Source organism: Macaca fascicularis, chromosome 2 (genome assembly GCF_037993035.2).
Source record: "Macaca fascicularis isolate 582-1 chromosome 2, T2T-MFA8v1.1".
Classification (NCBI taxonomy): domain Eukaryota; kingdom Metazoa; phylum Chordata; class Mammalia; order Primates; family Cercopithecidae; genus Macaca; species Macaca fascicularis.
Window position 1 is genome coordinate 27285577 of NC_088376.1, and position 144179 is coordinate 27429755.

Sequence of the window (144179 nt, forward strand, 5' to 3'; positions counted from 1 at the left end):
TTAAGGTCCATCTAGGGATGGCTCACACAAATGAAATTGTAATCATCAATTTTTGATGATGAATTCTTGTTGCCAATTAGTGATAAGACCTGATAAATTTAGAATGAACTGAAGAAATGGAGCAAAACATAGGTCACTTTAGAATGTTATAGATTTCCCTGAATATTACTGGAGTAAAATAAACATACAGAAAATGTGCAGCCTGATGGATTTTCATACACTGAGCACCCTCGAATAACCAACACAAAGGCCAGACAACAAACACTGCAAGAACCCCAGAAGTCCCCATTCATTTCCTTCCAGCCACTACTCCCCACCCCACCCCAAGAACAAGCACTATCCAGGATTCTAATGGCAGAGATTAGTTTTGAGAATAAGTTCCATGAAAAAATTTTTCAGTTTTCTAGTCATTTAAGACCTTTAGTTAACAAATATTTATTTGGTCACTTCTAATGTTCCAGGAATGATACTGGATATACTCTAGTGAATAAGATAACATAGTCTCTTCCCTCATGGAACGTATGATCCAGTAAGTTATAAAATGGTGAAGTAAAACAAAATAAAGAAAGAAAGCAATTCTCACCCAATAATATGCCTTTATGGAGTCAAAAATCTCAGTTTATTTAGATAGCTAGAAATTGATTTATTGATACCTATAAATTACGAGTGATTTGGAATTCTCCAGATCAGCAGTCAATCATCTTTTTCACAACAGACTTAACCCTAAGGCATTATCTCTATAAATTCTACTTAGAATCCACAGTAAACTTAAAAGCTTTTATGAGCAAACAAGCAGGTATTTTAGTAAAATTATAAACTTATTAAGAAAAAGCAGGGAAATGTGGGACTATGATATTTTCTCTAGCTCATCATATTCAGTTATGTTCTATGGAGTACAAGCTGCATCATAAGTTGATAATGTTCTTCAATAAATATTTGAAAGCCACATAAGTCTAGAATATGGTGAATTATACAAAGATAAACAGATTTTAAGTAAATTATAGAATTTTACATAGCTTTTAATGTTAATATTATTTCTGATTATCCAAGGGTGAAGGGATTATATGTATAATTTTCCAAGCATATTATATCACAGAAAACATTTCTTCATGAGCCATCTTCTTAAAACAAAATTCTAGGAGAAAGATAATGTAGCATAATGGTTGTAGGGGCAGAACGATATGATACCTTTCCTCACTCATCACAAATGTCACGGCCAATACTCATATAACAAAAGACAGCTTAACAAGAGAAAACAGCAACATATTTATTTAATCAAAGTTTTATGTGCCATAGGAGTCTTCAGAAAGGCCGTTTAGATTCTTCTTGGCCTCTCTGTGTAGCTTTCCTTTCCTCTGGGTATGGGGTAGAACGCTTGTCACGTGAAAGTCTTCAGGGAAGAAGGAAGAATTTTAGAGAGTGACCATTTTAGGTTTTATGGCTTTCATTGGGAAGAAGAGTTCCAGTTTCTGTGAACCTCGGGCAAGAGGAATTTTGTCTTCTGTAACTTGTTTTGGGAGGAAAAAAAAAGGCTGAGACACCTTGCTTCTGAGACTCTAGTATCCAGTTCAAAGCACTCAGCATACCAAAGTACTATACTTGGGAGTATTGTGTTCCAAGCCATGACAAAGTTAAGAAAGTGTTTTGGTGCATAACATCTCTGTATTTAAGTATCTCCCGTAAAACAAAGTCTGGACATTTCTGAGCTATAATTCTATCATCTATAAAATAGAATTAATTTTATAAAGCACATAGAATGGTCATCAAAATCAAATGAGATACCATAAATAACCTGTTTTTGTATATTCCTTGTTGCAGAGGAGACACATGTATGTGTGGGTATGTGCATATATCTGTGTATGTGTGTCACAATAAACAGATTAAACAGATAGATAATAACAGATATTTAAGAAGATGGAATCCACATTACATGCAAAATAACTTGTTTTAACCCAGGAATTAGCATATCTGTTTGAGTGGTATAATATTGAGACTTAAAGGATCAAATTGTAGATGTAGAAATGTTGTCTTAGGCTTTCCTCCCCTATTTCCCACGTTCTTATTTTATGCTAAATGACAGGGTATCCTTAAATAGGCTCAAATTATACCACTGTTGTTCTGAATTTTAAATTACAGGACATGATAGAATACAATGTATATATAGTTCCAAGTGTTTGGTTTTCTTTTCTTTTTTTCTACTTTAATATACCTCTTTTATGATTAAATGACATCAGATATTAAAATGTTACTTACTGGAAAATGGCAAATAATCACAAGGAAATCTATGGGAGTTGGCAACATTCCTGAATATGAATAACAATGTTTGCTACTTATAAGGCACCTGTCTTCTCAAAAATTCAATTGCCTTAATGGTGTTCTACCATATCTCTTTGTAGTAAATAGGGGGCAATATTACCTATTTATTGAATTAGACATTAGAAAAGGGGACCATTTCAGTGGCCTGAAATTTCAGAATGAATGACACAAATAATATTAAAATTCAGGTATTTAAACTGACCCTCACTCTTTTGCTAGGTTGAATAGACCTTACTTCATTCATTAACAGTTAAACTTGAATTCCTTATTACTGCCATCTAAAAAGGGCATGTTAACCCAACAGAGTATTATTATTTCAATGTCAAACATAATATTGTGATAGCAGAACACACTTTCATTTTCCAATGTATTCTTTTTCTCTTGAGACTTCAGATAATCGAAAGACAATAAAATACTTATATAAAAATACCATATATTTATTTTTGGAAAAACAAATATAAAAGATAAAGGGAAGATAAAAATAAATCAAAGGCAATCACTATTTCAGAGAAAGCCTCATGGAATCATTCTGGCGAAGTGGAATCTCGGTAAGTTTAGAAATGGAAGAATATTCAGAGGTTTTTATGCTAAATTGTGACATATTGAGTGCAGATGTTATTACTGGGGTCCTGGTACATGTTTAACAACAGGCTCTCAGGGACATAAAAAGTAATGGTTTACAACATTTCTCAATTTTTGTGTTGCAAATATTCCTATCTTGGACAATTTCAAACTGCCAAATTGGAGTTACTGAACAAGGAATTGGAAAAGGATATACAAACTGGTATGCGCTGACACCAGCATACCATTGGATGTTGCATTTGGGTAAACCCAAAATAAGATATATCACCAAAATCAAGGGAGTTATATATGAAATAGCTTTATTTATAGAAAGATTCATAAATTGCAATTCTATTGGAGTCAGGAAAAAAAGTAAATGGAAGAATCTAGCCAGGTGTAAGAAACAGAGAGAGATGGAGATATGGTAAACAGAAGAAAGCGATAGCTCCTCATCCTCTGTCCATAGTTTTATGCAGAAATGTGCACCTAGAAACCAGATCTTCTGATTTTTACAGAGAAGCAATATATAAAGATAATATAAATGGGCAAAGTTGTAAGATTCTAAAAAGCCCTGTGTACAACATAAATACATCTATTTCCTGCATACAGAAATGGACCTTGAGTTTGTGATCAGTGATTAGAGATTCTGGACAAGGCTCCTAAGTGCATTTAACATGTGCAAATGCAAGAATAGATATCACTCCTTTGATGCTATTCACTTTCCACAATGACTTCTTGATCTTCCCCTATTCTGCCTTTTTATACTTGCGACCGAATTCCAGGGCTTATGGCCTATAAAATGCAGTAAGAAAATAAGTGAGTCTACATGGCATCAAGTGCCTTGCATGGTCTATTTATGTGAAGGAATCAAAAGACAAAAGAGTTTTATTCTTCTATCTCAGTCATAAAGCCTCTGATGCTTCAAGAAAAGAGACAAGTGGAGAGAAGTCTTGTTCCTAAATAAAATGTTGCTAAGATAAAAAGGACCCCCTGAAGACCAAACTTTTTATGATAACTTGAAACACATGAAACTTTCTCTTGCTTTCAAATTGTATTGGTTGTATCTGTTTTTCCTCTCACTTTAAAAAAGTGGTTCCCTTGCTATTGGTAAATTATATCCTGCTGTTTTCACTTCAAATCTTTGATGCTACAAAGTTTTCTCTTCATCTTTCCTGCATCCAGTATTCCCTTGTCATTCTTTTATTAAACCCTGTGCATGCTTGAAAGTGCTCACCTCTGTGAATTCTTCCTTTCCTGAGGATCTCAGCAGAGTTAGGAGTGCCAAATGTCCAAAAATACTTGCAAAAATCTCTTTGATAATGCTTATATTATATAATAATTATTTGCTTCACTTTCTATCCCTCTACACAGGAATCCTGTTGAGGACTGGGCTATATACTTTTAAGTTTTAAAGTCTAGCATAGAGGCTGCCATACAGTAAGTGACTAATGCATATTTCTTAAGTGAGTAAAAGTTCCTGTCTTAACCTCCATTTCTTCTTCAGATTTCCATCTTCTCCATTTTCTTTCACTCTCATGCCAGCAAAGCTGATGATGAAAGAAAGAAAATAGGTATCACAAGGCCTACTCCACTGTACCCCATGGATACTGACATCTTCCTCTCTCCACTTTCTTTTTGATAGCCTGAATGGAAATATAAGGGGAAGAAATATGGGGAGCAAAAAGGACATAGATGATGGAGTCATTGATAAAGGCCATGTTGACAATTTTGAGAAATTTATATTCACTTATTCTTGGAATAGCAGAGTTATTCTCAACACTGTACCTTATTTTAGCCTTGCAAATATCCTTAGAGATAATAAGAGAAAACATTACGATCCCTGTTTGAAGATGAGAATGCTGAGGAGTAAGTGCATGGCCCAATATGTCCTCCTCATCCTTTTCTACTCATATAATGCCAGTATTGATTTCTTCCAATTTAAAGGCCAGGGGATCTTCTTTCCCACGCTTAAGTCTCCTCTGACTGACAGCCTCCATGTCACCTTTTTGTTTCTTTGCCTCTTTTCCTTTGCCGTTGTCTCTATTAGCCAGCTGCACTGCAAATCAAACCCAGTGACAACTTGGTAAGAATAAGTGACTAACCTGCTAAGAAATGTCACATGGCTTCTTTTATAAAAAGAATTCTACGCTGTCTTGACATTCATCTATCAAGACTGGTTAGAGCTAATAAAGTCAGGCCTCCCACCGTACAGGTGGATGGGCTGGCTGACCCTGTATCTCAAATGACTCATGGTAATTTATAGTTCCTTGTGATAATTAGAAGTCCTACAAGAGGAAAAAGCTAAAAGCTTTCTCCAAATGATGGATGCTGTCAGGAAACAGCCCTATGTGCCTTTATTTCTTTGTGCCTCTCTAATTAAGTATCTGGAGTAGCTCGTTATAAAAGACAATGTGTGGTTTCAAAACGGCAAAGTGGGTCAGAGAGAGGGAGGCTAGCAAGAAACTAGGGATGCCTTGAGTTCCACAACAGTCCTCCACTCTGCTTGTGAGAGCATCCACAGGTGTCCACAAGCAGAGCTTAGGGCAAAACATACAACCTTTAAAGTATTCTGCTCTCCTTGCAGGATGGAGAAGAATAACAGAATCAGTAGAGAAAATCCTTTGCTTCTGGGAAGACCGAGTAGACATACTTTTCCCTATTCTTTCTACTGAGTATAACTAAAAATCCTAGATATTATATATAGGTCAAACTTAAGAACACTCTGAAAGACAAAGAGAAGAAAGTAGACTGGCTGTAGATCTTGAGACTCAAAGCTATCTACATCACTACTCTTAGTGTTGGAAATTCTAGCCAGTGCAATAAGACAGAAAAGGAAAATGAAAGGCACACAGTTTAGAAAGAAAGAAATAAAACTGCCCCTATTTGAAGATGACATGATGGTCTATGTAGAATATAATGGAGAATATACAAAAAAAGTTCCTAGAACCAATAAGTGAATTCAACAAGGCCACAGAATATAAGATAAGCTTCTGATGTATGAGAAATCAACTGTTTTTCCATATACTAGCAATAAACACACGAATGCAAAATTTAAAAAAATGCTATTTACAATCATTCAAAATAAAATGAAATAGGTGTAAATCTAACAAAATAAGGATGCTGAAATGACAATGCTGATGTGAGAAATTTTAAGGTATTTTGATAAATAAAGAAGCATACTGTTCTCATGAATTGGAAAGCACCACATAATAAGAATGTTAATTTCTGCAAATTGTTACACAAATTTACAGAAATTCCTACAAAAATTCCAGCAAGAGTTTTGATAAATATGGATAAACTCATTCTAAAATGTGTATGAGCAGGTCACGTAGCTAGAATAACTAAAACAAATTTAAAAGAAAAATGAAATGGGAGATACTAGTTTTTATTATTTCAAGATTTATTGTATAGTTGATTGCAAAATTTACTGTATGGCAAGACTGCATGGAACAGAATAGAGTGCATAAAAATAGACATACAAATATGTTCCACTGATTTCTGACAATGTTACAAAAGAAATGCAATAAATGAAAATCCACAGGTTAAAAAAATATTTTTGTGGATTTGGAAATTAGTGTTTGGACAATTTAGAATTGTCTTCTGGATTCTTCATAACAATCAATACTTGAACCTATAGGGGTGGACTCTGCCCATACACAGAAACTGAGAGTGAACAGTATTTTAAAAATTATCTTTCAAAAATGACAGTGACCAGTAAATTGAAAATAGAAAAAAATGTCATTTTTCTAAGTTGAAATAGGACTCTTTGGTTAAAACTAAGTGCTTATATGGATGCATTATTCCTGAAGTACAGCTATTTGGTTCATCATTATTAGGGATTGTCTACATTAAAAAGGGAGTAAGAGAGCTATATCCTCAAAACTACATCAAGGATTTTTCCATTGCATTCTAATCACTTTTCCTTATGAGAAACAGGGTCTTTGTCCTCTCCTTAAAGTCATGCAAACTTTTAAAAAATGGAACATAGAAAAGAGAGACTATTTGAAATCTTATTATTCTTGTTTTATACCTTAGTGGTGTCCCATAGAAATACAATGGACCACAAATGTGAGCTTGTCATAATGTGTTTTGTGTTGCTGTAACAGAATACATGAGACTGGGTAGTGTATAAGGGACATAAATTTATTTCTTACAGTTCAGGAGGTTGAGAAGTCCAAGATCAAAGAGCTGCTATCATGTGAAGCCTTTTTACTGTGTCATCCTACGATAAAGGCAAAAAGGGAACAAAGAGTGAGAGAATAAGAGGGGCCCCAACTGACTTTTATAACAAAGTCTCTCTCAATAATGAACCGACTCCCGAGATAATGGCATTAATCCATTCATGGGAACAGAGTCCTCATGACCTATACTTTTTAAAGTCCCACCTCTCAACATGATTGCACTGGGGATTAAGTTTCCAACATGAAATTTGAGAAACACATTCAAACGATGGCAAAGCCACATGTGTAATTTTAAATTTTCTAGTAGCTATCTTAAAACATTTTAAAAAGTTTAACTTATGTATATGGTATAAAGAGGGGGTCCAGTTTCAGTTTTCTGCATATGGCTAGCCAATTTTCCCAACACCATTTATTAAATGGTGAATCCTTTCCTCATTGCTTGTTTTTGTCAGGTTTGTCAAAGATCAGATGGCTGTAGATGTGTGGCGTTATTTCTGAGACTTTTGTTCTGACCCATTGGTCTATATATCTGTTTTGATACCAGTACCATGCTGTTTTGGTTACTGTAGCCTTGTAGTATAGTTTGAAGTCAGGTGGCGTGATGCCTCCAGCTTTGTTCTTTTTGCTTAGGATTGTCTTGGCTGTATGGGCGGTTTTTTGGTTTCATATGAAATTAAAAGTAGTTTTTTCTAATTATGTGAAGAAAGTCAATGGTACCTTGATGGGGATAGCATTGAATCTATCAATTACTTTGGGCGGTATGGCTGTTTTCACGAGATTGATTCTTCCTATCTATGAGCATGGAATGTTTTTCCCTTTGTTTGTGTCCTCTCTGATTTCCTTGAGCACTGGTTTGTAGTTCTCCTTGAAGAGGTCCTTCATATCCCTTGTAAGTTGTATTCCTAAGTATTTTATTCTCTTTATAGCAATTGTGAATGGGAGTTCACTCATGATTTGGCTCTCTGTCTATTATTGGTATATAGAAATGCTTGTGATTTTTGCACATTGATTTTGTATCCTGAGACTTTGCTGAAGTTGCTATCAGCTTAAGGAGATTTTGGGCTGAGACAGTGGGGTTTTCTAAATATACAATCATGTCATCCGCAAACAGAGACAATTTGATTCGCTCTCTTCCTATTTGAATACCCTTTATTTCTTTCTCTTACCTGATTGCCCTGGCCAGAACTTCCAACAGCATGTTGAATAAGAGTGGTGAGAGAGGGCATCCTTGTCTTGTGCCAGTTTTCAAAGGGAATGCTTCCAGCTTCGGCCCATTCAGTATGATATTGGCTGTGGGTTTGTCATAAATAGCTCTTATTATTTTGAGATATGTTCCATCAATACCTAGTTTATTGAGAGTTTTTACCATGAAGGGTGTTGAATTTTATCGAAGGCCTTTTCTGCATCTATTGAGATAATCATGTGGTTTTTATCATTCATTCTGTTCATGTGATGAATTATGTTTATTGTTTATTGATTTGCAACCAGCCTTGCATCCCAGGGATGAAGCTGACTTGATCATGGTGGATAAGCTTTTTGATGTGCTGCCGGATTCTGTTTGCCAGTATTTTATTGAGGATTTTCGCATTGATGTTCATCAGGGATATTGGCCTGAAATTTTCCTTTTTTTGTTGTGTCTCTGCCAGGTTTTGGTATCAGGACGATTCTGGTCTCCATGAAATGAGTTAGGGAGGAGTCCCCCTTTTTCTATTTTTTGGAATACTTTCAGAAGGAATGGTACCAGCTCCTCTTTGTACCTCTGATAAATTCATCTGTGAGTCCTTCTGGTCCTGGGCCTTTTTGGTTGGTAGACTATTAATTACTGCCTCAATTTTAGAACTTGTTATTTGTCAGTTCAGGGATTCTACTTCTTCCTGGTTTAGTCTTGGGAGGGTGTATGTGTCCAGGAATTTATCCATTTCTTCTAGATTTTCTCATTTATTTGCATAGAGGTGTTTATAGTATTCTCTGATGGTAATCTGCATTTCTGTGGGATCCATGGTGATATCCCCTTTATCAATTTTTATCATGTCTATTTGATTCTTCTCTCTTTTCTTCTTTATTAGTCTGGCTAGTGTTCTATCTATTTTGTTAATCTTTTCAGAAAACCAGCTCCTGGATTCATTGATTTTTTGAAGGGTTTTCATATCTCTATCTCCTTCAGTTCTGCTCTGATCTTAGTTATTTCTTATCTTCTGCTGGATTTTTGAATTCATTTGTTCTTGCTTCTCTACTTCTTTTAATTGTGATGTTAGGGTATCAATTTTACATCTTTCCTGCTTTCTCCTGTGAGCATTTAGTGCCATAAATTTCCCTCTAAACACTGCTTTAGCTGTGTCCCAGAGATTCTGGTACATTGTGTCTTTGTCGTCATTGATTTCAAAGAACTTCCTTATTTCTGCCTTTATGTCGCTATTTACCCAGTAGTCATTCAGGAGCAGGTTGTTCAGTTTCCATGTGGTTGTGCCATTTTGAGTGAGTTTCTTAATCCTGAGTTTTAATTTGATTTCCCTTAGTCTGAGAGACTGTTCGTTATTATTTCCATTCTTTTGCATTTGCTGAGGAGTGTTTTACTTCCAATTATGTGGTCAATTTTAGAAATAGTGTGATGTGGTGCTGAGAAGAATGCATATTCTGTTGATTTGGGGTGGAAAGTTCTGTAGATATCTATAAGGTCTGCTTGGTCCAGAGGTGAGTTCAAGTCCTGAATTTCCTTGTTAATTTTCTGTCTCATTGATCTGTCTAAAATGGGCAGTGGGGTGTTAAAGTCTCCCACTATTATTGTGTGGGTGTCTAAGTCTCTTTGGAGGTCTCTAAGAACTTGCTTTATGAATGTGTGTGCTCCTGTACTGGGTGCATATCTATTTAGCACAGTTAGCTCTTCTTATTGCATTGATCCCTTTACCATTATGTAGCGTTCTTCTTTGTTGTTTTTGATCTTTGTTGGTTTAAAGTCTGTTTTATCAGAGACTAGGATTGCAACCTCTGCTTTTTTTTTTTTTTCTTTCCATTTGCTTGGTAAATGTTTCTCCAACCATTTATTTTGAGCCTATATGTTTTTGCACATTAGAGTCTCTTGAATACAGCACACTGATGGGTCTTGACTCTTAATCCAATTTGCCAGTCTGTGTCTTTTAATTGGGGCATTTAGCCCGGTTACATTTAAGGTTAATATTGTTATGTATGAATTTGATCCTGTCATTATGATGCTAGCTGGTTACTGTGTCTGTTAGTTGATACAGTTTCTTCATAGTGTCGATGGTCTTTACATTTTGGTATGTTTTTGCAGTCACTGGCACCAGTTTTTCCTTTCCATATTAAGTGCTTCCTTCAGGAGCTCTTATAAGGCAGCCAGGTGGTGACAAAATCTCTCAGCATTTGCTTGTCTGTAAAGGATTTTATTTCTTCTTCGCTTATGAAGCTTAGTTTGGCTGGATATGAAATTCTTGGTTGAAAATTTTTTTCTTTAAAAATGTTGAATATTGACCCCGACTCCCTTCTGGCTTGTAGGGCTTCTACAGAGAGATCCGCTGTTAGTCTGATCGGCTTCCCTTTGTGGGTAACCAGACCTTTCTCTCTGGCTGCCCTTAATATTCTTTCCTTCATTTCAACCTTGGATAATCTGATGATTATGTGTCTTGGGGTTGCTCTTCACAAGGATTATCTTTGTGGTAGTCTCTGTATTTCCTGAATTTGAATGTTGGCCTGTCTTGCTAGGTTGGGGAAGTTCTCCTGGATAATATCCTGAAGAGTGTTTTCCAACTTGGTTCCATTTTCCCCATCACTTTCAGGTACACTAATCAAACATAGGTTTGGTGTTTTCACATAGTCCCATGTTTCTTGGAAGCTTTGTTTGTTCCTTTTCATTCTTTTTTCTCTAATCTTGTCTTTACACTTTATTTCATTAAGTTGATCTTCAATTTTTGATATCCTTTCTTCTGCTTGATATATTCAACTATTGATGCTTGTGTATGCTTCATCTAGTTCTCATGCTGTGTTTTTCAACTCCATCAGGTTATTTATGTTCTTCTCTAAACTGGTTATACTAGTTAGCAATTCCTCTAAGCTTTTGTCAAGGTTCTTAGCTTCCTTGCATTGGGGTTGAACATGCTACTTTAGCTCAGAGGAGTTTGTTATTACCCACCTTCTGAAGCCAACTTACGTCAACTCATCAAACTCATTCTTCATCCAGTTTTGTTCCCTTGCTGGTGAGGTGATGTGATACTTTGGAGGAGAAGAGGCATTCTGATTTTTGGAATTTGCAGCCTTTTTGTGCTGGGTTTTCCTCATCTTTGTGGATTAATCTATCTTTGGTCTTTGATGCTGATGACCTTCAGATGCAGTTTTTATGTGGACATCCTTTTTGTTCACATTCATACTATTCCTTTCTTTTTGTTAGTTTTCCTTCTAATAGTCAGGTCCCTCTGCTTCAGGTCTGCTGGAGTTTGCTGGAGGTCCACTCCAGACCCTGTTAGCCTGGGTATCACCAGCAAAGGCTGCAGAACAGCAAAGATTGCTGCCTGTTACTTTCTCTGGAAGCTTCGTCCCAGAGAGACATCTGCCAGATGCCAGCCAGAGCTTTCTTGTATGAGGTGTCTGTTGACCACTTCTGGGAGGTGTCTGTCGACCACAGTCTCGAGGCACAGGGCTCAGGGACCCACTTAAGAAGGCAGTCTTTCCCTTAGCAGAGCTCGAGCACTGTGCTGGGAAATCTGTTGCTCTTTTCAGAGCCAGCAGGCAGGAACATTTAATTCTGCTGAAGCTGTGACCACAGCTGCCCCTTCCCTCAGGTGCTCTTTACCAGGGAGATGGGAGTTTTATCTATAAGCCCCTCACTGGGGCTGCTGCCTTTCTTTCAGAGATGCCCTGCCCAGAGAGGAGGAATCTAGAGAGGCAGTCTGGCTACAGTGGCTTTGCTGAGCTGCTGTGGGCTTTGCCCAGTTTGAACTTCCCGGTGGCTTTGTTTACACTGTGAGGGGAAAACCGCCTACTCAAACCTGAATAATAGCAGACCCCCCTCTCCTCACCATGCTCGAGCATCCCAGGTCAACTTCAGACTGCTGTGCTGGCAGTGAGAATTTCAAGCCAGTGGATCTTAGCTTGCTGGGCTTTGTGGGGGAGGGTCTAGCCAAGCTAAACCACTTGGTTCCCTGGGTTCAGCCCCCTTTCCAGGGGAGTGAATGGTTCTGTTTTGCTGGTGTTCCAGGCACCACTGGGGTATAAAAAAAAACTCCTGCAGTTAGCTCGGTGTTTGCCCTCATGGCAGCCCAGTTTTGTGCTTGAAACCCAGGGCCCTGGTGGTGTAGGCATCTGAGGGAATCTCCTGGTCTGTGGGTTGTGAAGACCGTGGGAAATGCATAATATCTGGAATGGAATGCACCATCCTTCACTGCACAGTCCCTCATGGCTTCCCTTGGCTAGGAGAGAGAGTTCCTTGGCCCCTTGCACTTCCTGGGTGAGGCCAAGCCCCACCCTGATTCAGCTTACCCTCTGTGTACTACACCCATTATCTAACCAGTCCCAATGAGATGAGCTTGGTACCGAAGTTGGAAATGCAGAAATCACCCACCTTCTGCATTGATCTCACTGAGATCTGCAGACTGGAGCTGTTCCTATTGGGCCATCTTGCCAGCCACCCCTACTTCCTGTGTTTCTTAAAGAGTATGGAATATTGAGAGTAGTGCTTCTCAAAATTTAAAGGTCATGAAAGTTATCTAGGGATTTTCTTAAATCTACACTGATTTGATAGGTCTAGGCAGCATCCTAAGATACTACATTTCTAACAAGGCCCATAGATGATGCCAATGATGCTGGTCCACAGACCACATTTTGAATAGAAAAAGCTTCAACACTTCCATCAGAGTTACCTGTACATTGATTTAAAATTCAATTACTGTGCCTTACTTACTGAATTAGAATACTTGAACATGAGGCTTGGGAATCTGAATTGTTTGCGTAATCTCCAGGTTCTTTGTCATGATAAAATGTAAGAATTGTTTGTGTGGCCTAAGACCCAATCATTTCTACCAAACCATGCCATCAGGAGGGAATAAAAATGTTAGCCCTTGTATTCAGATGCTGGAAAGTTTTATTTTTCAATTTGTTGAAAGATTTTCCAAACTTATTTTGTGAATCTTTTATAAGGAGATTTTGAGTTTCAAAGATGTATGTATTATTAGTTAGTTTGGGGCATTGCAGTGTTTTCTATTTATGTTGTTTTTGCTCAGAGTGAGAGGCTCCTGAACTTTTCCGTACTCCTTCATATTTTACCATCTCCCTTTGGGGAGATAATTCCATAAAAAGATACATCTGAATGAAAGGAATTATTCTACCCTTCTTTCCTAACGTGAAAACTAATGTGTTCATGGTGTGTGTGTGTGTGTGTGTGTGTGTGTGTGTGTGTGTGTGTGTGAAAAATATGTTGGGATTAGACTGATGAAACAGCCACCAATATACAGAGGACAATGGCTCTTTGAAGGTCCCTGTGGAGTATCACAAAGGAAATACAAGCCAGGATATCTAAGGTGGGTGGAAAACATACAAATCCAGACTCTTAAATAAAAGTCACAGAAAGGACAGAATACATGGGATGTTTATAAATGAAAGAGATAGGTTTTCTGTATCAAAATGGGGTTCTTGAAAGAGCTGTCTTCTGAAGACACAAAAAGGAATTGCACCAAAAGCAAAAATTGACAAATGGGATCTAATTAAATTTAAGAGCTTCTGCACAGCAAAAAACAAAAACACAAAAACAAACAAACAAAAAAACACTTATCAACAGAGTAAACAGACAGTTTACAGAATGGGAGACACATGCATGCTTATGTTCACTGAAGCACTGTTCACAATAGCAAAGACATGGGATCAACCTAAATGATCATCAATGATAGACTGGATAAAAAGTGTGGTATACATACATCATGGAATACTATGCAGCCATAAAAAAGAATGAGATCATGTTCTTTGCAGGAACATGGACAAAGTTGGAAGCCATTATCCTTAATGAGCTAATACAGGTACAGAAAACCAAACACCACATATTCTCATTTATAAGAGGGAGCTACATGATGAAATAACTGATAGATACTAGGCTTAATACCTGGGTGATGAAATAATTTGTGCAACAAACACCCATGACACAAATTTACCTATGTAACAAACCTGCACGTATAACCTCAAACTTAAAACAAAATTAAAAATATATATCACATTTTACCCCATAAATATACATGACTATTATTTGTCAACTAAAAATAAATAAATTAAATTTAAATAAAAATACAAATTTATTGAAAAAATAAATACATTAACAACATCACAGAAAAAATGTGTTTTGAATAAAAATGTGTAAGTAAAGAAAACAAACATCTTTAAAAAACTTTTATATTAAACATAAAATCTTACTTTTTTTTTTTTTTTTTAAATAAAGAGCCGCCTTCAATAGTGATTTGACAACATTTAGTTTAGCTAATGCTTACTGGCTGAGATCATAAATGAATCATGTGCTGGACAGCAGAAAAAGGCAGAAAGAGAAAAGGATACAATCATTTCCCTCAAGACATTTGCAGTCTAGCAGAAGAGAGTTGTGTGACCTAACAGAGAGTAATGAAGTGCATGTTCCTGGTAGGAGGAAAGTAAAGGAGGAAAGCACCTTTTCCAGGTCTTTTGAAAAAATTCAATAAGAAAAATCTTTACACATTAAAATTAATAATGTGCAGTAACTGGAAACAATCCACATATCCATCAACAGGTAAATGAATAAAGAAATTATAGTATGTTCATATGATAGACCATTCTCAGCAATAAAAATGAGCAAATCATTTGTGTAAATCAATTAATCTCAAAATTATTATGTTGAGAGAAAGAAGCCAGATATAAAACAGTGCACATTGTACAACTCAATTTCTATAAAATATAAGAAAAGGTAAGCGAATCTATGGTGTTAGAAATTATAGCACTAGTGACTTATGTTGGTGTGTATTGACTGGAAAGAGCATGCAGGTATGTGTATGTGTATATATATATGTACACACATACATGTACCTATGTATATATTTGTATATGTACATGTTATGTGTCTACATAGATGTATATATATGTGTGTATACATAGGTGTATATATAGGTATATATGATACATAAGCATATATGTATATACATAGGTATACAATGTAGGTATACATATATGTGCATATATACACATGTACACATATACATACATAGGTATATGTGTATGTATGTATATGTGTGTGTGTGTCTTTGTAATGCTTGAAGAGGCAGGTTGAGTTTATCTTACAGAAGATTAAACAACAGACATACGGAGATATTAAGATAGCCAGTTATATGGTTGGGGGTTAACTCGTTAATTTGTGAAGAAAGAGAAAGGTCATGACATTCAATTTTCATTGATGTGAGAAGCTGCTGAAACCACTATTTCAGAGAAATGGATTAAGGCAGTTGTGCATAAGGAATAGTGTTCTGATTGTGTAAGATATTTTTATTATTGTTTTTACTGGGTAAAATCTTATGTGCTATAGGTAGCAAGATGATTAGAGATGATGTCAAGGAAAGACCTATGAGGAAAAAAAGGCATTTAAAAAACTATTTGAAATGGAAGGTTATTTTCTTTTTTCCCTGTAGTTCTGAAAAAGAAGCTATGTTTCTGTGAAATGTAGTTGGTGACAAATGGGAGGCATTGATAGTGAAAAACACACAAAAAAACAAAAAGGAGGGAGAACACAAAGTTTATCAAAGTTTATTATCTTAATACCATTTTGTCAGTAAGAGAAATGTTTAAAAAGGGAAACATTTGGGAAACACATTGGTGGAATGTGTTCTGTTTAGGTTTTAAACAGACATGGAAATACAGTGTCTTGGAGTGGAAGGAATTTCAGTTCAGTCAGAAGAGAAATGCTAGAGGCACCTGTCTGTTGGAATGCATTTAAGAGGTAACTGAATTTGTGTTAGATAAATTTTTCACATTTCAATTCAGGGAAGTATGATTTAATAATCTACTCAGGAAAACCCCTGGACCTCTAATGGATTTAGGCTATTTTAAATCATATATTATTCTAGTACTCCTACAGTGTGACTTCTTCCAGTAATATTCCATCTTGAGGGAATCTCAAGGGAAGGAACATGGGATTTGAAGCCAAACATTATTGGAGTTAAAGCCAAGCTTGAGTAATTGCTTAACCTCTCTTAGCCTGAATTTCCTCATAGATAAAATGGATAATTATAGCATCCACATAGGATTTGGATCCTACATGGTATCTTCTCAAATAATGATGATTACAGAATAGATATTATTGAGAATGTGAATGTACTATTAGTTTCAGCATCTCCATTATTCCCAGTATGAAAAATACAGCATTTAACTGTTTTCTCTTTTAATGGAATGATGGCATCTTTTTTCTGTTCTGTATCTCATACCTGAGTGTTACTGCAAGCAAACAAACAAAAATGATCCATGTTAAACAGCAGTGGGAGTGCATGGTAAGGTAGCAGTCCCTGTAATTTGTTAAAAGATCCATAAAATGCAATCAGCAACCATCTAAGTGATTCTTTTGTTTTTAATGAGAAAGCTTGTCTCTAGTAGAGTGTTTCTCTTTCTCACACTCTGGCTGAAAATTTGCTCTTAAAATGAAAATTTGCTTTTAAAATAAAAACCAGCCAAGCAAAGTAAAAGGTACGATTTTCATGAACAAAAGAAAGTGTACCTGTGATATATTTGGTTTTAGCTTTAAGACAAAAATCTCACTTTCTGTTAAAATATCTTGATGTATTATGGACACAGTGGTCCTCAAATTTATATCTGAATCAAATGTCTGAATTTGCTAATCTCTTCACTGTTTCCTAAGTATTGTCTTCTGTTCTGCTGAAATAATAAATGGGTAAATAGTCATATGTGAGATACTCACATCTTTGATATGCCAACACCTTCTGTCTTAGAGGCATATTGTGCCAGATGGAATGTTTTATAAACCCTATAACAGACAAATTACATTAGATACCCTGGCTAGCACAGTGACACACAGCACCTTGATATAACTCAATTTCATGTTTACCTACATCTCAACCATTGCATTTTAAATCAGCAATAGGATAGTGTAAACTATTATGTCTGAAATGTCTGAATACAATTATAAATCTGTCCACTATGTTTGTAAAAAAAATTCAGCATCTGTTAATTATCTTCATAGCACTATTTACCCTAATTGTCAAGCCGTACAATAGCAAAGCAAGATTACTTTATAAAAATAAATTCCTATTAAAAGACAGCATCCCTTTTTATGGGTGTTCCAAAGATTATGAGAGGAAATAATTAAAACATATTTAAATCATTGTTTTGATATTACAGTTAAGTAAATGAATTAGTGCAGGGATTTTTAAAAGGAATGTTTAAAAATAAGTACCTTGAACATTGAATAAAAGGTTAATAACTTTCACTATAAACTATTATGGCTTTTTTATTCTTAAAGACAAAATGTGTTTATTTTTAACATGTGAATGGGGAAAGTAACTGTACTCGGGAGAAAACAGAAACTAAATAGACAGATAAATAATGCGTAGGTTGGTGGATGACTAGATAGATGGGTGGGTAGATGGATGGATGGATGAATAGATAACACTGCAAAGTCAAAAATTGTATTTATTTTTCCAGTTAGAATAATAAAACATTCTTGTATAGCGTGAGCGCTTAATATAAATAAGCACTTCCAGTTTATTTTTATTCATTTATTTTTATAATGATTTTATTATTTTAAGTTCCAGGGGCCATGTGCAGGATGTGCAGGTTCGTTACGTAGGTAAACGTGTGCCATGGTGGTTTGCTGCACCTACCAACCCATCACCTAGGTATTAAACCTAGCATGCATTAGCTCTTTTCCCTATACGCACTTCTAGTTTAAAAGTTTTACTGAAGATGTTGTTTTAGAGAAGAATTAACATCAGAAGTGGCCAACAGTTAAAATATTTTTAAAAATGATTTACTATACAATGGAATTTTGTCCATCCCCGACCATCACAAAGGCCTTTGTATCCACTATTGCCCAATCAATTAATTTCCAGGACACATCTCTGGAGGTCTGAATGGAAACACCAAGGATTCACAACATGCCCTTCTTACCTCCTGTGAAAGGGAACTTCTATATGAATATGTTTCCATTCCCAAAACAGGGCGATAATTATTATTCTTCATGATGTAGCTTGCCTTTACAGTCTAGTTTATTATGCAATTTAGTAGAAACCAAGAAAAGCTTAGGAAATGCCTCATGAACTTGTGGATTAAAATCATTGTCTTGATTGTACACTCCTTAATCTCATGAAGGAGACAATGAAATTTATAGCAGCATGACTAAGTGCAGAAATGGACAACCTTTTCTTTCCAATTGGTGCACTAAAATACAATTTCAGTACGCTGGTAATGGTGAGCTAATTAAAACATAAAGCACTAGTAAACTATGCAAATAAGAAATGGAATAAATTATAATCAAATTTCTAAAATCTGTCTTTTAAAAAATGGTTATTCAGTAAATGTATAATTAAAAATATGTGATTAAAAATGTACTGTACAAACAAATCTGGCCAATAATTTAGCGAAGTGTCTTTTTTAAAGTAACTCAATAAATTACAACTTTTTTTTGCTGAATTAGCTCTTTGAGAAAGAAAAAATATATATGATTAATTTTAACTTCAGTTATCCTAATTTAGTATGACTACCATTTATAATATAAAAGCTGATCTAATTAGATAGATAATGAATCTGTTTTTAAAATGTTTCTTTTTATTATATTAACATAAATAGTTTTTAGACACTACTAAAACAGGAAAAAATCTATAAACTCAACAGCCTAACATAATCATCTGCAGCATTTATTTTTATTTTTTGTCTTTTTTTCTATTCACCTTAAGAAAATGTCACACAGTCAGCCAGTTTATTCACATTTTTCTTATTTTCTGTTCTATAGTCAGCATGTTGAGTTTATTCTTCTTTGTAATACTCAATTTTAATGGCTGCAGAATATTTCATTTGATTCTGGGAGGCATAGAGCCAGATGACAGAATAGAAGCCTAAACTGCTCATCCTCCCCACAGGAACACCTATTTTTAACAACTATCTGCACATGGAAAAGCACAATCACAAGAATCAAAACTCAAGTGAACAGTCACAACACATCTTAATACTGAAAGAGGCATTGAAAATGGTCAGAGAGACAGCCTTGAATCTATACCATCACCTCTCCCCATCTTCCCACCCCTGCAGCAGCCACGTGGCATGAAGAATCTGTGCACTTGTGGGAGGGAGAGCACAGAAAGGGAAATTTTACATTGAACTTAGTGTTGCCTTGTCATAGTGTAGGGCAAAGCCAAGCTGGGCTCAGTCAGTGCCCACTCATGGAGGGGGCATTTGTACAAGACTTGGCTAGAGGGGAATCACCCATCTCAGCAGTTGAAACTTGAATTTCTAGCAAGCCTTGCTACCACAGACCAAAGTGCTCTGGTGTTCTAGGTAAACTTGAAAGGCAGTCTACGACATAAGGACTACAATTCCTAGGCAACTCCTCGTGCTGGACTGGACTCAGATCCAGAAGGCTAGGTTGGCACATGGCCTAAGGAGACACTAGCTGAGGTGACTAAGGGAGTGCTTATGACACTCCTCCCACAGGAGTGCACCCTGCACCAATGAAAGTTACTGCTTCCTTCTGCTTAAGGAAAGGAGAGCAATGGATAAAGAAGACCTTCTCTTGCATCTTGGATACCAGCTCAGCCACAGTAGACAGGGCACCAGGCAGAGTCATGAAGCTCTCATTTCAGGCCCTAGCTCATGGACCACATTTCTAGACACACCCTGGGCCAAAAAGGAGCCAGTTGCCTTGCAGTGAAGGGCCTAGTCCTCCAGGATTCATCACCTGCTGACTATAGAGCCCACTGAATAACCAGCAGTGATACCAAGATAGTAATCCATGGGCCTTGGGCTTTGGAATAGGTTGACTACAGGTGTGACCCAGCACATTGCCAGTTATAGCAGCTAGAGTGAAAGACTCCATCTTCTTAAGAAAAGCAGAAGGAAATGTGAAGGGAACTTTGTCTTGCAAGTTAGATAACAGCTCAACCACAATGGGGTAGAGAAACAAGTAGGCCCTTTGGGTCACCAAGTCCAGGCCTAGGCTCTTGGACAGCATTTTTGGACCTTCTCTGGGCCGGAGTGGGGCCTGATGCTCTGGAGGATTAGTCCCAGCCCTTGCAGAATTCACCACAAGCTGACTGAAGAGCTCTTGGCCTTTATGTAAACATTGGCAGTGGCCTGGCAGAACCCCTTTGGACCAGTGGTGGTAGTGTCCGAGGCTCCTCTGCCTCTGGAAAGGGGAGGGAAGAGTAGGTAGGACTTTGTATTGTGGTTTGAATGCCAGCTTAGCCAGAGTAGAATAGAATATAAGGCAAATTTCTAAGGTTTTTTACTTTAATGCCCGGCACACAGACAGCCTCTTTGGACCTACCTGGGTCCTAGGGTAACTCATCACCCTAAAGGGAAGGACACAAACTTGGCTGGCTTCACCATCTGATGATCGTAGAGCTCTAGGGCCTTGAGTGAACATAGAGGGTAGCCAGGTAGTGGTTACAGTGGGGCTTGGGCAAGCCCCAGTGCAGTGCTGTCTTCAAGGCTGGCCTAGTGTGGTCCCTGTGGTGGTGGCCTTAGGGGTGCTTGCATCACCACATCCCCATTTTCAGGCTGTTCAGCAAGATAGAGAGACTTCACTTGTTTGGGAGAAAGTAAGGGAAACAACAAAACTTTCCGCCTGGTAAACCAGAGAATTACTCCAGATCTTATTCAAAACCCCCAAAGGGATACATCTGTAAGTCTTCAGAAACAACAGCATTATTGGGCTTTGGGCCCAAGTCGATTTGAATACCTAGAAAGTCTTCTCAAGAAGGATGAGCACAAACAAACCCAGACTGTGAAGACTACAAAAAATATGTAACTCTTCACTGCCCAGACACTGTCAAACATCCACAAGCATCAAGACATCCAGAAAAACATGACATCACCAAACAAATGAAATAAGATACCAGGGACCAATCCTGGAGAAACAGATATGTGATGTTTCACATGAAGAATTCAAAACAGCTGTTTTGAGGAAACAAAGAAATCCAGGATAGCACAGAGAAGAAATTCAGAATTTGATCAGATAAATTTAACAAAAATATTGAGATAATTAAAAAGAATCAAGCAGAAATTCTAGAGTTGAAAAATGCAATTGACATCCTGAAAAATGCATCAGAGTCTCAGTAGCAGAATTAATCAGACAAAAGAAAGATTCATGAGTTTAAGTCTATTTGAAAATACACAGTCAGATAGACAAATGAAAAGAATAAAAAGTATAAAACATGCCTATGAGATTTAGAACATAGCATCAAAAGGGCAAATTAAGGGTTATTGGCCTTAAAGAGAAGGTAAAGAAAGAGATAAGGGTAGAAAGTTTATTCAAAGGGATAATATCAGAGAAGTTCCTAATCCTAGAGAAAGATACCACCATTCAAGTGCAAGAAGGTTATAGAACACCAAGCAGATTTATTCCAAAGAAGAATACTTCAAGGCATCTAATAATCAAACTTTCAAAGGTCTAGGATAAAGAAAGGACCCTAAAAACAAGAAGATAAAAGAAACAAATAACATAAAATGGTGCTCCAATACATCCCGCAGTAGACTTTTCAGTGGAAACATTACAGGCCAGGAGAGGGTGGTGTGACATGTGCTGAAGGAAAAAACAAAAACAAAAAAAAAACAAAACAAAAACTTTTACCCTAGAGTAGTATATCTGATGAAAATATTCTTCAAGCATGAAGGAGAAATAAAGACCTTCCCAGATAAACAAAAACTAAGGGATTTCATCAACACTCAACCTGTCCTGCAAGAAATGCTAAAGGCAGGTCTTTAATGAGCAAGAAGAAATTATCTGAAGGTATAAAACTTCCTGGTGATAGTAAGCACACATAAAAACTCAGAATATTACCAAAAGCAACGGCAGCAAAAGCCAAAATTGACAAATGGGATCTCATTAAACTAAAGAGCTTCTGCACAGCAAAAGAAACTACCATCAGAGTGAACAGGCAACGTACAGAATGGGAGAAAACTTTTGCAATCTACTCATCTGACAAAGGGCTAATATCCAGAACCTACAAAGAACTCAAACAAATTTACAAGAAAAAAACAAACGACCCCATCAAAAAGTGGGCAAAGGATATGAACAGACATTTCTCAAAAGAAGACATTCATACAGCCAACAGACACATGAAAAAATGCTCATCATCACTGGCCATCAGAGAAACGCAAATCAAAACCACAATGAGATACCATCTCACACCAGTTAGAATGGCGATCTTTAAAAAGTCAGGAAACAACAGGTGCTGGAGAGGATGTGGAGAAATAGGAACACTTTTACACTGTTGGTGGGATTGTAAACTAGTTCAACCATTATGGAAAACAGTATGGCAATTCCTCAAGGATCTAGAACTAGATGTACCATATGACCCAGCCATCCCATTACTGGGTATATACCCAAAGGATTATAAATTATGCTGCTATAAAGACACATGCACACGTATGTTTATTGCAGCACTATTCACAATAGCAAAGACTTGGAATCAACCCAAATGTCCATCAGTGACAGATTGGATTAAGAAAATGTGGCACATATACACCATGGAATACTATGCAGCCATAAAAAAGGATGAGTTTGAGTCCTTTGTAGGGACTTGGATGCAGCTGGAATCCATCATTCTTAGCAAACTATCACAAGAACAGAAAACCAAACACCGCATGTTCTCACTCATAGGTGGGAACTGAACAATGAGATCACTCGGACTCAGGAAGGGGAACATCACACACCGGGGCCTATCATGGGGAGGGGGGAGGGGGGAAGGATTGCATTGGGAGTTATACCTGATGTAAATGACGAGTTGATGGGTGCAGCAGAGCAACATGGCACAAGTATACATATGTAACAAACCTGCACGTTATGCACATGTACCCTACAACTTAAAGTATAATAATAATAAATAAATTTAAAAAAAAAACCTCAGAATATTATAACACTGTAATTGTGGTGTGTGAACTACTCTTAAGTAGAAAGATGAACTGATTAACCAACCCAAAGGAATAACTACAACAAATTTTAAGACATAGACAATACAATAAGATATAAAAATAAACAACAAAAATTTTAAAAGTGGGAGGATGAAGTTAAAATGTGGAGTTTTTATTAGTTTACTTTTTGCATTCCTGTTTGTTTATGCAATCAGTTTTAAGTTGTTGTCTACAGTTTAAAATACTGAGTTATAAGATATATTTGCAAGCTCCATGGTAACCTTAAACCAAAAAAAAAAACAATAGATACACAAAAATTAAAAAGCAAGAAACTAAATTATATCCCAAGAGAAAATCATCTTCACTAAAGGAAGACAGGAAGGAAGAAAAGAAGGAATGCCACAAAACAACCAGAAAACAAATAACAAAATGGCATGAGTAAGTCCCTACTTGTGAATAATAACACTAAATGAAAATAGATTAATTCTTGAATAAAAAGACATCCAATGGTGGAATAAATGAGAAAAACAAGATCCAATGATTTGTTGCCTTCAAGAAATACCCTTTACCTATGAAGATAAACAGACTGAAAATAAAGGGATGAAAGAAAATATTCCATGCCATTGGAAACCAAGAAAAAAAAGCAGGAATAGCTATACTTATATAAGACAAAATATATTTCAAGAAAAAAACTCTAAGAAAATACAAAAAAGGTCATTGAATATAAAGGGGTCAATCCAACAACAATATATAATGATTGTAAATATATTAAGATATGCACCCAACACTGGAGCACTCAGACATATAAAACCAATATTATTAGAGCTAAAGAAAGAGATAGACCTTAACACAATGGTAAGTGGAGACTTCAACACCCACTTTCAGCATTGAACAGATGTCCAAGATAGAAAATCAACAAAGAAATATCGGACTTAATCTGTACTATAGACCATATGGACCTACTAAATATTTACAGAACATTTTATCTGAAGGCTGCATAACACACATTATTTTCCTCAGCATATTGATTATTCTCAAGGATAGACAATAAGTTAGGTCACAAAATCAGTCTTAAATATTTTTAATGAAATAATATCAAGCATCTTCTTTCATCACAATTAAATAAAACTAGATATCAACAAGAAGAGGAATTTAGAAAACTATAGAAACACGTGGAAATTAAACAATATGTTCCTGAATGACCATGGGATAATGAGAAAATTAAGAAGAAAATTGAAAAATTATTTGAAACAAATGATAATGGAAACAACACACCAAAACCTATGGAATACAGTGAAAGCAATACAAAGAGGGAAATTTATAGCTATAAGAGTCTACATGGCGTAAACCCGGGAGGCGGAGCTTGCAGTGAGCCGAGATCGCGCCACTGCACTCCAGCCTGGGTGACAGAGCCAGACTCCGTCTCAAAAAAAAAAAAAAAAAAAAAAAAAAAAGAGTCTACATCAACAAAGAAGGAAAACTTCAAATAAGTAATCTATTTATGCATCTAAAGAACTAGAAAAGTAAGAGCAAACAAAATCCAACGTTAGTAGAAATAAAGATCAGGGCAGAATAAATAAATTTAAATTAAAAAACACAATACAAAAAATAAGCAAAAAAGAAAGTTGATTTTTTAAAAGATAAAATTGATGAAACTTTAGCCAGACTACTGAAGAAAGAAAGGGAGAAGACCTAAATAAATAAAATCAGATATGAAAAAGGAGACATTACAATGAATAGTGCAGAAATTCAAAGGAACATTAGTGGCTGCTATGAGCAACTGTATGCCAATGAATTGGAAAATCTACAGGAAATGAATTAATTCCTAGACACATACAATCTACAATTGAATATTGTAATATTGAACTATGAAGAAATTCACAAGCTGAACAGATCAATAACAAGTAATGAGATCAAAGCCATAATAAAAACTCTCACAGTAAACAAATGCCCAGGACTAAATGGCTTCACTGCTGAATTTACATAAACATTTAGAGAACTAATACCAATCTTACTCAAACTACTCTGAAAATTGAGGAGGACAGAATATTCCAAACTCATCCTAGAAAGTCAGTATTATTCTGATACCAAAACCAGACAAAGAAATATAAAAAAAAAGAAAACTACTGGCCATTCTCTCTGATGAACATTGATGCAAAAATTCTCAACAAAATACTAGCAAATTAAATTCAACAGTAGATTAAAAAGATCTTTCATTATGACCAAGTGGGATTTATCTCAGAGATGCAAGGATGGCTCAACATATGCAAATCAATCAATGTGTTACATCATATCAACAGAATGAAGAAAAAAACTATGATTACTTCAATTGATGTGGAAAAAGCATTTGATAAGATTCAACATTCTTTCATAATAAAAATCCTCACAAAACAAGGTATAGAAGGAACTTACCTCAACATAATAAAAGCCATATATAACAGACTCACAGCTAGTATACCGAATGGGGAAAAACTGAAAGCCTTTCCTCCAAGATCTGGAACACGACAAGGATACCCATTGTCACTACTGTTATACAATATAGTACTGGAAGTCCTAATTAGAGCAATCAGACAACAGAAAGAAATAAAAGGCAACCACATGGGAAGAGACATCAAATTATCTTTTTATTACAGATGATATATTATATTTTGAATGGATATCAAATTATGTTTTTTTGCAGATGATGTATTATATTTGGAAAACCTAAAGACTTCACCCAAACAACTGAACAACTATTAGAATTGATACACAAACTTAGTTAATTTACAGGATACAATATTAAGGTACAAAAATCAGTAGTATTTCTATATGCCAAAAGTGAACAATCTAAAAAGAATACAGAAAAGCAATCCCATTTGTAATAGCCACAAATAAAATTAAATACCTAGAAATTAACTTAACCAAAGAAGGGAAAGCTCTCCACAATGAAAACTGTAACACGTTAATGAAATAAATTGAAGGGGTCACCACAAAATGGAAAAGCTATTTCATGTTCACATAATGGAAGAATCAATGGTATTAAAATGTTCATACCATGCAAAGCAATCAACAGATTCAATGCAATCACTATAAAAATAACAATGACATTCTTTACAGAAATAGAAAAAAAAAAAAATCCTAAAAGTAATATGGAAGCACAAAAGACTCAGAATAGCCAAAGCTATCCTGAACAAAAAGAACAAAATAGGAAGAATAACATTACCTGACTTCAAAATATATGGCAGAGCTGTAGTAACCAACACAGCATAGTACTAGCATAAAAACAGACACACAGACCAACGGAACAGAATAGAGAACCCGGAAACAAATCCACACATGCACAGTGAACTCGTTTTTGACGAAGGTGCCAAGAATATACATTGAGGAAAGGACTATCTTTTCAACAATTGGTGCTGGGAAAACTGGATATTCAGATGCAGAAGAATAAAACCAGACATCTATCTCTTGGCATATACAAAACTCCAGTCAAAATGGATTAAAGCCTTAAATCTAAGACATCAACCTATTAAAACTACTAAACAAAACATTGGGGAAACTCCAGGACATCAATCTGGGCAAAGATTTCCTGAACAATAATTATCACACAAGCAGGGGCAATCAAAGCAAAAATGGACAGGTGGAATCACATCAGGTTAAAAATCTTCCATCCAGCAAAGGAACAATTAACAAAGTGAAGAGACAAACTACAAAATGGGAGAAAATATTCACAAACTACCCATTTGACAAAGGATTAATAACCAGAATATATAAGGATCTCAAACAACTTTATATAAATAAATAATAATCCAGTTTAAAAATGGGGAAGAGATTTGAACAGACATTTCTCAAAAGAAGACCAACAAATTGCCAACAGATGTATGAAATGGTGATCAGCATTACTGATCATCAGAGAAATGCAAATCAAAACTACAATGAGATATGATCTCACCCAAGTTAAAATGGCTTATATCCAAAAGACGGGCAATAAAAAATGCTAGAGAGGATATGAAGACAAGGAAACCCTTGTAGATCATTGGTGGGAATGTATATTAGCACAGCCACTATGGAGAACAGTTAGGAGGTTCCTCAGAAAAGCAAAAATAGAGCTACTATGTGATTCAGCAATCCCACTGCTGAGTATATACCTAAAAGAAATCAGTATATAAAGGGGATAGCTGCACACTTTTTTTTTCCCAGCACTATTCAAAATAGCAAAGATTTGGAAGCAAACTAAGTGTTCATCAACAGATTAATGAATAAAGAAAATGTGATACATATACACAATGGAATACTCTTCAGCCCTAAAGAATGAGATCCTGTCATTTGCAACAACATGGATGGAAATGGAGGTCATTATGTTACACGAAATGGGCCAGGCACAGAAAAAAAAAATACTATGTTCTCACTTACTTGTGGGATGTAAAAATAAAAACAATCAAACTCATGTAGATAGAGAATAGAAGGATTGTTACTGGAGCCTACGAAGGGGAGTAGGATGGTGAGAGAGGTAGGGATGCTTAGTGCATAAAAAGAAAAAAATAGTTAGAAGTAACAAGTAATATGAGTATTTGATAGCACAGCAGACTGACTATAGTCAAAGTAATTTAAATGGACATTTTGAAATAACTAAAATAGTACAATTAGATTGTAATATCAAAGATAAATGAGGGGATGGACACTCCATTATTTTATGATGCAATTGTTCCATGTTGCATTTCTGTATCAAAATATTTCATGTACCCCATAAATATATACACTTACTATGTGCCCACAAAAATTAAAACTTAAAAAAAAAACCTTAAAGTTTATTCTGTGCTGTATTCTTTTAAAAAATATTTCACCTGTGGTTTTAAGCCATTCCTTTGTTATTGGACATGGCCATTTTCTTATCTGTTGGGAGATAAGAAAACTGCTCTGTTGTAATTTGAATAGAATTACCATTTTTTGAATGGTTTGTAAGAAGTAGAATTTCTAGCTCAGAGTGCATAAACTTGGAATTTTTCTTAGTTTTCTGTTATGCTTATTTCTTATTAGACCTTGAACAAAAGATACTTAGTCTACACTTTTAAAATGCATGTGAATAAACTTTATTGTCAAGGTGTTCTTTCCGTTATTGAAATGTTTCCAACTAAGCTTGTGAAAGCTATGGATTCAAAGGAACTAAGTTGGACTCCATGAACTTCCTCTTCCTTACTTTGTGGCCTGCAGCAAACTGCTTAATTTTTCTTGGCTTTGATTTTTCCAAGTATACAAAAATACAGTATTCGTATCTACCTTTTGAGACTTTTGAATATTAAAGAAGAAAATACATGAAAAGTACTTTGTATAGTGACTGGCAAATTGCCTCAGTAGTGTTAGTCATTCCTCAAAAACTGACATTGATATTGATCATTATATCTCCTTACTCCCTCAAAAAATTTCATTAAATTTCATATTTTTAAAAATCTTCAAAAACACATTAATTTAAAATTAATGGTACTCAGCTAAAATGTGCTAAGAGGTCTTAAATGGACTGGACATTTCCCTCCTCGAATTGGTCAATAGTTTGGGCTTCTTACAAACTCTCTGGGGCAGTTCTCTGTATGATTGATTGAACTGGCCAGGTAGTCAATCTGAATTGACTCTTAAAAGAGTATTTATCAAATAGATGTGCATCTGAGTGGCGTCTATGGCTGTAGGCATTCACATCTTACATTCCCACATTGACATGAGGATGTAATATGCTCCTCTCAAGCTTTAATTTGGCAAGAAATCTCTGCCTCTTAAAGAAAGGATGTGACAGCTGTCTGAGGAGGCATGCAATATAAGGGAGGAATTATACAGTTGCAAAGACATGACTCTGCTCTGTCATTACCATCATCATCATTTAATATTTATCAGGGCGGCCACACTGTGCTGGGTGCTTTCCAGGCTGCAGGCATCACTATGCCACAGAAGAGAGAACCAGATGAAAGATGAAACTAACACCCAGGCGCCATCAAATGGACATGCAATATTTACAAAGATGCTACTCATTTCCGAGGCTTGAGGTTATTCATGCTGGTGGGAAACTTCCCTGCCTGCAATAATGGGCCTTCAAAAGAAGTAAAGGTGAGGTTTGAGAATCTTTTTAAGCAATGACCTTGCTATTGCTTTAAAAGATAGATTGTTATTTTTAGAGTAGGCTCTCTCTCTCTTTCTTATTTTTCTCTGGAGGAGGAGTGGACAGTGTAAATGGATGTCTTATTTCTTAAGTATCATATTTAAAGTGCTAAATCACTGAGAACCATTCATTTCTGAGAGGTTACTATAGAGTAATAGCAAGTAGTCTCTACTGAAGTAAAGAGTTATGTTTTGATGTGAGCCACAATCAATCAACAATTTTAAATTTGATTGTATATTTTTGCTATAATAATGTATTAATGTTTTTATTGTAAAGCTAATAGGCATTCTTTGGAGAATTTATGAAAAGTACAAAAAATGTGTAAAGAATATAATAAAAGCTGCTTTCTTAAATTCAGCATATTTAACATTTACTGTACTGTATTTCTTTACAGTCATTTTTCCATTTAGAAAAGGTTTTTCTCTGGAGACTTCTAATTTTGCTTTCATCATTAAAATGTAGGTGATCTCTTTCTTCAACTTTAATATCTAATTAATAAAAAATTCTTTATGACAGATAACTAGAAATTATATTCCTAGGACAAAAAAAGCTCACCCGTGTTACATTTTGATGGATACCAACAAATTCTTGAAACACACACACGCGAAAATCCATTCCCAAAAGAAGTCTATGAGAATTGAATCTATTTATGCCCTTATAAGACCTGAATACTAAGTTGTTAACAAATTTTATTATGGTTAAGTGCGATATTTTATTGTTTTTCATAATTTTTGATTCCCTGATAATTAGTTAGTTCAAGAATTCTTTCTTGTGTTTATTGTCCATTTTAGATTCTTATTATGCAAATGTATTATTTATTTTATCACTTAAAATTTGACTTTCTGTTTTTCTCATCTATTCCAGCTCTTTGTACTTTCTAGTGTTAAAGCAAAAATTGCTTCTAAGTTAAACATGTAAGGACGACTTCATCTAAAACTATTGCAATAGCAGAAAGAAAGGTCAGAGCTCAGTCTGAAGTCAACTGTGCTAAATCAGAAGGTGGAGACTTTTCAAGCCCTGGAGATTGTGTACAACAAAGGTCATCTGTGTTTGATAATTAGCTTTAACCCTTAAAGAAGCAACTTGTCTCATATCTAAATAAATGAGAGGAGAAAGTTATACAACTTGAAACAAGGCACCGTCTTTTTCTCTGAAGTTAGGCTCCTATCCACCCATAGAAACTGAGGGATGGGAGCACTATCTCCCCTGATAATTATATTTTGAAAAGATGTTTCCAGGTCCTTGAGAAAGACATTTCCGGATTCTAAAACTGGCAAGAAGCTTTTAAAAAAAGATTTACATATATTTCTAAAGAACTTAAAAAAAGAATCTACAATTTACAAATTTTATACAGAAAATGCTCTGAGAAAAGGAAGACCAGGGCCTGGAGTCTGAAAGAAGTCTGTCTACAAGTTTAGTATAGCTGAGGGGAACATTAAGGCTATCTTGGTCATAGATTACTGTTTTCTTGACATATACATTGAAAATACATGTTTTCTCCAGATCTGCCACTTACATTTTAACTTTATTTATGTCCTTTTAAAAATGTATATGCTTTCAGAAGAATTTTAAGTTTGGTTAAGTTATTAAAGTTCCTGTAATTTGTGTTGGGTATAAAAGGCTCTCTCTATTTTGAAAACATACTGTCTTCTGTTTTCTAGCACATTAAAAATATATTTTCTCCAAATTTTGTAGCTAAATATCATAATACCATTTATTTAATAGTCCATTTCTTTTTCTCAAGGTGTAAATGCCAGCTCTAGTTTATACCATGCTGTATTTATAGAACTGTGGGCCTACTGTTAATCTCACTCCAGAAATCTATTTGTTTATAATTCATGGATTAGGAGTAGACAACTATGCAAAGAACAGAGAGTAGAGTACTGAGAAAACAGAAAATATAAAAGTCCCGAGATGGAAAGACTTCACATTTTTAAAATGAATAGGTGATTGGCATGACTAGAGTATGGTAAGTTAGGAGAAGGACAGTTCAAGGTGAAATTAAGAAGCCTGGGGTCAAGGAGGGAAGAACCAGGATGGCTAATTACATGCAGCCAGGAAGAGCTTCTCCCATCAAGAGACCAGAACGTTAAGAATACCATCGCACTCTGAGCATCTATTTAGAAGGAAGACATTGAGAGTGGACAGAGAGAGGACACAGACCCCAGGCTAAAGGGGAAGGAAGTTGGGAACCATGCACAAGGTTGCCAAGCACCAGGACTTGCTCCTGACCTCAAGTGGGTCCTGGGGAAGGTGTGAGTTAAATAGGCATGGAGTAGCTCACTCTCACCACAGACCTCCAGAATCCTACCTGCAGGAAACCCCGTAGCCTCCACGGACATTTGAGCTCTCAGGGAGAACAGTTTGGGGAGTCAGCAGGGACAGTACTCCAGCCTGCATAAAGCCCAGAGGGTCTGGCTTAGGAAAGTCTACAGTGGAGCACAGCCAGAGATACTCATCTCCCAAGGCTCACCATGCTCCTCTAGCTGGCTTTGGACTTTGACGACACTTGGATCTGAACAGAACAGGGCTATCCTGCCCATGGGATGTGGCCAGTCTGACTTGAGTGTCCCTCTCTATGTCAGTCTCCACCAGGGTTACTGCCTGGCCACACCCACTTGCAATGCAGCTTCAAATGCCTAACCAGGGCACATCACAGAAGTTACTGCCATAGCTCCTTTGGTGGCCGATCGTGCCTAACCACCAGAGAGCTCCTGCAGATGCGTCCCCACCAGCATGTACCCACCTGCAGCCTCCTCCCACAGCTTTGTCAGAGTGTACTTGCCTGCAGTCTCCCACCACTGCTTAGCTGGCATGCCCACGTAGACATTGCTGCTCCACCACCAGAGGCACTCATGTGTGTGCATGGACTTTGCTACAACCATTCTGCCCCTGTGGGTATGCGTGTGGGCAGGCCCCACTGCCACCACTCTGACAAAACACTTTTGCCAACATTACCCTATTAGAGTGTTTTTGCCAATGGATTGAGAACATGTTGGCCCCTCCATGCAGGAGGTGCTTAACCTTGAGGTACCAGAGAACAAAGCCGTGGGACTGGTCCTAGTGCCCCCAAAATAGGACATGCAGCCCTGGAGTGCTGAGCTGAGACTCGGTTCACTAAAATCATCTGGAAGTGAAACCGGTCAACTGCACTCAACTTATACCATAGTCAAACCCTCAAGAGCAGCAAATAACGTAAAAGCAAAATGGCCCAAAGAAAGGACAGCAACTTCAAAAATTATAGGAACATCAGGCCACAAAGATGAGAAAGAACCAGTGTCACAGCTCTGGCAATTCTAAAAGCCAGCATCTTCTTACCTTCAAATAACCACACTAGTTCCTCAGCAATGGTTCTTGGCCACACTGAAATGGGTAAAATGACAGACACAGGATTCAGAATGTAGATGGCAATGGAGATAATCAATATCAGGAAGAAAGATGAAACAAAATCCAAGGAATCTAAGGAATCAAGTAATACAATTCAAGAGCTAAAAGACAAAATAGCTATATCAGGAAAGAGCCAAAGTGATCTGATAAGGCTGAAAAATTCACTACAAGAATTTTGTAATATAATTGGAAGTATTAACAACAGAATAGACTAAGCTGAGGAAAGAATCTCAGAGCTTGAAGACTGATTCTTTGACTCAACACAGTAAGACAAAAATTAAAAAAAATAATAATTAAAAAAAAAACAAACTTCTAAGAAATATGGGATTATTTAAAGAAACCAAACCTATGACCAACTGTTGTCCTTGAAAGAGAGAGAAAGAACAAGCAACTTGGAAAACACATTTCAGGCTATTATCCATGAAAACATCCCCAACCTTGCTAGAGAGGTAAAAATCAAATTCAGAAAATTCAGAGAGCTCCTATAAAATACTATATGAGAAGACTATCCCCAAGGCACATTGTCATCAGATTCTCCAAGGTCAAAATGAAAGAAAAATTGTTAAAGGCAGCTAGAGAGAAGCAGCAGGTCACCTACGAAGGGAAGCCCATCAGGCTAACAGCAAACCTTTCAGCAGAAACCCCACAAGCCAGAAGAGATTGAGGGCCTATATTCATCATTCGTAAAGAAAAGCATTTCCAAACAAGAATTTCATTTCCAGCCAAACTAACCATCATTCACAATGGAGAAATAAGGTTCTTTTAAGTTAAAGCAAATGATAAGGAAATTGATTACCACTAGACCTGCCTTATAAGAGGCCCTCAAGGGAGTACAACAGATGGAAACAAAAGACTATTGCCAGCCACCAAAAAACACACTTCACTACATAGGCCATTGACACTATAGAGCAACTGCAGAATCAGGTGTACATAACAACTAGCTAACAATGTGAAGACAGGATCAAATCTGCACATATCTCTATTAACCTTAAATGTAAATGGGCTAAATGACACACTTAAAAGGCACAGAGCGGCAAGTTAGAGAAAGAAGAAAGATGAAACTGTATGCTGTCTGTATGAGACTCATCTCACATGCAATGACACCCATAGATTCAAGTAAAGAGATGGTGAAAGATCTACCAAGCAAACAGAACACAAAAAAGAGCAATGGTTGCTATTCTTATTTCAGATAAAACAGACTTTAAACCAACAAAAATTAGAAAGCATAAAGAAGGGCATTACATAATGATAAATTATTCAATTCAACAAGAACCCTTAACTATATGTACCCAGCATCAGATCACCAAGATTCATAAAACAAGTTCTTGAAGACTTATGAAGAGATTTGGATAACCACACAACAATAACAGGAAACTTCAACACCCCACTGACAGTATTAGACAGATTGTTAAGGTAGAAAACTAACAAAGATATTTGGGATCTAAACTCAATACATGACCAAATAGACCTAACAGACATCTACAGAGCACTTCACCCGACAACAACAGAATAAACATTCTTCTCGTCTTCACATGGCACATTCTCTAATATCAACTACCTGCTCAGCCATAAAGCAATTCTCAATAATTTTTTAAAAGAAATCCTACTAACCACATTCTTGGACCACAGAGCAATAAAAATGAAAGTCAATTCCAAGATGTCTCAAAATGATACAATTACATGGAAGTTAAACAATCTGCTCCTGAATAACTTTTGGGTAAACAATGAAATTAAGGCAGAAATCAAGAAATTCTTTGAAACTAATAAAAATAAAGATACAACATACCAAATTCTTTGGGACACAGCTAAAGCAGTATTAACAGGGAAGTTTATAGTGCTAAAGGTCCACAAGAAAAAGTTAGAAAGATCTCAAATTAACAAACTAACATCACGCCTACAGGAACTAGAAAAACAAGAGCAAACCAACCATAAAGCTAGCAGAAGAAAAGAAATAACCCAAATTAGCACTGAACTGAAGGAAATCCAGATGCAACAAATCATATAAAAGTTCAACAAATTAAAAAAATTTGTTCTTTGAAAGAATAAATAAGATTGATAGATCATTAGCTAAACTAATACAGAAAAGAAAAGATCCAAATAAACACTGTAAGAAATGACAAAGGGAATGTTACCAGTAACCCCACAGAAATACAAAAATTCCTCATAGATTATTGCAAAAAGCTCTATGTATAAAAACTAGAAAACCTAGAAAGAATGGATAAATTCCTGGAAAGTTAAAACCTCCCAAGATTGAACCAGAAAAAAATTAAATTTCTGAACAAATCAATAATGAATACCAAAATTAACTCAGTAATTTTAAAAACCTGACAACCAGAAAATGCCCTGGACCAGATGGATTCACAGCCAAGTTATATCATATGTACAAAAAGAGACGATAAGAATCTTATTGAAACTATTCCAAAATATAGAGGAGGAAGGACTCTTCCTTACTCGTTCTACGACACCAGCATCATTCTGTACCAAAACCTATCACAGACGCAACGAAAAAAAAAATCTTCAGGCCAATGTCCCTGATGAACATAGATTCAACAATACTCAATAATCAACAATACTCAGTAAAAGACTAGCTAACCAAATCCAGCAGCACATCAAAAACCCAATCCACCATAATCAAGTAGGCTTTATTCCTGGGATGCAAGTTTGGTTCCATATAGGTAAATCAATAAATGTGATGCCGCACATAAATAGGAATAAAAATAAAAACCACATGATCATCTAAATAGATGCAGAAAAGGCTTTTGTTAAAATTCAACATCCCTTCATGTTACAAACCCTCAACAAACAAAGCATCAAAGGAATATACTTGAAAATAATAAAGTCCACATATGAAAAACCAACAGCCAACATTATATTGAATGAGCAAAATCTAAAAGCATTCCCCTTAAGAACCAGAACAAGACAAGGATGCTCACTCTCACAACTCCTGTTCAACATAGTACTGGAAGTCCTATCCAGATCAATCAGGCAAGAGAGAGCAAATAAAGGCATTCAAATAGGAAGAAAGAAAGTCAAACTCTCTGTCTTTGTAGACATTATAATTTTATACCTAGAAAACCCCACACAGTCTCTGCCCAAAGGCTCCTACATCTGATAAACAATTTTAACAAACCTTCAGGATACAAAATTAATATTAAAAGTCAGTAGTGGCCGGGCGCGGTGGCTCAAGCCTGTAATCCCAGCACTTTGGGAGGCCGAGACGGGCGGATCACGAGGTCAGGAGATCGAGACCATCCTGGCTAACACGGTGAAACCCCTCTCTACTAAAAAATACAAAAAAGTAGCCGGGTGAGGTGGCGGGCGCCTGTAGTCCCAGCTATTCGGGAGGCTGAGGCAGGAGAATGACGTAAACCTGGGAGGCGGAGCTTGCAGTGAGCTGAGATCCGGCCACTGCACCCCAGCCTGGGCGGCAGAGCAAGACTCCGTCTCAAAAAAAAAAAAAAAAAAAAAGTCAGTAGTATTTCTATACCCTAATAAGCTCTAAATGGAAAGCCAAATCAAGAATACAATCCTATTCATAATAACCACAAAAAGAATAAAATGTCTGTGGAGACAGCTAACCAGGAAGTGAGAGATCTCTACAATGAGAATTATAAAACAATGCTGAAAGAAACCAGAGACATCACAAACAAATGGGAAAAAATCCATGTTCATGGATAGGAAGAACAAATATTGTTAAAATGTCCATACAGCCCAAAGCAATGTACAGATTTAATGCTATTCCAATAAAATTACGAACAACATTTTTCACAGGATTTTGTTAAAACTATGCTAAAATTAATATGGACCCATGGAGGAGCCCGAATAGCCAATGCAGTCCTAAGCAAAAAGAACAAAGCCAGAGTTATCACACTACCTGACTTTAAACTATATTACAAGGCTACAGTAACCAAAACAACATGGTACCGGTACAAAAACAGACATATAGACCAATGGAAAAACTTGGAGAACTGAGAAATAAAGCTACACACCTAAAATGCACATGTGATCTTTGAGAAAGTTAACATGAACAAGCAAGAAGGAATAGACTCACTATTCAGTAAATGGTGCTGGGATAGCTGGCTAGTCATGTGCTGTAGATTGAAACTGGACCCTCTTTTTACACCATATACAATAATCAAATCAAGATAGATTAAGGACTGAAATGTAAAACCTAAAACTATAAAAACCCTAGAAGAAAACTTAGGAAATATTACTCTGGACATAGGCCTTGGCAAAGATTTCATGACAAAGACTCCAAAAGCAATTGCAACAAAAAAATTGGCAAATGGTACCTAGTTAAACTAAAGAACTTCTTCACAATAAAAGAAATTATCAACACAAAAGGAATGGGAGAAAATATTTGCAAACTATCCATCTGAAAAAGGACTAATATCCTGAATCTGTAAGAACTTAAATCAAAAAGCAAAACAGCAACATCATCATTCAAAAAGGGGCAAAGGACATGAACAGATGCTTCTCAAAAAGAAGACATACACATGGCCAAGAAACATATCTAAAAATGCTACACATCACTAATCATTAGAAAAATGCCAAGTCAAAACCACTATGAAATACCATCTCACAACAGTCCGCATGGCTATTTATTAAAACAGATGCTGGCAAGGCTGCAGAGAAAAGGGAATGCTTACGCACTGCTGGTGGGAATGTAAATTAGTTAATCTACCATAGAACACAGTTTGGACATTTCTCAAAACTTAAAACAGAATTAACATTTGACCCAGCAACCCCATTACTAGGTATATTCCCAAAGGAATATAAATTATTCTACCATAAAAATACATGCATGTCTATGTTCAACACAATAGCAAAGATATGGAATCAATATAGATGTCCATTGTAAGTGAACTGGCTAAAGAAATGTGGTACATGTACACCACGGAATACTATGTGGTCATAAAAAACAACAAAATCATTTCCTGTGCAGCAATATGGATACAGCTGTAGGCCATTTCCTTCAGCAAATAAATGTAGGAGCATAAAACCAAATACTGCATGTTCTCACTTATAAGTGGAAGACAAACATTGAGTTTCTATGGACACAAAGAAGGGAACAATAGATACCAGGACCTACTTGAGGGTGGAAGGAGTGAGAGGGTGAGGATCAAAAAACTACCTATTGGGTACTATGCTTACTACCTGGGTGATAAAATCATTTGTATACCAAACCTGAGTGACACACAATTTGCCACTGCAACAAATCTACTCATGTACCCCCGTGAACCTAATATCAAAGTTGGAAGGAAACAAAGAAAGAAAAGATGGTGGCACAGATTTTGCAGGACCCTGTAGTCTCTCTGCTTGGTGACACTCATAAGTACTGTAGGTAGACAAATCTCTGGTCAGGGCTCCTCTGGAGAAGATTGAATATAGATAAATTCTCTCCCTTCTTCAGGCCACCCATGACTTCTCACTTTCTCAGACCAAACAGTCATGTCTGCAATAGGCAAACTTCTAAAGAGGATCAGTGAAGCTTGGCCTAGTAAAGGAGATTTACCAGGAGAGATGAGCTCCTGGTGGTCAGCTGAAGAAGCTCAGGGTCTTCTCATGGACACAATCCATGAGAATTAGGGATGAGGTAAGCCATCTATGCTCAGGCATGAACATCTATGGCTTACATCTATGAGGTAAGCCATCAGAAGCTCAGGGGCTTCTCATGGACAGAATCCATGAGAATTAGGGATGAGGCAAGCCATCTATGCTCAGGTTTTTGTAAGGGCCCACTAAAAGTTTTCACTGCTGGCATAAAATAAATTACTATACGGCGTGTCAAGAAAATAGCATGTCCCTTTGCTGTCTTTGTTGAGTCTTATAGTGGAACAAGATGTATATGATGTGAGAGAAGGCATTGCAGATTTGGAAGAAACTGAGAAACCAAGGAGAGGGTATATTTGATAACCCAATAAGGACTAACAAAAGGGAACAAGAAAGCTCTGCGAAAAGTAGGGTGAAATGGCAAAAAGAGACAAGAATAACATGTAAGCAAATGTGGCATGATTTATTGGGAGCAGAAACACCCCTAGAAAAAAGTAAACAAGCAACCTAATGCTACATTAGAAGCTTTATGGAGGAAACTACACCTGAACAGCACTTTCAGCTTTTTCTTCTGCTCCTCCAGCTGAAGAGAAAGACAACTCCGCCTCTCCTTCTAATGGCCCAGCCTCTCTTGGGTGGATTTCACCCTGGCCCTTCAAGATTAGGAGCTGGGCCAAAGTTGACCCCATGTTTGAGCAATAGGGGATAAATTCATTCCCTATATTGAGCTCACCATTTACTAGTTCCCCTCAAATTAGAAGAAGACTTGCCACAGTAAATTCTGAGATGGAATGTACTTTAACCCATGAAAATTCAGGAAGACACCCTGGTCAATGGGCTGCCATGAATGGTTATGGGGGACAAACAATCCACATAAAAAGGACTTTTACATCAGGTATAACTCCCAATGCAATCCCTCCCCCCTCCCCATAATAGGCCCCAGTGTGTGATGTCCCCCTTCCCGAGTCCAAGTGATCTCACGAGTAGTTGGGTGCTGACGAGTTGATGGGTGCAGCACAGCAACATGGCACAAGTATACATATGTAACAAACCTGCACGTTATGCACATGTACCCTAGAACTTAAAGTATAATAATAAAAAAAAGGACTTTAATACATCTAGGTATTGGAAGAGCTCCCCCAATATACCTTCCAATATAAGGTATTGGAAGAGCTCCCCCAGCCTTATATTTGGTGTTTATTTCCCCTATCCCAGAAAACATTTTAGGCATGGATATTCTGCTAAGAAAGACTTTTCAAACTTCAGTGGGATAATGCAGATTGAAATACCTATAGTAAAGCCTGTTGTCAGGGGAAAGGCAAAATGGGAATGCATTTAACTCCCTTCCCCTAGGTGGGCTGTCGCCATTAAACAATAGAAATTGACTGGGGAGTACACTGAAATAAGTGCAACTATTGAGGAACTGGCAGAGGTGCCTATTATCTGCCCAGCTCAAAGCCAGTTTAACAGTCCCGTCTAGCCTGTATACAAACTAGATGGTACCTGACAGATGACCATGGTTTACTTGGAAATTGAATAAGGTAACCCTGTCCATACGTGCTGCAGTTTCAAGGTTTACTCAGGTAGTCAACCACATAGTGCCAGTGCTGCAGATAGCATGCTGCCTTAGATTTCGCTAATGCCCAGTTACGCCTGTAATCCCAGCACTATGGGAGGTTGAGGTGGGTGGATCACCTGAAGTCAGGAGTTCGAGACCAGCCTGTCTAACATGGTAAAAACCTATCTCTACTAAAAATGCAAAAAATTTGCTGGGCTTGGTGGTGCATGCCTGTAATCCCAACTACTCAGGAGGCTGAGGCAGGAAAATCGCTTGAACCCATCTTGTCTTTCTTGCATTTACTATATTGATGACATTACCTTAGACTTTGAAGATTTTAAAGTGTTATAAGAAAGCCTTACAGCACTGTGTGCTCATCTATGGGAATGATCCCTCAAGACCCAGAGCTTAGGGTCTCAGTGAAGATTTTGGGGGTTACATAGCCAGATAAGACTCGTTTGGTACCACATACAGTATCAAACTGACAAAGTCAGACAATTTTTCACTCTGAAAATGGTAAAGGAAATCCAAAGTCTTTGGGTCTTTTGGATTATTGGAGAGCATTTATCCACACTTAGCCCAATGTTTGAGACTACTATACAGACTTATTATAAATGGGCCACATTGGGCCTGGGACACATTACAGCAGGAAGCTTTGAAAAGGATAAAGTGGTAATATAAACAGGCAGAAGCCTCAGGAACACTTTTAGAGGATATGGTGTTGGATGTGACTGCTACTCCTCAAGGTATCAGTTGGATCTTGTGACCACCAAAGTATGGTAAATTAGTCCTTTAAGGATTTCTATCACAATTATAGAAAAGAGCTGAAACCAGATACTCTCTCAATGACCAAGTGCTAGCTGTATATACTGTTTTACAGTAAGCAAGACGGTTAACAAAGACTCTTCTGTAGCTGTGAGAATAGGTCTACCAATCAAGGGATGGATAGGAGGATTCTTTAAATGACTCCCTTCTGCTATAGTCCAAACATTTTCTTTGAATAAATAACATGTCTATTTACAACAACGAAATATCTGGAAATTAGTCCATTAAGCCTAGAATTGCTTGCTATGTTAGACCCTGTTATAAATGAGTAACCAAAGGACACTCTTTCACCCCCTTCTATTCCAGCGCCTGACGCAATAGGAGAAAGAATGTTACTCACGCTGGACAATACAGATGGTTCTAGCAGGGGAACTTCCTATACTTGAACCAGTTGCTTTACAATCACAAACTGATACAATATGGTTTGATATAGGTACACATTAGAGTTGTCAGTGGACTGAGTTGTGAGCTTCTTGGTTGGTAATCAGACATGAGCCCTGACCCCTACCCTTTGCACTGATAGCCCATGTGGCTAGCCCAATGGGAATTAGAAAAGTGGATGATTATGCACAAACGCATATCAGGCATGAACATGTGGCAAGACATATGGAAGAAAGAGCAACACCCTGCTGCTGATTTAACCGTATATCATGTGGTCACACACAAAGATTCAGTTCCAGAAAATATAGAAGCTGACACCCTTAAAAAACTAGGACCATTGTGCCAGTCCAGGCCACTGAACTGGCAACGTGGGTACCTAACAAAAGTGGTCTTAGAAGTGCAAGAATAGGCTGGGAGATAGCCAAGGGTGCAGGATTGCCCTTAAATTATAGTGACCTCTTAACAGCTGTTACTGTTTATTATATCTTGATTGTGTCCATGACATATACTGTATCAAGCAGGACACATTCATAGGGTTTTTTACCTTGTAACAGATTGGCAAGTGGATTATATAGAACATCTCCTTGTAAGCCAAGAAAAGAAATATGTGTCAACCTGCATGGACACTGCTGTTGGACTGCTGCAACGTTTCCTTGTAAGTAAACTAATAAGCCAGTACTACTAAGGGTTCAGAGGCTCCAAGTACTATGTATAGATATCCTCAGCACATTGACAGTGACCAAGGAGTCAATTTTGCTAGACATGATGTGCAGGACTGGGCCAGGGAACACAGTGCAGCATAGCATTTTCATCTCCTATATAATCACCAAGAAGTGAGATTAACTGAAAGGAATAAAACATGGTCTGTTGAAAACACAAATTCAAACTTTACTTGGGGAACCTACATTGCACAGGTGGATGAATGTGTTACCAGGAGCCTTTATTTCTTTAAATTCAGCCAAAGTGGAGACACATGCCTCAAATGACAGGTTGAAACAACTGTCCCTAAAGTCTGCCACTGTTTGCACATGGGTAACTGAGACAACTACTTTGCTCCCAGACCTGATTGTCAATCAGCGTGTTTTGCACGTAAAAACACCAATGGACATACTACCAGGAAAGGGAAGACTCCACTGGGACTTGGGCTGGCAAATATCTTCAGGCTGGATAGGCTATTTCCTGCTGGAGAGTGGAGAATATCCTAAAGAGTTAGAATGGTACCTGTTGATCCTATTAATACTGGATTCACAATCACCCACTATAAATGGTCAGGAGAAACATATGGCATGGTGGTGGCATCTCTAATACGGTGTACTCCCAACCAAATTACTTTGACAACCACCGCTGTCCCATGATCCCTGGGCAACATATTTGGTATACAACCCTCTTAGAAAAGTCAAGAACTCCTTTTTTACTAACTGCTGTAGATGAATCTACTGGTGTCATCCTAATAGTTGGAGAACTTCTCTTGCAAGAACCCCATTTTTCTTTCTTTTAAACTTCAGTTATTACGTTTTGTTGCTACTATCACCAGCTGTCACCTTTGAAGCCAATCTTTTCCTACAATGGATCCAAGACTATTCTATCAGCTTACAGAAAACACTTGTTGCATGTGTGGCCTTATGCCACTCACCAACGTTTCTGGCCTGCTGTGGTGGTTATCTCCCTTCCAAGGATGAGATTAGATAGAATATCACGAATATATAACTGCTTCCCCAAATTGCATGACGGTATTGAATGCAAGTATGACAAGAGATAAAATAATCCAATGGCCCATTAATACTACTGTTTCTGAAAGAGGACACAGGAAGAGTTTCTCTATCAATAAAACCAGCTCACTTACTCTCCAACTGGCAATACTCCAGTAAATTTGCCTGGCTATTCTAGGAACAAATGAATCATTCTAAAAATACCTTACCAAATAGCATGAGGAATATGATATGGATACCAAGAGACAAATGTTCACATACTAAAATATTACAAAGTAATGACTGGCATGGTATAGAATGGGCACTGCATCCAGGAATTTATTGGTTGGCTCCAAATGGAACTTCCTGCATGTATGGCATCAACTTATGACCTTGGTTACACCCCAGATGATTAAAAAGATGTTCTTTTGGTTATACATGGGTACAAGATCAGATAGTTCACACCCTTACAAAGCCTGCAAATCTGCCTTATTTGAAATACAACTGGGCCACATTTATTTTTGGTCTGATCATTTGACCTCTATTTTTCTTCCTCAACTGGACATTAAATATGTTATTTGGCATGTGGAAATTGTAACACAATTATACTAAGAAAGCTTTGAACAATAGCCACATGGGAATCTCTCTTTTAAACATGGAAATCCCTCTTATGAGAAACGCTGTCCTGCACAATTGCATGGTTTTAGGCATATTAGTGCACAAGGAGGGATTTGTGCAATCATAAAAACTGAATGCTGTGCTTATATTCCTGATGAGTCATATAATATCACTAAATTAATGACTAAGATGAATACCCAAATAACTGATCTCTCAGACCGAACCTCCACTTTGATTGGTTTCATAGCTGGTTTGGTTTGCTTCCTGGGGTACCTACTGGCAGAAGCCGCTTCTTAATTTAGGTGTTATATTTATATGTTGCTTACTGTCTTGTCTTTGCCTTTACTGTTGCTGTGGCATCTGTCTCCAGTGGAGACAATGCACTACTGCTGAAGCCATGAAATATCAAGAAAGCTTCCTCTAGGCCCAGGAACTATCCCAGACATCCCATGTGGAATTGTAAGGACCAGTTTTGAGGAGTGGAGTGGAAGAAAACAGATTGTTGCATGGACACAGTGATGCCATCTTGAAGCAAAGCAACCATAATGACTGATATCTGACTCAAGCATACCAAGGTGTTCTGCAGCAAGGTCTTTCAGCAATGCGTGTAGCATAGATAACTCCTCATAAAGATGCTTATCTAACATCGCCGGTGGTCACAGTCAGTAAGAAAGTCTTATAAGTAACCAGCTTCACGTGCCTTTACCATAAAGGCTTGCTATATAAAAGATTCTTCCTAGAGGGTAGGTATAAAGATCTGCTGTTTCACAACCACCCAAGACATTGCTTCTGTTCATAAGTCCCTATTAAATAATTTCTTTCTGAGAAACTAAATCCCTCAGCTCCCTCGGCCTTTGAGGACAGGTTTGCATATACTTACTCACCATGCAACAGTAACAGTATTTTCCTTCTTTCAAAATGACTTTCAGTATTAATGCAATTAGTGATCATTTAAAGATTAATGTTTGCATCATAAGTTGCATGAGCATATCTAAACAACCCTATAAAGTCCCACTGTTGTTAGTGCTTTTGGGGGGAATGGGGGAAACTGGTCACATATTCTCAGAAGCCCATGTTTAAATCATTGCAGAAATATAATGTTAATAATACCCTACACTTTAAAATGTACACATGTGTGACCACATACACAATCACATTTGAGTCTCACAACATCCTTAGAAGATAATGTCAATTGTTATTATCCCCATCTTACAGTTAAAGAAAACAGGTTCAGAAACAGGAAATCACTTTCTGAATGATGTATAGGAACAGCAGATGAATCTGAAACTCAGTTTTTCTAATTCTGCAACTGTAGCTTTTTCAAATACACTGTTCTTCCTTCCTCTTTTTATTTAACTAGGAAGGAGAAAATATTGCCACTATGTTCTTTACATCTTTTTCTCAGGACAAGCATTAGGAAAATGAACAATTAGGTCACTATTATAGAGCCAAAAAACACTGTTACTTCTTAGTCAAGAAGGCAGAAAGATTGTGCTAACAGAACCTTGAACCAATGAATAACCTTTTATCATGAATTATAATGTAACACCTGTAACATTTAGCCGTAACAATATTTTAATTTAGTAGAACTTCCTATAATAATGTTAGCACACATATGTGAAAATCAAGCAGAAGGAAATATTGAAAGGATCTTAGTGAAGATCATTACACAAATGACCTACACTCTCAGAATATTTATAAGTAAAGAAAGAATTATTCTAATTTCTCATTCAAGAAATAAAATGTAAGACAATTTCTTGGCCCATGGTGAATAAGAAGCTGCTGATGGCTAAATTGAACAGATTTTCAGACTCTCCATGTTCATTTTTTTTCCTTGTAATTCCTCTTCTCCATTTCTCTTATTTCCCTTGACAGGTTCTATCAAGATACATGAGCTTTTTCTAGAAATATGTATTTGAAAGAGGTATTTACTGTGTTTTAAGGATGATATTAGTTCTTTGGGGGAAAAAATAGGAAACTTGAAAATGATAAGCTGTATTTCCAAGCAACAAGTGTTACCCCTACTGTGTCATCCTAATGCATATTAATTTAAAATATAACATATCCTGGCCGGGTGTGGTGGCTCATGCCGGTAATCCCTGCACTTTGGGAGGCCAAGGCGGGCGGATCACAAGGTCATGAGATCAAGACCATCCTGGCTAATATGATGAAACCCTGTCTCTACTAAAAATACGAAAAATTAGCCGGGTGTGGTGGCAGGCGCCTGTAGTCCCAGCTACTTGGGAGGCTGAGGCAGGAAAATGGTGTGAACCCGGGAGGCGGAGCTTGCAGTGAACCTAGATCGCGCCACTGCACTCCAGCCTGGGCGACACAGCGAGACTGCATCTCAAAAACAAAAAAAGAAAAGAAAAAGTATATATAACATATCCTAAGCTTTTGTAGTCATTGGTTAATGTATATGAAATAATGATGTGTCCTTTTGAGTACTGCAATTCAAGAATTTCCAGATAGCACTGAAGATAGAAACCTCTTTCCTTTGTTATAGTAAGAGGATAGACTTTATGCTCTCAATGTATAGTTCCTTCCACCCAAAATTCTTCAGAACCCTGGGTCATTTGACTTTCTTATAGCAATTTAGGGAGTATATCACTTGGCACATAATTAGTAATGCATGGGGATTCCAAATATGTATTTTGGGAGGAAATATACTTTTCTGAGTTGAGTATACCATTTTCAACATGCAAACCCACTCTGACAAACTAAGCTAGGTAAATTGGCCATGTCAGGTCAGCTTGGCTGCCCTTGTGTTGTTTCAAATGCAGAACAATGTCCTAGTAATGCTATATTTTATTTCTACAGTCTCTATGTACTATAAAGGAAGGTGCTAAACAAGATTAATAACAACCGAAAAGTTAGTGCAGGATAAACCCACAAATAATTTAATTATTCCTTGTGGATTCATAATATAACCTTTATTGTGAAAATCACAACACAACAAAACAAATCTCAAACATGCATATATATGATGTGTGTGTGTGTGTGTGTGTGTGCACGTGTGTGTGTGTGTGTAAAAATAAGAGTAAAGGAGTTGACTGGAATACAGATCCGTCTTATAGCTGGGAGGATCCATTTCTCTTTTGCTTCAGGAAAGATAGGTCTCCCTTGATTCTTTATGTTTTCTGTTTACCAGATTAAGATTCCAGATGAGCTAAAGTCCTTGTTTTAATTAAGACAAGAAGGAGACAGTCAGAGTATTTCTTTTAAAATAAACTACAGTCCACTTTCTACATGAAAGGAATCAGGAGCCGGAAGATGAAAAGAATAGAACAGCAAAGGGAATAGGAAAATGTGTTGGATCATGCCACTGATTGTTACAAAAAATTAATTTGTTCTTTGTTGTGAACCTTTTCATCAGGAGAACCTCCATCATGCACAACATGATGTTTCCAATGAATGTCCTCAAGGCAACAGGAATAAAAATTCATTCTAGATCTAAGCAATTAACTAATGCTGCAATTGAACAGGAGCAATCAATACAGGTCCAAACAATAACATTTAAACAAATAAGAAAGACCTTAGATCAAGAGGGGACATAATTAAAAGGCAACCTCTTGAGAAAAGAGAAAGTTTTGAGGTTAAAAAAATTCAGCCTCAATAGAAAGAAACATATTGAAACACGTAACCATATTTCAAAATAATTCATCTTTAAAGAAAAATACTAGATCTTGTTTTTTATTCATTCACAATGGGATATTGAACCTGAGTCAACAGAAGATAGAAAGAGCTGTTTTATAGGATTTTCATTACAACTAGTTTGATTGTCTTTGTTCATGTTAACTTGTGAGATCTCAGGGTACAGATGATTTTTATCTTTATCTTTTTTTCAGAGAAGAAAATGGAAATGAAGAGACATACGATGAAATGTACTCAGGTGGTAGAGTTAGAGAGAAACTGGTTTTATAAGTCCTTGTCAAACATGATTTTCTACAAAATATTGTATGCTTTAAAGAAGCTAAAGCAACATAAAAATATTTTAAGGAGACAATTTCTCTTAAATATGATGTGATTTCTAAATTTTAGTGCCTTGTTTTGAAATCTGAGGTTGAATTAGTTTTTAGGAACATGTGAATCTCCCTGAGGAGTCTATTTTAGAAGTTTTCTTAAATTATTTTTTAAATTGTATTTTTGAAACAATTTTAGACATTAAAAGAGTTGCAAAAATAGTACAAAGAATTCCTTATACCCTTTATCCAGATTTTCCATGTGTTAACATCTTATATAACTACAGTTCATTGAAAAATCAGAGATTAACCTTGATACAATATTAATACTTAAATCTACAGACCAATTTCTCCAACTGACCAATAAATGTCCTTATAGTGACCCAGGATCCAATGCAGGGTCAGAGGATGCGTTTTGTTGTCGTGACTTCTTACTTTCGTTCAATCTGGAAGGGTTCCTCTGTTGACCATTTGTCTTTCATAACCTTGACACTTTGAAAGATTACTGGAGAGGTAATATGTAAAATGTTTCTTAGTTTGACTTAGTTTGATGTTTTCTTATGATTATGCATTTTTGTAAGAGTACCACAGAAGCAACGCTGTGCCTTCTCAGCACATCCTGCTTGTCCCAGGCTGGGGATATCCATGTTTCATTATTGGTGAAGTTAAGGTGATGTCTAAAAGTTTCTCCACTTTAAAAGTTACCACATTTTGGTTTATGATTAATAAGTAACATATAGGGAGATACTTAAAAACTGTATAAATATTTTTTTTCTCATAAGGCCTTTGCCTAACATCTATAGTTAACTCTTGGCTGAAACAATTATTCCATTTCTTTCATTCCTTCTAGATTTATTAGTTGGAATTCTACTTTAAGGAAGACCTGTCTGTAACCTACTATTTGTTTTTATTTAAACTGTTTAATCAATAGTAACTCATGGCTTCCTGTTTTACTTTATGGGCAATAATCTAACAGTATCATTATTTTCCTTCTCAAATTGTTCTTCTGAAACAATTTTGAAAATCAATCCATCAGAAATGTCAGAAAAACAGGTTACAAAGGTAATTTGGTATGAGTTGATAAGATCTCTTAGAGTTAAGGTTCTATGCTATGGGTGTGTTCTCACATAGGAATGTGACTGAAATACAATTTACTACCTTTCCTTTCTTTGTCTCAGTTGCATTAATGAATCAGAGCTCATTACTGGATTTGAAAAATGTTTTTCTGAGCTGAAGTCTGATGATCTGCCCTTAGACCAAATCCTTTGTTAAAAAAATATTTATTTAAGTTTTATTTACATACCATACCTGTACATATTTTCACAGTACATGTGATAATCTGATACATTCATATAGTCAAAACAAGGTAATTGAAAAATCTATTATCTTAAATATTTATCTTTTATTTATGCCAGGAACATTCAAATTATTATTTTCTAGCTGTTTTGAAATATATAATTAAATAATACTAACTTCAGTTATCCTACTAATCTATCCAATGCCAGGTCTTATTTTTTCTAAGTGCATATTTATACCCATTAATCAACCTCTCTTTATCCCCCCTTTGCCTTTCTCAGATTGTGGTAACCACCAACTTACTCCTTGTCTTCTAGGGATCCACTTTTTTAGCTCCCACATATAAGTGGCAATGTACTTAGATTATTTCACTTAACTAGTGATCTCCAGTTCCATCCACATTGCTGCATTTAACATAATTTTATTTTTTATATCTGAATAATATTCCATTGTGTGTATACACAGATTTTCTTTATCCACTCACCCATTAATGGATACTTATGTTGATTCCATATTTTGGCTATTGTGAATAGTGCTAAACGTGGGAGCGCAGATACCTCTTTGATATAGTAATTTCCTTTCTCTTGGATATATACCCAGTAGTGAAATTGCTGCATTGTATTATAGCACTATTTTTAGATTTTTTGTTTAGTTTTAATTTTTTTGAGGAACATTTACACTGTTTTCCATAGCACTATTTTACATTCCCACCAACAGTGTACAATATTAGTAATTCCCCTTTCTTCATGTCCTCACCAGCATCTGTTATCCTCTGCCTTTTTGATAAAGAGTCACTCTAATTAAGTGAGCAGATACTTCATTGTGATTTTGACTTGCATTTCTCTTATGCTTAGTGATGCTGAGCATTTCTTCATATGTGTTGGCCATTTATATGTCTTATTTTGAGAAACATTTATTCACATCTTTTGCTCATTTTTTAATTGGATTACTTACTTTTTTGTTATTTAGTTGTTTGACCTCCTTATATATTCTTGTTATTAATCCTTTGTTAGATGGCTAATTTGTAAATACTATCTCCCATTCTGGGGGTTGTCTCTTCAGTTTGTTGATTGTTTCCTTTGCTGTGCAGATTTTTAGCTGAATGTGATTTCATTTGTTTATTTTTGTTTTTGTTGTCTGTGTTTTTGAGGTCTTACACAAAAGAATCTTTGATCAGACCAATGTCCTGGAACACTCCCCCAAAGTCTTCTACTACTTTCACAGTTTGAGGCCTTAGATTTAAGTCTTTAATCCATTTTGATGTGATTTTTGTATTTGGTGAGAGGTAGTGATATAGTTTTATTTTTTCTCATTTGGTTATCTAGTTTTCTTAACATCATTTATTGAAAAGAGTGTCCTTTCCCCATTGTATGTTCTTGGTGCCTTTGTTGAAAATCAGTCGGCTTTAAATGTATGCATTTATATTCTATTCCACTGGTCTATGTGTCTGTTTTTATTCCAGTACTATGCTGATTTGATGACTATAGCATTTTAGTATATTTTGAGGTCAGGTGTAGTGTAATGCCTCCAGCTTTGTTTTTTGCTTAGGATTTCCTTGGCACTCTACCATTTTTGTGGGGCTATATAAACTTTAGGATTACTTTTTCTCTTTCTGGGAATAGTATAGGGTGTTTTTGATAGGGATTGCATAGAATCTGTAATTGCTTTGGATACTATCGTCATTTTAATAGTACTAATTCTTCCAATCCACAAGCATGGAATATTCTTTCATTTTTTTTGTAATCTCTTCAATTTCTTTCATCAGTGTTTTATAGTTTTCCTTGTATAGATCTTTTACTTTTTGATTAAATTGATTCCTATACATTTTATATTCTTTGTAGCTGTTGTACATGAGACTGCTTTCTTGCTTTTTTTTCACATTGTTTGCTGATGGTATATATAAATGCTACTGATTTCTGTATGTTGATTTTGTATCTTGCAATTTTAAATTAATGTATCAGTTCTAAGAGTATTTTATTGAAGTCTAGCTTTTTTAAACTCTAATATTATGTTGTCTGCATACAAAGCTAATTTGACTTCTTCCTTACAATTTGGATACCTTATTGCTTCCTTTTGCCTAATTGCTCTAGCCAGAACTTCCAGTACTATGTTAAATAAAAGTAGTAATTGAGGAAATGCTTTCATTTTTTTCCTATTGGGTATAATGTTGACTGTGGGTTTGTTATATATAACTTTTAGTGATTTGAGTATGTTCTTTCTATACTTGATTGAGGGTTTTTATCATAAAGGGATGTTGAATTTTATTGAATGCTTTGTCAGCATCTGTTGAAATGATCATATGGTTTCTGTTCTTGTGATGTATCATGTTTAGTGATTTACATATCTTGAACCATCCTTGCATCCCTGAGAAGAATCTCATTTGATCATGGTGAATGATCTTTTTAATATTTTGTTGAATTTGGTTTGCTAGTATTTTGTTGAGGATGTTTGCACCTGTGTTCATCAGTGATATTGGCATGTAGTTTCCTTTTTTTTTTTGAGACAGTGTCTCACTCTGTCGTTCAGGCTGGAGTGCAGTGGCACAATCTTGGCTTACTGCAAGCTCCACCTCCTGGGTTCACGCCATTCTCCCGCTTCAGCTTCCCAAGTAGCTGGGACTACAGGCACCCACCACCACGACTGGCTACTTTTCTTTTTCTTTTTTTCTTTTTTCTTTTTTGTATTTTTAGTAGAGATGGGGTTTCACTATGTTAGCCAGGATGGTCTTGATCTCCTGACCTCGTGATGCCTCGGCTTCCCAAAATGCTGGAATTACAGGTGTAAGCCACCGTGCCCAGCCGTAGTTTCCTCTGTGTGTGTGTGTGTGTGTGTGTGTGTGTGTGTGTGTGTCCTTTTCTGGTTTTGGTATCAGGGTAATCTGGCTTCATAGAATGATTTAGGAAGTATTCCTTCCTCTTCAATTTTTTTGAAGAGCTTGAGTGGAATTGGTATTAGCTGTTCTTTAAATGTTTGGTGGAATTCAGTAGGAAAGCCATCAGGTCCTGGACTTTTCTTGCATGTGAGACTTTTTATTACTGCTTCAATCTCATTACTTGTTATTGGTTCGTTCAGATTTTCTATTTTCTACTTATTTTCTTTCTAGGCCAAATCTTTGAGCTCAGCTAGACTCTTCCCTTGCTCTACTTTCTACTCTGCCTATCACTAGATCTTTTCACATACCTCTTCCTTATATTTCTTGAAAAAACCCAAACCAAAGAAAAACCTTTTAAGTTTCTTATTTATCAAAGGCATTCTTAAGTTGATGAATATTAAATTCATCAAAATATTATTAATTTTAAAAATTATTAATATCACTCCTCACTCATGTAGCTTTTCACAATGTACAGGCTCTCTTATTTAGGCTCTACTCAACCAGAATTTAAATGTAAATGGCAAGTTTGGTAAATTCAGATAACACAGATAGAGTGTGATAAAAAGGAAGGAAGACAGCCAACAAAAGGTGAGCTACTAAGCCAACAGCCAACAAAAGGTGAGCTACTAAGCCAACAGCCAACAAAAGGTGAGCTACTAAGCCAACTGATGTGCTTTGGCTGTGTCCCTCCCCAAAATCTCATTTTGAGTTGTAGTTCCCATAATCCTCACGTGTTGTGGAAGGTACCAGGTAGAGATAATTGAATTATGGGGGCGGTTTTCCCCATCTTGTTCTCATGATAGTGAGTTAGTTCTCATGAGATCAGATGGTTTTATAAGGTGTTTCCCCTGCTGTTCGCTCTGCACTCCTCCTTGCCTGCTACCATGTAAGACATGCCTTTGCTCCTCCTCTGCCATGATTGTGAGGCCTCCCCATCCATGTGAAACTGTGAGTCCATTAAACCTCTTTTTCTTTATGAGTTACCCAGTCTTGGGTATGTCCTTATTAGCAGCCTAAGAATGGGCTAATATACCAACTAACATGGTACATAACTTGACCTAGATCCTGCTTGGAAACTCTGGAAATTGATCACCAAGCTTGATAGCACAGTTCATAGAAAACATGCAACATAATTATCCAACTTGAAGTATAAGGAAACTGGAATATTTATATACAGATTATTGCAGAACCATTGGTGGAGAGTTGCTCATGGAAGTGTTAGTTCGTCAGCACTCCACCTGTTCGGTATGTGCATACACACATATAGGCAATGGAGCCTTCCACAGTTCCAGCATCCTCAGGTGCACAGCTTTAGACACTAGAAGTTGGGTGTTGGCCAAAGGACTCAGATACTCATTTCCAAGTTCTGCTGCATAGTTTATTCAATGCTAAAAGAGAATCATGCCAAGTAGCCAGAGTAGGTGTAATTTTTGTCTTATGAATTAAGCGAGGTTTGGAAAACCTAAGTGACAAACTTAAAGTCACATAGTATAACATATGTACATGAAGGATACAGTTAGACAATTAGAGAGCATAGGGAAAAATACAGTCTGTACTTCCATTTGCTAGAGATTGGAGTTATTAGTATCAGTTTGACCCTTACAGGAGAGAGATTTGCTGCTCAGCTTTCCGAAGTGAACTCTGGGACCTCTCAGCCATATGAAGTCTTCAGACTTAGTTCAAATTGCAAAATGGCATAAACCATTCCCATTTCTCAGTGATTTACATTTGGCTGCTCTGCTCAATTGATACCACAGTATAATGACCCATATTTCATTTCTTGCTGACTTACCTGCACATTAGGCAGTTTCTATTAAAGTCCTAATGTACCAAAGCAAGGTAAATGGATGATCAGGAGGTTGTTACATACAGCTCAAAGTTTCCACAGAGTCATCCACCTTGAGACATAGTCAGGCTAATTCTTTGAATCTAAAAAATAAGAAATACCTGTGTTAATTCGACAATAAAAATAAAGCAAGTGTTCCATATTTTTAATAGAGATAAATGCAGTTACAGATCTAAGAAATAATAATTGAACTAGTGAGCAGTCAAAATGCTCTGATAAGGTATCTATAATTTATTCATTCAGCCTTTCATTCATAATTTTTCTATTGAATCTCTTTTATGTGCTTGACTTTGTGCTAAGTATCAATGCTACAAAAATAAGTATCACAGTCTCTGTTTTTATAGAACTCATGCTCATAGATAAGTGTGGCTTCAAAAACTTTACTGGAAGCTGGAAACATTTAGATGCAATATATAATGTAGTCTACAATAGAATATATGATGATAAAAATGAAAGTGAAATAACAGACTGGGACCAGATTGTGAAGAGCCTTGACTGTGATGACAGGGCTGTGATGATAAGAACTCACTGAAATTTACTTTCCAACAGTAGAATGATTCAAGTATCAATAGCAAGAAAATGAAGAAAATAATTTACCACAAAGAAAACTATGTAACCTGCTTCTTGAGTATTATTCTCCATTTTTAAAGAAATGCCAAGTTATTAAAAACAACCTCTTAGGACTATATCAGCCACTGATCACAATTTTTGAATACCTTTGACTTGCTTATTTTCCTAGAGAAGACATCCATTGCTTACTGATATTTTATCCATGGCTCTGGCCCACCTTCAGAGGGCATTCAAGAAATCAATGGAAAGATATGGGAAATGTTATAAGCTATAGATACTTCTATTGGTTAGACTTCAGAAATTTTTTCAAAGGAGATTTATGAGTATGTATCTCAAGAAAATTATTTTATTCTATTGGCTCTGTGCTTACAATAAAAATATGAGATGAGAATGTCTTAGAAATATAACACCAACAGCAAATTATTCTTGAGGTTTTGTTGTGAGATACAATTGTGAATAACATGAGTAGACTCATTACCATCTTCACCTGGGAACTGGAGAGATGGTGAAACAGAGCTGCATCATGAAAAGAGCATGAAGCCCCTGAAATTGATAAGGAAATTAAGTAAAGTTTCAGCATACAAAATCATGTACAAAAATCAGTAGCATTGTTATACACCAGCAGCATTCTAGCTGACAAACAAATCTGGAACACATCTCATTTACAATAGCTACAAAGCAAATTAAATACCTAGGAATCCATCTAATCTAGGAGGTGAATGACCTCTACAAGGAGAACTACAAAGAACTGTTGAAAAAGATCAGAGACAACACAAATAAACAGCAAATATTCCATGCACATTGAATAGAAGAGTCAATATAGTTAAAATGGTCATACTTGCCCAAGGCAATTTACAGATCAATACTATTCCTATTAAAAGACCAATGTCATTTTTCACAGAATTAGAAAAATCTATTGAAAGTCACTGGGAACCAAAAAAGTGCCTGAATAACCAAAGCAATCCTAAACAAAAAGAACGAAGCTGGAGACATCATACTACTTGACTCCAAACTATATTACAAGACTACAGTAATAAAAATAGTATAGTACTGGTACAAACAAAGACACATAGAACAGTGGAACAGAATAGAGAACCCAGAAATAAACCTGCATGCCTTAAACCTTCTGATCTTTTGCAAAATCAACAACAAAAAAAGCAACAGGAAAAGTACTTCCTATTCAATAAATGGTGTTGGGAAGAATGAAAATGGACCTCTACTTTCCACTATCTATGAAAATTAACTGAAGATGGATTAAAGATTTAAATGTAAAACCTAACACTATAAAAATCCTAGAAGAAAACGTAGGAAATACCCTTCTCAACGTAGGCTTTGGCAAAGAAGTTATGGCTAAATTCCCAAAAGTAATTGCAAAAAACCAGAAATTGACAAATGGGATCTAATTAAACTAAAGAGCTCCTGCGCAGCAAAAGAAATTGCTAACAGAGTAAACAGACAGCCTACAGAATGGGAGAAAATATTTGTACACTATGAGTGTGACAATGATCTAATAGCCTGAATCTACAAGGCACTTAAATCAACAAGCAAAAAACAAACAATCCAATTAGAAAATGGGCAAAGGACATAAACAGATACTTCTCAAAAGAATATATACAGCTTGCCAACAAACATATAAAAAAATGCTCAACATCCCTAATCATCACAGAAATGCAAATCAAAACCACAATGAGATACCATCTCATACCAGTCAGAATGGCTATTATTAAAAAGTCAAGACACAGCAGATGTGTGATACGGCAGAGGAAAGGGAATGCTTATACATTGAGGGTGGGAATGAAAAAGAGTTTAGCCACTGTAGAGAGCAATTTGGAAATATTTCAGGGAACATAAAAATAGAATTGTCATTTGACTCAACAATCCCACTCCTGGGTAGGTACCCAAATGAAAATAATTCATTCTGTCTTAAAGACATATGCACCTGTATGCTCATTGTAGCACTATTCACAATAGCAAAAACGTGGAATCAACCTAAATGCCCATCAGCAATAGGTTGAATGAAGAATATGTCATACATATGCACCATGGAATACTATGTAGTCATATAAAACAACAAAATCATGTCCTTTGCAGAAATATGATGGAGCTGGAGGCCATTATCCTAAACAACCTAACACAAGAACCGAAAACCAAGTACTGCATGTTCTCACTTACAAGTAGAAGCTAAACATTGAATACACTTGATTGTAAATATGAGAACAATAGACACTGGGCATCATTATATGGGAGGGAGGAAGGGGGGCGGGCTGAAGAACCACATATTAGGGCCTATGTGTATAGCCTGGGTGACAGGATTTTGGGATCCCAAGGCACAGCATCACACAATTTACCCGTGTAACAACCTAAAATACAATTTCTACCCATGCAGGGATATTATTAGTCTTGGGTACTGTGAGAAGTAGAATAATGGTCCCTCACAGATGTCCATGTTCTAATCTTCAGAAACATTGAATATATTACATTATATGGCAAATGATAATTAATGTACCGAATTGAATTAAGTTTGCTATCAGCTAACCTTAATTTAGGGACATGATCGAGATTATCCAGGTCCTTAAATAGAGAGATGGCAGTGTGAGGACTCAGCTGGGTATTGAAGACTTTGAAGATTAAGGAATGGGTCTATAGGCCAGGGAATGTGTGGGTGATTTCCAGGAGCAGGAAAGAGCAAGAAAATCGATTCTCCCTGGAACCTTCATTAGGACCACAGTTCTGCTGACATGTTGGGTTTAACCAGCTGAGACCCATTTCAGACCTCTGACTTCCAGAAATGAACAATAATAAATTTGTATTGTTTTAAGCCATTAAGTTTGTAGCAATTTTTTAAACCAGCAGTGGAAAACTAATATGAACTGAAACACAGCAAAGACTACATGTCTGGGTGAGTCTGTGCAGGCATATTTTATAAAGAATAAAAACACAATCAATTAAAATACTGTCACAATTTAGGAGGGCACAGAGAGCTACAAGTAAAACACATATACACCTGCACACACAAAGGCCAAGTAGATATGAGTTTTAATGCAAAAATATTTAATTAAATTATATCTAATATTTTATACACTGCATATAGAAAGATACATACTTTCTACACAAAACATTTGAGTGCTTGGGTTTAGAAATACAAAACCGTATATAACATCTTTTTGAGGAAAAAGGGGTTAAAAGATCTTCTTATTGCTACAATCAAGTTTTTTTTATTATTACTTGCTGTATTTCTAAACTCTTCTGCTGTTTAGTATTACATGGAGGCCTAGACAACATCACTGAGAGAAATTCATTTTCCAAGATGTACAGTAATTCTAATCAATGCCATCTCTATATTGTTATTTTCTCTCCCCATCACTGCCATTCTCTTCTTTCTGTTTTCCCTCATGTCATCATCACATTTTATTCAATGCATTTAGGATTGAATAATAAATACTAATCACCAAGACACTCAATGATGTTATTTTATCACATACTTAAGGTTAAGCACTGCAAGATAAAATGAACAGAAAATAATCAAACATAGGCATAAGGTGAGCCCAGAACATCTTTTCATGCCACAAAATAATAGATTATTCAATGAATGATGGAGATATATTAAAAATACACTTCAGCTAGTTTAAAGGGGCTCTAACTAGCCAAATCTGGGACAATTGGAACATACAAATAAAAATGCAAACTAATAAATATGGAATTATTGATGGTGTGAAACTCACACATAAATGCTAAAATTAGTGAGTAAAAGTTTCATTAAAAAAATACCTATAATCTCATGGTACAGCCCCACAAATTAGTTACTAATTACAAAGAAAAAATTAATATAGGCATACCTCATCTTATTGCGTTTAATTTTTAAAATTGTGCTTTGTAGATACTGCGTTTTTCACAAATTGAAGGTTTATGGCAACTGTGTTGGCAAATCTATTGGTACCATTTCCAACAGTATGTACTCACTTTGTAATTCTATGTACATTTTGGTAATTCTCACACTATTTCAAAGTTTTTCATTATTATATTTGTTATGGTGATCTGTGATCAGTAATCTTCAAGGTTACTATTGTAATTGTTTTGGGGTGCTAAGAAATGCACCCATATGAGATGGTAAAATTAATCAATAAATGTTGTGGTGTTCTGACTGCTCCACTGATTGTCTGTTTCTCTGTCTCTCTCCTACTTTTTTGGCCTCCCTATTCCAGGAAATACAACCATATTGAAATTAAGCTAGTTAACAACCCTAAAATGGCATCTAAGTGTTCAAGTGTTAAAGTTCAAGACACACATCTTGCACTTTAAATCAAAAGCTAAAAATAATTCAGCTTAGTGAGGAAGACATGTTGAAAACCACCATAGACTGAAAGATAGGCATCTAGATGTGACCAAATAGATAGCAAAGGTGTGAATGAAAAAACATTCTTCAAGGAAATTAAAAGTGCTATTCCAGTAAACACTCAAATGATAAGACAGTAAAACAGCCTTATTGCTGATATGAAGAAAGTTTTTCTGCTCCAGACATACCAAACCAGCCATGACATTCCCTTAAGCCAAAGCCTATTCCAAAGTAAGGACCTAACTCTTTTCAAGTCTATGAAGACTGAGAGAGGTGAGAAAGCTGCAGAAGAAAAGTTTGAAGCTATCAGAAATTGATTCACGATGTTTAAGGAAAGAAACCATCTCTCTAACATAAAAATACAAGGTGAAACAGCAACTGTTGATGAAGAAGCTGCTGCAAGTTATCCAGCAGATGTAGATAAGACAATTGTTGAACGTACTACACTAAACAAGCTATTTTTGATGCAGATGAAACAACCTTCTATTCAAAGAAGATGTCATCTAAGACTTGCATAGCTGGAGAGGAGAAATCGATGCCTGGGTTTGATGCAAAGCTTCAAAATATAGGCTGACTCTCTTTCTAGGGGCTAATGCAACTGCTGACTAAGTTGAAGCCAATGCTTATTGACCATTTAACAAATCCTAGGGTGCTTAACAATTATGCTACATCTACTCTGCCTGTGTTCTCTAAATGAAACAACAAAGCCAGGATCACAGCACATCTGTTTACATCATGGCTTACTAAATATTTCAACCCATTGTTGAGAACCACTGCTCAGGAAAAAAATAATTCCTTTCAAAACATTCCTGCTTATTGACAGTGGACATAGTCACCCAAGAGTTCGGATGGAGATGTACAGGGAGATTACTCTTGTATTTATGCCCACTAACACGTCAATTCTGCAGCCCATGGGTCCAGAAGTAATTCTGACTTTCAAATCTTACTATTTAAGAAATACATTTCATAAGGTTATAGCTGCTATAGATAGTGATTCCTTTATGGATCTAGGAAAAGCCTTTATGGATCTAGGAAAAGTAAATTGAAAACATTCTGGAAAGGTTTTATCATTCTAGATGCCTTAAATAACATTTGTGATTCGTAAGAGGAGTTCAAAGTATTAACATAAAGAGTAGTTTGGAAGAAGTTGATTCCAACCCTTATGGAATATTTTCAATGGTTCAAAACTTCAGTGGAGGAAACCACTGCAGATGATTATAGCAAGAGAAATAGAATTGGAAGTAATAGCAAAAGAAGTAGAATTAGAAGTAAAGCCTGAAGATGCTACTGAATTGCTACAATTTCATGACAGATATTGAAAGGATGAGGAGTTACTTACTTATAAATATGCAAAGAAAGTGTTCTCTTGCATTGGAATCTGTTTCTGGTGAATATGCTATAAACATGGTTGAAATGACAACGAAGACCTTGGAATATTATATAAACCTGCTTAATTAAACAGTGGCAGTGGTTAAGATACTGACTCCTATTTTGAAAGAGGTTCTACTTGGGTAAAATGCTATCAAACAGCATACCATGCCACAGAGAAATATTTTGTGAAAGGAAGAGTCAATTGAAATGGCAAACTTCAACGTTATCTTACTTTAAGAAATTGCCACAGCCACCCAGTCTTCAATAACCACCACTCTGATCAGTCAGCCAGCATCGTCATCAAGGCAAGAACCTCCACCAGCAAAAGAAATTATGACTTGCTGAAGGCTCAGGTGATTATTAGTATTCTTTATCAATACAGTATTTTTAATTTAAATATTTACATAGCTTTTTAGGCATAGTGCTATTGCACACTTAATAGACTACAAGATAATGTAAAGATAACATTTATATACACTGGAAACCAAAACATTTGTGTGACTCACTTTGTTGCATTATTCACTTTATCTGGTAGTCTGCAATTGAGCCTGAGATATATCTGAGGTGTCTATAATATTATGGTGGAGAAATCTAGCAGAAACCACCCTAAATAAGAAACTAAATGTATTATCACTAAATTTGGGGAAAAAATATCATGTGCCTCTTGATAAGCTACACTGAGAAGGAAATAACATCATTTCTGAGGTATTCCTGCCCAAAATATATAAAACCTGAATAATATCATGGAGATATATTAGATAAACCCAAATTGAAAGAAATGCTATAGAAAAACTGGCCTGTATTCTTTCAAAATATTAGACCAAAGAAATTTTTCAAATGAAAGGAATCTAAGAAGAGATGACAAAAAAATGCAACATGTGATTCTGAATTGAGTCCTGAATCAAGGAACAAGAGGCATAAAGGGTATTATATTATTAAGCAACTGACAAAATTTGAATAGGACTGGGGATTAATTAATATTAAATCAATAGTAAATGTCCTGATTTACATAATTGCAATGTGAGTGAATAAAAGATTATCTTTATTCTTAGGCAATACATACCAAAATGGTTATAGATAAAGGGATATAGATAAATATGCATTTACATCTTAGTATCAAATGGGATGAAATTTAAAACTAGGTGAATGTAGGTAAATGATATACAAGAGTTCATTTTATTCTTGCAACTTTCTTGTATATTTAAAATTACATCAAAATTTTAAGTTATAAGTAATAGCAATTAGTTCAGGTTTTATGCCTTCCAGAGAAGTTGACAACACCAGGTATTGATGAATACATAGAAACACTGGAGGCAGTATTTAAGTTGCTACAACTGCATTGAAGAAAAAGTGATATTATATCTAGTAACTTGATGATCTTTATAGCTGTGGTAGGCTGAATGCTATCCCATTAATTATTTCTACATTCTAATCTGTTGATCATGTGAATGTGTTACTTTAAATGGCAGGAGGGTCTTTGAAACATGATTAAGTTAAAGATCTTGAGCTGGAGAGATAATCTTGAATTATGTAAATGGGCCCAATGTCGTATAAGTCTCTTCAAAGGGTGGTAGGAGTGTCAGAGTCAAAGAAGGAGATGTGATAACATAAGTAAATGGTCAGTATCAGAGAGACTTGAAGATCCTACACTGCTGGCTTTGAAGATGGAGAAGTGGGCCAGGAACCAAGGAGCACAGGCAGCCTCCAGAAAGTGGACAAAGTAAGCAAACAGATCCTTCCCTCGACCCTCTGGAGTAAGTGTGGCCCCGCAGTCCCCTTGATTTTGGCCCAGTGAAACCCACTTCAGACCCTGGCCTGCAGAACTCTAAGATAATAAATTTGCATTATTCAAAGCTACTAACTTTGTGGTAATTCATTACAACAGCAATAGGAAACTAATGTAACAGCTTATGTTACTTAAAATACTTATGGCCAGTATTTATATTTCTAGGTATAGGGTTTACAGAAACTCTCATTTATGTGGCCAAAACATGTAGACATAGTTTGTAATAGAAATATTGGCACCATGGAATGCCCACCAATGGGGAAATAGATAGTCTAGTCATCTGATGAAACACCAAATGACTGAATCAGGAAATATGTCAGCATAGATAAATCACAAAAATACAATGTTAAGTGAAACAAAACAAAGATTTGCTCTTTAAAATGTAGGTTCAAAAGGATATCATATATGTAAATTCTTAAAACATTAAAAACATTACTGTCTATTAAGGGTGCTTGTATATACAAAAATGTATTTTTATAGCATGAAATCATATATGGACAGCATACATATCCAGTGAAGCGTCACATCTGAAAGAAGGGTAGTGAAATTGAGGAAAAAATGTCCAAAGGTTCCACCAAATAAATGTAACAATTAGTAAGATTTGCTTAATGAATGTGGCCAGTGAGGAGACAGAAGTCAGTTAGACTCTGGCATTTTTAACTCAAAAAATGGAATATTTGTTGATAACTAAGCAAGAGTGGGAATAAAGAAGAGCATGTTTGGGGGAGAAAGTATTTTTTTTTTAAATTTCAGTCAGTAAAGTTTGAGTATTTTCTCTAAGATATTTACAAGGCGTGATATAGGGCTGTATAAAAGTTGCTGGAACTTTCTTGAACAAAAGCATGGACTCCAGAAAATATGTGGGGTGTCAGAAAGGAAGACAATAGAGTGCTTGCTGCTATTGCGTTGTTTGGCTATAGCACAGCTTACATGTAACAGAGGGGGATTAAAATGCTCTCAGAATGTAATTTGGGTATCAAGTCTTTTAAGGGCCGTAAACTCTAAGCCTGAGACCTATGATTCTGGAACTAGGAATTTTTCACTACCACACAAATCTTAGGCTATTATGTTAATTTGCACCATAAGACACTTCTAAATGTTCAATTTGCTGAGAAAATGATTAAAATTGCTTCCAGGTACAATTTTTTTATTTAAAAATCTTTTATTCTTTTCTTTTTTGCCTTAGAACACTGCAGAAAAATGTGTTCATAAACTTCAAGACCTTTTAAGATATCAAACACATTTTTAAAGTCAATGAATAATAATGAAAATGGCCTAAGAGGCTTTCTGCTCTATCTTTCTGCCAGCATATTGTTGTTCATATTAATAGACTTTGCTGCATGTTATCTACTTTGGCTTAACCATCCACTAGGGATAAAACTATTGAAGTAATTTGCAGTTTCTTCCCGTGTCAAGTCATCACTGTGGGTCAGATCAATTTCTGTTATTTTCATAGCAAATTCTTCTTTCTGTGACATTTAGCCTATCTAGATCTTGGCTTAGCTCCTAAAAGAGAAAGCGATTTCTTCCTCTCCTTAAGGCATATTTATTTCATCTTTCTGTATACTTTCTAGATAGTTCGTTATCAAATTATATGATACTATACAGACCCAGCAATGTAAATATTTCTTTATAAATTAATCTTCTTGTGACTCCCTCCCACCATACCCATTGTGCTGCACAAGAGGAGCCTAGGATATCACCAAGATACTGCCTTCTCTGTTTCTTCTCATTTATTGGTATTTGGTTCAAGAAAAAGTGCTAGCCACTTATTTATATAATATAAAAATAACAGTTACTTAAGAAAGAATTTAAAATCTTTTTTAACTGCCAAACAAAAATTATGGTGATATTGGTTCGAATCTGTGTTCCTACCCAAATCTCACATCAAATTGTAACCACCAGTGTTGGAAATGGAGCCCAGGAGGGAGTGACTAGATCATGAGGACTGTTTCCCATGATTGGTTTATCACCATCCTCTTGATATTGTCCTCATAGTGGTGAGTGAGTTCTCACAAAATTAGGTTGTTTTAAAGTGTGTAGCACCTCCCCCACCTTCTCTCTTGCTCCTGCCAGGTAAGATACCTGTTTCTCCTTTGTCTTCTGCTATAATTGGAAGCTTCCTGGGACCTCCCCAGGAGCAGAAGCTTCTATGTTTCCTGTATAGCCTGCAAAACCATAAGCCAATTAAAACTCTTTTCTTATTACCCAACCTAAAGTATTTATTTATAGCAATGGGAGAATGGCCAAATATATATGGCTTTTTCGATTTTCAGTTTAAAACTATGTTTAGGATTTGTGTGTGTTTGTGTGTGTGTGAATGTGGAAGAATCATCTTTGTATGCTAGGACTCTAGTTGCCTGGGAAAACAATATTGGCCAGAAGCAGTTACTGTACATACTGTGCTTAAGTCACCAGTATTCTTATCTACAAAAAAATCCTACCTAATTCAGGGTGTATTTAGGGTTTACTAGTCCTTTGCACAAATCAATTTAAAAGCAAAATGGGATTCTTATAGGAAAAAAGAGAAATGTGAAGGAGAAGGTCAAACTGGATAAGAAAGGAAGAAGTATTTGTGACCATCTTTAGAGCACTGTTTCTCTGAGACTTGAATACTTGATTCCAACTAATTTCCCATTGTCATAACAATGCACTATTTATGAGCTGAATCCCAATTCATCCTTGCTCATGCCTCTGGCATGTTTTTATCTCTAATGTATAGCATCTTTCAATATATTATCATTCCATGAGTGTCTTCTTTATTTTCCCTTCCAGGTCATTTCTAATGGAATGCTACCCATGTTAAGTGCAACCCTGTTTGTCCTCTAAAAAAATCTTGGTGTTGTTTCCCCAAGTGAAACTACAAAGAATAAAAACAAGGCCAGTATGCTTAGATTCTTTTAAATTAAAATGTCCTGAGCCATATACTGAGAAATGTAAAATAATCCAAATTAAAAATATATGAATTATCCCTTCCCTCCATTAATGTGCCAATTCCGTCAACAGAAGCAATTATATAGGCTTTGTTTATGTGTTCCTTATTAACCTACGTATATCTCATTCATTCCTCATTATGCAGTGAGTATTTGCAGGATTTCTTCAGTGATGTTTTACTAATATTTAACTGATTATTAAAAATAAAATTTAGCAGATGTTAACATTTCAATTCTAAGTAATTTAGGTCAACATTAGTTGTAAATATTAATACACAAATATCTCAAACATGTTGCAGGTCCAGTTCAAGACCACCACAATAAAATGAATATCACAATAAAGTGACTCACACAAATTTTTTGGTTTTGCAGTGGATATAAAAGTTATGTGTACACTATAGTGTAGAGTAGACTATTAACTATGTAAAAGCATTATGTCTAAAATATATACCTATCTTAATTAAAAATACTTTATTGCTGAAAAATGCTAATGATCATCTGAGCCTTCACTTTTGCTGGTAGAGGATCTTGCCTTGATGTTGATGGCTTCAGACTGATCAGAGTGGTGGTTGCTGAAAGCTGAAGTGGCTGTGGCAATTTCTTAAAATAAGACTAATAAATTTTGCTACATGGAATCACTCTCCCTTTCACAAAAGATTTTTCTGTGGCATGTGATGCTGTTTGATAGCATTTTACTCACAGTAGAACTTTTTTCAAAACTGAAGTCAATCTTCTCATATCCTGCTGCTGCTTTGTCAAGTAGGTTTATATTATATTCTAAGTCTTTCATTGTCATTTCAGCAATGTTCACAGCATTTCACCAGGAGTAGATTTCATCTAAATAAATCACTTTCTATGTTCATCCATAGAAACAACTTCTCATCTGTTCAAATTTTATTATGAGATTGCAGCAATTCACTCACATCTTTAGGCTCTATTTCTAATTCCAGTTCTGTTGCTATTTCCACCATATTTGTAGTGACTTCCTCCACTGAAGTCTTGAACCCCTGAAAGTCATCCACGAGGGTTGAAAACGACTTCTTCCATGTGCCTCTTAATGTTGATATCTAAACATTGTTCATGAATCAAAAATGTTCTTTATGGCATCTAGAATAATAAATGCTTTCTAAAAAGTTTTCAATTTAGTTTTTCTAGATTCATAAAGGAATAACTGTCTATGGTAGCTATATAGCCTTATGAAATGTATTTTTTAAAAAATAAGACTTGAAAGTCAAAATTACTTCTGTATCCATGGGCTTCAGAATGGGTGTGTATTAGTAAGCATGAAAACGACAGTAATCTCCTTGTATCTCCGTCAGAACTCTTGGGTGAACAAGTGCATTGACAAAGAGCAGTAATGTTTTGAAAGAAATTCTTTTTTCTGAACAGTGAGTCTCAATGGTTGGTAAAAAATATTTAGTAAACCATTATGTAAACAGATGTACTGTGATCCTGGCTTTGCTTCATTTAGAGAATACGGGCAAAGTAGTCTTGGCATAACCGTTAAGAGCTCTAGGATTTTGGAATGTTCAATAAGCATTGAACCTCAACTTAAAGTCACAAGATGTATTAGGCCCCAGGAAGAGAGTCATTCTATACTTTGAAGTTTTGCATCAAACACAGGTATCAATTTCTTCTCTCTGGCTATGCAAGTCCTAGATGGCATCTTCTTTGAGTAGAGGGCTGTTTCATCTACATTGAACATATCTTGTGTAGTGTAGTCAGCTTCAACAATTGCCTAGCTAGGTCATCTCCATAATTTTCTGCAGCTTCTACATCAGTATTTGCTTCACCACCTTGCACTTTTATGTTATAGAGATTGCTTATTTTCTTAAAGCTCATGAACAAATTTCTTCTAGCTTCCAACTTTTCTTTTATGGCTTTCTCACTTCTCTCAGACTTCATAGAATTGAAAAGAGTTAAAAAAAAAAAAAAAAAAAAGAATTGAAAAGAGTTAAAGTCCTTGCTCTGGATTAGGCTTTGCCTTAAGGGAATGTTGTAGTTAGTTTGATCTTCTGTCCAGATCAGTAAAACTTTCTTCATATCAGTAATAAGGATGTTTTGCATTCTTATTATTTGTGTGTTTACCGCAGTGGCACTTTTAATTTTCTTCAGAATGTTTTCTGTTCATTTCCAAATTCACTAGCTGTTTGGTGACATCTAGACACCTAGCTTTTGGCATATGTTGGTTTTCAACATGCCTTCCTCACTAAGCTGAATCATTTCTAGCTTTTGATTTAAAGTGTAAGTCATGTGACTCTTCCTTTCACCTGAACACTTACATGCCATTGTAGGATTATTAATTGGCTTAATTTCAATATGATTGTATCTCAGGAAATAGGAAGATCCAAAGAGGACGAGAGGGATGAGGGAACAGTCAACCAGTAGAGGAGTCAAAACACACTCTACCTTTATGGATTAAATTTGCTGTCTCATATGGATGCATTTCTTAGTACCCCAAAACAATTACAATAGCAATTTCAAAGATTACAGACCACAGATCATCATAACAGATATAACAATTAAAATGACTGAAATAATATGTTGAGAATTACCAAAATGTGACACAGAAACACAAAGTGAGCCCACACTATTGGAAAAAAATGGCACCAAAGACTTACTAGATGCATTTTATCCACAAACCTCAATTTGTAAAAAAGCATATCTGTATAGCACAGTAAAGTGAATTGCAATCAAATCAGGTATGCCAGTATATATTAATGTAAATGTAACAGCCAATGTCATTTATTTCATTTTGAAGTATTTTTTCAAATAGTTGACAAAACCCATGCTGCACTATTGATATAGACTGACTGGGAAAGACCAAAAATGAGCTACACGGTGTTTGCAAAGGTACAGAGATAAAATAAAGCACGAATGTGTTAGGGACAGAGTCAAGTAGTAATATAAATATATTTAGGCTGTTGGTTGTGGAAACATCTGATGAAGATTATTACAACTCACCTTGAAAATCAAGAATATTCAATTCTTTTTTCTGAACAGTGAGTCTCAATGGTTGGTAAAAAATATTTAGTAAACCATTATGTAAACAGATGTACTGTGATCCTGGCTTTGTTTCATTTAGAGAATACAGGCAAAGTAGTCTAGGCATAACCGTTAAAAATCAGAAAATAATCTCCACTTGTCAAGGGTGGGGCCAGGTGCAGATAATTGAATTATGGCGGGGGGGTTTCCCCAATACTGTTCTCATGGTAGTGAATAAATTTCTTGAGATCTGATGGTTTTATAAATGGGAGTTCCCCTGCACAAGCTCTCTTGCCTGCTACCACGTAAGACATGCCTTTGCTTCTCCTTTACCTTCCACCATGCTTGTGAGGCCTCCCCAGCCATGTGGAACTGTGAGACCATTAAATCTCTTTCTTTTGTAAATTACCCAGTCTCTAGTGTGTCTTTATTAGCAGTGTGAGAACAGACTAATACAACTATTATACCTGTCTGTCGCTTTTTGTCAGCATCACTCTCTGAACTACATAGACATATGAAACTTTGCTCTGTAATACAAATTATGGTAAAGTGGTGTTAGAGTAGCCATCAGTTTTCACTTACATTCACATTTCTGTAGATGCACATAATAGATTTACAGTAAAATTTATTTTCTTTTTTTATCTCTCTTTGTATGGGATTTAATAAAATATAAGTTTTGTAAGTCTTCTGCTTATGTGTTCATTGCATATGCTGATTATTGGAGACCAGTATAAAAAATTCCCACATAGCATTTAAGTTCCTTAATAACACAAAATATCAATATAGCAATCCTGAGAACAGTATGGATAATAAACAGTTTATGACCTTTATGTTTGTACTTAAGACAAGCCAAACTTTGCAGTTATGTAGGTTGCATGTTTTTAGTAAGAAAGCTGAACATGAAGTATCAGTACATACTTTGCTGAGAATTAGCATATGCTTATTTTTTCGTTTGTGTTCACACAAAAACAATAGAAGAACACTTGTTCAAGAGTGCCTGGATTAAAGAAAGAAATGTTTGGAGTCCTTAACTTCTTCCCCAAGATAAATATTTAAAGAAATTAGAAATTTTCTCCCCTTAGAACGATCATAAATTTCTTCCTATAATAGATTCATTGTAGATTCTGAAAATCAAGATGAATCTGCCCACAAACCCAAGCCCATTCTGCCTCACCTCCAGGACTCAAGACTGTTCAAATCATTAAATAATTTCACATTTGACAGAAGGCACAGACAATGTGGAAAAAGTCAAATAGTATTAGCTATTATGATTTATGAAGATTAAATAAATATAGACCTACATAGAACTTAAGGGCCTTTTTCCCTGAGAGGAGAAGAAATAGTACAACATTTAAACATGTTATTTATGTAACTTTGGTAAATATTATTTAATTTTTTTATATACTATATATATAATTCTGAAGCTATGCAATGCATATCTTAAATCAATGAACAGATATATATTATCTACTGCCTAAAGAACTGTGTGATAGGCATTACGGGATAGTCCATGTGGTAGATAGAATTCTAAGACAGTTCTCAAGATTCATGCCCCCCTGGTATGTGTATCTCATATCATCCTTTTCCCTGAATGTGAGCAGAAGATATGGATATGATGCAATATCACTACAGGGATTTTTCAGGTATAATGATGTTAAAAATAAGTTGAATTTATTTAATCAAAGTCAATTTACTGTGTCAACAGGAAAGAAGAAATTAACAGAGAGAAATGGAAAGGAGATGGCAATGTTGCTATTGGCATAGAAATAGCACAAGCTATTCCAAGCCTAGGAAATTCAAAGGGAGATAAAAGGGCAGCTCATGGAGAAGAAAATACAGTGGTCCTCACTGGGCCTTCATGGGCTTTGGGAACACCAGCAGCAGGTTGAGTTTAGGAATTTTCTGAGAGTGACTCTAGAGATAGGACAAAAGTCTGTGCACATTGATTTTGATTGAAAAGCTCATTAAGTCCTTCCTTACCCCCCTTGATATCTTCATCAGATGCTTCCACAACGAACAGCCTAAATATATTTATATTACTACTTGACTCTATCCCTAACACATTCGTGCTTTATTTTATCTCTGTACCTTTGCAAACACTGTTTAGCTCATTTTTAGTCTTTCCCAGTCAGTCTGAATTAACCTCTTCATCTGTATTTATAAGAAGTTTCCATCAGACACAGTGAATCTCTTTGTCATAGCACTGAGCCACTGCTTTGTGATTATCTATTACCTTAACTGTCTCACTTTACTATGGACTCGCTGAATTTATGTAACAGGTCTTTAATCTCTGTACCTTTAGTTTATCAGACATTGTCTGACACATATTAAGTGAATACTGCTTTTTTTTTTTTTAAATGGAGTCTCGCCCTGCCACCCAGGCTGGAGTGCAATGGCACAGTCTCAGCTCACTGCAACCTCTGCGTCCCAGGTTCAAGCGATTCTCCTGCCTCAGCTTCCTGAGTACCTGGGATTACAGGCGCGTGCCACCATACCCGGCCGATTTTTTGTATCTTTAGCAGAGACGTGTTTTCACCATGTTGGCCAGACTGGTCTCAAACTCCTGACCTCGTGATCCACCTGCCTTGGCCTCTCAAAGTGTTGGGATTACAGGCATGAGCCACCATGCCCCGCCTAAGTGAATACTGCTTTCATGAGTGAATTGATATAAAACACATGCTTCCCAGTCCCAGTAACCACAAACATCAGTTTTGAAAAATAATTTGAATAGTTACACAGTCTTCATTCTATCAGCTTCACTTTGTTAGGGTTAAAAGACACAGATATTTTATGAAGACCTCTAAAACAGCTGGTGGTGCAATTCAATGGAGGTCTTGGGAAAAAGAAAGTCAGAACCACACAGAAGTGCCGCAATTGGAAGTAGGGTCAATATGGGGTGACTAGACAAAATGAGGATAAAGGAAATTGCCGCAAAGGCTAGAGTAAGAGATTTGCCAAAAATTGTGCATATGGAATTTTTTTGTCTAATTTTGCTATTTCTCTAGTACACAAATGTCAAGCACAAAGCGCTATGAATGGTGCATGGAAACATCAGCAGATCTTTCTATTTAAATGTAATCCTGCTGCTAGAACAGACTTTATTTTGATATATGACAATACCTTCTGATCTTTTTTCCCTTGTTCTTCATTATGGAGTACATTTCTAGAATAATAGGATGTCTCTCTTTTAGTAGCACATCTGTTTCTGTTCCATCGTCTTCACTTGAAATCATAATTTCCTCTTTGGGAATGTACAATTGGTGGCAAGTAGAGATGATTATGATGTAATAAACAGAAATGATGACTTCAGGTGGGTAATAATAGTTAAGAAACCACAGATATTGCTTCCAAGTAAATTCTCCCGCTGATTAAAATGAGAAAAAAGGAAACCAAAGTATGTGTAATGCTTTGTGTAATGTGCAGAATGGCCTTAGAATTGAATGACTAGTCAATCAGATCTTCTCTCATTTGAGGTTGCCTATTTCTTATGGTTTGTGTCACAGCTGTTGTGACTAAATACATTTATTTTATATATATATGTGTGTGTGTGTGTATATATATATGTGTGTGTGTGTGTATATATATATGTGTGTGTGTATATATATATATATTTTTAAATCACCTCCAGGTTGTTATTACCTTGTGTGAAGAGTATAAACTTTCTTTGGAATTGACTTCGATTGACTTTTGGCTGAAAGACTTTGTTTTGTGACTTTAGGCATATTACTTAGTTATTTTGAGCTTCAATGCCTTCCTCAGTAAAACTTCAAAAAAATAAATCTTCTTTGTTCTTAAATTTTAGATAATATTTTTAAAATACTTATCAGAGTGTCTGGCCCGTGAAAGTGTTCAATATATGGCAGTTACGATAGTTCTTCTGTGAAAAATCATCCCGATCGTCATATGTTAGCTGTCTTTAGTATTTAGTATTTAGTAACATCTTTTCCAGTGTTGGTTTCAGGCCCCACAGCTCCAATTCCACATTTTCCCTTTCAGCTCAGGTAATCTCACTTCCATTTTCCCACCTGCTTATACTCATCTGACCAAAGATTGGCTTCTGCCCAACTGAATTTCCACAAAACAGCATTTTAAACACTTAAAATACTGATAGATTCCTCTTAAATAAAAAAAGAATTCTTATGGAGCCCTAGTATAGACTTCAATTATGTTTATTATTATGATTCTTCTTCCTCGTTTTTTCTTTTCTTTTTTTTTTTTTTTTTTTTTTTTTGAGTCAGAGTCTTACTCTGTGGCCCATGCTGGAGTGCAGTGGTGCAATCACAGCTCACTGCAACCTCCGCCTCTGGGGCTCAAGCGATTCTCGTGCCTCAGCCTCCTGAGTAGCTGGGGCTACAGGCTCGTGCCACCACGCCTAGCTAATTTTTTGTATTTTAGTAGAGATGGGGTTTCCCATGTTGCCCAGGGTGGTCTTCAACTCCTGAGTTCAGGAGATCCACCCGCCTCAGCCTCCCAAAGTGCTGGGATTACAGGAAGGAAAGAAAGGCCACTGCGCCCGGCCTACTATGCTTCTTAAATAAATAAATACACATACTAAATTAAGTATAGATTCTTTTGCTTAAAAATTCTTTATATTTGTAAATAACAACAAAATTAACAAATTAATGACAGAAATCTACCAAATTAGAAAAAGAAAACTAAATGTAAACATTATCTTGAGACTTCTAAAACCCACACATTAATTTTAGCTCTGTGTGTGTGTGTGTGTGTGTGTGCACGCGTGCATCTGTGTGCTTCACTTGCTTTAATCTTAGGAAAATGTAATTATAACATGTATACTCTTTTGTGACTGGCTTCTTTTCCGGATCATTATGTTGTGATATCTACTCATTTGTCTCTAGGATGAATAAATTCTTACCATTTTGCCTTCTCTTGTGTTATTAGCTCGATAATTAATTTCTCAGAAATTGACATATTATTGGTCTTTCTGGTGGATATTGTAAGATACCATGGGCTTGCCCTTCAGGAATGATGGACTTTTTCTCCCAGCTACTGATAGTGCTGTCAGCAGAACACCCTAGCTGATATTCCCCTTGAGTACTGCCTAGCTGAAGAAAGCTGCATGCTCTTTTATTGGAGGGGTTTGGATAGAATGACCCAAGCAGCCCAATTCTCCCTCTGCCTACTCCTGCTTCCTTCCTTCCCAAGAATATTCCCCAATAGACTTAGTGCATGCCAAACTCATTCTTAGAGTCCGCTTCCTTCAGAATTCACAGTGTGATAGCCATGATCAGGTAACCCAAGGCAGTCAGAGAAATTCTTCTGGTTTCCATGCATTTAGATGCTTCCATATTATCTAGTTATCTAAATTAATTAACCTATAAAAATTAAAGAGAAGTCATCTCTCAATAAGATAAATAGAGCATTAAGCTGATTGGTTGCAAATACTGATAGAAATTTACTCTAGGCAAAGATAGAAGAGGCAGGACATAATTGACAATTTTTCTTTCTGGAAAAAGGAGAAAGAGTCTTGTCTCCACTTTTGGTAGACCTGGACTCAACTATTTGCAGCTTTAATGCTAGCCCCTGTACATACTATATTTGAAATTATGTAAAATATCCATTTTAATACACTGTAAATAATGATTTGAGATAACATATTTGTGTAACTATACACATAGACACATTTCTTAAATCTAGAAAACCACAAACAAAAATAACTTTTTTTTTCTAAGTAAAGATGTTTACTATATATGCTAATTTCAGTCTTCCTCTAGGACTAAAAGATTTGTTTATACTTAAACAGCATTTATACTCATTTATACTAACTTCAAAAAGTAAAGGCACTGTCAAAAAATGAAGTATGTATTGATTTTAAAACCACCAAGTATACCAAATCAGAAAGAATCTAGTGACAAAATATTGCTGTATTTGGATGCATCATTAACCCCTAAATGTATTGAATGTAAAGTATACAGAGAATGGAAGAATAACTATAAAGTATCCAGAACACTGCCTAGAAGAGAGTAAATATCCAATCAACCAGTAGTTTTATTTCTCCATTTCTACTGTTTATCATACTGTTACACAAATAAACATGTATATAAGCAAACACACATGCACACTTATATACGTATACACATACACACAACACACACACATCCTAGTCTTTTCAGGCTTTTGTGACCCTTGACTATTACTGCACTTAACCATTTTATTTTGTATTTAATATAATTTATAAACAAAAATAATATGTCTCATAATTCAGTTAATATCATCAAACAATTAAACTTATGGTGATATTTTTGCACCATTATTATAAAAACTAAAGAATTAGACCAACATAGTTTATGACAGAAATAATAGTCAAATTCTTGCTTTTTTCTATTAAAAACCTGGATATATTTCCTAATCAAGTCTAGCATACAAAATTACATCAATAGAAGAATCAAAATTTATTGTGTTATTTACCATGATTGTGGTTCTCAACAGACTCTTTGTTTTCAGAATATTTTACTGAATTTCCATTATTTCTTATAAATATCTAGCCTCACAATTTCCACAGATTTGAAAGGAAGGTGACCAATACCAAATTGATTCTCACCGTTTTGCCTGGTTTAATAGTATTGTGTAGATGAGATTAATATTAACATATAATAATACATAAAGTTAGTTCACAGGATGTGTTTAAATTGGCCCATACAGCTATAAGTGATGGGTTAAAAATAAAGTTAAGAATTATCTTCTAATTGTAGAATAAAGTGATGACATTTAGTTTCTGTAGATTCCTTCAATAAAGGGTTGCATTGTTCTGTTGCATTCAGAGAGGGTTTAGAATCCAGAAATTAATGATTTTTCTTGGAATGACTTCAGACACAAAATGCACAGTTCACCCAGCACCCACACCATTTTACTGAAGGATCGTTTTCTGACTCTTCTTTCTTTGAGCCTCTTCTACATCACAAAGCTTCAGCCATCCCATAAAGAAAGAACTCAAGCATCTGCCTCAAGAATTTTTGTCAGCTTCCACATAAATTTAATTCAAGTCCATATCAAATTAGCATTTATAAAACTTTTTTCCTCTGTTTGGTGAAAACCGCTTTTTAAAAAAACACTTTTGGGAAAATATAGATGTTTAAGCAAATGTAGACACACAGTGTATTAGAATTCAATACAAAATCTAGCCGAGAGACAAGAGCCAGCTGGCTCCCTGATGGTCCCAAACGCAGCAGGAAAGATCCACTCCTCCATGCAATTCCCACTGTCAGTTCCTCTCACGTAAAGAAGCAGCTCGTTTTATTGAGTTCCATTTTGGAACTCTAATTAGACCATTTAACTAGTGGGAAAGACAATTGTGCATTAAAAGGGCATGCACATAGACACAGATGTCATCCTTTCCAGTGTATTCTCCCTCTCTCTTTCCTCTGGTTTCCCGGATATCAAAGCAGGAAGCCATTCTGGGGCCTTCTCTGAGGGAAGTTTTAGATAGTTCTGGAGCTGCTTTTTGGCTTTTCTGCTTATGTTGCAACATCAGTAGGACAGCTTAGATCATCTGTCTTGAAATGTTTCAGTTTCTCACAGTGTACTATGGCTCAGTAATCAATTAGCTTCTAAAAGTCAGCCTATAGGAAAATTTAAACACAAGCAGAGGGAAATACCTTTGAAGGCTATGGGTTAAATCACTTTTCCAGAATGCTGTGCATTGTAGTTATGGGCACAAGCCCAGCTAACAATACAATCAGCCTTTAACTTCCCTTTGTCAGTGTGCTTGTTTACACATTTTCCTTAGGATCTTCAGTGGAAGGTATGAATCCATTTTGGGCAGAATTTAGGGTCCTACATCTTCAGATTATAACAGAGTATTAATATAATTACTGAATGTCCAAAATTATATTACACTTGTCAAAAAAAATAACTCATAGGAACAGGAGATTCTCATGGCAATTTTTAGGGCAATGTAGTTAATATCTGGGATGATGCTTCTGTCTTTGTCTTCTACTCTCATGGCAGTTTGAAATCCATTTGTTTCATAAAGTACAATAAGAAGATGAAAGAAGACATCCTCACCTGTATTGAACAGTGTTAAACCACTGAAATCTGGAATCTGTTTATTGCAATAAACAGATTAACTAGTGTTAATCACTTTAATTAATGCATTCCTGGGAGGAAATCCTTCATAAGTGCTTTCACATAGGAAGAGCTAAATAACCTTCATCTCTTACTTCTCATTTCTTCTCCAACGTTATACACACCCTTATGAGAGACGTTTAAAGTTTCACATACTTCAATCCTTCATTCAATCTCTGCTCCATTTCTACAATTTTTACAACAAAAAGTTTGCTAATTTGGCATTATCTTCCATATATTTTTTGAAGTGAACTAACGTATCTCTGGCCATGGCCTTCATCCAAATGTAACTGTATCTATTACCCTACTATCAAGTATTATTTTAGGCATATGATTAAATATGTGTGCAGTGTTCATATATGGTATGTTCATATAATGTATATGTATACATATTATGTATATATATTGCTCTAAGCAGTAACTTCAGTAAAATTTGTCATGGAATAGAGATAGATATTTCTACATTGATCTTTAGAGATAATACTGTTTTCTTCATGATTATACTTTAAAATATTTGTCAATGACAATATTGAATAAAACTTAGGCTTGGACAACTGGGTTGAAATTTGTTGACAATTTGCTGAATTGCTCAGACTTTCCATCTGTAAAATGGAAAGGATATTTGCTCAGATACTTCACTGGGCAATCATTCAATCATTCATTCACTCAACGACTATATTTATTGAGTGTATATTATGTGACATTATTATTCTAAAGTAGTTATTCAGTAAGTAAAAGGAGGAAAAGACTGCTTTCAAAAGGCATAAGTATTTGCGAAGGCATTTTGAAAGGTGTTTAACTCTACTTAAATATAAATACATATCATTTTGAAAGTTACGAGGAAATTCACATTGCTTGATTTAGAAACTATACTCCTAGGGTATTTTTCCAAGGACATTTAGGAGAAGGAAAAAGAACACGGACAACTATTTATTGAACTCTTACCATATTCTAGTTAGTGCTTCCCAATAAAACATTCTGTAATGTTGTAAATGTTCTTTACCTGCTGTAGAATATGGTAGGCACATGTGACTATTGAGTATTTGAAATGTAGTATGCAACTGAGGATTTAAATATTTAATTTTATTTAATTTTAATTAATTCAAACTTAATTTAAGTAGCCATGTATGGCTAGTGACTATCATATTGGACTGCACAGTGAGACACATACTAAGCAATTTACAGAAATTACATTTCTTAATTATTATTATGATCTTTCTATTAATTTTATTCTACAGATATGAAAACCGTAGCTTGGGGAAATTAAATAACCTGCAAAGGTCACCAACTTTGAAAGTGGTGTATTGAAATTTGAGGCCACGTAGTGTGATACTGTAGCTTGTGTTCTGCTAGGCTACTTCTTTATGCATATTGACTTCCAATGATAGGAAAATTGTTGCATATACTTGGGCCTAACATGAGATAAAAACCTGTGAAACTACTGAGTGAAAATTGTTACAACAATTTACAGAAGGAAATGCCTTATGACAAATGAAAATGGAAGAATGCAAAAGAATATAGACTTTAAAAGTATAATTATATGCAAATAATATGAGCAAGTTGATAGTAATATACAAATTTGAACACACATTCTTTTTCAGTGATAAAATTATGGATAAATTTGAAGAGTCTTTAGTGTTGTCTTTTACTAAGTTTAATTTTGTTTTTGTTGATTGTTCTTTGGATTAAGTATAACAATGATATATGTGGAAGATGGTGGAGAAGTTCCTTTAACTGTTCTTCAAATGAGGACAGTCATAAAACAGAATGAGAGTTTATAAACATTGTTGCATGGCTACCCTGCTACCCTATAGCTTTCACTCTTTTTCTTGCTAACAGGTCCCAAATTTTTTTACAAAAAGAAAACACCCAATTCCATAGAATTAAAACATAGGATGAAACATCCTTTATCTAAGCTACTTATGACTATTTCATTCTTCTTTGCCATCTCCGCACTTTTTCAGCCTCCCTTGCAGCCACAGATGACCATATTATGTGATTTTTAGCTAAGTAGAGATAAAGAGAGGTTACTTGAGAAATCTGAAAAGGAATTTACTCTTTATCAAAGGAACGCCCCTTTTCTATTTGCCTTCACTTTTTGTTTGAAATATGATATTGTGGTGTCCTCTACAAAAGAGGGTAGCTCCTATTTTGTACCCATGAGCAGAGAACTAGAGGTAAGCAAAAATGCCCACAATCCTGACATAATTGAGATGATTCTTTTAGAGGAGTACTTTCATAACTCATATGTGGTTTAAATTTTTTCTTTTTTAAAGTCACTTTATGTTCTATTACCTAGAACGTAAAACTTTCCTAATGCGTTTAAAACCCCTTGCGTCACAAGCTGTGGGTTTCCATTGTGTAGAAGATGCAAAAAGTTGGGAGACTTGGGTTTTGGCTCACCTCCACAGTAAAGGTAAAGGCTTTCCATGAATCTCTGTAAAATACAGAGACTCCATGTACTCCATCAGATTACGACTGAAAAGACCTGCTAACCAGCATAGTTGAAATCTATAAAGCAACAGGACTCCAAAGATCCATAAATGTATATTTTTAAATTCTGCTTCATTAACATGAATATATTAAAGTTACTGAAGTCTTTCTACAGATGATATTTGGTCTGGCATTTCTGTAAGTAGAAGAGATTATCTTTTGCTTACAATTTGTCACTTCGTACTGGACTGTAGATCACAGCACTTTAGAAGCTTAACCCTTTTAAGTTAGGCTTTCTTCCAGCATTTACAAAAGTCCTTTCAGCAGACTGACAAAAATAGCAGCAGCAGTGAAGCAATTAGATGTAATCCCAAACATCTGCAGTTCAAACCAGATCCTTAAATGCTTTTTCCTATTTTAGTTACACACCGATTCAAAATTCTCATTTAAGGTCCCAACAAACTGAAAAGAGTAGAAAATCTTTCAAATAATATACATTTAAATTCAGCTCTAAATACTGCCATCCAATTCTCATGGCAAGTATTGGCCATCAATATTGGTGAAACTTAGTGCAATAAAGTTATTTTGTGCCTGATTCACTGGCACAAAATAACTATGATTTGGTTTTCTGTTTAATTTAGGAAACATTTTACAATGACTTGTTAGTCCTAGGTGTTCTCGAAAGTTGGACATAAAGATAAATATGGTACAATCCCTTCCCTCAAATATCATAGTCTAAGGATAGTTTACAATCTTTTTTGATCCTACTTATACTATTCTGTCACGGATACATAACACTGCAGACTGTAGCATAAGGTCTATGATTAAATACTGGGGGAGGGAGGTGCTACATACTTTAGACCTATGGTAAAACATGTTTTCATTGCTTGTACTATTAAACAAATGAACAACCCATAAAAGTTAGTTAACTTTCAAAGTGGAAAGTGGACAATTTTCTCACCTAAGTCAGTAGACTATAGATCTAAATTAATTACAATAATAATGAGAAGACAGCTTAAGTGTTGTTACATTACACAATGTGTTGGAATTTTACAAGTATCTATAATGCCATTTTCTTTCGCTAAATAGCCATAGTATCTTGCCTCTGCCTGATCAAATAAAACACTTTTTGATTGACAGCTAACTTTCTTCAAATAGCTTTTTTTTAAGAATGGAAGCTATGTTACACTAGTTGTGTTTGGTACTGATTTCTAGAATATTGGTCTCTTGAGGATCTTTCCTGAGATAGTTTTAAAGAGGTTACACATGTGCATAATCTCTCTCTCTCTCTCTCTCTCTTTCAGTCTCCCCAACCCCCATCAAAAAGAGAAAGAAAGAAAGGAAAGAAAGAAAGAAAGAAAGAGAGAGAGAGAAAGAGAGAGAGAAGGAAGGAAGGAGAAAGAAAGAAAGAAAGAAAGAAAGAAAGAAAGAAAGAAAGAAAGAAGAAAGAAAGAGAAAGAAAAAAAGAAAGAAAGAAAGAAAGAAGGAAGGAAGGAAGGAAGGAAGGAAGGAAGGAGAGAGAGAGAGAAAGAAATAAAGAAAGCTACAATCCTGTGTTTCACAAAGGTTAATAACAACTCTAAAATAGAGATTTCAGGCTGGGTGCAGTGGCTCAAGCCTGAAATCCCAGCACTTTGGGAGGCTGAGGCGGGCAAATCACTTGAGGCCAGGAGTTCAAGCCAGTCTGGCCAAAACAGCAAAATCCTGTCTCTACTAAAAATACAAATATATATATATATATATATATGCAGGGCTTGGTGGCGTATGCCTGTAATCCCAGTCAACTGAGAGGCTGAGGCACGAGTCATACTTATCATCACAAAAGTGACACTCCATCTTTTTTGCCATATAATCTACACTAACTGTGGAAGTGAACTCTCATATTTAATAGGTTAAAAGCAAGTCACAGGTCTCACCCATACTCAAGAGGTGGGGAATACCCAAAGCCATGCACGTTGGTAAGTGGAAATTGCCGGGTGTCATCTCTAGATCTATCTGCCACAGAGTCTCCTTTTCTTTGGAGGGATGTTGAAATTCAAATAAAACACATATAGACAATAAAATTTTTTTTAGTCAGTGAACTCTAAAATTTCTTTAGAGTTCATTATATCTTGCTGGCTCTTTAAACTTTAGAGGTAGTTGTTTACGTCTGAATTATAAAAAATATATTCACTTAATATAATCAAAACTTTATGTAGTTAGTGTGGAAATTGTGAATTACAGTGATTCATTCAACATTTATGAGCCCATCACCCAAATTAACAACCAAAATACTACCAAATTCCAGTGAAAATCATACGCTACTATTGACTACTTATATCCCCTTACATTCCCTCAGAGGCAATTTCTATCTAAAATTTTACATTTGTTATTCCATAATTTATTTAAACAGCTTTACCCCATAAGCTCTTTCTAAATAGAATATTATTTATGCTTACTTATTTTTAAGCTTTACAAAAATTGTATCATATACATACCATATAGACATTCATACTCTCTTTGAATTAATTATTTTCACTCAACTAATTCCCAGCATTGTCAACCCCAGCTCTGTAACATAGACTGGGAGAAAAATCTTGTTCAGGAGTATCAGAGTCTCAAACAAGAAGTTTCTCATTAAATGTATTCTTACTAGCAAAAAGCAAAACATAACAACATATCCATACAAGTACATAAACACAAAGCACAAAACAAGTAAACAAGAAACTACTGGATGCAACTCAAATGTCTATGTTTTTCTTTTATTTTATCTTTGCTATTTTCATGCTTGAATTTCCATTTTTTTCTTCCATAAAATGCATGCCACTATACCATATTGTATTAGCAAGAATTTAGGAAAGTAAAACAGATGTCAAATGTCTTCAATTACATATAGAATGTTCAAGAGAACACTTCAAGTTATGACACTGCAACTGACAGCCCTACGGACTAGGATTGCAAAACAAGGAAGAAAAAGCAAATTTCTGGATGGATGGTAAGATAATAGGTGCACTTACTTTTGGATGAAGGCCACAGCCAAAGATATGTTAGTTCACTTCAAAAAATATATGGAAGATAATGCCAAATTAGCAAACTTTTTGTTGTAAAAATTGTAGAAATGGAGCAGAGATTGAATGAAGGATTGAAATATGTGAAACTTTAAACGTCTCTCATAAGGGTGTGTATAACGTTGGAGAAGAAATGAGAAGTAAGAGATGAAGGTTATTTAGCTCTTCCTATGTGAAAGCACTTATGAAGGATTTCCTCCCAGGAATGCATTAATTAAAGTGATTAACACTAGTTAATCTGTTTATTGCAATAAACAGATTCCAGATTTCAGTGGTTTAACACTGTTCAATACAGGTGAGGATGTCTTCTTTCATCTTCTTATTGTACTTTATGAAACAAATGGATTTCAAACTGCCATGAGAGTAGAAGACAAAGACAGAAGCATCACCCTAGATATTAACTGCATTATCCTAAAAATGAAACACATGACTTCAGCTCACAGACTCTTGGCCATATCTAATCACATAGCCCCAACCTAACTGTAAACATGTCTGGGGAATGAGTAGAAAGCATGCACATATTTGTTGAGCCTAAGTCATATTTCTAGAACCAGTATATTCCTTGTTCCTTTCTTTACATACAGTAAATACACTCAACCTCTCTCACACTGATTATAAGAAATGTACCACTCTGGTGGGGGATGTTGATATTGCTGGAGGCTGTGGGAAGTGGGAGAGGAGTGTGTCCATACCTTCTGTTCAGTCTTGTTCAAATCTAAAACTGATCTAAAAAATAAAGTCGATTGCAAAGAAACATTTATTTTAAAAAATCCCCTTACAAGGAGCCAATACAAAGTTCCACACAGACTCTGCATCTTCAAAGTCTACCATCTCTGGGTGTGGAGTGGCACTTTCTTCATCTTACTGGGGTAGCACATCATAGTCTTGAGATCATAGAATGACATTGCTCATTATCTTACCCTCCACACCAATGTGTAATGCTGCAATAGGATAACTACAACATGCACCCTTATTTTGTAAAGGGAAGAATAGGAGACATACAGCAGTTGCTGGAACATAAGTCTAAATCCCACTAGACAGACATAATTAACTCCAACTCTGAGGAATAGGAAGGTAATGCCTTGATTAGGCTCTGCTTCTGCTGAGAAGTTCTTATTTGTCCATTGTGCCCGAGCTCTGCCCTCCTCATTTTTCATTTTCTTTCTCAACCATCTCCTGCACTGGGCTTTGTAGGGTAGCTTATCTCTAGAATTTTTTGGCTTATTCTAGAGCCACAAAATTCTCAACTCACTTTCTGTTCTTAGAAACCGCAGTGGCTCGCGTCTGTAATCCTAGCACTTAGGGAGGCTGAGGTGGGTGGATCACGAGGTTAGGAGATTGAGACCATCCTGGCTAACATGGTGAAACCCCATCTCTACTAAAAATACAAAAAAGTAGCCGGGCATGGTGGCAGGTGCCTGTAGCCCCAGCTACACAGGAGGCTGAGGCAGGAGAATGGTGTGAACCCGGGAGGCAGAGCTTGCAGTGAGCCAAGATCCTGCCACTGCACTCCAGCCTGGCGACAGAACAAGACTCCATCTCAAAAAAAAGAAAAAGAAGAAAAGAAAGAGAAAGAAAGAAAGAAAAAGAAAGAAAGAAAGAAAGGAAGGAAGGAAGGAAGGAAGGAAGGAAGGAAGGAAGGAAGGAAGGAAGGAAAGAAAGAAAGAAAGAAAGAAAGAAAGAAAGAAAGAAAGAAAGAAAGAAAGAAAGAAAGAAAGAAAGAAAGAAAGGAGGGAGGGAGGGAGGGAGGGAGGGAGGGAGGGAGGGAGGGAGGGAGGGAGGGAGGGAGGAAGGGAGGAAGGAAGGGTCCCAAAGCCATTTTAAAAATCTTAAAAAGCCAAAGAGAACCTGGGAAATCTAAATGAGCACATGTATATTTGTTGAACAAATGCTTCAGGTATATGGAATTTGTGGTCTAGGATAGAATGTGAAAATGTGAACAAATAGCTATAATACAAAGCAAAATTAAATTAATGTCACAATTGAGAGCTACACACAGCATCAAGAGCATTCAAGGAAAAGGGGAAATCAATCCAAATGAAAGGATTGAGTGCAGTAGATTGGCTCATAATACTCTAACCTCACCTCCTATCTCTTATCTCCCGCCACAAATTCTGCACTAGAACAATCTCAGTTTCTCAGTTACTGCTGTTTGCAATTTTGCTTCCCTTTCTGTGCCTTTGCAGATGCTACTTCTGCTTAGAATTTTCTCTTCCATTGAGCACTTGATCAATTTTCATTAATGTTAAAAACTCATTCAGGTAAAAATTCCTCAATGAAATCATCTCTGACCAGGAGAGAGCTAGCTGTCCTCTCTTTTGTTCTTCCATGGAATTTTACTTGCTCTTGTTTTACCCCAAGAATTAAGCATGTCAAATGGCACATCAAGGGAGCTAACATATACCTTTGAACATTGCCCTCAGCCATTTATTCTTAGGCATATTTTGGCCTTATTTATTTTGTATGGTTATAATTATACTGTAAATACAGTTGCATAACCAAGCATCTTTTACAGTTAACCTTGATACGATAAGGCTTTCACTACATAATTCTAAAATATTATATCATATTCCAATGAGAGCTTGCACCAGTTGACTTGTCCGTATCTTTTTGGCTAAACACAGTTGTTTCCTATTTTTCATAAATAACAGACAAACGTGTTTTGGGATCCCCTCGGGCGAGTAATCATGAATCTCATTGACTTATTTTATGTCATAAGTGGGATACTAAACCATTCCTTATTTTCTCACTAGCACTACTGGATAGAAATTTTCTTCTAGGTTACTAAATGACCTCTAGGAGTTGAGAATGTACTTGTCCCCAAGAATAAGCCATGTTATCTGTTTCAGTTATGAATATCTGCATAATAAACCATCTCAAAACTTAATGGCTAAAAATAATTTTATGATTTCTCTAAGGATTGGCTAAAGCCAGCTGGGTAGTTCTGCACCATGTGATGTCAGCTACAGCTGCATCATCTGGGATTTATTTGAGCTGGAACATCCAAAATGGCTTTCTCACATGGCTGAGAGATGACATGTTCTTTTGGCTGGGAGTTCAACTGAAGCTGTTGACCAGAACTCACACTCATAGCCTCTCCACGTGATGGTTTCTGAGAAGCAGATGGATTTTGAGAGGGAGTATCCAAAGAGTAATTGTTCTAAGAGTGAACAAGCAGAGGCTGATAGAGATTTTAGAGGCTAAACTTGGAATTAGCACAATGTGATTTCTACCGTGTTCTACTGTTTGAGTAGTCACATGGCAAAAATAATAAAAAAATTCAAGTGAAGGGCAAATTAATTCTTTTTCTTTTCAAGACTGTGGCAAAGAATTTGATAGTCATCTTTAAGCCACCACATACCCAGTGATCAGGTATTTCAAGTTTCATGAGAAATGTTTAATCCTCTTAATTTAATTGAAAGACCTCAACATTCTGATTTGCCATGAGAATCTCCTGTTGCTATGAGTTTTTTATTGACAAATGCAGTATAATTTCAGACATTCAGTATGATTGCTCTAAATGTAATTAAACTTAAATAAATCTGTGGTGGAAAAATTGCATAATGTATTTCTCTAGGCAAGAGCACTCTATATATTTTTCTATATGTGCTTCACCATTTTCTCTTCCCTATTTCACCATTACTTGTTTTTGTTTCTGCATCAAGAGATTAGCATCTCTAATGGTTATTCCCTGAAAACATAGTAAGAAAATGTGGAACCAGTGATCCCAGTGCCTATGGCTGGGCTCAATAAGTCAGACTGAAATGATGGCAAGCTTGGCAACACTGCCTACTATTTCTCATGTCACATTTACAGGCCAGTCACTGGTTAAGAAAGAAGGAAGTTTGGGCGGGCATGGTGACTCACGCCTGTAATCCCAGCACTTTGGGAGGCCAAGGAGGGCAGATCACGATGTCAGGAGATCGAGACCATCCTGGCTAACATGGTGAGGGTGGATCACGAGGTCAGGAGATTGAGACCATCCTGGCTAACACGGTGAGGGCGGATCACGAGGTCAGGAGATCGAGACCATCCTAGCTAACACGGTGAAACCCCATCTCTATTAAAAATACAGAAAAAATTAGCCAGATGTGGTGGCAGGCACCTATTGTCCCAGCTACTCGGGAGGCTGAGGCAGGAGAATGGTGTGAACCTGGGAGACGGAGCTTGCAGTGAGCCGAGATTGTGCCACTGCACTCCAGCCTGGGCGACAGAGTGAGACTCCGTCTCGGAAAAAAAAAAAAAAAAAAAAAAAAAAAAAAAGAAAGAAAGAAAGAAGGAAGTTCACAGTTGCATTCTGACATGGAATGCTGGAGAGATCAACCCAGAAACAGCCTTTAAGAGGGAGAAAGGATGTTTAATAGATGGTTTTTATGAGTCATTCTTTTGTGGAGCACACGAAATGGTGTTCATGCTGCTCCATCTAAAAATACGAACTGTTTGAGTTTGTGACCTCATTAAAAATATAAATTTAATTAGGTTTACAGATCTTTATAGCTCATAAAACTCATAATGACCACTCAAGTTTTGCTAGCTCCAGATTCTTGTTTCAAGTCAGGCTGAAGTTAGTAACAACAATCCCTGCTCTCAAAACTGAGGGAGACCTGAGAGATTCCATGTCATTGCCTGAAGTTCACACATTACAGTTATTACTGGAGACTGACACTCATTATCCACCTCGAAACTCTAAGGAGTGTATCTATGCTTTTCAAAGGTGCCTTTTTCAATAGAGACAGACAGAGGATATAAGATGAGCAGCTATGTTAAAAATGTAAAGTCTGCACTAACCCTTCATTTCTCCATCTTAGACATTTTGCTGGAAACTACCATCCAACTCTGTTTGCAAAGGATGTTTCTCAAGGCTCAGCTACCCTCAGTTAGACAGACAGGAAGTTCAATCAAAATCTATGCTGAAGAATTTGAGACAGTATATATTTTTTCTACTCATAAAACTTTAATTGCTACTTACATATATAAGAAACATATTGATAAACTTCAGGTGCATATTCAGATAGTTATCAGAAATTTTCTTACTTTGATACTATGGAGGCAACTCCAAATTTAGCATGTCCAAGAATGAAATAATTTTCTTTCCTCAAAAGTTTCTATCACAATTAATGGCACCACTATCCATCCCACCATTCAAGACAGAAACTGAGGCATATTGTCTGAAATTTAACCCCTAGGCTTTGGGGATTGTACCACATAAATATAGCCCAAGTCGAGAATTTCCTACAATTTGTTCTGTAAAACAGTAGTTTCACAAAATGCCCCAGTGGAAATAAATTCTTTATTTTTATTTTTTTAACTTTAATTTTAGGTTCAGGGGTACGTGTGAAGGTTAAGTAGGTAAATTGCATGTCACAGGGGTTTGCTGTACAGATTATTTCACCACACAGGTAAAAAGCATAGTACCTAGTGGGTAGTTTTTCAATCCTCACCCTGCTCACTTCCTTCACCCTTGAGTAGGCCTGGTTTCTGTTGTTACCTTCTTTGTGTCCCTATGTTCTCAATGGTTAGCTCCCAGTTATAAGTGAGAACATGCAATATTTGGTTTTCTGTCCTAGTATTAGTTCACTTAGGGTAATGGCTTCCATGTTGCTGCAAAAGACATGATCTCATTCTTTTTTATGGCTATGTAGTATTCCATGGCATATATGCACCAAATTTTCTTTATTTAGCCTACTCTTGACAGGCATTTAGGTTGATTCCACATCTTTGCTATTGTGAATAGTGCTGCAATGGATATACATATGCATGTGTATTTATGATAGAAGACCTTATATTACTTTGGGATATACCCAATAATGGATTGCTGGGTTGAACAGTAATTCTGCTTTGAGTTCTTTGAGAAATCACCAAATTGCTTTCCACAATGGTTGAACTAATTTACATTCCCACCAGAGTATAAGGGTTTCTTTTTCTTCACCACCTCACTAGCATCTATTATTTTTTAACTTTTTAAGAGCAGCCATTCTGACTGATGTGAGACAGTATCTAATTGCAGTTTTAATTTGCATTTATCTAATGTTTGGTGATATTGCACATTTTCTCAAATGCTGGTTGACTGCATATACGTCTTCTTTTGAAAAGTGTCTGTTCATGTCCTTTACTCACTTTTTAATGGGATTATTTTTCCTTGTGTATTTGTTTAAATTCCTCATAGATGTTGGATATTAGACCTTTGTCAGATGCATAGTTTGCAAATATTTTCTCCCATTCTGTAGACTGTTTATTCTTTGGATAGTTTATTTTGCTGTGCAGAAGCTCTTTAGTTTATTTAGGTCCCAGTTGTCAATTTTTGTTTTTATTGTAATTGCTTTTGGTTTCTTCATCATGAGATCTTTGCCAGATCCTGTGTCCAGAATTATACTTCTTAGGTTATCCTCCAGGTGGTTTATAGTTTTAGGTTTTAAATGTAAGTCTTTAATCCATTTGAGATGATTTTTTATATTATGTAAGGAACGGGTCCGGTTTCAATCTTCTGCACGTGGCTAGTCAGTTATCCCAGCACCATTTTTTGAATAGGGACTCTATTAAGTCAATTTGGTAAAGTGTTGAGTTCAGATCCTGAATATCTGTTAATTTTCTGCCTTAATGATCTGTCTGATACTGTTGGTGGGGTGTTAAAGCCTCCCCTTATTATTGTATGGAAATCTAAGTCTCTTTGTAGGTCTCTAATAACTTGCTTTATGTATCTGGGTGCTACTGTTTTGGGTGTATTTACAGTAGTCAGGTGTTCTTGTTTTATCATTATGTAATGTCCATTATACCACATGTTTCTGTCTCTACATCATTTTCTACACTATTCCTTTTACCCGAAATGCCCTCATTACAATGTTCTCATATTCAAGCTCTAAGATTTAGTTTACACAGAATATCCTTGGAAACCTCAACCACCAACAGAGTTCATTACTTCCCCGCAAATTACATTTTATAATTTATGTTTCTGTGCTTCATTCATATTTGCATTCTAAGCTCAGCCAAACACCAAACATATAAGTGGCTAATAAATGTTAATTGAATAAATGATCTAAATTTAACTTTAATAAACATTTACCATCATATCCTGTGTTCTGCATCTTGATAGTTGTGGCAAAACCAGTACAAAGGAAAGCATAACAGGTTCTACTATGCAGAAGCTTCCAATTAATATTATGGTAAGATACTTCTGATAGGCCAATGAAACATAGTTACATAAATGAAGCAAAAAACTAGTATGTGCTAGATATGGTTATAGAAAACATATTCTAGCTTGGGATTGGTGGGGGTAAATGTGTAGGCAGACAGTTTCTGGATATAATAAGCAGATCTATAAAAATGTCTCAGTGTTTTGACAAGTAGTACAAGAAACGACATTATAGAAAACATGTATATATGTATATTCATACATACTGTAGGTCTCAGTGTTAGTGATAGTTTCTTGGAAACAGTGACTTTAAGCAAAATAATGTATAACAAAACATCTTTTTCTCATTTCAACAGTATAACTGAACTGTGTTGAATAAAACAAAGTCATTTGAGGACCTTCTGTACATTGTTTTGCTTGAAGTACCAGTTTCCAAGAACCTATTGGTGACATTAAATGAGGACTGAACTCTAAGTATATAAATTTGAACAAGGACCTACCTGCAAATGGAGCAGTATATGTTATTCTGGAGAATAACGTTTATGTGAGTGGTATTAAAGTGTTGAAGGTGGATAGGGAGAAGGAAGAGAATAAAATATGGTGGAAGCTAAGGTCAGAAAACTAGTTATCAGCTCCATAGTGAAGAATTTCCAACAGCTAAGTGAATTATTTAGACTTGGTTCTCTCTTTATCTGGGCCTTACAAAGATGGCTCCCCATCCTAAACTCACACCGGCCCCACAGAGGAATAGCAGATGATAAGATCAAGGTCTTACAGACTTTATCCTGCAGCTGGGTCTAGATTTGACAAAGAAGAGTAGAAGGTGGAGGGCTCAGAACACAGAACATGTGTTGAATGAAACAAAGTCATTTGAGGACCTTCTGTACATTGTTTTGCTTGAAGTACCAGTTTGCAAGAACCTACTGGTGACATTAAATGAGGACTGAACTCTAGGAAAGACCAGGTAGGTTTTTTGAAAATGTTCAAGTAATTTAGTTAGAATTTTAAGTAGAAAAGGAACAGTGGAAAAACAATTGTAGGAAACTCTGGTTTTATAAAAAATAAGAACTGTATATTTATGAAACATGTTCTTTTTTTCATGCATTCTTTCCCTGTGTTCTTGGCATTTCTATTGAGATATTTTTGCTTTTATGTTAATTACTGGGTGTCAGTGTATGGCTGCTCTGTGACACAGCATTGGACAATGCAATCAAAGGCTTTCAAAGTCACTTGTTTTATGGAACAAAGTTTTTTCCTAGTTTCAATGGGAGTTACATTTACTATCACAAGAAGTGTAGAGAACAACAAGTTCTTGTAAAATCCTGTGCGAATTTCTGTATAAATAAAATGTAGAGGCAAATAACTTATTTCCTTACATTTGCTAAAGCAGATGCTATAGTCCTGAGCATTTCACTCAGCCTATTTTCTAGTCGAAGGTAAAGCCAAAAGGAAAAAACAGTGTTATTTATATTCTTTTGATTCATAGAGAAAATTGTTTCTCTCTGGAGCTCAAGAAGGAAAATCTCTAGTTTTTGAAAAACTCTATGTGATGAACACACATATACATGCTTATATACAGAAGTTGTGAAAATGCATTTTAATTCATCCACAGGTTTCACTGCAAAATATTCATAAAACCTTCTGGGTCAAATTTACCAATGTAGATGCCTGAGTTATTCCTGCTAGATAAAATTAAGTCAAACTGTCATTTTGCATTACAAACAGAAGATCGAGGACGCACAATTTAACATCTGCATGCATAGTAAGCAGTTGGGCCAGTACAAACAGTTGCTGTGATGTGGACAAATGAATTTGAATCCACACACTTTCTTCATGCATTATTCAGATGGCTTTATGTGTAAATTTGGGTTTTTAAGTATGAAAAAAACCAATAGTTTGATCAAGCGCAAGTACGTTAAGTGAGGACCCTCAAAATGAAGCAAATTTGTTAATAAAATGTAACATAATGGAAATCTGGACACAGGAAACACCTGGCACATAATTTTGGCAGATAATTAGATAATTGAATACCTATGACAGCCAGTTAATTGTCATAATCAGTGAATAATTTATTCCAGACATAATCTCATTCACTCCTTTCTTATGTACAAAAGGACGTGTTGCCAGATGTGCACGAGGCATAATTTCAGTTCTGCTTTTACAAGGGAATTTGACTTCTATTAGTCTACCTTGGCAAGATGTAGCCCTTTAACTGGCGCTTTCAGAAAACAGCAATTTGGAGACAGCTTTCGCATTCAGACCTTTAAAAGAGAATTATTTTTATTCAGTTAAAATAGAGTTGGTGGTGAAGAAGAAAATAATTGTACTCGGTATTTTCAAAAGAAACCTACTTATTAATAGTCACTTTAAATCTTAAAAGAGATTTTTTAGACTTTATCATATATTAAGAAATTGGAAAACAGTATACAAAACTGGAAAAAACTAGAGATACAGTCACACATTTAAACATTCTTTCATTGCCTTTTCAAGTAAGATTTAGTGTCTGTGCACTTTAGACACAGGCCACCTTGCCACAAGTCTCTGTGTGGCTCTCCTGGGAATCTCTGAATTTGAGGGAAAGAAAGTGCATCTTCAGTGCCCGACATGGATCTACTGCATGGAGAATAGTTGTCATAGAAAATCACCTTGATTTTCACAGAATTTATGTGAATCATAAATTTTTGTTGAAATAGGCCATTGACAATTGGATAGTTTGTTATTGCAGCATAACACATCTATCCTACTTTGTACAGAACTTTTTTGATTCCTCAGGAATTCAGTGTAAAATTACTCCCTATGATATACAGCTCTAAAAAGAAACTGAAACGGAAATTTTTCATACTCTCATATAGAAGCATCAGTCAACAATCAAAAACTAAACCAAAAAGAAACTAATTACCAGTTTTGTCATTGATGAAAAAATATATTACATATTAACCCTATTCAGGAAATGCAGCTTTTAGATGGATGAATTGCTCACCCAAACAAAAATGGATTTCACTTTTTAAAGAATATGAGGATAGTGGTATTGGAAAAAACAGTTTCAAACTTTGCTACCACTCCCAACCATATTGACAGAGATGGAAAAAACTAGACTCAAGAAAGCTGATTAATTTTTTCAAGTAGTGGAATCAAAATTTGAATACAGGTCGCTATAACTCTAGTCTGTCACTGCACATTTCTCAGGGTAGGTGAATCCTCCACAAGATTTATAGTTGAAAAGACATTAACATTTGTGGCAGAAAAAGGTTGGTGTTCACCAATATTTATGCTGTTTTTCCTGAGCAGCCAGTGGTACATTTTCCATCCTCCCTTGCATCTGGTGCGTGTGTGAATGTTCTTGCAAATGAAACATAAGTACAAATGATGTGTACTGCTTCCAGATTCAGATAATTAAGGAGTGTATGTGCCTTCTCTATCCTTGCTCTCTGTCTATTCAACACTAATGTTTTAAAGGACAATCATGAGGACAATATGTTCCAGAAGGCATAGTCTGCTGGGTGTGTGAATGACTTTGTGGAATAGAAACCCCACCCCCAAATCCCCCATGCCAGAGTCCTTGCTGAAAATAAGTTTGAATTTGTCATGTTATCTGACAGAGAAGTAGATTTGGGGTTTGGAAACTGAAATTTTGGAATTTATCTATTATTGAAGTTAGCAGACTAATAACATAATAAAGAAAAGAAATGAAGTGACTTTTGTGGAAATCAGGCCTTCATAAAAGAAAAGGAATTTTGGGGGAAGAGGAATATTTCTTTACTCTCCAGATAGGTCATTTACTATTCCTATTCTAAGCCTGGTCCTTGTGGAGACAGGAAAAATCTTACTGAAAAGGAAAAGAAGGTCAGAACAAAGTGAAGAGAAAAAAAAAATACAGAGTCAATTAAAAGAAGTTCCCATTTTAATTAACAAAAAATAATAGAGTATGAGAATAAAGTTAACTAGCAGAGCTTCCTTGGTAACTTTGCAAGCAGATATTTTTAATGTAGCTAGTTCAAATTGAATATGTGTAAGTATCAAATATACATGGGATATCAAAGACTTTGTACCAAACAAAATACCTCATTAAAATGTTTATATTATTGTAAGTTTGAATATTGGATCGAATAAAATGCAGTAATAAAATTAATTTTGCCTCTTGCTACTAGGAAGTTTAAATTACAAAGAGGCCATTATATTTGTGCTGGACAACATAGTGTTGAGAGATTCACAGGGTGTTTCACTTGTTCCTTCAGAGTGGGGGCTGGGGGCCAGATATACGATGACAAACACTTGTCCAGAGAGGCAACTTTGTCAAGAAAATGTGAAAGGAAATGAGAGGTCAGATTGTCCTAATAGAATTTAAAGCATATTATTTATTAAATGAATGTACAAATGAATAAAGAGTACCTTTTCAAAAACACAGTTCAATGACTCTCCATAAAAGGCAAAGAAAACAATCAGACTCTCCCCATCAAAATTGTAAAACACCACTTTGTTACATTCTGTAACCAACATGCTGTGAGTCTTAGAGCAATTTAAAGTCATTATGCCTCAGTTTCCTAGTATTTAAAATAGTGAATATTACATTTGCTTTGTTTACATAATTATGAAAATCAAATTTGAAAACACGCATTAAAGCACTTTAAGAAAGCATGTAAGTGCGCTTCTATGGTAAGAAAGAAAATATCTGCAAATTAGGGGATTTGATACCTGAACTGAGAGAATAGAGCTCTTTCTAGATAATGTTTGAGCTGACAAGTGAGTACATTTGAATGATTAATGGACATTTAAAAAGTTTCTTTTCTTTCTAAATCATATTAAGGATTAAATTAGACTTTTATCTTAAAATAGCAATGCAACTACTTCTATGATAAAACAACATTTTAAAAAAGTGACGACATACACTTTTAGCTTCAAATTTGTTCTCTGTCCCTTCAAGCTTATTCTATCACTATATAAAACTAAGCAATGTAATATAGAACAATTCTCAATAGCCAGGTAACTTACATTTGATGTAAGCCTGATATTTTAAAACTTATAACAACAGTACTACATTGCATGAAAAATTATATATGCAATAAACATATAATATATGTATATTCATATATATATGAATTTTTGAATGGGAAACATATTTTAGGTCTTAGAGAATATATCCCACAAGTTTTTGGGAAAGAACAATGTCTTTTTATTTCTGTATCTGCAAGGCTGATCTCAGATTTTGAGTTCTAATTATATGTCTACTTTTACAGCCTATTGAATTATACCCCTAGTCACTGGCATTTTATGTTTCCATTTAATATAAATAATTGCATTTCTGCTTACTATATGTTTCTTTTATTCTGTCATTCTTTGCATAAGTGTAATACAATTATTGTATAGGTATGAATGTGTCATTTTCCCCACATAGCCTCAAAACTTTAAATTATTTTTTTAAATGTCTAATCTTTGTTAATTTGATAGGTTAGATTAGCATTTTATTCAGATTTTGAGTTGCATTTGTTTAATTAACAGAGTCTAAACCTATTATTTGAACTAACTGGCCACTAAGCATATTTCTTTTATTTTTTATCTTTGTCTATTTTAATGTTTGTATATCATTTTATTATTTATCTTAAATACATTTTATATGGAAAAGTTATCAACTCTTTTCCATCCCATAGACTTCAAATACTTTTCCAAATATGTCCCTATTTTGTAACTTGTTTTAATTATGTCCTTACTCATATTGGAGTTATACTACTGGTACTTGACTCATGGTCATTTAATTAAATAGCACATATTTTACTTCATCGGCTTTGTATGCCAGGTTATACAATGCAGTAGTCTAAAGGGGGCTTGGGTGATAAAATTCTTGGGTTCAAACCCCAACCCTAATATCCAACTGCTGTATGATCTTATGTGTGTTGTTTAACTCCTTCTGGTTTTAAGTTTCTAATTTTAAAAGTGAAGGTAGTAATGCTGATGCCTTCATAAGAGGGCTATTTTAAGGATTAAACATGATAATACAGGTAAAACTAGGATAATGTCTTAAACATAATAATTAGTCATCAAGTGATAGCTGTTATTCTTATAAGAAACGGAATTATCATGGATATAAGAGTCAGTTTCTCATCTCTCCATTTTGTTACATTTGTTATATCTGAGGTTTAAAGTCATGGGCTGGGAATCACTGAAAAACACAGGAAGAACACCAGATTGTTCTTTACTCAGGTCCAGACTATCTTACGATTTTGTAGAAATGTTACATAACTTATATATGCAGAAAAATAATGTAAACTTCTTGAGGTCTGGGATTGGATTTTCTGCTCTCTATGCCCCAGAAACCTCACAAAATATTAGGCAATATTAGAGGTGACCCATGATAACAAAACACTAATAAAAACCACCTTCATTTCTGAGGATTGGCATAGTAATGGCAGGTCCATGAAAGTAATGTCTCCTTTTAGTGCTGCTTTTCTTTAGGTTCTAAGAGAAAAGAAGTAACGAGTACATTTTTGACCATATCTGAGGACCTCTTGGTGTGTGAGAAGTTATTTTCTTAGTGGAACATAACTTTTCTTTTATGTTAAGTTTGAAATTTTCCATGTTGGGCTTCCAAAATAGCAATTATTCTCAAAAAGATGGATGGCCATTCAATTACGTCTTAGCAGGAGTAGAATAGTTTGCCGTTGTGTGCCATTGATGCCCTTTTATCACCTATAATATCTCCCAACTACTTTGTCTACAAATGACTAAGCAGCTGTGCACAATGGGAAAAGCTGAGCTCTGATATCAGATACGCCTGCAATTGATTTTGAGCTCAGTCATCTGCTAACTGTGTGACATTAGAAAATACTTACATTCTCTGACCTCTAGTTTTATCTCATATAAAAAGGGAATCAGAATACCTACCTTACTGGATTGATATGAGAATTAAAGATAATGCATGGCAAGAATGTAGTATGCAGTAGGTGCTAAATGAATGATAGTTAATATCAATATAAAGACTAAAATTTTCATACATTCATTTTCCTCAACTGTTTCCAGGAAACTAATGAGTTACTATATGAGAGAATAGTCTGACATATTTTTGTGGCTCCCAATGGCATCACCAAATCTAATGATCAGTGATGAAGAGAATGAGATAATTTAGTCAAAAATTTAATCAGCCCTGCATTAAATTTTATCTATGACACTGATTTTAGGTAATTATTTAAACTTTCCAAGTACCATTTTTCCATCTAAAAATGAAAATAATAGAAGTATCTCATAAAGTGGTTTGTTATTTTAACACCTAAAAGGGTTTGGTACGATTAGTCACTCCCCTTTTAGGTGTTAAAATGATTAAATAAGATAATACATTAAAAGCCCCTAGCACATTTCCAGTCACATGAGTGTTCAATAAAGACATACTTATTGTAAGCTGGAGACCAAGTTATTGGAATTTCCTTTTATATGTCTACTTGTCTCCTTTTGTATGTCTAAGCATTTAAAAAAAATTGTTTGGGTTGTCCGTGGCGTTTGAACCAGATCTACTCTATCTGGAATAGGTGCTCAGTAAAATAAGACTGAGACCTACTGGACTGCAGTCTCAAAAGGTTAGGCATTCTAAGTCACAGGATAAGACAGGAGGTCAGCACAAGATACAGTCACAAAGACCTTGCTGATAGAACAGCATGAGGTAAAGAAAATGACCAAATCCCACCCAAACCAAGATTGTGAAGAAAGTGACCTGTGGTCATCCTCACTGCTCATTATACTCTAATTATAATGCATTAGCATACTAAAACACACTCCCACCAGCACCATGACAGTTTATAAATGCCATGACAACATCAGAAAGTTACCCTATATGGTCTAAAAAGGGGAGGAAGCCTCAGTGTCAGGAATTGCCCACCCCTTTCCCAGAAAACTCATGAATAATCTATTTTTGTTTGTTTAGCATATAGTCAAGAAATAATCATAAAAATAGCCAACCAGCAGCCCTTGGGGCTGCTCTGCCTATGGAGTAACCATTTATTCCTTTAATTCTTAATAAACTTGCTTTCACTTTACTCTATGGACTCACCCTGAAATCTTTCTTGCATGAGATTTAAGGACCCTTTCTTGGGGTCAGAGTTTGGACCCCTTTCTGGTACCAGGGTGACATCAGTGAAAATGGTGAATTTAATGACTTCTGAAAGCCTGACCCTCCGTTAAATCAGCAATAAAAATCCCTGAAAAAAAAATAGTCGGAATCAACTTTTAAAAACTTTGGAAATTAACCAAAGCTTTGCAGCAACCCAAATCATATTTAGTCAAAAAAAGAATGACTATCGGTAAGACCAGTGAGATTTCTGGTGTTTTAACTTACACGAGTCCCTTCTCCAAATCCCCAGCTCAGTGGTAGTCCTGAGTATATCAGCTCACGTTGCCGGTAATACAGGGAGAAATATCAATCTCATTATTTGAACCCACTCAAACTCACCTCCTGCTAAACACCTCTCCATTCTCCATTGTGGGTGGAGTAGGTCACAGAGCTTTCTAAAGTGTTTTAACATCTCTAATGGGTCAAAGAAGACCTCCCAGAGGAAATGAGAAAATACTTGAGTTGAATGTAAAATAAACACAACAAAATAGATAAAATGCTAGTGCTAAGAGGTTAATCTATAGTTGTAAACACCTACAAGTAGCAAAGAAGAAAGATCTCAAATAAATAAACCTAAACCTCTACCTTAAGAAACTAGATATGACAGACTGAACGTGGTGGCTTACGCCTGTAATCCCATCACTTCGGGAGGCCGACGGGGGCGGATCACCCGAGGTCAGGATTTCCAGACCAGCTGGCCAAAAAGGTGAAATCGCATCTCTACTAAAAGTACAAAAATGAGCTGGCCATGGTGGCGGGTGCGTGTAATCCCAGCTGCTCAGGAGACTGAGGTGAGAGAATCGCTTGAACCTGGGAGGCTGAGGTTGCAGTGTGCCGAGATCTGCCATGGCACTCCAGCCTGGGCGACAAGAGTGAGACTCCGTCTCAAAAAACAAACAAAGGAAACTAGGTAAGAAAAGCAAATTATGTTCAAAATGAGAAAAAGAAAGGAAATAATAAAGACTATTATGGGGGAAAAATCAGTGAACTTGATGAAAAATATTTAAATGGCATATTTATTGTTGGCACAGTATGAGTAAAACAAGTGGTTGACTGAATGTGATTTAATCTTCCACTTTTCATCATTTTGGCACCATCCAGAGACATCCATAATGAATGTAAAGCAACAGGATTAAACAGGTCATAAAAGACAACAAAAGGCTTGCCTTTTTCCTCAGCTGGAATGTATTTTGCCTCTAAGTGAGAGTCACCTGCATTTCAGACTTAAGCACACCTGCATCACAGTCTGGGATAAATGGCTTATAATAGATGTGCACTGGGATATGTTCCTTGTCCATCTTCATTGCCTTGTGGGAAAGGATTAGGAAAATATTGTTGATAAGTTACTTCTTTCAAATTATGTAAAATAGTTTCACAAGAGTAATTGCTACTGTTATAGTTTCGTAGGTGTTCTTATGTAAATTTTAAATTCATACTAATAATGTATTATAAAGTTTCTTTCATGTGTATAATATTTTCACCTTATTAAAGTACCCTTAACTGCATGATCCCACTTAGTGATGTCACAATATTGGACTTTCACAAAGCACGCAAAAAAACTTCTACAAACTACTCTGTGTAACTATTCTGAGCCACAGATGCAGAGAACAAATATGTCATCTCTTTATTCTTTAATTAATAATTCTTTAATTAATCATGCAAATTCATCTTGACTTATTAGCAGGAATCTCATCAGTTCTCACCAAGGCTTATTTCCGTCTGCCCTTTAGCTGTTCAGGGATCCCAGAGGTTATCTCATTCCAAAGGTAAATCAGCTTCCTCCTGACATCAGGAGTAGAAAAATCTGGAGCCTGGTGAAAGTAATACTGCTGTCATTATTGAAGCAGAATCCTGCACAGTCCTTCAGAAATGTGTCTACCTGATAATACAAGGTCCATCTACCTACACAGCTCCTAATGTGGTGCCACTCATAGGCTCCAAATTATAACTTTTTGAGTTCACACGCACGTATGTAGTTAGTATTACCCAAAACAAATCTCTTGCTGGATATTTGGATTTACAGCACTACTAGAGTTGTCAGAGTTAAACTTCTTCTTTCCCCCTAGCAACTCAGGTTACTCAAGCTTAGATTTTCTGCTTCTCAAAGGTGACATTATTCCAAGAATCTCATTAAACTTACCTGCTGCCAATACTGGTTGAAAGTCAAGTAAATCTGCCTAACACTAAAATTTAAAAAATAAAGAAAACCTTTCTTGAGAGTGCTCAGGTTCTTAGTTGTATATTTTAAGAAGGTAGAAACTAGCATATGGGCCAACACAATACCATTTATAAAATGACTATGGATTAAAATGTTATTTACACAGCACCTGTAATAATTTTCAATAAAATAATATTTTTATCTGAAATGAGTGAAGGGGAATGTAACTGTCTATTTGCTTCCAAGTAGATGCTGGAATTCTTAGAAAAAGTCCCCCTTCTGCTTCCCAGTTAGCAATTTGACATACCAGAAATCACAGGAGCTGTGGCCTTGGTCATGTCACAAAGGAGACTATGAAGAGCTGGTCTGCATACCCCAGGCCATTTAAACAGTTCCTAAATAAGTAGTTCTGTTACAGATAAACTGAAATCTCAATGCACAGACCTAAGAAACTGTGATATTTTAAAGATCTCTTTTAAAAAGCAGCCCTTTGTTAAAAATTTACACCTTGGCAGGTACTGTCTACCCTCTAGAAATAACATCATCTAAGAACTTAAAAACTATCAAGAACAAGCTTTTCATTCAAGGTTTTACATTTATAGATTTTAAACATATCTCTCATACTTTGTTGTCTCCTTCTAACATTTATTCATTCAAAATAAATGAGTTTAGAATAAACTATATATGCAGAAATATAAAGATAAAATGGACTTGCCGTTAAGAAATTCACATTTTGGTAGATGTGTCAACAAATGACTTGAAAGCTGTATAACAAGTTCTTCAATGGAACTATGAACAGAGTGCAAAAGAAACACAGAGAGTGGCTAACTATCTGCAAGAATGTGTCAGAGCAGAGATGGGAATTGAGCTGGTTCTCAGAAAGGTGTGAGCATGGCTGGGCTCCCCATCTGCCACTCTACTAATTATCAGGATTGATTTGTTAGATTGTGTGCAGTTCAGCACTGTCCTTTTCTTCCCACAACACAAATCTCCCCAGTAAACACTAGAGGCTTTTCTACAGAAGAGAATAACATTCTTAAATAACGGGAGATGGTTTTTGAAATGATGATAGATGAATACCTGTGTTTCTACATTAGAAAATTCTCTGAATATTCATTTGAAAGTTGTATTGAATGATTCCTCAGGTGAAGAAGAAACAGATGGCCATTCTAAGTAGAGAGAAATATATATGTATTTCTCTTAAAGATTACAGAGAGAGGTAATAAAGGACAAAATCATTCCACTGGGCTTGGTAATCGAGAGCCCACTATAACCCACTATAAAGGGAAAGAGACAGAGTTAAGGGTGAAGGACACAGATTGTAGGCTGAGTGTACAAAGACAGGTTGTCAGGTCCTTCTGTGACAATGGGAGCAAAACAGGTTTTATTTAAGGGAGATATGCAGTTAAGTTTGATTTTTGCAGAGATAATCATCTGGGAACATAGAAGATGGACAAAAGTAAGAAGGAATAGTGATGAGATCAGTTAGGAAAGGGTTGCCATGAGGCAAGGGCAAATAGGGACATTGGCCAGATAGTAGCAATATTAACATAAAAAGGCAACTGGATTCAAAACTCTGTGGACTGGATGACACAGGATTTGGCAACTGATTCACTGATGTGGGGAGATAAAGTGGAGTCTATCCCAGACAAACTGGTGGCTATTAATCTAGGATACTAAGTGAAAGATAAAAGAATAGATTGTGAGGGATGATGGGACCATAGTGTCGGACACAGAAAGTGTTAAGTTTTAGGAGCAAGAATGAGACCTGATGGTACACAATAGGAAATTGAAAATATGAACCTGGAATTTTATGTAAAATTTGGAACTAGAAATCCAAATGTAAGAGGGCACCAGTATTAACAGGGTAGCCGCAGTCATGGTTATTTAAGAGAAAACATAGAAAAGGAATTTAGAATGAGACAAGTAGAAGATCCAGCACAAAACCTGGGGAACAACATTTACCTGGTGGCAGAGAAAGAAAATCCAATGAAGGGAATGAAAGATACCTAGTTAGAGATATAAGAAAATATAACTTCCCTTTAAAATGATTTTATCCATGGATTAAATCATTCTACAGCATTTGTGGTATACTTACTCTATGCTAGTTACTTATGAGGGCTGGAAATAAAATTATGCATAAAGAAAACACATTTACTGCTCATATAGAGTTTACATATGTGTCCGCAAGAGAATGATGAGTTCACATTTGGAGAGTCTTAAGTTGTGTGAAAAACAGAAAGGTCTCTATAAAAATATATAAAGACAGGACAAAAAAATCTATTTCTTAAGAGACAGATGAAGAGGAAAAAATGAGGAAGAACGTTATAAAGGAAAGAATACAGATATAGAGGAAGAACCAGGAGAAATTGGTTCCTGTAATATGAAGGGATTAAAGCCCTTTGTGAAATAGTGTGTTAATGAAAACACATTATCAGTGGGAATTACTAAAGTGGAGGTTATTGGTAACTTTAGAAAGCAGCTATGATAAAGAGAAAGCAAAAATGTAGATTATTGAGTTGAATGAGAATAGAGAAGTATGGAAATTGGACATATGTATTTGTTTCCACACCTTTCTGAATTTACATTAAAAAGGTTTTTAAAGAGGCATAAACCCACAGAGAATGAGAGAATATGTGAGAATGATAGCACCAATATTTGGTGACTAGAAAAATTCAGACGAGTGGTAGTAATTGAGCTTATCAGAGAGAGTTGACACCAAACCTGCTGGATGCATAGAAGTTTAATAACTGATATGGTCCCTAGATTTGATTATCACTCCATTAAAAAAAAAAAAAACGCAAGCGAAAGAGACATAGTGAACAATACAACATAGGGTGTCCCTGCAAAATAAAAAATGTGGATAATTCTGTAAGAAAATTGATCTTGTTTCCTCAGTAAACAAATACCAGTAAATAAAATAAATGTAGAAGAAATTGTTAATAGATTAAGAGCTAATTAACGGATATGTGTGGAATTTGTCTGGATTCAGACATGGACAAAATTTCAAACTCACTTAGGAGATGATTAGGGAAATTTGAACACTGAATAGGTATTTTGCGATTTTTTAAAAAAAATTTGTAGATGTGTAATTGCTACTGTGTTAATGTTTCTGAGTTTATCTTTTACAGTAACATAGTGAAGTGTTTCTGAGTGAATGAGTTTGTGATTTCCTTTAAAGTACTCCAATAGTTTTGGTGGTGGGGCAGGGCAAAAACTGGGATTTGGAGAAAATAGATGAAAAAAGATTGGCTATATATTGATGATTGTTGTAACAGGGTGCTTTGGCTGGGGTATTTGATATTTTTCTCTCTATGGTTGTGATTGATATTTTCATAACAAGAGATTTGAAGAAAGAATCAAATAAAATTATCTGAAATATACTGTTAAAAATTGAGAGATGAGAAATTAATTGGATTATTACTCTTTCTTCAAAAACATCACTAAATATATTGGAGAAGCTTAATAATGAAAGGAACAAAAACACTGGCAAAGTATAGCGTTGTTTATTTATTCATTTACATGATATTTGCTGACATTCAAGTGATGTGCTAGATAGGAAGATTTAGAAAATATAATTTTAGAAAAAGCAGGAGAAAGAGACATGTTGAACATTGTGAAACATTGAGAAACACTGAGAGTGTGAAATATTAACAAATACCAATGTAGAATCTAGAACTGTTCTATCTAATACAGTAGTCACTAGTCATATTTGGCTATTGAACATCTGAATGTGGCTAGCAAAAAACTTAACATTTCATTTTATTTAATTTCAATTTATTCAAAATTTAAAACCTAAGCAGTGTAAAATACATTTGTGTTACACAACTTTATTATTTTGATAGAGCTATATTTCACTTTATTGCATCATGTGAGATATTATTGTCGTATTTTATTGCACACGTTGGGAACACTAATCACTTCTAGTATTACACATAAGCTATTCACCAATCTAGTTGGTGTCTATGGATTGATTCAGTTTGAATGATATTTCACTATGTACTGATTTAAGATTGTAGTGTTTTTATTGGAATATTTTATGTAAACAGCAGCAGTTACAACAGTACCTATGTAAATTGCAATTGATAAATAAATGGATTAAAATATGTATTATTATTTTATGATTAATTTAAACAAATTGCTTTTCTAGTTTGAAAAATAAATATGGCAATTAAAATTTAATGCACTGAAAAGCGTATTTTCATGATAAAAACTCTCAACATATTTGGTATAGGGGTAACATAACTCAACATAATAAAGGCCATGTATGACAGGCCACAGCTAACATTATACTCAATGGTAAAAGCCAGAAAGCTCCTTCTCTAAGATCAGGAACAAGACCAGGATGTCTACTCCTGTCACTTTTATGCAACATAATACAGCAAGTCTTAGCCACAGCAATTAGGCAACAGAAAGATTTAAAGGCATCTAAATCAGAAGAAAATAATTAATTTGTCTCTGCAGACAATATAATCTTACCATCTAGAACTCTAAAGATACCAACTAAAAACTATTAGAACTAATTTAAAGTCTGTAAAGTTGCAGGATACAAAAATTAACATACAAAAATCAGTAGAGTTTCCAATACTAATGATGAACTTTCCAAAAAAGAAATCAGAAAAATCAAACTTACAATAGCTAAAAAAAAAAACCCCAAACAAAACAAAACAAACATAAAATACTTAGGAATAAGGGCTGGGTGCAGTGCCTCACGCCTGTAATCCCAGCACTTTGGGAGGCCAAGGTGGGAGAATCATGAGGTCAGGAGATCGAGACCATCCTGGCTAACACAGTGAAACCCCATCTCTACTAAAAAATATAAAAAATTAGCCAGGTGTGCTGGCGGGTGCCTCTAGTCCCAGCTACTGGGGAGGCTGAGGTAGGAGAATGGTGTGAACCTGGGAGGCGGAGCTTGCAGTAAGCTGAGATCGCACCACTGCCCTCCAGCCTCGACAACAGAGCAAGACTCCATCTCAAAAAAAAAAAAAATACTTAGGAATAAATTTAACCAAGGAGGCGAAGAGTCTACACACCATACCTAAAAAACTTCGATGAAAGAAACTGAAGAAGACACAAATATAGACAGAAAAGTATCCTATGTTCATGGATTGTTAAAATATTTCATTATGCAATGAGATCTATAGATTCAATGTAATCTCTATCAAAATTCCAGTAGCATTTTTCACAGAAATAGGAAGAAAATCCTAAAATTCACATGGAACCACAAGACACTAATAGCCAAAGCAATCTTTAACAAAAAGAACAAAGCTAGACGCATCATACCACCTGAATTTAAAATCTACTACAAAGCTATAGTCATTGGAACAGCATTGTATTGGCCTAAAAACAGATATCTAGACCAATGGAACAGAATATACAGCCTAGAAATAAATTCATCCATTTACCATCAATTGATTTTTGACAAAGATGCTAAGATTACACAATGTAGAAAGGGCAGCCTCTTCAATAAGTGGTGTTGGAAGAATTGTATATGTATATGTAGAAGAATAAAATTGGGGTCAGGCACGTTGGCTCACACCTGTAATCTCAGTACTTCAGGAGGCCGAGGCGGGTGGATCACCTGAGGTCAGGAGTTAGAGACCAGCCTGGCCAACCTGGTGAAACTCCATCTCTACTAAAAATACAAAAACTAGCTGGGTGTGGTGGCGGGTGACTGTAATCTCAGCTACTCAGGAGGCTGAGCCAGGAGAATCACTTGAACCCAGGAGGCCAAGGTTGCAGTGAGCCACGATTACACCATTACAATCCAGCCCGGGCAACAGAGTGAGACTCTGTCTCAAAAAAAGAAGTAGAAGAAAGAAGAAAGAAGAAGAAGAAGAAGCAGCAACAGCAGCGGAAGAGGAAGAAGGAGGAGGAGGAAGAAGGAAGAAGAAGATTGAATCTTTTTCTCACACCATGTATAAAAATAAACTCAACTCAAATTGGATAAAAGATTTAAAACAAAAGACCTGAAACTGTATAACTACTAAAATAAAACAAAGGAAAGAAAAATAGACACATAAGATTACATTAAAACAAAGGTAATATACAATTAAAAAAAATCAACAGAGTGAAGAGACAACCTACCATATGGAAAAAAAATTTGCAAACCATGTATCTAATAGAGTTAATGTGCAAAACATGAAGAGTTCTCAAAGATCTCAAAATATAGCTACCACTCAATCCGGCAATCCCACTACGGGGTATATACTCAAAGGAAAATTGTTCATTCAATCAAAAACACACACATCCATATGTTTATTGCAGTGCTATTCACAATATCAAGGACCTGGAATCCACGCAGGTGCCCATCAACAGTGGATTGGATAAAGAAAATGTGGTACATATACACCTGGGAATACTATACAGTCATAAATAAAAACAAAGTCATATCCTTTCCAGCAACATGGCTGGAGCTGGAAGGCATTATTTTAAGTGAACTAACACAAAAACAGGAAACCAAATATTGCATGTTCTCACCTGTAAGTTGGAGCTATACACTGAATACACATGAATATATAAATGGGAACAACAGACACTGGGGATCACTAGACAAGGGAACGAGGGAGGGCTGCATGCCTTGAAGATCTACCTGTTGGGTAGTATTCTCACTGCCTGAGTAATGGGATCATTGTAACCCCAAGTCTCAGAATCACGCAATTTACTCATGCAACAAACCTGCGGGTGTAGTCTTTAACCTATAATAAAAGTTGAAATTATAAAAATAAATGTACAAATAAATAAACAACATTAATAATATATGTATCTACATATACACAAAAAATAAAGATCTTAAAGAATTCAATAGCAAGGAAAATAATCTAAGTAAAATACTGGCAAAGGGTCTTAATAGATGTTTTTCAAAAGAAGACGTACAAATGGCCAATAGTATATGGAAAATGCTTAAAACCACTAACCATCAGGGAAATTCAAATCAAAACTACAATGAGATATTATCTCACACCTTTTAGAATGGCTATTATCAGAAAAACAAAAGATAACAAGTATTAGGATGTGCAGGAAAGGGAATTCTTGTACATTATGGAAATGTAAATTAGTACAGCTATTATGGAAAACTGTTATGAAGACTTGTTAAAAAATTAAAAAACAGAATTACCACGTGATCTAGACATTTCATTTCTTGGTATATACCCAAAGAAAGAAAATCTATCTGTAGAGACAGCTGTACTCCTTTGTCCATTGTGGCATTATTCTAGAATCAACCTAAGTGTCTATCAATGGATGAATGGACAGTGAAAATGTTTTATTTATACATACATATATACACAGACGGATTATTATTTGGCCTTAAAAAGAAGAAAATTCTGGCTGGGCGCGGTGGCTCACGCCTGTAATCCCAGCACTTTGGGAGGCCGAGGCAGGCGGATCACGAGGTCAGGAGATCGAGACCATCTTGGCTAACATGGTGAAACCCCGTCTCTACTAAAAATACAAAAAATTAGCCGGGCGTGTGGTGGGTGCCTGTAATCCCAGCTACTCGGGAGGCTGAGGCAGGAGAATGGCATGAACCCAGGAGGTGGAGCTTGCAGTGAGCCAAGATCGCGCCACTGCACTCCAGCCTGGGTGACAGAGCGAAACTCTGTCTCAAAAAAAAAAAAAAAAAAAAGAAGAAAATTCTGTCACTTATGATAACATGGATGAATCTAGGAGATCTATTATGCAACATGGTGATTATAGTTAATAGCAATGTACTTACACTTGAAAATCCTAGCAGAATGAATTTTAAGTTTATTTGCCGCAAATACATGATGTTTGTGAGGTACTGCATATGTTAATTAAATTGGATCTAGTCACTCCAAAATGTATACATATTTCAAAACATCTTATTTATACCAAATACATACTATTTTTATCTGTCAATTAAAAAAATAGGATGAAAAAGACTAAAGTCCGCACAATTCTAAAATAACAAAACCTACTGGGGGAAGGGCTCAGTTTATCTAATTTTAAAATTTAAAGCTATTATCTAATTAATTATTTTGTCTTTTAGGAAGGATGTTATGTGAAGTGTAATGGCATCAAAACATTGTTAAAGTCCACATAGTGGCACATCATGAGCATTTAACACTATTAATGTCATCAGTCTTTTTCCTTTCATGGTCCGCCCTTCAATCTCAGGAGACTTAATTGGTCTTATATGATTTATTCCTTAACACAGTCTGATTCCTCTTCAGAAAAAATAAATAAATTGCTTCAGCAGAGCAAAATGGAGAAGTTGCTTGATTTACAAAAACAATCTTGGAACTAATAAAGAGAGCAATATCAAGTGAACATAGTAAACTTGATAGCAAATCATATCTAAATAGCCAAAAAAGAATTGAATGAATTAATCACCTAAAATAAAAATTAAATGTCAAAAATTTATGAATGATTTTTAACAAGTTCTGAGATTATAACATCAGCGAGCTATAAAACAGCTTAGATTCCTGTGCATGCTCAAAAAGTCAGTTTTAGAGAAAAAGATGGCAAACAAATTATTAGTTCAATTATGAAAATTAAGTTAGCAAGTCATGAATAAAAAGATTTTAAAAGTTAAGTTAAAATTGAAAGTTAAAGTACAAAACAATTCCCACCGTACACCTTTCTAACAATATCAAAGATAAGTTAATTATACATTTTAAATATTGTAAATAATTTTTTTGGCTTTACAAAAAAATTACAATATAAAACATAATACCCAATTAAATAGTTGGGCATATTTTGTTTCAATGGACTTTCAAATTTATAAGTCAATGTTGTTAACTTGCAGCCGAAAATGTCAACCTCGGGGCATAGATACTTTTGAATATTTTACATATTTAAAGAATGATTTCGGCTATATATATATATTTTTTTTTTTTCCAGTATCAGTAAACAGTGCTCTATGTTACGTCAAAAACCCAGACTTACTAAAATTTTAAAACAAGAAATTGTTAGCTCCCTTACTGTGTTGTTCCACTGTATGGTACATGTTGAAAGTCTTTATGGTCTGGTTTTTGAAGTAAGCTATAAAATGTGTCATAAATATGTGAATCATAACCAGTTTTTGGAACTATGGAAAGAAATAAAGGACAACATATCTAATGACCTTAAGTTCTTTGCCAGTGCTCATTGGTTGAGCCATGATTTTTAGAAATAATAATATACTGTAATTCTAAATAACTCCAATTCTAAATTTTATTGAAATAAAAATCTACTTACCAAATATTCAATAATCAAATAAAAATAGCAATATAATGTAGGACTTTTTTGTATTGCATATGAACAAGCTGAATTTAAAGTTTCAAATAAAGATCTTATTTGTGAGCAGAGTAGAGAGGTACTAACATTTATTTTGAAATGAAAACTTTTAAAATTCAATAATATTGACGTTACAAATTTTTCTAACGTGAATCAATTTGCAGAATTGACTGTGCTGTCTAAACTAGCTGCAAAAATACAAGGAAAACTTTTAAAATGTTTTGTTCACATTGTCAAATTTGGAATTGCCCTTCAATTTATGTAGCTTTCCTTTGAGTTTAATATTAGTAATTCCAAGTTGACACAGTTAGTGAATTTACCTAATTTGGACAGATAAAGTTTTAAAACTGATAGGCTTTTGCTTCAAAGTAAATCCATTTTCTTATAAAATATTAACATGTTTTGTCATCATAGATATGAGTATTAAAGGAAAATTATTTCTGATAATTCAGTTCAATTACTGAAAAATTTTTATTTATGTTTGGAATGACTTGAGCATGTAAATCTAATAATTCCACTGTAGATTTTATGAAATCTAAAGAGAGATCAAGCATATCCAATGAAAATTTAGCATCTGAATTCAGACGGGTTGGAGGTATAAAATACGCACCAGATTATAAAGATTTAGTACAATTAAAAAGATTAAATATCTCAATAATTTTCATATTGGCTGCATCTTGAGACAACATTTAAAACTATTTGGTTAAATAAAATATACAATTAATGTTTGTTATACCTGTATTTTTTTAATTCCTTAATGTGACTATCAGAAAATGCAAAAGTAAACATATGACTCACATTATATTTACACTGAATGGTTTTGATCTAGGAAAATGCATATTGTTAGACACATACAGCAAGACAAAACAAAATAATACAAAAATATGCCAATATTAAATACCTGGTATAAAAAATAGCTAATAATCATCTATAATTAAAATAATATTTTTGTGTAAACAGAGATGAGAAGAAAATAAGAGAAGAAAGCTAAATTGTTCTAGATAAGAAATACAGACTTGGACAGGGATGGAGAGTAGAGAAGAGAGGGAAAGGTAGAGCAGAGGCTACAGACTATGTCCACAGAAATTTCAAAGAGACTCTAAAAAACACCCTACTACTAATAAACAATGTGTCTTCAACATGAATGTTTAACATGGAAAGCACACATTCAGCATTACAAAAAAAACTTCAGTAAATTCTATTTTATATAATAATGCTTTATGTGAATTATGTTTGTGGATAAATCAAAGAAGATTGACTGTGTTCTTCATCTGGACCAGCAATGTGTACCTGAGGTGCCATAAGTGGGATAACAGATGGCTTCTCCCTAAATTCAGAGGATGCCACAGATCAGAGCCAGAATTAACTAGAAAAAAACCACCAGCACTCTGCTCTTTTCTACTCAAGAATGCATAAAGAAATCAAAAAGGGCATGGAGCCTCCAGCACACATAGTCTACATTCTCAAATCTTTGTTTGCTTCAAGAAAAGCACAGTAACTCAGTTAACTTCTGTTACACATTTCTAGCTAATTGTTTTTCCATATATGAATTTCCTTGAGTCTTGTGGTGAAATTAGTTGCCAATATTTTTAATTATCATTGACTTATTTAACCACAGGCTGAAAGTATCCCAAAAAATATCTTTCCTGGAAATCAACTCTAGAAAAAAAGTTGAGTGAAAAGTTAGAAATAGTTTGCTTAAACTTTTTGTTTCGGAATCGTTTTAGATTTAGTAAAATTGCAAAGATAGGACAGAGAGTTCTCATATACCCACATCCAGTTCTCCTATTGTTAACATCTTACATGAAACAACACTGTTTTCAGAAACTTCATTCTGACCAGATGAGAGATGGGTAAGTAGCTAGAAGGAAAATTAAGATAAAAAGGATCTTGCTATTTGAATAGTCATTGGTTCCTTTTCCTGGTTTTGTTTGTCTGCCTGTCAGTTTGCTTAAAGTAGGACAGACATGATAACCTAATGTTAATTGCGATAATCCCGAACACAGAAAGAGGATGAAGATAGATCTGAGAAAAGGTGACCTCTTAGAAAGTTTAGAATTCACGTTTGTGGTTTTAAACAGAACAATTATGTTTCGTTATAATGTATACCACTGTGTCAAGAATATTCCAGGGAAGCTCTAAAGGGCTTTTCCCATTCTAGAGAAGTTATTATTATGAGCTCATGTCCACTGTGGCTACAATAGAACCACTGTGTAGTTTGTCCATATAATTTCACTTCAAATACTTCATCCCATTCCAAAATGCTACAGTTTGATAAGCTTTTATGGCTCCCCATATTCACAAAGCCTGACAAACTTTCAGCTGAGGGCCTTTAATCTTTCTCTGATGGCTTCATTTCAGTTCATATTATTAGAGCAGATTAGGAAAGGACAACAGTGAAACTCAGTATTTATTGTCAACCTGAATTGTGACCAGAACATTTTGGCTTCTTCCAATGATAGAAAATGCACCATTCAATAATATTTGTAATTACAAATAAACAAAAAATAATGCATTAAAGAATGTAATTTAAATCAATACTATGCTTTAAACATTTTTCTTGAAGAGATTTCAGTGGCAAAACTGAAGATTTTATGAAGGAAGTGTTTGAGATAAGAAATGAAAATGCAACAGGGCATGTCAGAAAAAAGTTCAGACAACCTAAGAGGGTAGTTCATAGCCTGAGCTTCCCAGAAGAGCTGTCAAGAACAAAGGCAGAGTGGCAAGAGAAACTACTTCCTCTGCCTTCTTATGCCACTTCTTTCATGTCAGGGGGCTAGGAGCATTCTCTCCTTAAAATTGATAGCCCTAAGACATATATATCTTTCTTTTATCTAAAATCATAATTTACATACAACACAGCCAGATTTTCCAAAATATCAGAACTGTAGTACTAGAAATGGCACATTTCAGTAGTTCAGGAAGCCTCACATTGTCATAATAAATAGCTTTGAAGGTGTGTGAAATTGGGGCCAAACAACCCAGCAATGTCCTTATTTTCTGCTTCACTGATCATCTTTCATCCGAACCCTTTTCCATGTGTCTTGTCTTTTTTCTCACCCATCTTGTACCTGTATTATTGAATGCTGATGAGAGCTGACTTGAGTCAGCTCCAGCTCCTCATTCTCAGGTAATCTGCTTGGAAACTAAATGCTGGCTGAAATTGTGAGAAAATGGGTAGGCTAAACATGACCCTATGGATCGGGAAAATGGAGGCTACCCATGAGTATAGAGTGGTTCTACAAACCCTCTCAGTTAGAAAGAGTGTAACTGGAATGTCCATAAGACAGATATATAACCTGAGAATAAACAACATTGGACTTAAATGTCATGGCTTTTCTTTTTCACTAATAGAGTAAGCTAAGTTTAGAGAATAGCATGTCTACCACAGTAGAAGGCTTGTGCCAACAACTGGCAATAAAAAACCCAGGCGTGAGTTTTGCAGAGAATTCTGTCAAGTTGGCTCCACATGATTCCACTTTAGGAGCACAAATCGCTCAATTTGGAGTGGAAAAAAATCTCAAGGCAAATGTAACATGGAAATATTACTCATTGTTATTCAAGTAATTTCAAACACTCCAAAGACACCTGTACACTGGAAACATTTCCTCAGATTGTATCCTTGTTCTTTCACATGCTTTTGCGTTTGTCTTTTGTATAGTCTCAGACAATAGACCCATCACTGACTTCACTGCTATCAGGGTAGTGTGGGGCAGTGTATAGAGCCCTGGAACAGTAGTCCACAGGATACAGATGCTGTGGCTGTCTCCTCCACTTAGCAAACACATAAATCTGTGCAAGGTACACATTCACAGATCCCAGTGCTGGGATTAAATATTAGGCAGGTAAGTTATTTACACCCCTATTTTGTTTAAAAGAAAGCTGAGTCCGGCAAAGATTATTATTTGTTAAAGGCTACTTTTCCCAAAATGATTGGGAAAAGTCTGAAAAGTTTTGTTTCTTTTTCTCTAAATAATATGTGCTTTATCTGCTTCAAGAAAGATCATGGGAGGCATGTGAGATAATATTTGTGAAATACAAAGCATCATGTAAAAGTAAGTGGTACATGCAATGCTCTAGGTGGCTTCAAAAGGGGAAATATCCATACTGAGGAAAAGCAAAAACATCGATTATTTATTTAGCTTCTCGGTTCCCACTCACATTTCAAATTGCCATGGGCTAGGCAGAGTTGCCTCTATGAAGGGGACTCTTCTTAGACGTAGCCAAAATTAACAACTTCTCAGTGTGGAGTATAAAGGCTTGCTCTTCACCCACTCTAAACAGCAATCTCAGCCATTTTTACCTGTGGGATTGGGTAAAAATGTTGTGTTGAGATTGCATCACAGCCAAAACTTTTCTTCTTCATAATCCTGCTTCCTTCCTTTTTATTCCAAGAGTATTGATCTGAAGAGCATTTCTTAATAAAATTACCATGCATGAGCTTTTACTTCGGAGTGCACTTTCTGGGGAACCTGACCTGTGACACTGAGATCTTTTATCAAAGACGATGAGTGTGCTTTATAAATATTGATTGGTTGAGTTGAGGTTTTGTATGTGAATGAAACTTATCGTTTCTCTTCCACTATTGCAATTGTTTTCTATAAAGAGCTATGCACTCGAGGATAGTGACCAAATGAGTAAGTAGAAAAGCATCCTGTAAGAAATGTGTATTGGAGAATAGCTTACTCCAAAAGGCCTCAGTAAGACATCTTGTGTCCTTCTCCCCTCCAAGTCCAAGGTCACCAGGTCTGTGAAGCACACTGAAATCTGGCTTACCCAGCCAGTCACAAGTTCAGAGGACACATAGAGAGTCATTGAATTTTAATGTAAAAGTAACCAAATGAAACAGGACCCACTGATCTTTCTTCCTACAACTCCTAGTTTTAAGAAGAAGGAACTAAAGCTTAGAAGAGTTAAGCAAATTATATAAAGTCCTCCCATTTTAGTAAGTAGCAGAGGTAGAGCACGACTAAAGTTCTGTCTGGTGAAAATTCTTGCTGGGTATTTCAATAAGCAGACATAAAAAGACCTTTGTGCTTAGAGGCTGTGGCCTCATGTAGGTGCAAGAAAGTGAACCTTCATGGTACACTCTGTGAATGATATAATAAGTCTGTTGCATAAGAAGAACTGGCTTTGAGAAAAAAAAAAAAGGTGCTTGAGAGGCAAGTATATCCTGGACTATTCAAAAAGAAAAGCTGATATCAAAAAGGAGAACTGATATACTTAAAAACAAAACTGCCACCTCTCCCACTATCCCACTCCAGTGATATCCTAAACACCAGGATGGAAGAAGAATTGAGGGAGAAAAGAAAACATTCATGCAAGAATGTACCTTGTTAAAGCAAGTACCTTGCTAAAGCAGAGGTGAAAGGGGCCAGAAATAGCAAAATGAATGGTGATCCCAGAACTGTGTTTCTTTTCAAGCTGGGCTTAAGAGCTAGCTTTCTAGCTCCTACCAATTTTTCTCACAATGCCTTAGCCACAGCGTTTATCCATGCATCTTCAGTGAGTTGTGCCACATCGACATGCGGCTGAAATCCCAGCACATGGTCAACTATGATAATGAATTGTTCTGCATAATGATTTTGCATGTCCATGCCCCCACTAATAGAACATCATGTCACTGCTTTGTTAATCTGATTGCAAAGATTTTGTCGGGCTCTGCCAGATGTGGAGAATGGCTTCCTGAGCCCTGAGCTCTGATTAATCATATCCTGGGCTGTCAGATCTGTATCTTGAGCAGCAAGGAGACATGAGTCTCTTATTACAGGTTATAAATGCAAACACTTAGCCTATTGCTATTATCCAGTAACACTGGCCCAGAGGCTCCAGATCTTTCGGTGTTTCAAAGAAATCCAGAAATCCATATTTTCTATAGCTCATGGGTTGGATGCCATATATAGACCAAAGAAAATACATCTGTATGTGGTATCCAACCCACAGGCTACTTTACCTTACAATGTACACAGTACTCAATTGTTTATCAAGTCCTTCACTATTGATTATATCACCAGCAACTTGGAAGGTAGGTAAGATAAACACCATTCCCTTTCTATAGGTAAGCAAAATTTAATTTACGGGGGTGAGTGATCTGTTTATAATTGTATACCTAGGGAGTAGAAAAGACTAAATGCTGATCTAAGCCCCAGGATTTACAGTCATTTCAGCAACCCTAAAGTTCTTAAACTTCCTTCTATGTCAATACAACTTGTTTCTCCTTTAATGTCATCTGTTCCCTGGTGACTGTTTCTGCTCTCTTGACCACTGCACATCTATGACATGTGCTCAGCTAAAGTTAGTGGCTTCTATCTGTTGCCTGGTTCTAGACTTCGTGTTTGGCTTCAACTTATGCTGTGTTTTTAAACATCTCACATCTCCTGGGTTTTTACTTCCAGCCCTGTTCTCTATGGTTCAAGACCAGCCCAGCTGATACGCAACTGAAAATAACATTGTGTAACACATAGTTTATTATATAACTTAGTATTCAATAGTCAATGCTAATTGAATACAGAAAAGTGAGATTTAAATGCAGATTAGATAACTCACTGGTAGACAAACTCAGAAGAGGGGAGCAGAATTTATGTGTAATTTGATTCTTTACATGTTTGTTTTTCTTTCAAATCCTGATAAGTTCTCATAAATGTAAAAGGCCATTATTTTACTGTTTGTAGCTGCTTCAGCATCTCTGAGGTGGGAAACAGTGGGTATTGCTGCTTGAAAATGAAAGAATGAAATACTCACTGTACACCTCACTCTGTGGAAGGAACTTTATAGATTTTTTCATGGAGTACCTAAAACAAAACGAAGTACTGATACTTGGAAAACATCAGTCATAAGATGATATAGATGCTTCTAATTAATCATAGTAATCAAATTATCTATCATTTTCTTGAGTTTCTACATTGTGCTAGGCCTTCTACTAAGAACTATAAAGATGATATTAATAACTAAATGCAATTTCCAAGATAGGTTTTAGAACTTTAGTCTATCATAGTTAATGGAATTGGGACCTAGAAAACTCACAGAGTGTAATGAATCCAGGATTTAATCAAAGCCAAGTTAGAGAGGTTCCTAATAGCAGAGAGGCTCCAAGGATACCACCTACCTTTCAGGTCACGTAACTTCAACTGAACTAGCTCATAGGGAGCCTCAGTTAAAACCCACGATAAACAGAGGTTTGAGGTAAGTGCAGAAATTTCAGGTAAGAGAAGAAACTAATTGTTTGTTCCTGCTATGGCACAACCATCAAGTTGATCTTTGGTGAGAATTTTGAATCTATTTCTACAGCCTCCATTTTCTCCATGTGTTTATTTTTCCTTTATTCTTTTAGAAAAGGTATAGGTTTTCTTTCATTTTGTCTTCTTTTAGTTTCTCTATTTTCTAGGTTTTCTTTCATTTTGTCTGCTTTTAGTTTCTCTGTTTTCTTTTTCTTAAAACATGCCTTTATAAAACTATAACTTTATTTTGAGTGAACATAAGAGGGGTTTGTCCCCGTTCTACTCAACGTGTTTTAGTGAGCCTAAAGAACACGTAGGGTGGAGACATGAGCAGTTCCAGAGGGGAACCTGTGGTCCACTGGAAGGCAGGCACTGAAGAGACAGAATTAGAAGCAGCTGTGGTCAACTGAGTCCTTCCGTCCTACAGTTTCAGCTTTGTCCTTCCATTCATTCTTTACAAAGCGTAAAGTTTCATTCCTGTGTTCTACCAATAAATAGCCAACTAACCTCCACAATTGCTTAGATTCTAAAGTTCAGAGGACAGAGCAGAACTGTGACATTTTTTCCCCTACTGTTTTTTGAAAAGGTCCCATTTTGTGTTTTATTGTATATCCAACAAAATGTGCAGGGAAAAGGCAAGCCTTCAATAAAATCGTAATTTATTCCTAAAAGACCACTCTGAACTTACCCTGCCTTAAATCACAGCAGTCTACAACTTCAAAAACCAAGTGGAACAAACGCACCCCCACAGGAACTTAAGAGTAATAAAAATATAGAGATTGAACCCCAGACTCCTCAGTCTTCAGAAAGTAACTGTTTCAAGCAGCAGCAGGTCAGCATTTCTGTAAGACTGGATCTGTGTTATACCAGTGGATATAGAAAGGACATGTGGCTGAACTTCAGCAGTTTTCTTGTCCACAGAATTATTGCTTCCTTCACTTTGTACATCTGCTGAGTACTTAGAAAGGACAACTAAAATAAAATCAATTCCAGCTGGTTCTAGAGGAAATGCTTCCATGGATTCTGATATCACCATCTTATCATGAGAGGAAGGATAGGGGATATGATATCATTGCAGTTTATTGACATAGAAGCGAAGTAATATGCTTTCCGCCCTGATATGCAATGAGAGGTTCAAGACAGTACTTGAGAAGTGAGAGGAAGATAGCAGACAGCAGGCAGGAGTAGCTGCAGCTCCTGCTCAGATGGACAGAGCAGCATATGGAGACTCACATCATAAACTTTTGCTCCAAGAACTACCATAGGAACACACCAGGAAAAGCAAGAAAATGCACAGACCCTTTCAAGGAACTGGATCACTGCTGCAGGCTCCATGAGGCACTGAAAAACCGTGAGTCGGCTTGCTTTCTCAATGAAAAGGGTCATGTTCTGGGGCAGGTTCTCAGCCCTGGTCATTAGCTGCCAGGAAATAGACTTGATACTATTGGGTGGGTACAGAGGAAGTGAGACAGATCGTTAGGACTGAGGGCTCCGTGGGAGTAGGGTGACGCCTATGACTGCCAGCTTTCCCTCACTTACCTAGCAACCTGTATGACTTAGCAGAGGCAGCCGTGTCTTCCTGGGAATATAATTTCACTGGACTGGGAATCACACCCCCACCCCCCACAGCAGCCACAGCACGCCCCACCCAAGAAGAGGCTGAGCTCAGATATGCCTATTCCTGCCCCCACCTGGTGGTCTTTCTATACCCACCCTGGTAGCTGAAGAAAAGGTCATAATCTCTTGGGAGCTCTATGGCCCTGCCCACCACCTGAGAAACCTGAATACTTAACCAGGTATTCCTAGGGCAAGTTTGCATTCTCCATATAGGACCACAGCTGATGCGCTCTCAAAAGCACCACCTCCTGGCTGGAGACCAACCAACACAAAACCAGTGCACTGACCAAAATCACAGCCAAGGACCCTCACAGAGTCCACTTCACTCCCCTGCTATCTCCACTAGAGCAGGTGCTGGTATCCATGGCTGAAAGACCTGAAGATGGATCACATCACAGGACTCTTTGCAGACACTCCCCAGAACCAGCCCAGAGCCCCGTAGCTCCACTGGGTGGCTAGACCCAGAAGAGCAAAAACAATCACCATGGTTTGGCTCTCAAGAAGCCCCATTCCTAGGGGAAGGGGGAGAACACCACAACAAAGAAGCACTGTGTGGGACAAAAGAATCTGAACAGCAGCCCTTAAATTCTAGATCTTCCCTCTGACATAGTCTACCCAAATGAGAAGGAACCAGAAAAACAATTCTGGCAATATGATAAAACAAGGTTATTTAACACCCCAAAAGATCATAGCAGTTCACCAGCAGTGGATCCAAACCAAGGCAAAATCTCTGAGTTGTCAAAAAAATATTCAGAAGGTCAATTATTAAGCTAATTATGGAGGGACCAAAGAACTGTGAAGTCCAACTTGAAGAAATCAAAAACATGATACAGAATATGAAAGGAAAATTCTTCAGTGAAATAGCATAAATAAAAAAGCAATCACAACTTGTGGAAATAAAAGACACACTTAGAGAAATGAAAATGTGCTGGAAAGTATCAGCAACACAATCAAAGAAGCAGAAGAAAGAGATTTAGAGTTTGAAGACACAGCTTTCAAATTAACCCAATCCATCAAAGACAAAGAAAAAAAATTTTAACGAACAAAACCTTCAAGAAGTTTGGGACTATATTTAACATCCAAACCTGAGAATAACTGGTGTTTTCCAGCAAGAAGAGAAATCTTAAGTTTGGAAAGCACATTTGAGGGAATAATCAAGGAAAGATTCTCTTGTCTTGCTAAAGATCTAGACATCCAAAAACAGGAAGCTCAATGAACACCTGGGAAATTTATAGCAAAAAGGTCATTGTCTAGACACATAGTCATCAGTTTATCTAAAGACAAGACAACGGAAAGAATCTTAAGAGCTGTGAGGCAAAAACATCACACAACCTATAAAGGAAAAACCTATCAGATTAACAGCAGATTACTTAGCAGAAACCCTGCAAGCTAGAAGAAATTGAGCTATTTTAGCCTCCCTAAGCAAAATGATTATCAGCCAATAATTTTGTATTCAGCAAAACTAAGCTTCATAAATGAAGAAAAGATAGAGTCTTTTTCAGACAAACACTGAGAGAATTCAACACTACCAAGCCAACACTATAAGAACTGCTAAAAGGAGCTCCAAATCTTGAAACAAATCTTCAAAATACACCAAAATAGAATCTCCTTAAAACATAAATCTCAAAGGACCTATATAACAATAACACAATGATAATAAAAAGGTATTCAGGCAACAAATAGCACTATGAATAGAATCATACCTCACATAGCAATACTAACATTGAATGTAAATGGCCTAAATGACCCACACTTAAAAGGTGCAGAATGGCAGAATGGATAAGAATTCATCAACCAAGTTTCTGCTGTCTTCAGGAGACTCACCTAACACATAAGGACTCACATAAACTTTAGGTAAAGGGGTGGAAAAAGATTCCATGTAAATGGAGATTAAAAGTGAGCAGGACTAGCTATTCATATATCATAGAAAACAAACTTTACAGCAACAGCAGTTTAAAAAGACAAAGAAGAACTTTACATAATGATAAAATGACTAGTCCAACAGAAAAATGTCACAATCCTAAATATATATGCACCTAACACTGCAGATCCCAAATTTATAAAACAGTTACTACTATATCTAAGAAATTAGGTAGATAGCAACACAATAATAGTGGGGAACTTCAACTCTCCACTAACAGCACTAGACAGGTCATCAAGACAGAAAGCCAACAAAGAAACAATGGACTTTAACTATACCCCAGAACAAATGGACTTAACAGATATTTACAGAACATTCTACCCAACAACTGCAAAATATACCTTCTATTCATCAGCACATGTAGCTTTCTCCAAGATAGACCCTATGATAGTCCACAAAACAAGTGTCAACAAATTCAAGAAATTAGAATTTACAGCAAGTATTCTCTCAGACCACAGTAAAATAAAATTGGAAATCAATTCCAAAAGGAATGCTCAAAACCATGCAAATATGTGGAAATTAAATAACCTGCTCCTGAACAATTGTTGGATCAACAATGAAATCAAGATAAAAATTGAAAAAATATTTGAACTGAATGATAATAGTGACACCACCTGTCAAAATCTCTGGGATCCAGCAAAAGTGGTGCCAAGAGGAAAGTTTGTAATACTAAAAGGCTACATCAAAAGTCTGAAAGAGCACAAGTAGACAATCTAAGGTCACACCTCACTGAAGAAGAGAAACAAGAACAATTCAAATCCAAACCCAACAGAAGAAAAGAAATAACAAAGATCAAAGCAGCACTAAATGAAATTAAAACAAAAGAAACAGTACAAATGATAAGTGAAACAAAAAAATGGTTCTTTGAGAAGATAAATAAAATTGATAGACCATTAGTGAGGTTAACCAAGAAGAGAGAAGATCCAAATAAACTCAATTAGAAATGAAACGGGAGATATTATAACTGATCCCACAGAAATACAAGATCATTCAAGGCTACTATGAACACCTTTATGCACATAAACTAGAAAACCTAGAGGAGATGGATAAATTCCCAGAAATATACAATCGTCCTAGATTAAACCAAGATGATACAGAATCTGTGAACAGACCAATAACAGGCAGCAAAATTGAAATGGTAATAAAAATAATTGCCAACAAAACAAGTCCAGGATCAAATGGATTCACAGTTGAATTCTATCAGACATTCAAAGAAGAATTGGTACCAATCTTATTGACAGTATCCCAAAATACAAAGAAGGAATCCTCCCTAAATCATTCCATGAAGCCAGTATCACCCTGATACTAAAACCAGGGAAGGACATAACAACAACAACAACAACAACAAAAAAAAAAAAAAAAAAGTAAAAAGAAAAGAAAAAAGAAAAAGAAAGAAAGAAAGAAAAAGAAAAAAACTACAAATCAATATAGTTGATGAACATAGATGCAAAAATCATCACCAAAATACTAGCTAACTGAATCCAACAGCATATCGAAAAGATAACTGACAATGATCAAGTGGGTTTCGTACCAGGAATGCAGGGATAGTTTAACCTATGTAAATCAATAAATGTGATACACCACATAAACAGAATTAAAAACAAAAATCACGATCATCTCAATAGATGCAAAAAATGCATTTGACAAAATCCAGGGTCCCTTTATGAGTAAAAACCTCAGCAAAATTGGCATAGAAAGGACATGTTTTAAGGTAATAAAAGCCATTTACAACAAACCCACAGCCAACATTACACTGAACAGGGAAAAGTTGAAAGCAATCCCCCCGAGAACTGGAACAAGACAAGGATGCCCACTTTCACCACTTCTATTCAACATAGTACTAAAAGTCCTAGCCACAGCAATCAGACAAGAGAAATAATTAAAGGACATTCAGATCAGTAAAGAGGAAGTCAAACTAGTTTGTCACTATTTGCTAATAATATGATCATATACCTAGAAAACCCTAACAATTCATGCAAAAAGCTCCCAGAACTGGTAAATGAATTCAGCAAAGTGTCAGGATATAAAATTACAAATCAGTAGCTCTGCTATAAACCAACAGTAACCAACCTGAGAATCAAATAAATAACTCAACCCCTTTCACAGTAGCTGCAAAAAAAAAAAAAAAAAACAAAAAACAAAAAAAAAACCAACTTAGGAATTTAGGAATATAGCTAACCAAGGACATGAAAAACCTCTACAAGGACTACTACAAAACATTGCTGAAAGAAATCATGAATGGCACAAACAAATAGAAACACATCCCATGCTCATGGATGGGTAGAATCAATATTGTGAAAATGAACATACTGCCCAAAGCAATCTACAAATTCAATGCAATTCACATGAAAATACCACCATCATTCTTCACAGAACTAGAAAAAAAATTCTAAAATTCATATGGAACCAAAAAAAAAAAAAAAAAAAAGAAGAAGAGCCCACATAGTCAAAGCATTACTAAGCAAAAAGAAAAAAATCTGGTAGCATTATATTACCTGACTTTAAACGATACTAAAAGACCATAGTCACCAAAACAGCATGGTAATGATATATTAAAATAGGCACATAGGCCAATAGAACAGAATAGAGAACCCAGAAATAAAGCCAAATACTTAAAGCCAACTGCTTTTCAACAAAGTAAACAAAAACATGAAGTGGGGAACGGACATCTTATTCAACAAATGGTGCTGGGATACCTGGGAAGTACATGTAGAAGAATGAAACTGGATCCTCATCTCTCACCTTATACAAAAATCAATTCAAGATGGATCAAAGACTTAAATCTCAGACCTGAAATCCTAAAGATTCTAGAAGATAACATCAGAAAAACCCTTCTAGACAAAGGCAAAGTCTTTGCAAAGACTTCATGACCAAGAACCCAAAAGTAAATGCAACAAAAACAAATATAAATAGATAGGACTTAACTAAAAAGTTTCTATACAGCAAAAGAAATAATCAGTAGAGTTAACAGACAACCCACAGATGGGAGAAGAATCTTCACAATCTATACATCTCACAAATAACTAATATCCAGAATCTACAAATAAGTCAAACAAATCAGCAAGATAAAAACAAACAATCCCATCATAAAGTGGGCTAAGGAAATGAATAGACATCTCTCAAAAGAAGATATACAAATGGTCGACAAGCATATGTAAAAATTCTCAACATCACTTATTATCAAGGAAATGCAAATCAAAACCTCAATGCGATACCACCTTACTCCTGCAAAAATGGCCATAATCAAAAAATAAACAAAAAGACGTTGGCATGGGTGTGGTGAAAAGGGAACACTTATACAACTGTTGGTAGCAATGTAAACCAGTAAACCAACCACTATGGGAAACAGTGTGATTCCTTAAAGAACTAAAAGGTGATTCTTTGAAGAACTAAAAGTAGGTCTATCATTTGATCCAGCAATCACATTACTTACTAACTACCCAGAGGAAATGTCATTATACAAAAAAGATACTTGCACATGCTTGTTTATAGCAGAACAATTTGCAATTGCAAAAATATGTAACCAGTCTAAATGCTCATCGATCAACAAGTAGATAAAGAAAACGTGATACACACACACACACACACACCCACCCACCCACCATGGAATACTACTTAACCATAAAAAGGAACAAAATAATGGCATTTTCAGGAACCTGGGTAGAACTGGAGATTATTATTCTAAGTGAAGTAACTCAGGAGTGGAAAACCAAACATCATATGTTCTCACTCATATATGGGAGCCAAGCTATGAGGATGTAAAGGCATAAGAATGATACATTGGACTTTGGAAACTCAAGGGATAGAGTGGGGGGGGGGGTGATGAGAGATAAAAGACTACACATTGGGTACAGTGTACACTGCTCAGGTGATGGGTACACCAACATTTCAGAAATAACTAAAGAACTTACTCACGTAACCAAACACCACCTGTTTCCCAAAAACCTACTGAAATAAAAAAATTTTAAAAAAATTTAAAAAAAGAAGTCAGTACTTGACACATCTTGCCATCAGTAGTAACTTTTGTTATTGAGACGAACGTCCCCCAGTGACTTCCCCAAGTAACTCCCGAAAGATGGAAAACTGGTTGTGAAATCCAGGGTTTAAAAATATCAAAGCTATAAAGTTGAATCCTTCTGTCTTGAGAGGCTTCTTATTCATTTATTTATTAATTTAGCATACCTTGTTGGGGAGAGTTCAATTAGGATGTAACAAGCACTGTGCTACAATATATGATGGGATTCAAGTGTGAATAACACCAAAATAGATAATAATAATATAAACAATAGCAATTCATATTCATTAAATGCTTACTATCTGCTAGAAACTGTGCTTAAGAGTCAAATACTTTTTTCATATTAAATTTCCTCCCCAAAAGCTCTGTGATATGTATATAGTTATTTTCTTGTTTCACACATGAAGAAACATCAGCTTAAAATAGGTATCTTGCCCAAGGTTTCAAAGGTAAAAAATAATAGAACCGGGATTCAAATGCAAGTAGATAAACTCTATAAAATACAGACTTAACCACTTTATTATTCTACCTGAAAGGTTTCAAGAGATTTGACAGATCAGGGAAGATTCTGCATGCTACATTTTGTTAAGGAAGAAGCTTTGATTGGGCACAATCATCTTTAACATGAAAACACTATTGAAGGCGGTTACACACTAATTCAAATTCTCTATAATTGTATTATAAGTAAGGGGAGTTAACTCACTTGCTGACCAGGAATATTCAGTGAAAGCCTTGGTTATAGAAAGGATGAATTATAGGCTCAAAGAGTGTTAAATCTGTCGTGGATATAAGAGAACTTCACATCACTAGTATTGAAATTATTATATTTAGTATATAACAAATATATTTATTCATATTTAGTTTATAAATATAAATTTATTTCAAATAAAAATTTGCCTGTAGCCACATGTTTGAAAAATAAAGACACTTACAATGGAATAATTTTTGGCCATAAAAAGAAATGAAGTATTGTTATATTTTGAAACAGGAAAACATGATGCTAAGAAAAAGAAGCCAGTCACAAAAGAGCACATATTATATAAATCCATTAACATAAAATTTCTGTAACACAGAACTCTATAGAGACAGAGAATAGGTTAGTGGTTGTTTAGAGCTAGGTGGCCCGTGGTATGTTAGGGGATGTATTAGTCAGGGTTCTTTAGAGGGACAGAACTAATAGATGTATATATATAAGGGGGAGTTTATTAAGGAGTACAGACTCATATGATCACAATGATGAATCCCACAATAGGCTATCTGCAACCTGAGGAGAAAGGAAGCCAGTCTGGTCCCAAAAACTCAAAAGTAGGGAATCGAAAGTGCAGCCTTCAGTCTGTGGTCAAAGATCCACGAGCCCCAGCACTGAAGAACTTGGAGCCCGATATTTGAGGGTGGGAAGCATACAGCATGGGAGAAAGATGTAGGGTGGAAGACTAAGCCAATCTAATCCTTTCATATTTCTCTGCCTGCCTTTATCCTAGACACATTGGTAGCTGATTAGATTGTGCCCATCCGGATTGAAGGTGGGTCTGTCTCTCCCAGTCCACTGACTCAAATGTTAATCTCCATTAGCAATAGACACACCCAGGAACAATACTTTGCATGCTTCAATCCCATCAAGTTGACACTTAATATTAACCATCACAGGGGAGGTGATAGCCAAAGGTCGCAGAGTTTCTTTTTGAGATAATAAAATATTCTAAAATTGACTGTGCTTGTGTTACATATTTGTGAATATACTAAATCCCACTGACTTCTATATTTTAAATGTGTGACTTGTATGGTACATAAACTATATCGCAATAAATCTGTTAAAAAAGAAAAAAAAAAGAGAAGTAAAAAGCATGGAATCCCACTCTTGTAACCATTCCCTCCCACTATGAGACCCCTGAGTCAACTTCACAGAGTTCTAGTTTAAAAGGAAAAACAACATTCTTTAAGTCATTTTATGAATGACACACAGAAGTCACTGCTAAAATCTATGAGGTAGAGCATGATAAAAACGTGATTCCAAAACTTAAAGTGTAGCATTTGTTAGCTTCTAGGAAAAAAACGCACCAATCAGCGCTTCTTCATTAAAATAACTCTAATCCCAAAGAAGAAGACTACTGATGGATTAGTCAAGTAAAAGAAGCAACGTTAGAACATGCAGCTGAGATTTGGAGCTTTCCTCCTGATAATGGGGGAGAATTATAGGTTGGAGCCCACATGGAGTGTCTTCTGTTTACTTTTCTCTCTTCAGTCAGTTGAAGCAGGAAAATGGGCTTGCAATTAGTTCCACCTGGAGATAACCTTCTAGAAGGAATTGAAAAAAGTCAATTTAACTTTGTCAAAGACCTAAGGGAAAGTTGTCTTTCCTTTTTTTTTTTTTTCTTGACTTGATGTTGCTGTTTCCTGGAATCATCTGACTTGCCATTGAAGTGGTATTCTATTATGTTGTCTCCTTTCCTCTTCTCAAAGGTTTCTGAAGATGGAATATGGCAATCTATATCAATAGCCCATTTCAGTATTTTATCTCTAGGACCAATAAGACAGTCTTCATTAGAGGTGAAGCCAGCTGGACTTCCTGGGTTGATGGGGACTTGGAGAACTTTTCCATCTTACAAGGGAATTGTAAAATGCACCAATCAGCACTCTGTAGCTAGCAAGAGGTTTGTAAAATACACTAATCAGCGCTTTGTAAAAATGCACCAATCAGTGCTCTGTAGCTAGCAAGGGGTTTGTAAAATGGACCAATCAGTGCTCTGTAAAATAGACCAATCGGTGCTCTGTAAAATGGACCATCAGCACTCTGTAAAATGGACCAATCAGTAGGATTCTAAAAGTAACCAATTGTGGGGAGGATTGAGAAAAGGGCATTCTGATAGAACAGAAGCAGGGACAAATAAGGGAATAAAAGCTGGCCACCCCAGCCAGCAGCAGCAACAGGCTGGAGTCCCCTTTCTTCCTATGTTCTTCCACTGTTCACAATAAATCTTGCTGCTGCTCACTCTTTAGGTCCGTGCCATCTTTAAGAGCTGTAACACTCACTGCAAAGGTTTGCGGCTTCATTCTTGAAGTCAGCGAGACCACGAACCCACCAGAAGGGACCAACTCAGGACACACTCATAATGTCCAGTCAAAATCATCCCTACGACTGTTATGCCAAGTTGCTCTCCTTTCATCATCCCCAGCAATAAATAAACACATCTTGCCTGCACTTAGAGATCTTTATCTACACTTCAACTCAAAATGAAAGTGAAAAATAGAAACTTGCTAATAGACCATGCAGCTTCCAACACTCAATTTAATTCTTATGAAACTACGAGTAAAAATAGAAACTCCTGGTACCACTGAAGAATAGAATTGTCACATAGCTGAATGTCAGAATCATTACTATGTTGCCCTTAATTTAACGTTAAATACCCATTGGGGGGCTGACAGGCTTGCTTCATATCATATCAAGGTTTCATCTCATGACACAATTACTGTTTTTATAAAGGAGGGGTGATAATAAGATACTTTTTGCTTTCACTACTGTCTATACCTGACCCAAGTCCGACAGTGCTGGATTTGTAAGGTAGAGAAGACACTTTCAGGGGAGCTACTGAATCTGTAGGAGGCTGTTTGGATCCAATCCTTCCTGTTGGAAGAAGAGTTCCCACAGAAACCAGAGAAGCTCCTGAGATTCTTTTTAGAAAATTCCATTCAATGCTTATACTCTGAAATGTCTATTAATATCTCCTGCTCATTTTTAAGTTGGAATTTCTTAATTGATTCACAGAAGTCCTTAAATATTTGGGTGCTAATCTATTATAGAATATATTTGTTCTAACTATCTTCTAGTCTATGGCTTATCTTCTCAAAATTTTAATTGTGCTTTTTGATGAAGAGATTTTTTTTGAAATGAAATGTTGAAAATTAAGACTCCATCATCAGAGTTGGCTCAAAAGTTTAAATGCAAAGATGCCATTTAACTCAGCAATTTCACCCTGAGGTACCCAAGATAAATAAATATAGATTCACTTGAATACTTGCACACAAAGTGCTCATAGCCAAATTATTTATAATAGCCTAAAGTGGAAACAACCCAAATGTCCAAAAACTGATGAATGGATAAATAAAATGCAGTATTTCCATACAATGAAATATTATTCAGCAATAAAAATGAACAGATTTTTGGTACATGCTGTCATATGGATGAACCTTGAAAACATTATGCTAACTGAAAGAAACTAAAAACCATACATTGGATAATTCAACTGTTATGAAATGTCCAGAATAGGCAAATCTATAGAGACAGAAAATGGATTTGTGGTTTCCTAGTGCTGGGAGAGGGAACATTTGGGGAAAAATGGAGAGTGACTGCCAATGTATAAAAGTTTCTTGTTGGGGTGCTAAATGTTATTGTAAACGCAATATTCACCGTGGGCAGAATAAAATTTGAAAAGCTTTACTTTGATTCCATTGCCTTGATGTATAAAAAGTTTTAGAATTAAATCCTTTTCTGTTTTAAGCATTTACTATTTGCAAGGTTTTTTTCAATTAATCACAATATGTAAACATGGTTCATATTTTGTATATACACAAGAAAATTTGGAGTTAAAAACTGAGCAAAATTATGTAATAAATGATCTAAAGATGATCGAAAGGAAAAGATTCATTACAGTCATACATTGCCTTCTTAATCTGATTGCTACTCTTTGAAACAGATGTTGCTTTTTTAGCACCTTTGTATTTTTTTTCCATGTGGTTAATAATATCACTACTGACTTATGGTGAATGTTCCAAGTAAATGTTCATGATCAAATTTCTTGAAAAACAAAACGTTAATAATTTTACTTAAAAATGTACAAGTTCTAGAAAAAATTTGAGAAGGTATTTGAAACGGACTAAAGTATTACTGTGTTTCTTTAATGGATAACTAAATATTGCCTGAGTTATATAATTCTATGGAGACTCTGTTTTTTACTATCTTTAAGCTATTTTGCAATTCTGTAAATTGTGGAACACTGATAGTAATGCAAATAATTCTTGCCTATGTAAATGGAAATTGTTCATTTTAGATGTCATTGATTATTGCCATAAGGATATTGACCAATTTCTCATCTTTTAAGTAAATTCATTACAGCATTTCTAACTGCCAATATATATATGTTGTTGTTGTTGTTTTAAAAAAACTTTCTTTGAACTACTTGCAACATCTTATTCATTAATTAATATGAACATATGTTAAAGATGTTAAAGTTAAAATCTTTAAAATCTTTAGCATCCGTTCTTTTTGTTTTTGTTTTTTGTTTGTTTGTTTGTTTTTTTCCCGGCAGAATCTCACTCTGTTGCCCTACTGCAACCTCTGTCCCCAGGTTCAAGTGATTCTCGTGCCTCAGCCTCCTGAGTAGCTGGGACCACAGGTGCCTGCCACCACGCCTGGCTGACTTTCTTACATTTAGTAGAGACAGGGTTTCACCACGTTGGCAAGTATGGTCTCAAACTCCTGACCTCGGTGATCCACCCACCTCGGCCTCCCAAAGTGCTGAGATTACAGGCGTGGGCCACCCCGCCTGGCCTGTTCACATTAATTTTACTCTATATGTCATGGTTTTACCTTTTTAAAAATTTATTCTTTAACAATTTTTTGTTTTGGGAGGGACTATTTCTTAACATATTATTGCCACATATGTTTGATACAGGTTTTGATGACAGTTTATCAAGCTAAAGAGATTTAAGTTTGAAAGAACTCACAATAAAATCACCTAAATTTGTTTTAAGTTTGTAAGATTTTAGGCTGGGTGCAGTGGCTCACACCTGTAATCCCAGCACTTTGGGAGGCTGAGGGGAGTGGATCACAAGGTCAGGAGTTCGAGATCAGCCTGGCCATCATGGTGAAACCCCATCTCTACTAAAAATAAAAAAATTAGCCAGGCATGGTGGTGCACGCCTGTAGTCCCAGCTACTTGGGAGGCTGAGGCAGGAGAATCACTTGAACCCAGGAGGTGGAGGTTGCAGTGAGCCGAGATTGTGCCACTGCACTACAGCCTGGGTGACAGAGCGAGACTCCATCTCAAAAAAAAAAAAAAAAAGAAGAAGAAGATTTTAACCTATAAATTCACTTTTTTTTAATGGCTTAGAAGTTTTCCCTCCAATTGAGCCTATTTGAACGTTCTAATAGCAATAATATATATTCAGTTCTGCTTTACTCATAATTCCTCAATTCGCTTTTTGGATATTTAACACATACATAATTTTTGTTATTATGTTTGACTGGTACATTGTCATTATATATTTGTAGATATTTTATATGTTAAAATAATATGTATTTTTAAATTACTAGATGCAACACTTTGTATAATTAGACCATATTTATTTATTGTGGTGTTCTTATTTTCTTTAGACTTAGTTAATTGCTTACTTATCTAATCTTTTTTTCTTTTTTTTTTGAGACAGAGTCTTGCTCTGTCGCTCAGGCTGGAGGGCAGTGGCAGGATCTCGGCTCATGGCAAGCTCCGCCTCCCAGGTTTACGCCATTCTCCTGCCTCAGCCTCCCGAGTAGCTGGGACTACAGGCGCCCACCACCACGACCAGCTAATTTTTTATATTTTTAGTAGAGACGGGGTTTCACCATGTTAGCCAGGATGGTCTCGATCTCCTGACCTCGTGATCCGCCCGCCTCGGCCTCCCAAAGTGCTGGGATTACAGGCGTGAGCCACCGCGCCCGGCCCTACTTATCTATTCTTAATTGAGAAAGATACATTAAAATCTCTCCTACAGATGAGGGGTCCCCAACTCCTGGGCTGCAGGCCGCTATGGGTCCATACCTTGTTAGGAACCCACCACTGCACAGCAGGAGGAGAACAGCAGGTGCGCAAGCATTACCGCATGAGCTCCACCTCCTGTCAGATCAGTGGAGGCATTAGATTCTCATGGGAGCATGAACCCTATTGTGAACTGTGCATACGGGGGCTCTAGACTGTGTGCTCCTTATGAGAATCTAAGGCCTGATGATGTGAGGTGGAACAGTTTAATCCCGAAACTACCCCCTACCCACAATCCGCCATCCATGGAAAAATAGTCTTTCATGGAACTGGTCCCTGGTGCCAAAAAGTTGGGGACTGCTGCTAGAGTTGGTAGATCCCAATTTGCCAGTATTATTTGTAAAATTTTGCTTTTATTCTGTTTAGAATGTAGTAATGCATAGCAATTTAAATTTGTATGTATCTGGTACATTGGAATTTATCACAATTTAGATAATTCTCTGAAATAATGTTTTCTTTCTTAAGTTTAATGACCTGATGCCAATGTGGCAACACTAGTTAAGTTAGTGCTTATCTGATACACATCTTTTCACTCTTTTACATTCAACCTTTTTGTGTATTTGTTTTACCTGTGCCTCTTTTGTAAAGTGTAAAGGTGACTTTTTTGTGTCCTCATTCATATCCAACCAACCAGTAATTCCTGCCAACATGCTTTTATAGCTGTTCTTTGAATTAGTCCAGTTGTTTCCATATCTGTTACTGTCATCCTTGTCCACTTTACTGACTTGTCTTACCTGGACCACTATGTGAGGAATAGGCCTTCCCTATCCAGACACATCAAATCCATTTTTCACTCTGAAGTACAACTGAAATTGTAAAAATATAAATCTGATCATATCACTCCCAAATTTAAAAACTCTGTACTGACTGCTCTCTAATATGTTCCCCAAACAGCATAAATTGCAAGACCCTTTAGGATCTGAACTCTGCCCATCTAACCATCCTTATTCTATGTCTTTGAGTTCCACTCTACAGGCATACCACATGCTTCTTACCTCTGAGCCTTCACGCATGCTGTTTCTTATGTTTCTGATATTATTGCCTCACGCCTGGTCATTCTTTTTGCTTGAACTTCTAGTTTACTTACTCAATGAAACTTTAGATGTTCCTTATCTATATTATCTACAAACACACATATTCCAAATAAAGTTAGCTATAGCAAGCCCCAAAAAGTTACCAGCAAATTCCATTTTTGTTATTAATTTTATTATGGTGCCTTATATATATATAAAATTCATAAAAATACACATATAACAACTGATAAATAATGCATAATCTTATTATAAATAAAAATAATCAAACTGATAAGAAACATACAAAGTAAAAATCCAAAATTTCCCCCAAATTGCTTTACTGTCTTTCCTCAAATCCTATTTCTTGCCTAACAGATACCCACTGTTAATTCATTCAGTGTATAGCCTTATAAATGTTCTTCTATAGACTTTCTTTCATATGCCTCTAAACATAGAAAGTTTTGTCTGTATTTCATTTTTACAAGTAACGCTATATGATACCTATTACTTGATGATATTTGTCACTGAACTGTCTGTTGTAGAAAACCTGTCTTTTAAATTAAATGCATCATCATTTATCTACTGAAAAACATTTGAGTAATTTCTAAATTTGAATTATTAGAAGCAATGCTTCAGTAAGTGTTCTTATACGTACTAATATTTCTATTAAAATACGGCTTACGTTGGCCAGATATGGTGGTTCCCAGCACTTTGGGAGGCTGAGGTGGGCAGATTGCTTGAGCTCAGAAGTTCAAGACCAGCCTGTGCAACATGGTGAGAAACCATCTATACTAAAAAAAAAAACCCCACAAATTTATATATCTATCTATCTATCTATCTATATATATATATATCTCTATATCTCTCTCTCTCTCTATATATATATAGAGAGAGAGAGAGCATTGCTAGGTAAAGGGTATGCATTTTCCTTTTTTTTGTGGGTTTTTTTCAAATATTTTTAGACATTCCCTTATTTTCTCTCTTCAATTTGAACTTTATAAGTAATTTGTCAGTTCTATGACAAAACTGTTCACAATATGATTGGTAATACCACATTAAAGGATTTATTTAAGTGATATGCTAAAGAGTAACTTTGAAAGATATTTTAGATACATATTATTTAGACAGATAGATATTATGAAAATTGGGTAATAAAAAATTTTAAAGTATAGTGTCTAAGGGAAATACATTTATTTATCTCTACATGCCCAGAAAAATGTACACACTAAAACAGTACTAGTGATTATAACTGGTTGATAGGGACATAGATGATTTTTATTTTCTTATATTTTTAACTCATTCTTTTTCACTTACTTAATGAATATTATAACATGCAATATAAACATTTATTTCTTACCACAATATTAAATGAAATTATGTTAACATACATATCTCTAAAAGAAGAAATGTCATTGAAAAACTCTTTAATAGAAGCAAATATATTAGCTTAAGTACAGAGTCTATTTGCTTTTCAGAAATAAGTATAAATGTTGGCTGCCAACTTTTATCATCCAATTTTCACGGAAATAAAATTCTTTCCTTAATGCCTGAAGATATTATTTTGGATGGCAGTAAACAAACAAACAAACAAAAGATGAAGAAGGAATTCAATAATTTTTTTTTGATTTCAATGGAAAACCCTAATACTGTACTACACATAAATGTGCTGACTGGTCTTACTTTAAATTTATTACCACAAACCTCAAGTGGACCTTCCAAGCTACCTAGCAATTTTCTCCATTTCTCCATTCAACTCACTCTCCCTCTTCAGAGCTTTTCTCTTTTCACTAAAGCATTGCCATCAGAAGATAGCTTTCATATTCTTACGATTCCTCCAAGTTTACCAACTTGCCTATTATTTGTCCCCATGCACTCCACCTTTCTTACTGATAGAATCAATAAATTGTCTAGAATGCCTTACTACAGAAATTATCTCTTCTTCTTTACCCACTTCCATTGCAGAATGCTATGCATATATAAAACATAAACAACCTCAAAATAGAAAAAAAAGTTATATTTATATTCTAAATACATATATTTTGAGTATTCACAGTGAATATAGAAAACAGAACTAGCACTTGTCCTCTGTAAGGATAAATGAATTAACAAATATTGCCTACAAGGAATTAATAGTCTCATCCTATTACATGATTGGAACTTGTCTATTAACAAGAACTCCATTTGAAGCATCTCACTTCTTGATCATTTATATCTCAAATTTGCTTCTTCTAGTAACACAAATCCAATGAATTTTTAAATCCCCAATAATTTCTAAACCACTGGCCCTACAAAGTTTCATGCCTGTCTTTCCCATCAATCTGTTTCCCCTTTGCCTTGCAAGCCTTTTCCCTGAATTAGTCCAATTAGTATTCAAACATAATGTACTATATCCTATGTTAAAAAATAAATGATTTTTTTTCGCTCATATCTCCAATCAGTGCTTGCACCAGTTCTCTGATTCCTCCTTTAGGAAAGCTGAACTGAAAATTTCTGTTTCTCTTTTTCCAATATCTCCTCTTCAATTCTCTCTTGGATGGTCTTCGAGAAAGTTTTTGTGTCTACCTCTTCACTAAAACCATTTTTGTGAAATCACCAAGGACCTTGTTGCCAACATCTACATTACCAAATTCAACAGTCAATTATCAATTCCCTTCTAATTCATATTCTCAACAGCATTTGACACTGGTAATCACACCCTCTTTAGACACATCCTTCACCTGTCCTCTACTATACTCACCTGGCTCTTCTTCCTTCCCAGTTTACTATTAATATATGGCTTCTTCTCTCCCAGAATCTAAATATTACAATGTCGCAGGGCTTAATCTTTAATTACTTTCTAGGTGTTATCTTGATCAGTTCTACAGTTTTAAATTCCATCTACATAGTAATTACTGCAAAAACGTGTTCAGTCTCAGCTTGTCCTCTGAACTGCAAACTCATAAGTCCTACTGCCTTCTGAACAGCTTCACTCCAATTTCAAATTTAATTTGTCCAACACTGAAATCTTGCATCTTCCCCAATATTTTCTCATTTCTGTTCTCTATTTCAGTAAATTTTATCATGATTCACTTAGGTGCTTAAGACAAAAAACATGAAATTATCTTTAACTTTTCCCTTTCTTTCACACTCTGCATCCAATTCATTAGAAAATAAGTTGGCATTATCTTCAAAATAGATCTCATCTCCAAAAACCATCCACCACCTCAACAACAACCTTCACATCTCACACCTCAGCCATTACAGGGTCCTTCAAATTCTTTCTTCTCCCATTTTATACTTCCAGTGATCCATTCTCCATATTACCATCAGAAGAGCAAGGTAAAATATAAACCAGAACATGTCACTTCTCTGCCTTCAACCTTCCAGTGCTTTCTCTACTCAGAATAAAATTCAAAGTCTTTACCATGACCTGCTCAGTTTTCTTTCCAATGTGATTTTTTCTTACTCCCGCTCACCTTGCTCCATCAGCACAGGCTAGTTTGCCATTCCATGAACACACTGAGCATGTGATATTTCAAGGCCTTTGGGCATACTAGATCACCCAGCTACTCTTTTCCTAGCATCACCTCCTAACTCCTATCATGTAGCATGATAAGCGACATCACCTCATTGCTCCTATCAATGTAGCATGATAAGCAACGCATGTTTTCTGTACCCCGCCAGACCATAACATCCATCAGGAGAATACTATTGGTTTGTGACTGTCTTCCCAATGCCTAGATCAGTGACTGGCATTCAATAAATATTTGTTGCATGAGTGAGTAAAATAAATCATGCTCTCTGTGCCACCTACTTTCTCTTAATTGCTAGTACTTTAAACTCACTAATCTCATAGCTAGTACAGGCCTTTAGAGCTTGGATATTTTACCCATGAATCAGAAGACCATGTTAACAAGCTGTCTAGAACCTGAAGGATAATTTTTGTATATAAATTGTTGAGAAGAATTGAGAAAATAAATTAACAAGTGAGATAAAATGGCTTCCCAGGAGTGCATTCTGCTCCTTCCTTTTGGCTGGCAGTGTAAAGCCTCTGGTCTTTTCAGGGGCATGCCTTTCCCCAAGGTTCCTAGTCTTTTGGCAGGCTGTAGTTATGATTTTGTTTAAACAAAATCTCAGGACTTGGGGTGCTGAATTCTATTCCCAGTTCTGCTGATTAGTAACTGTATAACTTTAGCCATGCGGCTTTATCCTCTCCGGGCCTCAGATTTCTCACCTGTAAAACATAGGTAATTATCCTGACACTGCCTTCTAAGGATGCTATGAAGAACATTTAATGATAATAACCATTTAAAAAGTGTTTCCATCTTCATTGGATATTAATTAAGTGCCACTGTGTGCAGAACTCTATTAATTCTGTAAGAAGCAGAGTGAATAGGTAACAAAGAATATATCAGACCTTGTCTTCTGCCTAAAGGAATTCCTGTTAGAAAATATAAAACGAAAGTAATAGCGTTATGCTGAAAATATCATTGCCTTGTATGTGGTCACAATTTCCTATCATCTTTTCTCTTTATCTAAAACTTTCCTTTCTCAGCGGTGAAACGGTAGAATAAAGAAGCTATGGTGACATTGTTTCACAGAATTGTAAAGCCTTGAAGGCTCTCAGCAGTTTTCTGTCTCTGGCTTAACATTTTTACTTTAGAGATACAGTAATTGACCACCAGAGAGATTCAAGAGTTTTCCATATTCACCTATCTGGGTTTCTAATCAACTAAGCCCCAGTTCACTGTGCTGGCTGATGCAGGAGGCTGCTCTTCATTGTGGCAAAGAATAGCGTGGTGGTCATATTCTATTGCAGGCAGCATGAATAGCCCCCTCTCTTTTGATGATGAGTCCAGTAGTTTAAGGCTATTAACTTACAGATAGTTTTGGCTCTAAAGATAGAATTATGATAGAAGATTCTGATATTCTGAAAAACGATAATTAAGAAGAATAACATTTTTAAAAAACCTCCTACCACATTCGATCTAAAAACTCTACTAGTCTCTTTTTATCCACTATTTTAGTTCATCCTCATGATAACTATATGAGAGGTATTATCATATTTAATAACTGAATACCAGAAAGCTTGCATAACTTGCCTCAAATTACACATTTATGAATTGGTGGAATTAAGATTTGAGTCCAGATTTATCTAGTTCCTAAATTCTTGTCTTCCCACTACACAATACAGAAAAAAAAATTGTGCACTATCCTATTCACTATCTACAGCAGGGATCAGCAACTTTTTCTTTACAGGACTCACTAGTAAATACTTCAAGATTGTAGGCTATAAAGTTTCATTGCATCTATTCAACTCTGCCATTTAACATGATAAGCAATGCATAAACAAAAGGACATGACTATATTTCAGTAAAACTTTATTCACAAACAAGGATTGCTTGCTTAGAGCCACAGTTTGCCAACCCCTAGTCTAGAGGTCCTTTTTGGGTTATCTGATTATGATTCTATGACTAATAACATTGTTACGTATAGATAATGCAAAATAGTAATTGATAGCAATGCAAAATAATTCATGCCTATAAACATGTAAATTCTGTTTGTCAGAGGCTGAATTTACTTTTTTCTCCAGCTGTGGAGCCAGCTTTGTCTTCCATTTGCACATTGATTTCAATATTCTTTATACACACACACACAATATTCTTTATACACACACACACATATCTATATATCTATATACATATATACATATACCTGTTCCTGTTCTTTCTATATATTACATATATATACCTGTTCTTTGGATTTTCCTTTGAACTGATTTGACATCTGCTAGTCTCCTTATTTAATTAATGAATTAAATTTTTAACACATGCTCAATTTATACCTGTGTGAGAATCACGACTTTACCTGTTTCAAAAATTACTCTATTAACAACACTTAGTAGAAAGCATTAACATACTTCTACTGCACCACCCTAGCTTGTAAAACTGTGACTTTATTGTTTTTCGTCTTAACTTGAGGAGAAATAAGAACAAAATGTTTCTGGTTCACAGGGGTCCTCTATGCCTGACACTCTCCATTTGGCTACGTGATACTATTATTTTCTTTTCACTTATGCAACATGAAAGTTACTTCATATCAATCATGTCAGTGCATGTCACAACAGAGAACATCAACACAATTTACTTGTCTTTTATGATATAAAGTTGATAGGAAGAAAGAAAGTTGCCAATTTGACAAAGTGGTCTCCTCCACAGATTTGACAGAGAGATTCTCCATTTTATGCTTAGCTGGTGTGCCGAAGATAAAGCATATTGATTCTGGAAATAAACATATTCCTTCACATTTACCATCTGCCTCTCGCTCTCTCACCTCTCTCCTAAGCTGGGTAGTTTGAAAATGAATTCACCAGGGCTGGCAAATAACAGCTATTTATTAGCAAATCTTAGAATCTCAATGTTGGAAGAAACCCTTAGAATCATCTTTTTTGACAACAACTAAAACAACAACAGTAACATCAACAACAATATTAAGGGCTAATACCTAGTCAGTCCTTATTTGTGTCAGGCCATCTTTTACATTTTTGGCTGTAGAATCCCCTGGATAGAACACCTATTTTCTTGACATAGTTATTATTAACCCCTTCTTCAATCTCAGAAGTGGCCTATTCTGAGTAACAACTTATATCATTACCCAGTTTATGTATGGTACCTAGTTTGATCTTCACATAATATTGTACATATAAGTATGATAAAGATAAGTACAGAAAACTAACTTGTCTAAGTTGATGCAGCTAGTAAGTAAAGGAGTTGTGATTTGAGCCTTGGAAGCCTGACCATGCCATTAACTACTTTGATATGTTTCCATTTACATGTACCTCACACCTGAAACGGTACAGGCAAGTGGTTGTCCACTAAGAGTGAATCCACCACCTATGATAGGAATCAGTTCCATCTTCGATAATGCTGTTGAAAGTTCTTACATTTATTATGCTGAAATCTACTCTCCCATAGTTTCAGTGCCCTGGATAAAAATTTGGAACCAAATGTAAAGGCCACATTATTCCACGTTTTGTAATTGAATCTGAAGTAAAAGGAAAGGCAGGTAAGTTAATTCTTTCTAAAGAAGGTTAAGGTCAGAGGGATTGATTGTGAATTGTGATGAGGGAGAGAAAGATAGAGTTGTACTAATTCTTAAAATAATAATTAGGATTCTGTACTCTTGTACAGAAATTAAAGTCATTGGCCTTGGTTTTACACTTAGAGTCAAAGTTAACAGATAATCTGGATGAGCAGCTCTTTAGTGGCATGATTGCTATATTAAGAGTTGTTCAAATTTTGTCTTTCACTAATACACAGACACCATTAAGTACAATGGTAAGTAGACAGGAATTTTCTCCTGAATTTGACCAACAAGAAGTTCTGCTTATCATATAATAATGAAAACACATATATATCCATCTCTTTCTACAGTTATGGCCAGACCTGTCAGATTCATCACACTAGACATTATGTTTTGAAAATACTTTTGTTTTAGATAGGATCAATCAACTACAATGAAGTTGAACATCCACTAACAGAAGACACACAAACATACACAAACATGTGAACAATGCAATCATTAATTGGCTAATATGGATTTTTTGAAATATCTGAAATAGTTTCTCATGACAAAGCTTAAGGAAATATAAGAAAGGAGACTGAAGCCCTGGCTTTCAAAAACATATCCCAAAGGCATTCCTCTTGTTTCTTCTTAAGGTTTGTAATCAGGTTATCTATCTCTAAAGTATTCAAAACAGGCCACTCAAGTGTATTTATTTTTAAAAGCATTTCATTAAATTCACTGTTTTAATTTAAGGATGAGAGAATTTTGATTGCCAACTTTAGAACCCTCTTAAAAATAACAGTTTTGGAATTCAATATAGCACAGAAGCTGAGGACTAAGTTCTGATTTTTTTTTCCTCTTACCCAAATTTCTTTCTAAGGGATCTGGGGAGTCATGTCCTACAAACCACAAATTCTCAACAGATGGGTTTTATTTAACCCTGTATATTGTGACTTACTTTCCAATCTGACTCTGTCATAACAAGGGAAACATTCAAAATGTTTTGCCCCAAAATATATTTCCTTGCCATACCCTGGAATTGCCCCCCAAAGTCTCTTGTGGGAAAAATCCATATTCTATAGAGAACTCCCTTTCCCCTTTGTTTTCCTGCCTTCCTTTCCAGATTCAGGAGGTAATCAAGTAAGAGCTAGGCATCCTTTTAAGTCTGACAAGAAACATTTCTCAACCTGCTTTCTCTGAAATCTGCTATCTGAGAGCTTCCTCTGCACAATAAAACTTGGTCTCCACAATCCTTTTTCTTGACCTGAACATGTCCTTTGATTCCAGATCTTCAGATAAACTTTACCAATTGTCAACTAGAAAGTGTTTAAATTTACCTATAGCCTGGAAACCTCTGCTTTGAGTTGTCCCGCCTTTCTGAACAAAACCAATGCATTTCTTAAATGTATTTGATTGATGTCTCATGCCTCCCTGAGATTCATAAAACCAAGCTGTACCCTGATCACCTTAGGCACATGTTTTCAGGACCTCCTAAGGGCTGTGCCACAGGCCATGGCCACTCATATTTGGCTTGGAATATGATTCTTTTCATCAACAATAATCTGGCGCCCAAACACGTGGGAACTCAGAGAAGACTCAGGATCCCAAAGGAGTTGCTAGAAACTGGAGCTAAGGTGCCTGCAGAGGCCCATTGAAGTCCCACCGAGTTCTAGCTTCTCCTCCGGTGGAACTGGTAAGTCCTCCTGAGCCCTGGACCTCCCTCTGGTTGACGGTCCTTGATTTATTCTGAGTTGGTTTTCTCCTAGAAAGTTGTTGTTTAAGGATCCTAATTCTAGTTCAGAGATGCATTCTAAAGGGAATTCTCTAATGCTTTTTCTCCTAAAATTTTTCTTAATTCCGCTTGTCTGTGCATATTTGCATGAGGCACTGAACTGTTGTTTTCACAGATAAATGAGAGACTCAGTTTTTCAGGGCATTTGCTCCTCCCAGCTGAAAGGAACCCCTGGGTGACTGGGGGCCTCATGGGAGTGTCTGGGGGGTTGACCCCTCAAGACATGCAGTGGCCCTGCAGGGAAATCCTTAACAAAAATTAATTTAAAAATGGCTCATCCAGGAAATGCCTATCAGGGCTGATCACCCAGCATTTTGAGCCCTCTCAGAGTTCATAGACCTCTGGAGAGAGAAACTGAGGCACGAAAGAGGGTGGAAACGACTCAATAGTGACACACTGTGGAGTCCTGCCTACAAAGAGCATGCATTGATCCACCACACAAAAACCCTAGGCTATAGCTCAGCTCCTCCTTTTAAGGAAAAAAAAAAAAAGGGCGGGAAACAAATCTAAGAATAAGGAGAAAATCAGGAGAATGTCCCCTTTCAAGCACTCCACAGGTTTTATGGCACCTCTATTTGCCAGAGTTTATGTAAAATGGAAGTAATATGATCTTTGTACACATTTACATTAAGGAAAATGAGTCCTTAGGTCAATCTGCAAACTAGAATTCCTAGGTTCTATTTTCTTTTCTGCCTGCTATCATCTGCTGTTACTTTTCTACTGAGATAAAAACCACTGTTATCTAACAGTGAGTTTTTGTTGTTGTTGTTGTTTGCTTTTTTTCTGCAAGCTGGTGCAGTTGTATTTGTCTCATGACTAACGTACTGACTAATAGCTATGGGAACTCTGTGTGTGTGTGTGTGTGTGTGTGTGTCTGTGTGTGTGTGTGTGTGTGTGTGTATGTATATTTAAAGGCCTTTATAATAGACGTATAATTTTATGTTTAATTGGCAATTAAATCTACTTTAATTTCCCTCTAGCACACAGGACTTTCTCTTCTTACCCTATGATGTGAATTTGCTATCTGATTGTCACCTGAGTTGCCTGTAATATGTAAATTTAAGGCTATATAGCTAACAACTGCCTAGGGTAAGATTTTAAAAAATGGGAAAAAAAGGAGGTCTTTATGATTCTGCTGTCCCTCATAGGTCTTACAGAGGCAACTCCCTCCTGGGAACCCAAACGCTTTTCACCAGAAAAGGTAAAATGGTCTGGGGTTAAAAAAGGCTTCGTGGGAAGAACACGAAAACATACAGGTTAATAAATTTATAAAACGTAAGATGTTTAAACAAGCGTTATGTCAGGTAGTTGTAACCCCCTTTACCTAAATGTCTTATGAAAATGGGTACTATATCTAACAGGGGAATGTTTTCCCCTTTCCATAAAACTGAAGACATGTGAATCTGCTCATGTAAATCCTCCACTGTGTAACTTTTGTGTGGAGCATTTATCTGGGCTGATGGCAAAAACTGTGAGTACTTTTCAATAACGACTGAGCTAGACAAGTTCTACTTGATGGGGCATTTACTGTCTTGCTATGGAATATTAATTGAAACTACCCCTATACTAATGGAAACAATGCTTCCCAAAAGGTTCCTTGATAAAAGAAAAATGGCTTACATAAAATCTTGCTACCTAATAGGCAGAGAGCCTCTTTTCTAGGACTAATTGTGAGCAGCTGCTAAATTCTACAGTAACGGCATTTCCAAGGTAAACAAACATTATTGTTTTAAAAGCTGCTGCTTTGGTTAAATTAGGGTAAAGAAAATCTTTCTCTTTTAAGTTATCTGTGTACAGCATGTTTTTGTAGACAAATTTACCTTTCTGAGTCTTCCAAAATTCAGATTATAGTTTTATGGCAATGTAGTTGTCTGCATAAGTTCAGTAATAGTTGTTTTTAAAAACAAAAACACAAACAAAAACAATTGGAGACACTGGTTATTTTACCAAGACTGGAACTACAATAGCCTATTTTGAGGTAAAGTTTCGGCAAAACCAACTTTAAAAGGAGACTATATGACCAGTCACTTTCTTGCTGCATTTTATGCAAATAATCAGACAAGCATAAGAAGCCTAAAACTAACCTTGAACACAAATTGGCCATGCTACAATATTCTCTTTAATAAAAGAGGTGGCTAAAAAAAATATTTCAAGGGTCAAACGTAACACTTAATACTAGATTTCAGCCCTAACTTTTTGAATGCAGAGTAAAGCATTATTTATTGGCTACAATAATTCTCTAGAAAAGTACCAGATTATAATTTTTCTTCATATTTTTAGTTCGTGCCCTAACAGAATAGGTTACTTTTTCTGTTATGACATATGAATTACTCTTAAAATTGTCAAACTATAAATGTTATTTATCTCTTTTTGTTTTACTTCCAAGGAAACCAAAATCATAGTATTCTAAAGACCAGAGATATGAATCTCCATCATTTGGCATCTCACTGGGCCTGGTCTGTTTCACCGCTAATGCTCTGCTGCTAGAACTGTACAAGCTGCCTTGCTCTTGTTCCAGGGACTATTGCAGAAGAGGTGCGCGTGTAAGATTGTAAAGGCCGGGGGGGCCGAGCAAGATGGCCGAATAGGAACAGCTCCAGTCTCCAACTCCTAGCGCGAGCGATACAGAAGACCGGTGATTTCTGCATTTTCAACTGAGGTACTGGGTTCATCTCACTACAGAGTGCCAAATAATCGGTGCTGGTCAGCTGCTGCAGCCCGACCAGCAAGAGCTGAAGCAGGGCGAGGCATTGCCTCACCTGGGAAGCACAAGGGAATAGGGAATCCCTTTTCCTAGCCAGGGGAACTGAGACACACAACACCTGGAAAATCGGGTAACTCCCACCCCAATACTACGCTTTAAGCAAACAGGCACACCAGAAGATTATATCCCACACCTGGCCGGGAGGGTCCCACGCCCATGGAGCCTCCCTCATTGCTAGCACAGCAGTCTGCGATCTCGCGGCAAGGCAGCAGCGAGGCTGGGGGAGGGACGCCCGCCATTGCTGAGGCTTAAGTAGGTAAACAAAGCCGCTGGGAAGCTCGAACTGGGTGGAGCTCACAGCAGCTCAAGGAAACCTGCCTGTCTCTGTAGACTCCACCTCTGGGGACAGGGCACAGTAAACAACAAAAGCAGGAGAAACCTCTGCAGACACAAACGACTCTGTCTGACAGCTTTGAAGAGAGCAGTGGATCTCCCAACACGGAGGTTGAGATCTGAGAAGGGACAGACTCCCTGCTCAAGTGGGTCCCTGACCCCTGAGTAGCCTAACTGGGAGACATCCCCCACTAGGGGCAGTCTGACACCCCACACCTCACAGGGTGGAGTACCCCCCTGAGAGGAAGCCTCCAAAGCAAGAATCAGACAGGTACACTCGCTGTTCAGAAATATTCTATCTTCTGCAGCCTCTGCTGCTGACACCCAGGCAAACAGGGTCTGGAGTGGACCTCAAGCAATCTCCAGCAGACCTACAGCTGAGGGTCCTGACTGTTAGAAGGAAAACTATCAAACAGGAAGGACACCTACACCAAAACCCCATCAGTATGTCACCATCATCATCAAAGACCAGCGGCAGATAAAACCACAAAGATGGGGAAAAAGCAGGGCAGAAAAGCTGGAAATTCAAAAAATAAGAGCGCATCTCCCCCGGCAAAGGAGTGCAGCTCATCGCCAGCAATGGATCAAAGCTTGACGGAGAATGACTTTGATGAGATGAGAGAAGAAGGCTTCAGTCCATCAAACTTCTCAGAGCTAACGGAGGAATTACGTACCCAGTGCAAAGTAACTAAAAATCTTGAAAAAAAAGTGGAAGAATTGATGGCTAGAGTAATTAATGCAGAGAAGGTCATAAACGAAATGAAAGAGATGAAAACCACGACACGAGAAATACATGACAAATGCACAAGCTTCAGTAACCGACTCGATCAACTGGAAGAAAGAGTATCAGCGATTGAGGATCAAATGAACGAAATGAAGCGAGAAGAGAAACCAAAAGAAAAAAGAAGAAAAAGAAATGAACAAAGCCTGCAAGAAGTATGGGATTATGTAAAAAGACCAAATCTACGTCTGATTGGGGTGCCTGAAAGTGAGGGGGAAAATGGAACCAAGTTGGAAAACACTCTTCAGGATATCATCCAGGAGAACTTCCCCAACCTAGTAGGGCAGGCCAACATTCAAATCCAGGAAATACAGAGAACGCCACAAAGATACTCCTCGAGAAGAGCAACTCCAAGACACATAATTGCCAGATTCACCAAAGATGAAATGAAGGAAAAAATCTTAAGGGCAGCCAGAGAGAAAGGTCGGGTTACTCACAAAGGGAAGCCCATCAGACTAACAGCAGATCTCTCGGCAGAAACTCTACAAGCCAGAAGAGAGTGGGGGCCAATATTCAACATTCTTAAAGAAAAGAATTTTCAACCCAGAATTTCATATCCACCCAAACTAAGTTTCATAAGTGAAGGAGGAATAAAATCCTTTACAGATAAGCAAATGCTTAGAGATTTTGTCACCACTAGGCCTGCCTTACAAGAGACCCTGAAGGAAGCACTAAACATGGAAAGGAACAACCGGTACCAGCCATTGCAAAAACATGCCAAAATGTAAAGACCATTTAGGCTAGGAAGAAACTGCATCAACTAACGAGCAAAATAACCAGTTAATATCATAATGGCAGGATCAAGTTCACACATAACAATATTAACCTTAAATGTAAATGGACTAAATGCTCCAATTAAAAGACACAGACTGGCAAACTGGATAAAGAGTCAAGACCCATCAGTCTGCCGTATTCAGGAGACCCATCTCACACGCAGAGACATACATAGGCTCAAAATAAAGGGATGGAGGAAGATTTCCCAAGCAAATGGAGAACAAAAAAAAGCAGGGGTTGCAATACTAGTCTCTGATAAAACAGACTTTAAACCATCAAAGATCAAAAGAGACAAAGAAGGCCATTACATAATGGTAAAAGGATCAATTCAACAGGACGAGCTAACTATCCTAAATATATATGCACCCAATACAGGAGCACCCAGATTCATAAAGCAAGTCCTTAGAGACTTACAAAGAGACTTAGACTCCCATACAATAATAATGGGAGACTTCAACACTCCACTGTCAACATTAGACAGATCAACGAGACAGAAAGTTAACAAGGATATCCAGGAATTGAACTCAGCTCTGCAGCAAGCAGACCTAATAGACATCTATAGAACTCTCCACCCAAAATCAACAGAATATACATTCTTCTCAGCACCACATCGCACTTATTCCAAAATTGACCACATAATTGGAAGTAAAGCACTCCTCAGCAAATGTACAAGAACAGAAATTATAACAAACTGTCTCTCAGAC

General features: G+C 36.0%; 1 long non-coding RNA gene across 1 annotated transcript; it reads left to right on the top strand.

Moving 5' to 3' along the window:
* Window positions 1–29013: 29013 nt before the first annotated feature.
* Window positions 29014–30884, top strand: LOC135969493 (uncharacterized). Its single transcript, XR_010584754.1, has 2 exons — window positions 29014–29213; window positions 30130–30884. It is a non-coding gene; the product is annotated as an uncharacterized lncRNA (long non-coding RNA).
* The last annotated feature ends 113295 nt before the right edge of the window (window positions 30885–144179 follow it).